The sequence below is a fragment of the Electrona antarctica genome (genome assembly GCF_951216825.1).
Source record: "Electrona antarctica genome assembly, chromosome: 19".
In the NCBI taxonomy this organism is placed as follows: domain Eukaryota; kingdom Metazoa; phylum Chordata; class Actinopteri; order Myctophiformes; family Myctophidae; genus Electrona; species Electrona antarctica.
The window spans coordinates 5557038-5701216 of record NC_136800.1 but is presented as its reverse complement, the minus strand read 5'-3'; the positions used below and the strand labels follow the sequence as shown (position 1 = coordinate 5701216).

Sequence of the window (144179 nt, the reverse complement as noted above, 5' to 3'; positions counted from 1 at the left end):
ACACAGAAAATATCTGTTCAAGTGCTCAGTGAACCTCCACTTCCGATACTTCCGAACAAAAATATATTTTTTTGTATTTGTTTTTAAATGCGACCCCAGTCGATATAGGGTAAAGAATCCAAATCACTATTAGATTTATTTATGCCTTTCACTAAGCACCTAATAGTGTAACAATCACACAAGATCGTACAATTCAAAATCAGTCACTCTAGTCTAGATACAGTCTGCTGGGGGAATGGAAACATGCATTGTGATATCAGTTCTCGACAATCTCAGAGTGGACTAACTGTCTGCGACAAACTTCAAAAAAGTCCCCATCATCAGAAAATCCTTGGCAAAGATATAATTATTTGATCTGTTCTTTTTTTTTTTGAAGAACAAAACAAACAGCCAGGGCTAAACGTGTATCACATTTAGGATCTTTATTTTTAATATCCACTTTGTTACCATAACAGTATTGTTACCATGGACCTAGTACTGTGTACTGTAACAGTAGCTATTTACAGTTGCAGTGGTGTAAAGTAACTAAGTACATGCACACGGTCAATTACTGTACTTAAGTACACGTTTGATACTTTATTGGAGTATTTCCAATGTTCAGTACTTTTACTTCTACTCCAGTACATCTCAGAAGAAAATATTGTACTTTTACTTCTCTACAATTATTTGAAAACTTTAGTTAGTTTAGTTTAGTTTTTGATTAATATTACAAAACATATATTACCCACTACAGAGTATTTCTACTTAAGTGGGTAATGTATGTTTTGTAATAATAATCCTAACTACTAACTACTAACTAAAGTTTTCAAATAAATGTAGTGGAGCAAAAGTACAATATGTGCCTCTGAAATGTAGTGGAGTAGAAGTAAAAGTAGTGGGATTTGGAAATACTGGGATTTGGAAATACTGTAAAAGTATTCCTCAACATTGTACTTAAGTAAACTTGAGTAATTGTTACTTGTTTTGAGTAGTTGTTACTTTCCATCACTGCTTCCCATCATAACTGATGTCATCATTCCAGGCCTCGTTCCAGTGTTCCAACGTGTATGTGCCTTGAAGGAAGATGTAAATATTTGTAAATTACCTCATGGCATCACAGTCCAATCATACCCGAATTAATTTTAGATGTTTATGGTAGAAAGATATGTGGGTTAATCATGCAACGTAACACCACACACCACAAGTAGATATATAAAATATATTAACTTGATTTAAAACAATTTTGTAATTTCTTTTTTTTTGTGTGTGTGTGAGTATACTTTACCCCTATACACCACCTGAACACCCTGTGAAATAGATTTTTGATTAACCCATTCTACAAATCATGACAGTTTTCTGAAAAACCTACATTTCTATACGTTTCTATTATTTTAGTGTCCAATGGTTTACATGACATGACATGACTGAAAGGTTATGATAGTACTAACCATCACCATTACTATCACACTACTCTCTCTCCTGAAGACATTACAGGAGAGTACGGGAAGCGACATGCCCATATCTGTTGGTTAGGATTGTATGACGGACACTGTAGCAGTTTGTCTGTGTCACAGCATACATATGCTTACTGTATGCTACTGGCAGGTTCAGCCAGGTAGGCCTCCTTTATCCTCACATGTGGCAGTATTGCCAGCTTCTATTGGATTTGTGCTACACACTGACTACATACCACAACTGCATGGGTTGGTTGTGTTAAATGCATAGTCTTTGTGGCATGATGAGCTGTCCAGGGGATACACACTTTTATGACGAGCTGAGAAGTCTCCCTTTAAAGTGAATTTTGTACTTTTTCTGTGTTGTAGGTGTGTGTCTATGGCATTAACATCACTCTAATAGACCCCCAGGTGTGTGTCTATGGCGTTAACATCACTCTAATAGACCCCCAGGTGTGTGTCTATGGCGTTAACATCACTCTAATAGACCCCCAGGTGTGTGTCTATGGCGTTAACATCACTCTAATAGACCCCCAGGTGTGTGTCTATGGCGTTAACATCACTCTAATAGACCCCCAGGTGTGTGTCTATGGCGTTAACATCACTCTAATAGACCACCAGGTGTTTTGTATACGTCTATGGAGTTAGCATTACTACCCCCAGTTAATGGTTCAATATTTGTTACCTTCTCTCTTGCTGATATAATAAATCTTCTTTTGTTATATCGGGACAGCCTGAGATCATTCAATCTAAGGCTTTCGACATGAACCCATCTATTGTTCTACCTTCTATGTTTGAAGGTATGTTTTCTTCGGGGTACAATAACTGATAGCATTCAGCATTATGACAGCACAAAATGGGATTTGAGAAAACTTTCATTACTTTTCTTTCTTTTACTTTGCCATGTTTGTAAAGCTCAAAGGCATATATTTTTCAGTCATATTTAAACTCTTCAAGAGCAAATTGTAAATGGTCAAAGCAATTCATCCAGTTCAAACTGTGAAATAGTTTCAGAAGGACTGATTGGCACTCAATAACCAAATATAAAATTTGACAGATTCCAAATTCAGATAATAATCTAAATACAGCCTTGTGTTTTCACCATTATATGGTTATAATTGTGATCCTGTTTCCTAAAATATCATCCAGGATTAGAATTTGGTCTCAACAACAAAATCTGTATTTTGAGCAGTAGTATTAAAGTTAGTTAATTGTTTTTTGTTTTATTTTGTTGTATCTTTCTTAACAGCACATAATCAGGAAATTCACATTTCACCATTACCATGATAATGTATATAGGTGTTGTCCAAGCCCATATATCTTTTTTTACTCTGTAGAGGTAGGTTTTTGTATGGCACTCACTAAATGATTAAAAGTTGTTCTTTCACCAAGCGATGAATATGATTGAGATGTAGTGACAGTATTATTCTGCCTATGTGAAAATGATAGGCCTCAATCTGTTTACGAGGCACATACGTGTTTAAAATATTTGTATTTTTAACCTCAAAGAACTGCTAGTTTTTTATTGTGTCTGATTCTGTTATTTCTAATTCTTTTTTTTCTTTTCTTTTTTTTTTTTACAAAAAGAAAATTCGGTAGACCTGAGAAAAAAAAACGTTTTTGTTTGTACTCATTGACTGGTGCTCAGCGAATAAATATCTTTTTTTTTTTAAAGTATCGTCTCCTCTGCATGTTTATTTTCATCATAGTTTGTAGACCTAAATGTCATGATCCTGACGTGACAGCTAATGAATCCTACACGGTGTGTGTGAGCATGTGAATTGATCATGCACAATCTCACACATACACATTCATATTGTCATTTTTAAAGGAGCATTCAGTGATTTGGGTGATTTGGGGGAAAAAACGGTCCACCCGGTAACAAGATGTGCACATGCACACGCTCTACAGTGGGGGAAGTACAACAGACCAACAGCACGTGCACCAATGCCCGCCCCACTCGATCATGAAGGCTTTGCCACCCAAAGCCCAAACCGAAACTAGGGTTTTTTGACCCCAGGGGCTCACTGGGGACAGGGAGGAACTCCTATGGTCAGCACACTTTATAGTAGGGAGGATTATCCAAAAAATAAGAAAAAATAAGTGATATTTGAATTAAGTTAAATCACTGAATATACCTTTAAATAATCCATATTGAACATGTCTTCCACATCAAGAAAGAAACCAATCCACATTTGCTGTCATAGAATGGATAGTCCACCAGAGGGAAGTGATGTACTATATGCCAGGTCTTCATACACTGGAGGCCAACAGGAACATTACATTTATACATGAAGGCATGGAGGACACAAATAATTTACATGTTCTGGGTACCTAAGATTTAGACTCTCGTAGATGTATTTTATAGATGTATTTTATCGATTAAATTCACGAGAGTCTAAATCCCCAAGACACTCCTTGAAGTTGCACCCACATGCCAGTGATGCCACCCTGCATTGCAGATACTGTAGTGAAGTCCTCAATTTGACGCTACGCTAAACTTTCCCCATAAGCACACGGTCAATTATCAGTGTTTACTGAAGAGATTATAGCAATAATCCGATGTGCCTTCATAAACATGCCATTGCACCCCTACTTTTCTCCTCTCTGCACTGCTTCGTGTGCACGACTGAGATATGCAAAAACTCCAATCCCCATTGGATTAAAAGACAAAAAGAACAACGATCTGTAATGAAGTGAAATGTGTTCTGTTCTGTTCCGTTCTCCCACAGCTTGGCATCGGTGCAACGTTACCTGGTCCATGATTGAGCCACCAACCAGTTTCTCCTTCCTGAACAAAACTGCTATTTTATACATGGCTTAAGTGTGACTGTTGAAAAAAAAAGTGAAAGAGAGAGAGGTAGAGAGCTGAAATCAAATCCCTTTAGCAAACAGCAAAAAGGTCAGTGCTGACGTAGGCCCGAGCAAAACCAGCTCTCCCTCAAGACTATATTCTTAAGTGGCTAGTTTCTATTTGTAGCATTTCTACCTGTTTACCAACTCCCCCGTTCCAAAACCATGCAGGTAGGTGGACAAACATACTGGGGGGGGTTTGGGCGACCTCTTGTGTCATCACATATTTCAAGGGCTTTTACTGTTCTGTCAGACAGCAAGATGCATTATGAGTGCATGGATATTAATGGTTTACCAGGTTGGGGTCAATTTACTTTAAAGTCTGTCAATACAGGAAGGCCTGCTTTAAAACCCAAATACATTAACACTTTAGGCAAAAAGAGTACAGCTATTGTGTACACAATACAATAGTAAAAGAGACATGCTCAATGAGGATTGAATGACTTATTACTATATAAAAATGCAGTGTGACAATTCATGTCAATCAATTATTTATCCATTGTTTTCAGTCAAATGTCATACAGACAATACTGACAAAGTTCGCACAAGGCATACATTATGGCACTGGCTCGAAGGAGTTCCATGGGGTCCCCTAGCTGCTAAATTAATGAATAATCGTTGAGCCTGGAAGAAACCACCTAACTCCATTTTTCAGGTTTTGGATTTGTATTTTATTTGTGTGTTGATTAAAATAATATTGAACCAATGCAAAGTATTAAAAACCGCTTCGACAAAAACCTCCTAACTCCACATCAGCTGGATGTTTTTATTTATTATTTATTTATTTTTTCTTCTGAAAAATGAACATTTTGGAGTTATGTGGTTTCTTCCTGTCCAGACAGCAGAGTTAGCACTACAGCACTACAGTTAGCATCAAAATCAGTTTAACCCTATTTAAAACATCAGATAGGCCTATGAGAAAATATAGCTCACTATGTGACGTGTTTTTAGATTGTGGATCTATTTTCAAAACATCTTGAAAGATCTTGGAAACCACTGCACTATGGTACACTACACATACAATATAGTGTGTACAACATATTGTAATAATCGCCTTTTGACTATATGTACGCTGGACTGCCTGGTACACCCTGCAGTCATTTAAATTATATGATATATGTTTTACTGTATCTTCTGTTTATTTCAGTTGACACCTCCCAGCAAGCCAAATGACGTCATGATGACGTTATGATGACGTCCTCTGGTGACTCCGGTGACGTTCAGGACTAGGCCAGATCACAGCCCATATGGGGATGATCTTTACGTAATTTCCAGGACGTCTTCACCAGTTAAAATAATATAGCATATTCTGGGCTATAGATCTGACTAGTTATGATATGACTTAAGTTGATCCGGCCTCGATCGGACTCTCTCTGATTCATCCAGGGATGTCTGTCTTAGTGGGCAGAATTTATGTTGGTTGAAATCAGGTGATATTCTGGACCAGATCTGACTAGTCTTGGTTTGACTTGATTTGGCCCCAATAGAGACGTCACTAATTCGTCCAGGTCCTGACCGTGCTTGCTGGGTTACTATATACATGTATTTAATTTCATCTCTCTCTCTCTCCTCTCCTTCTCTCTGTCTCTACTTCTTCTTCTTCTCTCTCTTATACACACACACACACACACACACACACACACACACACACACACACACACACACACACACACACACACACACACACACACACACACACACACACACACACACACACACCCCCCACCTAAGCAAACTGAACATTATACTGCATCTGCACAGCAAAGAAGAAAAAGGGACTAATGAATTTCATAAATATCAAGATGAAAATAGTCTTGTCATCAGTGTGTACTTGGCCAACCCGAAGCGTCAGGGGGGCACCAGAGGAAAATGCCAGGGCGTCAGACAAACTATTCTTGGGAGAGGCAGAAAATTTCCATGGGTTTTTTTGGGGAGGCACAAACGGTGAAAGAAGGGGGTGTTAAGAACCTACCTGTGAAGAAAAAAATCTTGATGTGTGAGAGAGAACGAGACAGAAAGAGAGAGAGAGAGAGGGACTGTGGGAAATCCTGACCCTTTGCCACACTTGGTTGGCACTGGAGGTCTGTGTGTGGGTTACCAACAAAACAGGAGGAGGGAGAGTGATGCCAAAACCACAATTTGGTGGTGTGTGTGTGTGTGTGTGTGTGTGTGTGTGTGTGTGTGTGTGTGTGTGTGTGTGTGTGTGTGTGTGTGTGTGTGTGTGCCCTCAAAGTGGCCCTATCAAGCTATGCTGCCTCCACTTGACTGGATATTGACACTGCAGGGCCTTGCGTGGGGGAAAACCTGATGCGATTCTATTGGCTGTTGGTGCGTCACCAGTTACCACTATAGACGTCTCGCCGGCGTGGACACACTGTCGGAGGCTTGTTTCCATTGTGGTTCATAAACATTCAAACATCTAGATAACCAACAGCACAACAACAGCTCAACTTCAAAACTCCAACTCAAATGCAAAGGAAGACTATGTTGTGGCAAGTAATTCACTGAGTTAGGATCCTGGCTCCATGATCTGGAGATCATGGGTTCAAAACCGACCCAACTCTTTACTTTCAAGACTGATTTCCAGAAGAACAACTACAAAACTCCAACTCAAAGGCAAAGGAAGACTGTGTTGTGGCAGGTAACAAGTAGCTCACTGACTTAGCATGCTGGCCACACAACTCTTTACTGTGAAGTTTTCCTGTCTGACTTCAAGTAGCCGGAAATTCCTGCTGAACTGTGTGCCCAACGGATAAATCAGATGATATCTGTAGAATTCCTAGAAGTGTGCTGGTTCAAACCCAACACACTCCTAGTAGGAGAGCTGGTTCAAATCATCAACCTAGAGTATGTAAAGGGGGGGTCGGGTATAGAGGGACCGTAGGGTGCCTGTGCCAGGAGGTGTTAGAGGGGAGAAAGGAGGTAGAGAGGGTGCAGGTAGGGAGAGAGCAGGTTCAGGGTGGTCAGGCAGGAGAGTAGGTATAGAGAGATTTGCCATTGATGCAAGGCAGACAGTTGCCTCCCTATGTCCAAACCTTGCCTCTCATTGAAAACAGACTGACAAAAAGAGAGAGAAAATTGTCCAAAATAGAGAACAATGGTGGGCCCAGTGGGCAGAATGTTGCTCGTCCATTGGCTCCTCGCTCCATTCAGGGGCGTGTCCATTCCGTGGCGTGACTCTCGCCATAGGAATGCAAATGTTTGCATTTGTCTTCAAGGGGTGCCAACTGTACCTTGCAGGTACAATATAAATGTTTTCATGTCAGGCAGCCAGCATGTGTCTTTTATAATTCAGTAAGCTGAATTATAAAAAGTGTAAATGGAGTTTCTAGGTGAAAGTGACTTTGACGTGCCAATATCTGCCATTGAGCCCCATTATAAATGTCTCAAATTTGAAAGCACTATATTTCTAAAACTATGAAACATATGTCCACCGTAAGATGAACCTAAATAGGTTTGAATGGGGTTTCTAGGTGTAAGTATGTAGGACTAGTAGCATGCCAAAGTTTGTGCTATTGCCATTGGGAATGCATTGGGCGTTTAACTTAAATAACTCAGAAACTACAAAACATTTCAAAGTAAAAAGTTCCAGCATGTGTCTCCACAGTAAGCTGAATTATAAAACGTGTGAATGGAGTTTCTAGGTGAAAGTGATTTTTTGACGTGCCACTATGCCATTATACATTTCTCAAATTTAAAGCACTATATTTCTAAAAGTATGAAACATTTCAAAGATTCCTTTTCAGGCAAACATGTCCACCGTAAGATGAACCTAAATAGGTTTGAATGGGGATTCTAGGTGTAAGTATGTAGGACTAGTAGCATGCCAAAGTTATAATTTTTTTCGGACGGCATACTATAGCATGTCGTTTTTCGTGATTTTGGACTATTTGAAAAAAAGATGAAAATCATGAAAAAACGATATACTATAGTTCATGGTTTCGGACGGCATAATATATTTTGTCATATTTTCATGATTTTGGGACACTATGTCAGAGCCAGGACTTGAACCTGCAGCCTCCTGATTCCCAGGCAGGCTCTGTACCCAGTGAGCCACTGTGCATGCTATTCTTAAAAGGCCGAATAGATAATGACAGAAGATCCAGAGACCTGTTTCCATTGTGGTTCATAAACATTCGAACGTCTAGAGATAAACAACAGCAAAAGAAACAATAGACAAATCTCCTGTTATTTTATTTTTTGTATTTTATTTTTGTATCAATGTTGTACTCAAAGGGAACAGCAGACTGTGTTGTGGCAGGTAGCAAGTAGATCAGTGAGTTAGCACACTGGCTGCATGATCTGGAGATTGTGGGTTCAAAGTCAAACCCCACTCAAATCATTACTTGCCAAAATCTGCCATTGACCCCCATTCTGAATTTCTCAAATTGAAAAGCACTATATTTCTAAAACTATGAAACATTTCAAAGATTCCTTTTCAGGCAAACATGTCCACCCTAAGATGAACCTAAATAGGTTTGAATGGGGTTTCTAGGTGTAAGTATGTAGGACTAGTAGCATGCCAAAGTTTGTGCTATTGCCATTGGGAATGCATTGGGCGTTTAAGTTAAATAACTCAGAAACTACAAAACATTTCAAAGTAAAAAGTTACAGCATGTGTCTCCACAGTAAGCTGAATTATAAAAAGTGTGAATGGAGTTTCTAGGTGAAAGTGCTTTTTTGACGTGCCAATATCTGCCATTGAGCCCCATTGTAAATGTCTCAAATTTGAAAGCACTATATTTCTAAAACGATGAAACATTTCAAAGATTCCTTTTCAGGCAAACATGTCCACCGTAAGATGAACCTAAATAGGTTTGAATGGGGTTTCTAGGTGTAAGTATGTAGGACTAGTAGCATGCCAAAGTTTGTGCTATTGCCATTGGGAATGCATTGGGCGTTTAAGTTAAATAACTCAGAAACTACAAAACATTTCAAAGTAAAAAGTTACAGCATGTGTCTCCACAGTAAGCTGAATTATAAAAAGTGTGAATGGAGTTTCTAGGTGAAAGTGCTTTTTTGACGTGCCAATATCTGCCATTGAGCCCCATTGTAAATGTCTCAAATTTGAAAGCACTATATTTCTAAAACGATGAAACATTTCAAAGATTCCTTTTCAGGCAAACATGTCCACCGTAAGATGAACCTAAATAGGTTTGAATGGGGTTTCTAGGTGTAAGTATGTAGGACTAGTAGCATGCCAAAGTTTGTGCTATTGCCATTGGGAATGCATTGGGCGTTTAACTTAAATAACTCAGAAACTACAAAACATTTCAAAGTAAAAAGTTCCAGCATGTGTCTCCACAGGAAGCTGAATTAGAAAACGTGTGAATGGAGTTTCTAGGTGAAAGTGATTTTTTGACGTGCCACTATGCCATTATACATTTCTCAAATTTAAAGCACTATATTTCTAAAACTATGAAACATTTCAAAGATTCCTTTTCAGGCAAACATGTCCACCGTAAGATGAACCTAAATAGGTTTGAATGGGGTTTCTAGGTGTAAGTATGTAGGACTAGTAGCATGCCAAAGTTTGTGCTATTGCCATTGGGAATGCATTGGGCGTTTAAGTTAAATAACTCAGAAACTACAAAACATTTCAAAGTAAAAAGTTACAGCATGTGTCTCCACAGTAAGCTGAATTATAAAAAGTGTGAATGGAGTTTCTAGGTGAAAGTGCTTTTTTGACGTGCCAATATCTGCCATTGAGCCCCATTGTAAATGTCTCAAATTTGAAAGCACTATATTTCTAAAACGATGAAACATTTCAAAGATTCCTTTTCAGGCAAACATGTCCACCGTAAGATGAACCTAAATAGGTTTGAATGGGGTTTCTAGGTGTAAGTATGTAGGACTAGTAGCATGCCAAAGTTTGTGCTATTGCCATTGGGAATGCATTGGGCGTTTAACTTAAATAACTCAGAACCTACAAAACATTTCAAAGTAAAAAGTTCCAGCATGTGTCTCCACAGGAAGCTGAATTAGAAAACGTGTGAATGGAGTTTCTAGGTGAAAGTGATTTTTTGACGTGCCACTATGCCATTATACATTTCTCAAATTTAAAGCACTATATTTCTAAAACTATGAAACATTTCAAAGATTCCTTTTCAGGCAAACATGTCCACCGTAAGATGAACCTAAATTGGTTTGAATGGGGATTCTAGGTGTAAGTATGTAGGGTCAGGGGACCTTAGTATAATTGCCTTATTTGAATCTGAATCCAACATATAAAAAACGTATTTGTGATTTTTGTTCGTTTAATTTGCTAGTTTTTCCTTTTTTTGTTCAGAATTGAAAAATGGGAAAACCCTAAACGAAAAATCACAAAAACTGGTCAAGGGACCTTAGTATAAGTATGTTTGTTCAATTTAATCCAGCAAAAAGAAAATTGCTATTTTTTTCCTTTTTTTGTTCAGAATTGAAAAATGGGAAAACACTAAACGAAAAATCACAAAAATGGTGGTGCCTTAGTATAATTCTGTTCAGATTTAAAAATGTGAAAACTCGAAGCCAAAACCCAGCTTTTAAAAGCTGCGTCAAAGTTGAGTTTTCAGGAGAAAAAAAGCACGCAAAAAAAAGCTGTTCATTCCAAGCTTCAAAACGAAAAAGCTGGTATACATAGAGATAACATGGGAGCACGAAGCAAGAAGCTGCTTCTTGATTATGCCTTTGGTTTTTTTGCATTACTGATTGTTACCCGTTTCCTTTCTTGTCAGTTAAAAATTATCATTCATCATCACTTCCATCTTGTCCATCACCTAACCCTAACCCTAACCCTAACCCTAGTTGTCTGGTACCAAATTGGTTACCATTATGGTACCAGAACAAAAACAAAAAAAAAGCAGTGTGAATTGTCTGGAACCAGTGGCGCAGTGTGTTAGAACGCTGCCACATGATCGGGAGATGGTGAGTTCAAACCCCACTCAAGTCTTTACTTTCAAGACCGATTTCAGAAGAAGAAAAGCAAAACAAAAGCAGTGTGAATTGTCTGGAACCAGTGGTGCAGTGTGTTAGAACGCTGCCACATGATCGGGAGATGGTTAGTTCAAACCCCACTCAAGTCTTTACTTTCAAGACCGATTTCAGAAGAAGAAAAGCAACACAAAAGCAGTGTGAATTATCTTGAACCAGTGTTGCATTATGTTAGAACGCTCCCACATGATCGGGAGATGGTGAGTTCAAACCCCACTCAAGTCTTTACTTTCAAGACCGATTTCAGAAGAAGAAAAGCAACACAAAAGCACTGTGAATTTTCTTGAACCAGTGGAGCATTGTGTTAGAACGCTCCCACATGATCGGGAGATGGTGAGTTCAAACCCCACTCAAGTCTTTACTTTCAAGACCGATTTCAGAAGAAGAAAAGCAACACAAAAGCAGTGTGAATTATCTTGAACCAGTGGAGCAGTGTGTTATAACGCTCCCACATGATCGGGAGAGGGTGAGTTCAAACCCCACTCAAGTCTTTACTTTCAAGACCGATTTCAGAAGAAGAAAACCAACAAAAAAGCAGTTGAATTGTCTGGAACCAGTGGCGCAGTGTGTTAGGACACTGCCACATGATCGGGAGATGGTGAGTTCAAACCCCACTCAAGTCTTTACTTCAAGACCGATTTCAGAAGAAGAAAACCAACGACCTATCAACCAACACATTCAAAGGCATATCAATCCCATTAATCCATTTTCTTATCAAGTTGAAGGCATCCCGGATTTTGTTGAGGGTGGGTTGGGTGTTTCACGGTTTCTCATCAACTCCATGTTAAATCACCCAATTACCCCCCAACGGACACTAGCCATAACCCTAACCCTAACCTTAACCCTAACCCTAACCCTAGTTGTCTGGTACCAGATTGGTTACCATATAGTACCAGAACAAAACAAACAAGAAAGCAGTGTGAATTGTCTGGAACCAGTGGCGCAGTGTGTTAGAACGCTCCCACATGATCGGGAGATGGTGAGTTCAAACCCCACTCAAGTCTTTACTTTCAAGACCGATTTCAGAAGAAGAAAAGCAACACAAAAGCAGTGTGAATTATCTAGAACCAGTAGAGCAGTGTGTTAGAACGCTCCCACATGATCGGGAGATGGTGAGTTCAAATCCCACTCAAGTCTTTACGTTCAAGACCGATTTCAGAAGAAGAAAACCAACAAAAAAGCAGTTGAATTGTCTGGAACCAGTGGCGCAGTGTGTTAGGACACTGCCACATGATCGGGAGAGGGTGAGTTCAAACCCCACTCAAGTCTTTACTTTCAAGACCGATTTCAGAAGAAGAAAACCAACGACCTATCAACCAACACATTCAAAGGCATATCAATCCCATTAATCCGTTTTCTTATCAAGTTGAAGGCATCCCGGATTTTGTTGAGGGTGGGTTGGGTGTTTCACGGTTTCTCATCAACTCCATGTTAAATCACCCAATTACCCCCCAACGGACACTAGCCATAACCCTAACCCTAACCCTAACCCTAACCCTAACCCTAGTTGTCTGGTACCAGATTGGTTACCATATAGTACCAGAACAAAACAAACAAGAAAGCAGTGTGAATTGTCTGGAACCAGTGGCGCAGTGTGTTAGAACGCTGCCACATGATCGGGAGAGGGTGAGTTCAAACACCACTCAAGTCTTTACTTTCAAGACCGATTTCAGAAGAAGAAAAGCAACACAAAAGCAGTGTGAATTATCTTGAACCAGTAGAGCAGTGTGTTAGAACGCTCCCACATGATCGGGAGATGGTGAGTTCAAATCCCACTCAAGTCTTTACGTTCAAGACCGATTTCAGAAGAAGAAAACCAACAAAAAAGCAGTTGAATTGTCTGGAACCAGTGGCGCAGTGTGTTAGGACACTGCCACATGATCAGGAGATGGTGAGTTCAAACCCCACTCAAGTCTTTACTTTCAAGACCAATTTCAGAAGAAGAAAACCAACGACCTATCAACCAACACATTCAAAGGCATATCAATCCCATTAATCCGTTTTCTTATCAAGTTGAAGGCATCCCGGATTTTGTTGAGGGTGGGTTGGGTGTTTCACGGTTTCTCATCAACTCCATGTTAAATCACCCAATTACCCCCCAACGGACACTAGCCATAACCCTAACCCTTACCCTAACCCTAACCCTAACCCTAACCCTAGTTGTGTTACCAGATTGGTTACCATATGGTACCAGAACAAAAGAAAAAACAAGAAAGCAGTGTGAATTATCTGGAACCAGTGGCGCAGTGTGTTAGAACGCTGCCACATGATCGGGAGATGGTGAGTTCAAACCCCACTCAAGTCTTTACTTTCAAGACCGATTTCAGAAGAAGAAAACCAACAAAAAAGCAGTGTGAATTGTCTGGAACCAGTGGCGCAGTGTGATAGAACCCTCCCACATGATCGGGAGATGGTGAGTTCAAACCCCACTCAAGTCTTTACTTTCAAGACCGATTTCAGAAGAAGAAAACCAACAAAAAAGCAGTTGAATTGTCTGGAACCAGTGGTGCAGTTTGTTAGGACGCTGCCACATTATCGGGAGATGGTGAGTTCAAACCCCACGCAAGTCTTTACTTTCAAGACCGATTTCAGAAGAAGAAAACCAACAAAAAAGCAGTTTAATTGTCTGGAACCAGTGGCGCAGTGTGTTAGGACGCTGCCACATGTTCGGGAGATGGTGAGTTCAAACCCCACTCAAGTCTTTACTTTCAAGACCGATTTCAGAAGAAGAAAAGCAACACAAAAGTAGTGTGAATTATCTTGAACCAGTAGAGCAGTGTGTTAGAACGCTCCCACATGATCGGGAGATGGTGAGTTCAAATCCCACTCAAGTCTTTACGTTCAAGACCGATTTCAGAAGAAGAAAACCAACAAAAAAGCAGTTGAATTGTCTGGAACCAGTGGCGCAGTGTGTTAGGACACTGCCACATGATCAGGAGATGGTGAGTTCAAACCCCACTCAAGTCTTTACTTTCAAGACCAATTTCAGAAGAAGAAAACCAACGACCTATCAACCAACACATTCAAAGGCATATCAATCCCATTAATCCGTTTTCTTATCAAGTTGAAGGCATCCCGGATTTTGTTGAGGGTGGGTTGGGTGTTTCACGGTTTCTCATCAACTCCATGTTAAATCACCCAATTACCCCCCAACGGACACTAGCCATAACCCTAACCCTAACCCTAACCCTAACCCTAACCCTAGTTGTCTGGTACCAGATTGGTTACCATATAGTACCAGAACAAAACAAACAAGAAAGCAGTGTGAATTGTCTGGAACCAGTGGCGCAGTGTGTTAGAACGCTGCCACATGATCGGGAGAGGGTGAGTTCAAACACCACTCAAGTCTTTACTTTCAAGACCGATTTCAGGAGAAGAAAACAAAAAAAAAGCAGTTGAATTGACTGGAACCAGTGGCGCAGTGTGTTATGACACCGCCACATGATCAGGAGATGGTGAGTTCAAACACCACTCAAGTCTTTACTTTCAAGACCGATTTCAGATGAAGAAAACCAACAAAAAGCAGTGTGAATTGTCTGGAACCAGTGGCGCTGTGTGATAGAACCCTCCCACATGATCGGGAGATGGTGAGTTCAAACCCCACTCAAGTCTTTACTTTCAAGACCGGTTTCAGAAGAAGAAAACCAACAAAAAAGCAGTTGAATTGTCTGGAACCAGTGGCGCTGTGTGATAGAACCCTCCCACATGATCGGGAGATGGTGAGTTCAAACCCCACTCAAGTCTTTACTATCAAGACCGGTTTCAGAAGAAGAAAACCAACAAAAAAGCAGTTGAATTGTCTGGAACCAGTGGCGCAGTGTGTTAGGACGCTGCCAAATGAACGGGAGATGGTGAGTTCAAACCCAACTCAAGTCTTTACTTTCAAGACCGATTTCAGAAGAAGAAAACCAACAAAAAAGCAGTTGAATTGTCTGGAACCAGTGGTGCAGTTTGTTAGGACGCTGCCACATTATCGGGAGATGGTGAGTTCAAACCCCACGCAAGTCTTTACTTTCAAGACCGATTTCAGAAGAAGAAAACCAACAAAAAAGCAGTTTAGTTGTCTGGAACCAGTGGCGCAGTGTGTTAGGACGCTGCCACATGATCGGGAGATGGTGAGTTCAAACCCCACTCAAGTCTTTACTTTCAAGACCGATTTCAGAAGAAGAAAACCAACAAAAAAGCAGTTGAATTGTCTGGAACCAGTGGCGCAGTGTGTTAGGACGCTGCCAAATGATCGGGAGATGGTGAGTTCAAACCCCACTCAAGTCTTTACTTTCAAGACCGATTTCAGAAGAAGAAAACCAACAAAAAAGCAGTGTGAATTGTCTGGAACCAGTGGCGCAGTGTGATAGCACCCTCCCACATGATCGGGAGATGGTGAGTTCAAACCCCACTCAAGTCTTTACTTTCAAGACCGATTTCAGAAGAAGAAAACCAACAAAAAAGCAGTTGAATTGTCTGGAACCAGTGGCGCAGTGTGTTAGGACGCTGCCAAATGATCGGGAGATCGTGAGTTCAAACCCCACTCAAGTCTTTACTTTCAAGACCGATTTCAGAAGAAGAAAACCAACAAAAAAGCAGTTGAATTGTCTGGAACCAGTGGTGCAGTTTGTTAGGACGCTGCCACATTATCGGGAGATGGTGAGTTCAAACCCCACGCAAGTCTTTACTTTCAAGACCGATTTCAGAAGAAGAAAACCAACAAAAAAGCAGTTGAATTGTCTGGAACCAGTGGCGCAGTGTGTTAGGACGCTGCCACATGATCGGGAGATGGTGAGTTCAAACCCCACTCAAGTCTTTACTTTCAAGACCGATTTCAGAAGAAGAAAACCAACAAAAAAGCAGTGTGAATTGTCTGGAACCAGTGGCGCAGTGTGATAGAACTCTCCCACATGATCGGGAGATGTTGAGTTCAAACCCCACTCAAGTCTTTACTTTCAAGACCGATTTCAGAAGAAGAAAACCAACAAAAAAGCAGTTGAATTGTCTGGAACCAGTGGCGCAGTGTGTTAGGACGCTGACAAATGATCGGGAGATGGTGAGTTCAAACCCCACTCAAGTCTTTACTTTCAAGACCGATTTCAGAAGAAGAAAAGCAACACAAAAGCAGTGTGAATTATCTTGAACCAGTGGAGCAGTGTGTTAGAACGCTCCCACATGATCGGGAGATGGTGAGTTCAAACCCCACTCAAGTCTTTACTTTCAAGACCGATTTCAGAAGAAGAAAACCAACAAAAAAGCAGTTGAATTGTCTGGAACCAGTGGCGCAGTGTGTTAGGACGCTGCCACATGATCGGGAGATGGTGAGTTCAAACCCCACTCAAGTCTTTACTTTCAAGACCGAATTCAGAAGAAGAAAACCAACAAAAAAGCAGTTGAGTTGTCTGGAACCAGTGGCGCAGTGTGTTAGGACGCTGCCACATGATCGGGAGATGGTGAGTTCAAACCCCACTCAAGTCTTTACTTTCAAGACCGATTTCAGAAGAAGAAAACCAACAAACAAGCAGTGTGAATTGTCTGGACCCAGTGGCTCAGTGTGTTAGGACGCTGCCACATGATCAGGAGATGGTGGGTTCAAACCCCACTCAAGTTCAAACAAAAAAATAAAGGTCCAGGGTGCAATCTCACCCCAGTCTTTACTGTGACACTTTGCTTTCCACACTGACATCAAGTAGCACAGAAAAGCTGTGTTGTAGTAACCATCAGTTAGCTCAGTGTGATGAGAGGCTGTCCTTGGGAGCCACAGGTCCAGGGTTCAAATCCCACATTAGGCATAACTGTGACACTTTGCTTTGCACACTGATTTCCTGAAGGACAACTTTAAAGCAGCCCAGAAATTCACCATGATTGTGTGCCGTTAAGTGGCCCAGCGGATAAGTCAGATGATATCCGTAGTATACCTAGTAGAAGTGTGCCGGTTCAAACCCGACATACTCCTAGTAGGCGGTGATGGTTCAAATCACTGACACCTAGAGTAGGAGTGGCCCTGTGGATAAATCAGATGATATCCGTAGAATACCTAGTAGAAGTATGCCGGCCGACATACTTCTACTAGGATGGTGCTAGTTCAAATCACCTACAGTAAGTAGGAGTGTGTGCAGTTAAGTGGCCTGGTGGATAAATCAGATAATATCCATAGAATACCTAGTAGAAGTCTGCCGGTTCAAACCCGACATAGGATGGTGCTGGTTCAAATCACCATCACCTAGAGTAGGTAGGACCATGTGCCATTAATTGGCCCGGTGGATAAATCAGATAATATCTGTAGAATACCTAGTGGGATGGTGCTGGTTCAAATCACCATCACCTAGAGTAGGTAGGACTGTGTGCCGTTAATTGGCCCAGTGATTAAATCAGATAATATCCGTAGAATACCTAGTGGGATGGTGCTGGTTCAAATCACCATCACCTAGAGTAGGTAGGGGGTCAGGTAAGAGTATGTAGGGGCAGAGTAGGTTGAGGTGTAGATAGGGGGAGAGTAGGCGAGGGTTGGTCAGTTAGGTGGAGGAGTAGGTGAGGGGGGTAAGGTAGGGGAAGATTAGGCGAGGGGGGGGCAGGCAGGGGGAGAGTAGGCGAGGGGGGCCAGGCAGGGGGAGAGTAGGAGAGGAGAGGAGGGAGGCCAGGCAGGGGGAGAGTAGGCGAGGGGGGAGGCCAGGCAGGGGTAGGGTAGGAGAGGGGGGAGGCCAGGCAGGGGGAGAGTAGGTGAGGGGGGAGGCCAGGCAGGGGGAGAGTAGGAGAGGAGGGAGGCCAGCCAGGGGGAGAGTAGGAGAGGAGAGGAGGGAGGCCAGGCAGGGGGAGAGTAGGCGAGGGGGGAGGCCAGGCAGGGGTAGGGTAGGAGAAGGGGGAGGCCAGGCAGGGGGAGAGTAGGCGAGGGGGGAGGCTAGGCAGGAGGAGAGGCCAGGCAGGGGGAGAGTAGGAGAGGAGGGAGGCCAGGCAGGGGGGCTCTTCCTATTTTTTTATTTTATTTTTTTTAGAAAAAATAAAAAATAAAAAAATTATAATAAATTATTTAAAATATATTTTTTAACTTATTTACTAATTGTAAAAAAAAAAAAAAAGTCAGGAAGACCCCTGCCTGTCCTCCCTCTCCTACTCTCCCCCTGCCTGGCCTCCCTCCTCTCCTACTCTCCCCCTGCCTGGCCTCCCCCCTCGCCTACTCTCCCCCTGCCTGGCCCCCCTCGCCTACTCTCCCCCCTCGCCTACTCTCCCCCTGCCTGGCCTCCCTCCTCTCCTCTCCTACTCTCCCCCTGCCTGGCCTCCCTCCTCTCCTACTCTCCCCCTGCCTGGCCCCCCTCGCCTACTCTCCCCTGCCTGCCCCCCCCTCGCCTAATCTTCCCCTACCTTACCCCCCTCACCTACTCCTCCACCTAACTGACCAACCCTCGCCTACTCTCCCCCTATCTACACCTCAACCTACTCTGCCCCTACATACTCTTACCTGACCCCCTACCTACTCTAGGTGACGGTGATTTGAACCAGCACCATCCCACTAGGTATTCTATGGATATTATCTGATTTAACCACCGGGCCAATTAACGGCACACAGTCCTACCTACTCTAGGTGATGGTGATTTGAACCAGCACCATCCCACTAGGTATTCTACGGATATTATCTGATTTAATCACCGGGCCAATTAACGGCACACAGTCCTACCTACTCTAGGTGATGGTGATTTGAACCAGCACCATCCCACTAGGTATTCTACAGATATTATCTGATTTATCCACCGGGCCAATTAACGGCACACGGTCCTACCTACTCTAGGTGATGGTGATTTGAACCAGCACCATCCTATGTCGGGTTTGAACCGGCAGACTTCTACTAGGTATTCTATGGATATTATCTGATTTATCCACCAGGCCACTTAACTGCACACACTCCTACTTACTGTAGGTGATTTGAACTAGCACCATCCTAGTAGGAGTATGTCGGCCGGCATACTTCTACTAGGTATTCTACGGATATCATCTGATTTATCCACAGGGCCACTCCTACTCTAGGTGTCAGTGATTTGAACCATCACCGCCTACTAGGAGTATGTCGGGTTTGAACCGGCACACTTCTACTAGGTATACTACGGATATCATCTGACTTATCCGCTGGGCCACTTAACGGCACACAATCATGGTGAATTTCTGGGCTGCTTTAAAGTTGTCCTTCAGGAAATCAGTGTGCAAAGCAAAGTGTCACAGTTATGCCTAATGTGGGATTTGAACCCTGGACCTGTGGCTCCCAAGGACAGCCTCTCATCACACTGAGCTAACTGATGGTTACTACAACACAGCTTTTCTGTGCTACTTGATGTCAGTGTGGAAAGCAAAGTGTCACAGTAAAGACTGGGGTGGGATTGCACCCTGGACCTTTATTTTTTTGTTTGAACTTGAGTGGGGTTTGAACCCACCATCTCCTGATCATGTGGCAGCGTCCTAACACACTGAGCCACTGGGTCCAGACAATTCACACTGCTTGTTTGTTGGTTTTCTTCTTCTGAAATCGGTCTTGAAAGTAAAGACTTGAGTGGGGTTTGAACTCACCATCTCCCGATCATGTGGCAGCGTCCTAACACACTGCGCCACTGGTTCCAGACAATTCAACTGCTTTTGTGTTGCTTTTCTTCTTCTGAAATCGGTCTTGAAAGTAAAGACTTGAGTGGGGTTTGAACTCACCATCTCCCGATCATTTGTCAGCGTCCTAACACACTGCGCCACTGGTTCCAGACAATTCAACTGCTTTTTTGTTGGTTTTCTTCTTCTGAAATCGGTCTTGAAAGTAAAGACTTGAGTGGGGTTTGAACTCACCATCTCCCGATCATGTGGGAGGGTTCTATCACACTGCGCCACTGGTTCCAGACAATTCACACTGCTTTTTTGTTGGTTTTCTTCTTCTGAAATCGGTCTTGAAAGTAAAGAGTGGGGTTTGAACTCACCATCTCCCGATCATGTGGCAGCGTCCTAACACACTGCGCCACTGGTTCCAGACAATTAAACTGCTTTTTTGTTGGTTTTCTTCTTCTGAAATCGGTCTTGAAAGTAAAGACTTGCGTGGGGTTTGAACTCACCATCTCCCGATAATGTGGCAGCGTCCTAACAAACTGCACCACTGGTTCCAGACAATTCAAGTGCTTTTTTGTTGGTTTTCTTCTTCTGAAATCGGTCTTGAAAGTAAAGACTTGAGTGGGGTTTGAACTCACCATCTCACGATCATTTGGCAGCGTCCTAACACACTGCGCCACTGGTTCCAGACAACTAAACTGCTTTTTTGTTGGTTTTCTTCTTCTGAAATCGGTCTTGAAAGTAAAGACTTGCGTGGGGTTTGAACTCACCATCTCCCGATAATGTGGCAGCGTCCTAACAAACTGCACCACTGGTTCCAGACAATTCAACTGCTTTTTTGTTGGTTTTCTTCTTCTGAAATCGGTCTTGAAAGTAAAGACTTGAGTTGGGTTTGAACTCACCATCTCCCGATCATTTGGCAGCGTCCTAACACACTGCGCCACTGGTTCCAGACAATTCAACTGCTTTTTTGTTGGTTTTCTTCTTCTGAAACCGGTCTTGAAAGTAAAGACTTGAGTGGGGTTTGAACTCACCATCTCCCGATCATGTGGGAGGGTTCTATCACACAGCGCCACTGGTTCCAGACAATTCAACTGCTTTTTTGTTGGTTTTCTTCTTCTGAAACCGGTCTTGAAAGTAAAGACTTGAGTGGGGTTTGAACTCACCATCTCCCGATCATGTGGGAGGGTTCTATCACACAGCGCCACTGGTTCCAGACAATTCACCCTGCTTTTTTGTTGGTTTTCTTCATCTGAAATCGGTCTTGAAAGTAAAGACTTGAGTGGTGGTTGAACTCACCATCTCCTGATCATGTGGCGGTGTCATAACACACTGCGCCACTGGTTCCAGTCAATTCAACTGCTTTTTTTTGGTTTTCTTCTTCTGAAATCGGTCTTGAAAGTAAAGACTTGAGTGGTGTTTGAACTCACCCTCTCCCGATCATGTGGCAGCGTTCTAACACACTGCGCCACTGGTTCCAGACAATTCACACTGCTTTCTTGTTTGTTTTGTTCTGGTACTATATGGTAACCAATCTGGTACCAGACAACTAGGGTTAGGGTTAGGGTTAGGGTTAGGGTTAGGGTTATGGCTAGTGTCCGTTGGGGGGTAATTGGTTGATTTAACATGGAGTTGATGAGAAACCGTGAAACACCCAACCCACCCTCAACAAAATCCGGGATGCCTTCAACTTGATAAGAAAACGGATTAATGGGATTGATATGCCTTTGAATGTGTTGGTTGATAGGTCGTTGGTTTTCTTCTTCTGAAATCGGTCTTGAAAGTAAAGACTTGAGTGGGGTTTGAACTCACCCTCTCCCGATCATGTGGCAGTGTCCTAACACACTGCGCCACTGGTTCCAGACAATTCAACTGCTTTTTTGTTGGTTTTCTTCTTCTGAAATCGGTCTTGAACGTAAAGACTTGAGTGGGATTTGAACTCACCATCTCCCGATCATGTGGGAGCGTTCTAACACACTGCTCTACTGGTTCAAGATAATTCACACTGCTTTTGTGTTGCTTTTCTTCTTCTGAAATCGGTCTTGAAAGTAAAGACTTGAGTGGGGTTTGAACTCACCATCTCCCGATCATGTGGGAGCGTTCTAACACACTGCGCCACTGGTTCCAGACAATTCACACTGCTTTCTTGTTTGTTTTGTTCTGGTACTATATGGTAACCAATCTGGTACCAGACAACTAGGGTTAGGGTTAGGGTTAGGGTTAGGGTTATGGCTAGTGTCCGTTGGGGGGTAATTGGGTGATTTAACATGGAGTTGATGAGAAACCGTGAAACACCCAACCCACCCTCAACAAAATCCGGGATGCCTTCAACTTGATAAGAAAATGGATTAATGGGATTGATATGCCTTTGAATGTGTTGGTTGATAGGTCGTTGGTTTTCTTCTTCTGAAATCGGTCTTGAAAGTAAAGACTTGAGTGTGTTTTGAACTCACCATCTCCCGATCATGTGGGAGCGTTCTAACACACTGCACCACTGGTTCCAGACAATTCACCCTGCTTTTTTGTTGGTTTTCTTCTTCTGAAATTGGTCTTGAAAGTAAAGACTTCAGTGGGGTTTGAACTCACCATCTCCCGATCATGTGGCAGCGTCCTAACACACTGCGGCACTGGTTCCAGACAATTCATCTGCTTTTTTGTTGGTTTTCTTCTTCTGAAATCGGTCTTGAAAGTAAAGACTTGAGTGGGGTTTGTACTCACCATCTCCAGGTCATGTGGGAGCGTTCTAACACACTGCGCCACTGGTTCCAGACAATTCACACTGCTTTTTTGTTGGTTTTCTTCTTCTGAAATCGGCCTCTAAAGTAAAGACTTGAGTGGGGTTTGAACTCACCATCTCCCGATCATGTGGCAGCGTTCTAACACACTGCGCCACTGGTTCCAGACAATTCACCCTGCTTTCTTGTTTGTTTTGTTCTGGTACCATATGGTAACCAATCTGGTAACTAGGGTTAGGGTTAGGGTTAGGGTTAGGGTTAGGGTTAGGGCTAGTGTCCGTTGGGGGGTAATTGTGTGATTTAACATGGAGTTGATGAGAAACCGTGAAACACCCAACCCACCCTCAACAAAATCCGGGATGCCTTCAACTTGATAAGAAAATAGATTTATGTGATTGATATGCCTTTGAATGTGTTGGTTGATAGGTCGTTGGTTTTCTTCTTCTGAAATCGGTCTTGAAAGTAAAGACTTGAGTGGGGTTTGAACTCACCACCTCCCGATCATGTGGCAGCGTCCTAACACACTGCGCCACTAGTTCCAGACAATTCACACTGCTTTTTTGTTGGTTTTCTTCTTCTGAAATCGGTCTTGAAAGTAAAGACTTGAGTGGGGTTTGAACTCACCATCTCCCGATCATGTGGCAGTGTCCTAAGACACTGCGCCACTGGTTCCAGACAATTCAACTGCTTTTTTGTTGGTTTTGTTCTGGTACCATATGGTAACCAATCTGGTACCAGACAACTAGGGTAGGGTTAGGGTTAGGGTTAGGTGATGGACAAGATGGAAGTGATGATGAATGATAATTTTAACTGACAAGAAAGGAAATGGGTAACAATCAGTAGTGCAAAAAAACCAAAGGCATAATCAAGCAGCTTCTTGCTTCGTGCTCCCATCTCTATGTATACCAGCTTTTTCGTTTTGAAGCTTGGAATGAACAGCTTTTTTTGCGTGCTTTTTTTCTCCTGAAAACTCAACTTTGAGGCAGCTTTTAAAAGCTGGGTTTTGGCTTCGAGTTTTCACATTTTTCAAATCTGAACAAAAAAAAGGAAAAAAATAGCAAATTTCTGTTTGCTGGACTCAAACAGAATTATAATAAGGCACCACCATTTTTGTGATTTTTCGGTTAGTGTTTTCCCATTTTTCAATTCTGAACAAAAAAAGGAAAAAAATAGCAATTTTCTTTTTGCCGGATTAAATTGAACAAACATACTTATACTAAGGTCCCTTGACCAGTTTTTGTGATTTTTCGTTTAGCGTTTTCCCATTTTTTCAATTCTGAACAAAAAAAGGAAAAACTAGCAAATTGCTGTTTGCTGGAATCAAATTAAAAGAAAAAAAATCACAAATATGTTTTTTATATGTTGGATTCAGATTCAAAAGAGGCAATTATACTAAGGTCCCCTGACCATGTAGGACTAGTAGCATGCCAAAGTTATAATTTTTTTCGGACGGCATACTATAGCATGTCGTTTTTCGTGATTTTGGACTATTTGAAAAAAAGATGAAAATCATGAAAAAACGACATACTATAGTTCATGGTTTCGGACGGCATACTATAGCATGTCGTTTTTCTGGATTTTGGAAAACGACGAAAAAAGCACTATATTTCTAAAACTATGAAACATTTCAAAGATTCCTTTTCAGGCAAACATGTCCACCCTAAGATGAACCTAAATAGGTTTGAATGGGGTTTCTAGGTGTAAGTATGTAGGACTAGTAGCATGCCAAAGTTTGTGCTATTGCCATTGGGAATGCATTGGGCGTTTAAGTTAAATAACTCAGAAACTACAAAACATTTCAAAGTAAAAAGTTCCAGCATGTGTCTCCACAGTAAGCTGAATTATAAAAAGTGTGAATGGAGTTTCTAGGTGAAAGTGCTTTTTTGACGTGCCAATATCTGCCATTGAGCCCCATTGTAAATGTCTCAAATTTGAAAGCACTATATTTCTAAAACGATGAAACATTTCAAAGATTCCTTTTCAGGCAAACATGTCCACCGTAAGATGAACCTAAATAGGTTTGAATGGGGTTTCTAGGTGTAAGTATGTAGGACTAGTAGCATGCCAAAGTTTGTGCTATTGCCATTGGGAATGCATTGGGCGTTTAAGTTAAATAACTCAGAAACTACAAAACATTTCAAAGTAAAAAGTTCCAGCATGTGTCTCCACAGTAAGCTGAATTATAAAACGTGTGAATGGAGTTTCTAGGTGAAAGTGATTTTTTGACGTGCCACTATGCCATTATAAATTTCTCAAATTTAAAGCACTATATTTCTAAAACTATGAAACATTTCAAAGATTCCTTTTCAGGCAAACATGTCCACCGTAAGATGAACCTGAATAGGTTTGAATGGGGATTCTAGGTGTAAGTATGTAAGACTAGTAGCATGCCAAAGTTATAATTTTTTTCGGACGGCATACTATAGCATGTCGTTTTTCGTGATTTTGGACTATTTGAAAAAAAGATGAAAATCATGAAAAAACGAAATACTATAGTTCATGGTTTCGGACGGCATACTATAGCATGTCGTTTTTCATGATTTTGGAGGATTTGAAAAAAATATGAAAATCATGAAAAAACGACATACTATAGTCCATGGTTTGGGACGGCATAATATATTTTGTCATATTTTCATGATTTTGGGACACTATGTCAGAGCCAGGACTTGAACCTGCAGCCTCCTGATTCCCAGGCAGGCTCTGTACCCAGTGAGCCACTGTGCATGGTGTTCTTAAAAGGCCGAATAGATAATGACAGAAGATCCAGAGACCTGTTTCCATTGTGGTTCATAAACATTCGAACGTCTAGAGATAAACAACAGCAAAAGAAAGAATAGACAAATCTCCTGTTATTTTATTTTTTGTATTTTATTTTTGTATCAATGTTGTACTCAAAGGGAACAGCAGACTGTGTTGTGGCAGGTAGCAAGTAGATCAGTGACTTAGCACACTGGCTGCATGATCTGGAGATTGTGGGTTCAAACCCCACTCAAATCATTACTTGCCAAAATCTGCCATTGACCCCCATTCTGAATTTCTCAAATTGAAAAGCACTATATTTCTAAAACTATGAAACATTTCAAAGATTCCTTTTCAGGCAAACATGTCCACCCTAAGATGAACCTAAATAGGTTTGAATGGGGTTTCTAGGTGTAAGTATGTAGGACTAGTAGCATGCCAAAGTTTGTGCTATTGCCATTGGGAATGCATTGGGCGTTTAAGTTAAATAACTCAGAAACTACAAAACATTTCAAAGTAAAAAGTTACAGCATGTGTCTCCACAGTAAGCTGAATTATAAAAAGTGTGAATGGAGTTTCTAGGTGAAAGTGCTTTTTTGACGTGCCAATATCTGCCATTGAGCCCCATTGTAAATGTCTCAAATTTGAAAGCACTATATTTCTAAAACGATGAAACATTTCAAAGATTCCTTTTCAGGCAAACATGTCCACCGTAAGATGAACCTAAATAGGTTTGAATGGGGTTTCTAGGTGTAAGTATGTAGGACTAGTAGCATGCCAAAGTTTGTGCTATTGCCATTGGGAATGCATTGGGCGTTTAAGTTAAATAACTCAGAAACTACAAAACATTTCAAAGTAAAAAGTTACAGCATGTGTCTCCACAGTAAGCTGAATTATAAAAAGTGTGAATGGAGTTTCTAGGTGAAAGTGCTTTTTTGACGTGCCAATATCTGCCATTGAGCCCCATTGTAAATGTCTCAAATTTGAAAGCACTATATTTCTAAAACGATGAAACATTTCAAAGATTCCTTTTCAGGCAAACATGTCCACCGTAAGATGAACCTAAATAGGTTTGAATGGGGTTTCTAGGTGTAAGTATGTAGGACTAGTAGCATGCCAAAGTTTGTGCTATTGCCATTGGGAATGCATTGGGCGTTTAACTTAAATAACTCAGAAACTACAAAACATTTCAAAGTAAAAAGTTCCAGCATGTGTCTCCACAGGAAGCTGAATTAGAAAACGTGTGAATGGAGTTTCTAGGTGAAAGTGATTTTTTGACGTGCCACTATGCCATTATACATTTCTCAAATTTAAAGCACTATATTTCTAAAACTATGAAACATTTCAAAGATTCCTTTTCAGGCAAACATGTCCACCGTAAGATGAACCTAAATAGGTTTGAATGGGGTTTCTAGGTGTAAGTATGTAGGACTAGTAGCATGCCAAAGTTTGTGCTATTGCCATTGGGAATGCATTGGGCGTTTAAGTTAAATAACTCAGAAACTACAAAACATTTCAAAGTAAAAAGTTACAGCATGTGTCTCCACAGTAAGCTGAATTATAAAAAGTGTGAATGGAGTTTCTAGGTGAAAGTGCTTTTTTGACGTGCCAATATCTGCCATTGAGCCCCATTGTAAATGTCTCAAATTTGAAAGCACTATATTTCTAAAACGATGAAACATTTCAAAGATTCCTTTTCAGGCAAACATGTCCACCGTAAGATGAACCTAAATAGGTTTGAATGGGGTTTCTAGGTGTAAGTATGTAGGACTAGTAGCATGCCAAAGTTTGTGCTATTGCCATTGGGAATGCATTGGGCGTTTAAGTTAAATAACTCAGAAACTACAAAACATTTCAAAGTAAAAAGTTACAGCATGTGTCTCCACAGTAAGCTGAATTATAAAAAGTGTGAATGGAGTTTCTAGGTGAAAGTGCTTTTTTGACGTGCCAATATCTGCCATTGAGCCCCATTGTAAATGTCTCAAATTTGAAAGCACTATATTTCTAAAACGATGAAACATTTCAAAGATTCCTTTTCAGGCAAACATGTCCACCGTAAGATGAACCTAAATAGGTTTGAATGGGGTTTCTAGGTGTAAGTATGTAGGACTAGTAGCATGCCAAAGTTTGTGCTATTGCCATTGGGAATGCATTGGGCGTTTAACTTAAATAACTCAGAAACTACAAAACATTTCAAAGTAAAAAGTTCCAGCATGTGTCTCCACAGGAAGCTGAATTAGAAAACGTGTGAATGGAGTTTCTAGGTGAAAGTGATTTTTTGACGTGCCACTATGCCATTATACATTTCTCAAATTTAAAGCACTATATTTCTAAAACTATGAAACATTTCAAAGATTCCTTTTCAGGCAAACATGTCCACCGTAAGATGAACCTAAATAGGTTTGAATGGGGTTTCTAGGTGTAAGTATGTAGGACTAGTAGCATGCCAAAGTTTGTGCTATTGCCATTGGGAATGCATTGGGCGTTTAAGTTAAATAACTCAGAAACTACAAAACATTTCAAAGTAAAAAGTTACAGCATGTGTCTCCACAGTAAGCTGAATTATAAAAAGTGTGAATGGAGTTTCTAGGTGAAAGTGCTTTTTTGACGTGCCAATATCTGCCATTGAGCCCCATTGTAAATGTCTCAAATTTGAAAGCACTATATTTCTAAAACGATGAAACATTTCAAAGATTCCTTTTCAGGCAAACATGTCCACCGTAAGATGAACCTAAATAGGTTTGAATGGGGTTTCTAGGTGTAAGTATGTAGGACTAGTAGCATGCCAAAGTTTGTGCTATTGCCATTGGGAATGCATTGGGCGTTTAACTTAAATAACTCAGAAACTACAAAACATTTAAAAGTAAAAAGTTCCAGCATGTGTCTCCACAGGAAGCTGAATTAGAAAACGTGTGAATGGAGTTTCTAGGTGAAAGTGATTTTTTGACGTGCCACTATGCCATTATACATTTCTCAAATTTAAAGCACTATATTTCTAAAACTATGAAACATTTCAAAGATTCCTTTTCAGGCAAACATGTCCACCGTAAGATGAACCTAAATAGGTTTGAATGGGGATTCTAGGTGTAAGTATGTAGGACTAGTAGCATGCCAAAGTTATAATTTTTTTCGGACGGCATACTATAGCATGTCGTTTTTCGTGATTTTGGACTATTTGAAAAAAAGATGAAAATCATGAAAAAACGACATACTATAGTTCATGGTTTCGGACGGCATACTATAGCATGTCGTTTTTCATGATTTTGGAAAACGACGAAAAAAGCACTATATTTCTAAAACTATGAAACATTTCAAAGATTCCTTTTCAGGCAAACATGTCCACCCTAAGATGAACCTAAATAGGTTTGAATGGGGTTTCTAGGTGTAAGTATGTAGGACTAGTAGCATGCCAAAGTTTGTGCTATTGCCATTGGGAATGCATTGGGCGTTTAAGTTAAATAACTCAGAAACTACAAAACATTTCAAAGTAAAAAGTTCCAGCATGTGTCTCCACAGTAAGCTGAATTATAAAAAGTGTGAATGGAGTTTCTAGGTGAAAGTGATTTTTTGACGTGCCACTATGCCATTATAAATTTCTCAAATTCAAAGCACTATATTTCTAAAACTATGAAACATTTCAAAGATTCCTTTTCAGGCAAACATGTCCACCGTAAGATGAACCTAAATAGGTTTGAATGGGGATTCTAGGTGTAAGTATGTAGGACTAGTAGCATGCCAAAGTTATAATTTTTTTCGGATGGCATACTATAGCATGACGTTTTTCGTGATTTTGGACTATTTGAAAAAAAGATGAAAATCATGAAAAAACAACATACTATAGTCCATGGTTTGGGACGGCATAATATATTTTGTCATATTTTCATGATTTTGGGACACTGTGTCAGAGCCAGGACTTGAACCTGCAGCCTCCTGATTCCCAGGCAGGCTCTGTACCCAGTGAGCCACTGTGCATGCTGTTCTTAAAAGGCCGAATAGATAATGACAGAAGATCCAGAGACTTGTTTCCATTGTGGTTCATAAACATTTGAACGTCTAGAGATAAACAACAGCAAAAGAAACAATAGACAAATCTCCTGTTATTTTATTTTTTGTATTTTATTTTTGTATCAATGTTGTACTCAAAGGGAACAGCAGACTGTGTTGTGGCAGGTAGCAAGTAGATCAGTGACTTATCACACTGGCTGCATGATCTGGAGATTATGGGTTCAAACCCCACTCAAATCTTTACTTGCCAAAATCTGCCATTGACCCCCATTCTGAATTTCTCAAATTTAAAAGCACTATATTTCTAAAACTATGGAACATTTCAAAGTTTCCTTTTCAGGCAAACATGTCCACCCTAAGATGAACCTAAATAGGTTTGAATGGGGTTTCTAGGTGTAAGTATGTAGGACTAGTAGCATGCGAAAGTTTGTGCTATTGCCATTGGGAATGCATTGTGCGTTTAAGTTAAATAACTCAGAAACTACAAAACATTTCAAAGTAAAAAGTTCCAGCATGTGTCTCCACAGTAAGCTGAATTATAAAAAGTGTGAATGGAGTTTCTAGGTGAAAGTGCTTTTTTGACGTGCCAATATCTGCCATTGAGCCCCATTGTAAATGTCTCAAGTTTGAAAGCACTATATTTCTAAAACGATGAAACATTTCAAAGATTCCTTTTCAGGCAAACATGTCCACCGTAAGATGAACCTAAATAGGTTTGAATGGGGTTTCTAGGTGTAAGTATGTAGGACTAGTAGCATGCCAAAGTTTGTGCTATTGCCATTGGGAATGCATTGGGCGTTTAACTTAAATAACTCAGAAACTACAAAACATTTCAAAGTAAAAAGTTCCAGCATGTGTCTCCACAGGAAGCTGAATTAGAAAACGTGTGAATGGAGTTTCTAGGTGAAAGTGATTTTTTGACGTGCCACTATGCCATTATACATTTCTCAAATTTAAAGCACTATATTTCTAAAACTATGAAACATTTCAAAGATTCCTTTTCAGGCAAACATGTCCACCGTAAGATGAACCTAAATAGGTTTGAATGGGGTTTCTAGGTGTAAGTATGTAGGACTAGTAGCATGCCAAAGTTTGTGCTATTGCCATTGGGAATGCATTGGGCGTTTAAGTTAAATAACTCAGAAACTACAAAACATTTCAAAGTAAAAAGTTACAGCATGTGTCTCCACAGTAAGCTGAATTATAAAAAGTGTGAATGGAGTTTCTAGGTGAAAGTGCTTTTTTGACGTGCCAATATCTGCCATTGAGCCCCATTGTAAATGTCTCAAATTTGAAAGCACTATATTTCTAAAACGATGAAACATTTCAAAGATTCCTTTTCAGGCAAACATGTCCACCGTAAGATGAACCTAAATAGGTTTGAATGGGGTTTCTAGGTGTAAGTATGTAGGACTAGTAGCATGCCAAAGTTTGTGCTATTGCCATTGGGAATGCATTGGGCGTTTAACTTAAATAACTCAGAAACTACAAAACATTTCAAAGTAAAAAGTTCCAGCATGTGTCTCCACAGGAAGCTGAATTAGAAAACGTGTGAATGGAGTTTCTAGGTGAAAGTGATTTTTTGACGTGCCACTATGCCATTATACATTTCTCAAATTTAAAGCACTATATTTCTAAAACTATGAAACATTTCAAAGATTCCTTTTCAGGCAAACATGTCCACCGTAAGATGAACCTAAATAGGTTTGAATGGGGATTCTAGGTGTAAGTATGTAGGACTAGTAGCATGCCAAAGTTATAATTTTTTTCGGACGGCATACTATAGCATGTCGTTTTTCGTGATTTTGGACTATTTGAAAAAAAGATGAAAATCATGAAAAAACGACATACTATAGTTCATGGTTTCGGACGGCATACTATAGCATGTCGTTTTTCATGATTTTGGAAAACGACGAAAAAAGCACTATATTTCTAAAACTATGAAACATTTCAAAGATTCCTTTTCAGGCAAACATGTCCACCCTAAGATGAACCTAAATAGGTTTGAATGGGGTTTCTAGGTGTAAGTATGTAGGACTAGTAGCATGCCAAAGTTTGTGCTATTGCCATTGGGAATGCATTGGGCGTTTAAGTTAAATAACTCAGAAACTACAAAACATTTCAAAGTAAAAAGTTCCAGCATGTGTCTCCACAGTAAGCTGAATTATAAAAAGTGTGAATGGAGTTTCTAGGTGAAAGTGATTTTTTGACGTGCCAATATCTGCCATTGAGCCCCATTGTAAATGTCTCAAATTTGAAAGCACTATATTTCTAAAACGATGAAACATTTCAAAGATTCCTTTTCAGGCAAACATGTCCACCGTAAGATGAACCTAAATAGGTTTGAATGGGGTTTCTAGGTGTAAGTATGTAGGACTAGTAGCATGCCAAAGATTGTGCTATTGCCATTGGGAATGCATTGGGCGTTTAAGTTAAATAACTCAGAAACTACAAAACATTTCAAAGTAAAAAGTTCCAGCATGTGTCTCCACAGTAAGCTGAATTATAAAACGTGTGAATGGAGTTTCTAGGTGAAAGTGATTTTTTGACGTGCCACTATGCCATTATAAATTTCTCAAATTTAAAGCACTATATTTCTAAAACTATGAAACATTTCAAAGATTCCTTTTCAGGCAAACATGTCCACCGTAAGATGAACCTGAATAGGTTTGAATGGGGATTCTAGGTGTAAGTATGTAAGACTAGTAGCATGCCAAAGTTATAATTTTTTTCGGACGGCATACTATAGCATGTCGTTTTTCGTGGTTTTGGACTATTTGAAAAAAAGATGAAAATCATGAAAAAACGAAATACTATAGTTCATGGTTTCGGACGGCATACTATAGCATGTCGTTTTTCATGATTTTGGAGGATTTGAAAAAAATATGAAAATCATGAAAAAACGACATACTATAGTCCATGGTTTGGGACGGCATAATATATTTTGTCATATTTTCATGATTTTGGGACACTATGTCAGAGCCAGGACTTGAACCTGCAGCCTCCTGATTCCCAGGCAGGCTCTGTACCCAGTGAGCCACTGTGCATGGTGTTCTTAAAAGGCCGAATAGATATGACAGAAGATCCAGAGACCTGTTTCCATTGTGGTTCATAAACATTCGAACGTCTAGAGATAAACAACAGCAAAAGAAACAATAGACAAATCTCCTGTTATTTTATTTTTTGTATTTTATTTTTGTATCAATGTTGTACTCAAAGGGAACAGCAGACTGTGTTGTGGCAGGTAGCAAGTAGATCAGTGACTTAGCACACTGGCTGCATGATCTGGAGATTGTGGGTTCAAACCCCACTCAAATCTTTACTTGCCAAAATCTGCCATTGACCCCCATTCTGAATTTCTCAAATTTAAAAGCACTATATTTCTAAAACTATGAAACATTTCAAAGATTCCTTTTCAGGCAAACATGTCCACCCTAAGATGAACCTAAATAGGTTTTAATGGGGTTTCTAGGTGTAAGTATGTAGGACTAGTAGCATGCCAAAGTTTGTGCTATTGCCATTGGGAATGCATTGGGCGTTTAAGTTAAATAACTCAGAAACTACAAAACATTTCAAAGTAAAAAGTTACAGCATGTGTCTCCACAGTAAGCTGAATTATAAAAAGTGTGAATGGAGTTTCTAGGTGAAAGTGCTTTTTTGACGTGCCAATATCTGCCATTGAGCCCCATTGTAAATGTCTCAAATTTGAAAGCACTATATTTCTAAAACGATGAAACATTTCAAAGATTCCTTTTCAGGCAAACATGTCCACCCTAAGATGAACCTAAATAGGTTTGAATGACGTTTCTAGGTGTAAGTATGTAGGACTAGTAGCATGCCAAAGTTTGTGCTATTGCCATTGGGAATGCATTGGGCGTTTAAGTTAAATAACTCAGAAACAAACATTTAAAAGTAAAAAGTTCCAGCATGTGTCTCCAAAGAAAGCTGAATTATAAAAAGTGTGAATGGAGTTTCTAGGTGAAAGTGCTTTTTTGACGTGCCACTATGCCATTATAAATTTCTCAAATTTAAAGCACTATATTTCTAAAACTATGAAACATTTCAAAGATTCCTTTTCAGGCAAACATGTCCACCGTAAGATGAACCTAAATAGGTTTGAATGGGGATTTTAGGTGTAAGTATGTAGGACTAGTAGCATGCCAAAGTTATAATTTTTTTCGGACGGCATACTATAGCATGTCGTTTTTCGTGATTTTGGACTATTTGAAAGAAAGATGAAAATCATGAAAAAACGACATACTATAGTTCATGGTTTCGGACGGCATACTATAGCATGTCGTTTTTCATGATTTTGGAGGATTTGAAAAAAAGATGAAAATCATGAAAAAACGACATACTATAGTCCATGGTTTGGGACAGCATAATATATTTTGTCATATTTTCATGATTTTGGGACACTATGTCAGAGCCAGGACTTGAACCTGCAGCCTCCTGATTCCCAGGCAGGCTCTGTACCCAGTGAGCCACTGTGCATGCTGTTCTTAAAAGGCTGAATAGATAATGACAGTAGAGCCAGAGACTTATTTCCATTGTGGTACATAAACATTCGAACGTCTAGAGATAAACAACAGCAAAAGAAACAATAGATAAATCTCCTGTTATTTTTTTGTATTTTATTTTTGTATCAATGTTGTACTCAAAGGGAACAGCAGACTGTGTTATGGCAGGTAGCAAGTAGATCAGTGACTTAGCACACTGGCTGCATGATCTGGAGATTGTGGGTTCAAACCCCACTCAAATCATTACTTGCCAAAATCTGCCATTGACCCCCATTCTGAATTTCTCAAATTTAAAAGCACTATATTTCTAAAACTATGAAACATTTCAAAGATTCCTTTTCAGGCAAACATGTCCACCCTAAGATGAACCTAAATAGGTTTGAATGAGATTTCTAGGTGTAAGTATGTAGGACTAGTAGCATGCCAAAGTTTGTGCTATTGCCATTGGGAATGCATTGGGCGTTTAAGTTAAATAACTCAGAAACTACAAAACATTTCAAAGTAAAAAGTTCCAGCATGTGTCTCCAAAGAAAGCTGAATTATAAAAAGTGTGAATGGAGTTTCTAGGTGAAAGTGCTTTTTTGACGTGCCAAAATCTGCCATTGACCCCTATTCTGAATTTCTCAAATTTAAAAGCACTATATTTCTAAAACGATGAAACATTTCAAAGATTTCTTTTCAGGCAAACATGTCCACCGTAAGATGAACCTAAATAGGTTTGACTGGGGCTTCTAGGTGTAAGTATGTAGGACTAGTAGCATGCCAAAGTTTGTGCTATTGCCATTGGGAATGCATTGGGCGTTTAACTTAAATAACTCAGAAACTACAAAACATTTCAAAGTAAAAAGTTCCAGCATGTGTCTCCACAGTAAGCTGAATTATAAAACGTGTGAATGGAGTTTCTAGGTGAAAGTGACTTTTTGACGTGCCACTATGCCATTATACATTTCTCAAATTTAAAGCACTATATTTCTAAAACTATGAAACATTTCAAAGATTCCTTTTCAGGCAAACATGTCCACCGTAAGATGAACCTAAATAGGTTTGAATGGGGATTCTAGGTGTAAGTATGTAGGACTAGTAGCATGCCAAAGTTTGTGCTATTGCCATTGGGAATGCATTGGGCGTTTAACTTAAATAACTCAAACTACAAAACATTTCAAAGTAAAAAGTTCCAGCATGTGTCTCCACAGTAAGCTGAATTATAAAACGTGTGAATGGAGTTTCTAGGTGAAAGTGATTTTTTGACGTGCCACTATGCCAGAGCCAGGACTTGAACCTGCAGCCTCCTGATTCCCAGGCAGGCTCTGTACCCAGTGAGCCACTGTGCATGCTGTTCTTAAAAGGCCGATTAGATAATGACAGAAGAGCCAGAGACTTGTTTCCATTGTGGTTCATAAACATTCCAACGTCTAGAGATAAACAACAGCAAAAGAAACAATAGACAAATCTCCTGTTTTGTCTATTTTATTTTTTGTATTTTATTTTTGTATCAATGTTGTACTCAAAGAGAAAAGCCGACTGTGTTGTGGCACGTAGCAAGTAGATCAGTGACTTAGCACACTGGCTGCATGATCTGGAGATTGTGGGTTCAAACCCCACTCAAATCTTTACTTGCCAAAATCTGCCATTGAGAAATTCTGAATTTGAGAAATTCAGAATGGGTGTCCATTCTGAATTTCTCAAATTTTAAACCACTATATTTCTAAAACTATGAAACATGTCAAAGATTCCTTTTCAGGCAAACATGCCCACCGTAAGATGAACCTAAATAGGTTTGAATGGGGTTTCTAGGTGTAAGTATGTAGGACTAGTAGCATGCCAAAGTATGTGCTATTGCCATTGAGAATGCATTGGGCATTTAAGTTAAATAACTCAGAAACTACAAAACATTTCAAAGTAAAAAGTTCCAGCATGTGTCTCCACAGTAAGCTGAATTGTAAAAAGTGTGAATGGAGTTTCTAGGTGAAAGTGCTTTTTTGACGTGCCAATATCTGCCATTGAGCCCCATTATACATTTCTCAAATTTGAAAGCACTATATTTCTGAATCAGTAAGTTGAATTATAAAAAATGTGAATGGAGCGACAAGTTGACAACAGGTATTATTAGGTTCCCAATTTGCATCATTCTCGACAGGCACGTACAGGTCTTAGTATCTAGTAGTAAGTAGTAAGATGCCTGGTGAGAAGCCCTAAAGGGCGAGGTAAACGGTGCATTTATATAGCATAGATTTACATAGATTGAGCATTACATTCACCCATTCACACACACATTCATACACGGATTGCGGCGGAAGCCATGCAAGGTACCAACCAGCACATCGGGAGCAATTTGGGGTTCAGCGTCTTGCCCAAGGACACTTCGACATGTAGACAGGAGGAGCCGGGATTCGAACCACCGACACATGGATCATTGGACACCCTGCTCTACCTCCTGAGCCACAGTCGCCCATTGTCACAGTGCGGGGCAGAGAGGTGTAGGACCCAAGCGCAGGACAAAAGCAGAGGATGAGGCAGACACAAGGCAGGTCGAGTGCACGGTGGTTTATTAACCAAAAACCAGAGGGACAGGAACAAACACAGGAACAAGAAATAAACTAGGGAACACTAGGAGCAAGAAAATGACACTAGGACTAGGAAAATACAAGGAAATCACGAGGAGCTAAATAACACTGACAACAATTTACGAACGAACAAGGAACTGAAAACACAAGGGCATACTTATAGACATGGGAAAACTAGACACAGGTGAACACCACTGACAATCAACACTGGGATAGGCTGGGGAACTAAGGGGACACAGGTGGAAACACTCAATCACAGGACTAGTGAGACAAGACAGGAACAGAACTACAGGGGCAGACAGGAAGGCACAAAACAAGACTACAAAATAAAGGTTCACAGTGTAAAGCAAAACTGCAACTAAGAAACAAGGAAAATACAATACTTCAAAATCACAGGAACACAACAGAAGGGTAAAACAATAACAAACCAAGAAGGGTACACAAGAAAACATAATACGTCACAGATCGTGACAGTGCCTCCCCCTCAAGGGATGGCTTCCAGACATCCCTAAACAATAAACAAAGTCCAGAACATCGAGCAGGGTGGGTGGTGGGAGTCTGGAAGGAGGGGCACTGGGACACGGGACCAGGGGCTAGAAAAAGTACTGGGCACAGGACTAAACTGACTGGCAGTGACTGGGCAGGGCAAAAACAGTCAAAACACAGAAACAACTACACAAGGAAACACACAGACAGGCAGGCGGGCAAACACACAGACAAACACACAGACAACAGGTGGGACAAACCAAGGGACAGACAGATCAACTGACAGACAATCAGGCAGGCAGACAGACATGATGTTTGACACAATAGGCGGGTAAAGGGGTCAGAAGGGCGACAGGAGGACTGGGGGGTCGAAAGACGGACAAACAGACTGGCATTCACACTAGCAGACAAGCAGAGGGGGAGACAGGCGGACAGACAGACAGACAGAAGGACTAACGGGTTGGTAGGTGGGGCAACCAACGGGCAGGACGTTCCAGAACGGAACAGAGGTGGCTGGGGATTGGACGTAGCCTGGGGAAACTGATGGCCTGAGACCTGGGGGACAAAGGGGCTGGCAGACGGAGAAAGGGGGCTACGCTGGGAAACTGGAGGAGTAGAAGGGCATGGAAACAGGGGAACCTGGGGACAAGGAGACACAGTCACTGGGAGCGAGGAACAGAATAACTGCCGTAGTGCAAGCCCGGGCTCTGGCAACTGGACGACAGGCCCGGGGTCCGGCAGCAGGAGTGCTTCCTCGGCTTCGGTGGGGACCAGGGGGAACAGTTCACAAAGTTCACCTTGGTTGTCAGCAGGGAAAACTGACATGGGGACTGCAGATAGACGTGACGGGGCTGCAGGCGGGACTGCAGATGGACGTGACGGGGCTGCAGGCGGGACTGCAGATGGACGTGACGGGGCTGCAGGCGGGACTGCAGATGGACGTGACGGGGCTGCAGGCGGGACTGCAGATGGACGAGACAGGGCTGCAGGTAGGACTGCAGGCGGACAAGTGCCGGGTTGCGGCGGAGGCTCCTGGATGCAGGGCGGTGGAGGCTCCTGAATGCCAGGCGGCGGAGGCTCCTGAATGCCAGGCGGCGGAGGCTCCTGAATGCCGGGCGGAGGCTCCTGAATGCCGGGCTGAGGCTCCTGAATGCCGGGCTGAGGCTCCTGAATGCCGGGCGGTGGCTCCTGAATGCCAGGTGGTGGCTCCTGAATGCCGGGCTGAGGCTCCTGAATGCCGGGCTGAGGCTCCTGAATGCCGGGCTGAGGCTCTTGAATGCCGGGCTGAGGCTCCTGAATGCCGGGCGGCGGAGGCTCCTGAATGCCGGGCGGCGGAGGCTCCTGGATGCCGGGCGGCGGAGCAGGTTCAGGTGACACAGGAACAAAACAGGCAGGAATTGTAGAGGGGGTTGGAGAAATCGAACCAGGAGGTACCCACTGGGGATGAGGGGCACCACGACTCTCCCACCTGAAAAACACCAAATACTGGGCGAATTCAATGTCCCTCCTCCAATATTGAGCAAGTTGCTCAAGAAACTCACCATCTTCAAAAACACCTCCCTGGTCACCCCAAAGTTCTTCCAGGTGAAGGGCAAGCTAGGCTGGTGAGCCGACAGGGAAGCAGATTGTGAAGCAGGCTGCGGGCTAGCAGGCTGGAGAGCAGGCGGTGAAGCAGGTCGAAGGCTAGCGGCCCGAATGCTAGCAGGAGCATTGCCTATGGCAGCCCACAACCCCTTTATAAATCCATCCAGCTTGCCTGCTAGGTCGGGGCTGGAGTAGGCCAAGCGGAGAACCTGTTTCACAGACAGGATCTTCTGCTCTGCACTGGTGGATGGACGAAGGCAGTCTTCCATTGTAGAACTCATGGAGAGGAGAAGTTCTGCAAACTCGTCCACCTCTGCATTGTCCGCTGGGTCCATTAGGGGTTCGTTCGTACTGTCACGGTGCGGGGCAGAGAGGTGTAGGACCCAAGCGCAGGACAAAAGCAGAGGATGAGGCAGACACAAGGCAGGTCGAGTGCACGGTGGTTTATTAACCAAAAACCAGAGGGACAGGAACAAACACAGGAACAAGAAATAAACTAGGGAACACTAGGAGCAAGAAAATTACACTAGGACTAGGAAAATACAAGGAAATCACGAGGAGCTAAATAACACTGACAACAATTTACGAACGAACAAGGAACTGAAAACACAAGGGCATACTTATAGACATGGGAAAACTAGACACAGGTGAACACCACTGACAATCAACACTGGGATAGGCTGGGGAACTAAGGGGACACATGTGGAAACACTCAATCACAGGACTAGTGAGACAAGACAGGAACAGAACTACAGGGGCAGACAGGAAGGCACAAAACAAGACTACAAAATAAAGGTTCACAGTGTAAAGCAAAACTGCAACTAAGAAACAAGGAAAATACAATACTTCAAAATCACAGGAACACAACAGAAGGGTAAAACAATAACAAACCAAGAACAGGGTACACAAGAAAACATAATACGTCACAGATCGTGACACCCATAACTTTGGGGCAGGCCCATCTAGAGTTTGAATGAACAGGTATCAGTCAAAAGGGATCTCCATATATGGGCATAACAGGGATTGTATTAGGGTATCAGCTGGGAATGCCCCATTACCTGAATACCCATATATGGGTAGATCCATATGGATCATCAGGTGGGAATAACGACACATCACTCTGATAGTATCTAATATGTTCTCTCGTCTTAGTTTTAGTTAAAACTCTGGCTTCCGCATTTTGGACAAGTTGTAATCTGTCAGTGGTTTTCTTTGGCAGTCCTGAAAAAATATAAGTGCATTGCAAAGAACAAAACAAAGCCAGCATAATGCTACCTAAGAGGCGCCTCTTGTCCACTATCAATGTAAGAAAAATCACACACGTGTGAAGTGAGTGGTGCAACTCTGTGTGGGGGTCCCCGGGGGGTCCCCGGATGTTCCAGACCCACAGGAACGTCCCAGGGTGTCGGCCCGGTTCTGGCGAGCCGCCCCCCACGTCCGAAACAGTCCAGAAATGACAGAGTTACCGTGTGGGGGTCCCCAGGTCATCCCCGGGGGGTCCCCGGAACATGAAGACCCCCAAGAACGTGCCCAGGGGGCCGGCCCTGTTCCGGCGAGCCGCCCCGTGTCTGAAATGGTTGAGAAATGACAGAGTTACCGTGTGGGGGTCCCCAGGGGGTCCCTCTACTGTACTGTACTGTACTGTCACTGTACTGTCACACCTGAAATCATCATATATACAGTTAATATGTGCTTGTGTGTTAGGCTGCACAACAGTGACACTTGGTGGTGTAAACCAACCAAACGCTATTTTCGTGCTCGGACATAGCCAGGGACGGACCCAGGGACCCACACACATAGCTGTCTAGGAGTGGTTGCACCACTAAAAAATCACACCCGTGAGAAGTGAGGGGTGCATCATGACTAACATGTCGATTTGCTCCAGACACATATGAAGTACATTCTCAATTCATTGTCAATGGGAATTTAATCTCTGTGTAGGGCAAAAACAGCCGATTTAATTGCTCGTCCACGTATGACGTAAATTCTCCATTCATTGTCAATGGGAACTGGAGAACCCTCTATTGCATAGTGTAGTAGTAAGAACCCTTGTGGCCAGTTAGTGGCTGCAGCATGGTCAATGAATAGAGTTAAAGTTAGCCACTTTTATGGGCACAGCAATAAATAGAAGAACGGCTATTAATACAAAAATAAGTAATGCAACTTGATTATTGCAAAAAGACCACGGATAAAATACAAATTGGGGACTTTGAGAGAACCCTTCAAGCTCTGTGCCATGAGAAAGTGGATTGAAACAGTTCATAGTTATAAATACTTCATGACCATCATAAAAAAAAAACCCAGCTATGGGCAGATGATTAGCATGTTTCGCCACCAAAACACAGCTGCTAACTATGTTAAAATAATAAGAATGTCTAAATCTATATGAGTGGTGCAGGGATGAGAGGAGGAAGGCCAACCGCACACTCACACACATACACATGCGCTCTACTTCTCTTCCTGTCCGCAGTGATTGTTGGCCCACATGCACGGTGTGTGTCCACCCAGGAGGAAACCACCTCAGGGACCGTCTAGAAGAAGGCACGGGAATGATTGTATGAGTCACTTTTAGAAACTGCCTCACCTACATACATGCTCCACACACGCACATAAGTGCACTTTAATGGACACGTACGTGTGCGCACACACACACATGCGCACATACGCACACACATACACGCGCGCGCACACATGCATACGCACGCGCACGCACATGCACGCGCGCACACGCACACACACACACACACACACACACACACACACACACACACACACAAACATGATGATTCTCTCATGGCCAGCTTAGAATTTATTTCAAACCAACTTCGAAAACCCTCATAATTGCTAACTCCGTTTTACATTTCTGTATTTAACAGACCAACACACACAATCAAAAATGGTTTTATCGCTAAAACTGGCAACACCGAAGTATGTTGTTACAGTAGCGTTACACGAATAACTTCTCTGGCTATTTATTCATTTCCAATGAAAGGACTTTCCCTGTGCAGCTAAGTAGTGTGGATTAAGTGTCCTAGGCCTGTAACTAAGATTATTTAAAGAATATAGACAACCAAAGATGGGTGACTCAGTGGCTCTGATACACGTATACTGTGTGTCAGTAGGCTAGTAAAGGTCTATACATACGCCAGTTTCCGGTGGTCCCCGTTTCGGTGGTCACCTCATCACCTAAAACTGGAGTATGTATAGGCCTTAAGGCTCCTCTACTATTCTGTTCAAGTAATGTCTTACTCTGCTCTATGAGCAGAAATGGGAGAAAATAAAACTAAATGACAAATACGATGGGTAATGTTTTTTATTACAATAAAGAAAGCAATAAGGTACACCCGCACATTGTGTATCTGCTCGAGTATTGTCTTATTTAATGAAGCAACGTTTCGGTCACTAGGGACCTTCCTCAGGCATGTATTACAATACAAATACAAAATTCTGGTCTGAGAAATGTATTTGATACAAATATATTTTTTTGAAAATACCTGTTTTTAACTGATGCAATAACGATTCAATTCATAGATTGATTCTTGCCAAATCTGCGAGAATCTCTAAGAATAAGTTGATCATATAAGCAGAGTGGTGTTTGGAGCAGGCAGCCAAAGGGTTTACCACAGTGTGTGAGAGTGCAGGCCAGCCAGAGTGACCGTATTATCATCGAAAGCTAGACAAGAACTATGGCATGAAATGCACAATCATCTATACAGTCTCTACACAGTCTCTGTCTGTACTTCACAGACACCAGGATACTGACACCAGGATACTGACCATGATACTGACACCAAGATACTGACACCAAGAAACTGACCAGGATATTGGTGCATCTTCCTCGATAATAGAGGGTATGCGCATGCTTAAAGTGAATGGCACATCGAGTGGCAAATCGAGTGGCAAAGCAACAGGCAAAGTGAGTTTAACATTGTTTAATGTTGTTTAATGCAATCAGATATGACTTTTCTTTTTGGATGTATGGGCTGTCAAGGCCAGAAAGTAGTTTTTTGCCACTGAGTAGGCATTCCTGCATAACTTCCGGGTTTGATGATGATGTCACGCGCATACTCTCTATAGCCTACAGTTTTATCTATTTGCAGCCTGGACAGGTGTAAGTAGCCTAATCCAAATGACTATATAGTTAAGTCTACAATTGAGCAGTTTAATAACCATCTATGTTTATACTAATTGCTGTGATTTGGGTGACCATCTGTAAGGTCTCTAGAAGTCTCCATCTAAACAAAGGGGTGGTGGATGAGGACCCATCGAGTCGCAGGCGCGGAGAACATATGCCAACACAACAAAGTATTACACATATCTTCTGGAGTTTATTACACGCACAGAGAAATATATACAGTAAGAATAACAGTGGATCTATGACGTCCCTAGCAGATTATGGAACCAAAGATAAGAACAGAATGAGCAGGAATAACAAGCATGCATCTCACATCATATTGCACATGCACATGCAGTCAGTCCCTCTGATAAAGTAGTGGACAGTCATCATGTCATGGATATCAATATACTTGTGAAAATAAATGTTTTGCCACTGAGTCAGGCAGCTGAGGTCAGATATTACCAATAAGACACCCTGAGGGCGAGAAGCCCTCAGGGTGTCCCCAGGGTGTCCCCAGGGTGTCCCAGATGATTCTGATTGTCATATATGGAGATGATGGCCATATATGGTGGCATGACGTGTCACGAGGCGAGATGTTACGCGGGGTGGCCATATATGGTGGCATGACGTGACAGAAACGAGGCGAGATGTTACGAGGGGTGGCCATTATATGGAGGCGTGACCATATACAGTATGGAGGCGTGACTAACGGACGGGAGATGCAGGTTTTCATAGTAAATGCGACCTACAGTCGCAATAACAGACAAACTCCTTAGTATTCCACATTTCATTATTCCACAGTTGTCCTGTATACCATCTTATTCTATAGAAAAATATTGGTTACACCAATGACACAACCCAGTCCCAGTTACACCACTTGACAAAGTTGATTCTACAGTCTACTCTCTACAGTGAGTACACCATCCCTGTTCTGGGTCCATTTTGACCTGAGATCAGATTCTAAAAATGTCTTCTACATCCTGACAGTTTTCTGAAAAAGCTATGTTTCTATGTCAGTCGTTCTGCGATTTTTCAAAAATAGCAGATCTACAAGCTCGTAGCGCGCCACTCGGTGGCGCGCTATGAGCTTGTAGATCTGCTATTTTTCAATAGCTAAAGCACAACGTAATGCCTGACATCAAAAGGGGTTCCCACCCCGGAATGGGTTAAAACAGGCAGGAAAAATAGCCGCTCACAAGTCTCTTCACTATTATTTTGGTGAAGAGATTTTATCTCTGTCGAGGGAAAAAAGGAGCGGGCCAAGTACAGACCCCTGGGGGACACCACCGGTCAACAAAGCCCGGTATATATGCGGTTTAAAAGTGATTAAAAGACACACATGTCTTCCTAGGTGACTGGCTGGCTCTGGCTGCTGACTTTCTGACTGCTTGACTTCAGCAGCACACTGGAGTCCTGTGCCAATGGATATGCCTCTGCAACACAAGCCTGTGAATTCTGACAGCGTTACGATGCATGCCTCTTCGCTCCAAGCAACCTCGGCCAGACCCATTTAGCACCTCAACCCTTGGTTCATAGTTCCTTTGTGTGATGTACAGTCCGGACTGCGGGTCAAAACCTTTTCAATCCTTTCAAGTCACTATTATCCCATTCTTTTGAAAGTTTGAAATGGTTTCTTTATCTGTGCGTGCACGCGTGTGTTTTAATTATTGCGGAAAACATAATCCACAATGGAAACAAGACCCCTTGTGTTATCCTTTTGATAATGTACTATACCTTTAAGTATTCGATCAATCAATCAAAAAACGGACATGTCTGTGACTGTGATACACTAAATGAAAACTATCGTGCCCTTGCAAGCAGCCCTTTGCATTTCTGACCGAAGATTGTGTTACATTCCTATTACATTCTGTAATGATGCAAAAATATAACCTTGAGTCAGCATTCTTGCAGCTATGAGAGGCAAGATGTAAGATACAAAAGAGCCAGTTGTTCATATTAAAATGCATTTGGTTGCTCAAAAACACTAGTCAGCATGCAGTCCCTCTACAGTGAGGTTTAAAAATGTCAAAATTAAGTCATCCGTCCGTGACGTTTTGTGTTTTTTTTCCTATCTGGCAACAATGAGTTTGGCTATTTTAGATCCGGTGGTCTACTGTAATAACAATTACTTCGATGAATTTGACATTATAGGTCAAATTGAAACAACACAGAGTCGACTACTTTAACAACCACATGATCCCTATAGCGTCGACTCACTATTCTGGGGCAAACATTCTGCGAAAATAGCAGTTGGCGATGTGTTGTGAACTTGTAGATCAGCTATTTTCAGAAGAGAGTTGGTGTCGAGGCAAAAAGGAGCAGAGCGAGTCGTGCCCTTGGGGACCCTGGTCAACTAAGTATATAGGGTTTAAGTGCTTTAACATCAGCCCTGTCCCTGGAGCTGAAAACAAGCAGCTTTCTCTTCCTCACAAGCCCCCCTCCTCTCCCAGTTCCTGGAAGCGCCGCTGCAGAGCCTTCTAGAAAGAAATTTAATTTGAAAGTTTGATTCATGGCCGAATTTCAGATGTTGTTGAAATGTGAAAGCCAAAATTCCTCTGAGGCCTTTCCGGAAGAGAGCAGATATTCAAATAGCTTCTGCCACACGCCTCTGAAAACTGAAAGCAACTGTAACATGAAACAATGTAAACAGTCCGAGCCAGCATTTTAGACAAATATGCTACATCATTCAAGGACAGTAATATATTTTTTTTTACGAGACTTTAATGATGGACAGAGCATAAACGTTATAGAATATTGTGTGAGGTAGTACTTTATGATCTACAGGGATGTTATGTTAAACGAAACACGACAAAGCTGCATTGTTTGATAAAGGCTGTTATAATGACTCCTGTAATATCACAACTGTTCGCATTGATCAATGTGGCAGTGTTTCTGAAAATAAATAAAGATTTTTTTTTTCCTTCTTTTTTTTTATGTAATTCTGCCATGCACAGACCTGGCCAGCCAGGCGTAATCTGTATAAATCCAATGATAAAAGCTGATCACATGTAGCATAAAATACAACATCATTATGTTACAAACACAGTGTTTACATAAATATGAATATATATTGAAACAAAACAGAATATGTAACTTTTTTTTAAAAAGAGCTTGAATGAAGAACATATCATGTGCATGCAAAAGCTGTGTTGCCATATCCTCCGATTGGGATTTTACTGTAATTGATATTGTACTAGAAATATTCATCCTTTAAATGAAAAGGGCAACGATAGCAATACAGTATTTGATCAAATGTTAAAATATTATTTACAACAACCGTATGTACACAAATATACATGGTGTCTTTGGACTGGGTGTGTTGTCCATAGATATATTACTGCTTGCACTGTTATGTTACACCAGCCATTTTTGGGGGGCAACTACGCTGAGCGTAGAACAGTGTGAATGGAATTACATTAGCATTACTACTGTAATCACAGTGCAACATCATGTCAACATCTGGATACATTTATAAAGCTGTGTGATGTCTCACTTTGCTGCCCATTGACATAACATCTCCCATAACATTGGCTGAGTTATTATGTCCATTTAGAATTGATGCACACATAGGCCTAATTCTCAACACGAGAAGCGCAGAAGAAGCCTATGTTTTCTGAAATTGTGTGAGGTGGAATAATTAAATGGGGCAAGATTTGATCAGAATTGTAGTTTATATCAAGAGTTAATGTCCAGGTATCCCAAATATAGGTGTATCCACCTGGATTCAAACCCAAACTAAGTTTTCTCCGACGGGTGGCTGGCATCTCCCTTAGAGATAGGGTGAGAAGTTCAGTCACGCGGGAGAGACTCGGAGTAGAGCCGCTGCTCCTTCGCCTGGAAAGGAGCCAGCTTAGGTGGTTCGGGCATCTGGTTAGGATGCCTCTCGAGCGTCTCCCTAGGGAGGTCCTCGATGCACGTCCCACTGGGAGGAGACCCCGGGGCAGACCAAGGTGCAGATGGAGGGATTACATCGACTCACTGGCCTTGGAACGCCTCGGGATCCCCCAGGAGGAAGTCACTAATGTTGCTCTGGAGAGGGAAGTCTGGAGCTCTCTGGTGGAGCTGTTGCCCCCGCGACCCGACTACGGATAAGCGGTTGAAGATGGATGGAGATCAAAGGAAATAAGTATTGGAAAAGAGGCTTGGCTATGAGGCTATCCTGGTCTTCAGGCAGGACTGCTCTGCTACTTCCCTAATGTAAGCACTCTTGAAATGTCTTCCAAGAGAGACAAGATAAAGGTGTTCAAAGGGGCAAAATAGTTCTGTGGATGGACAAGAAAAATACTGTACTTAATACTGTAGATCACTGGTTCCCAAACAGTGGGTCGGGACCTATTTGTGGGTCGCGGACACATTTTTATGGGTCCCTTTTTTTTTTGGTTTCCTACATTTAGATTTTTATTATTATTATTATTATTTCAAAACCCTTTCAAAAGAACATTTCCAAAAAAAAGCCACATTTTTCATGAATTAAAAACAAAATTCAATGATTTCTTTCCAGTGATTTCATGAAGAAGTCTACAAAGAAATGTACGAATATCCATAAATTACAAAACAAATGTTTAAGAAGTAGTGCAAATAGCCAATGCACAACGCGCCGCTTCGCGCCGTGTTTCACTAGTTTGGGTCCCAGGGATACATCACATTTCCTTTTTTTTGGGTCACAGCCGAAAGCCCTAACCACACCAAAGGCAACTCCTTGGGTCCAAACGGTTGCAAGGAGTTAACGCTAAAACCGTCTCGACCCTTTGGTGTGGTTTGTGCCATTGAATTCCACCCGTTGAATCACTAGGGCCGACGTGGGTCAACGTGCAACAAGACATATCACACCGCAGGGACAACGCTAAAACCTTCTTGACCCTTTGGTGTGGTTAGGGCTTAAAAAGTTTGGGAACCAGCGCTGTAGAATTATCTAAATGATCAAATACAAACGGTTTTATAATTGTATATCTCCTGCGTGGCTGTTACATATATGACTAATTTCTATTTTGGCCATATAGTGTCACAATTGGCCTTGAATAAAGGCCAGGCTACAGTTTTTAGTGTCAAGAGACTGAAACGTTCCTGTAATTGCAGATTGTGAGATGATGATGAACGGGTTTGCTGAATGTGACGTAGCCATGTTTGACGGGCTCTCTGCTGTCGGGAGTTGGACTTTTCAGATGACTGCAAACACTCTGAAGGCCTTTCCCCCAGTCGGGTTCACCAGGCTGGAGACGGGAGAGAGTGAGAGATAGGGTCATCTAGGAGGTTTTCGTCACTTCTTTGCCTTTTTTTTTTTTACTATTTTGAAAAACATATTAAAAATGTTTAAGCAGCCGATCTACGTCTACACTTTTAGAGCCTGTAGATCGTCTATTTGAACTATTCAAAAATGTTTTCAAAATATTAAAAAAAGGCTAAGAAGTTTAGGGATAAGAGGTTTAGCACTGACTAAATTGGGCCCTAACAGTTCAAACATAGGCCTATACTGTAGTACACCGTTTCCTCAAGTATAAAAATCCCATTTTATTTTCCTACAAAAAACAAACAAAAACATGTCAAAATTATTTCCCCTTAAAATGTTATACATTTGAAAATAAACAAACTTCCACAAGTGAAAATAGCCGATCTACAAGCTCACAACGCAGCACGAAGAGATGCGTTGTGCGCTTGTAGATCTGCTATTTTCACTAGTTTGGGTTCCGGGGAAACGTCTAATCTCTCTTTTGGGTCTCGACCTGAAAAGTTTGGGAACCACTGCTGTAGTAGGTCATGTGTGTGTGTGTGTGTGTGTGTGTGTGTGTGTGTGTGTGTGTGTGTGTGTGTGTGTGTGTGTGTGTGTGTGTGTGTGTGTGTGTGTGTGTGTGTGTGTGTGTGTGTGTGTGTGTGCTCCATAAACAAAGTATAGCCACATTAGTGTTAATGAGTTAAAGATCATTCGTGTTCATTGTAATTCATGGTGGCTGGTTGTTTATATAGAAAACCCAGACTTGGATTCGCTACAGCTCTAAGGGCAAAGAATATGCATTTTCCAGATACATGTTTTGAGTTAATTCTCATGATAGAAATACATGAAAAAAAATACATTGGAAATTTAGAGATGTCCCGATACTGTATCGGTATCGGGAAAAGTATCGGATCGACCCTTATTTGTCATATCGGGTCATATCGGTATCGGTGAATATGAATATGTCTAACCACCCATCCGACACAGGGTTAAGAGGTTGACACTATGGCAGGTAAATAAAATGTTGCCCAAACTGCAAGTGCACATTTGAGTGAGGAGTCTGCTATTAACACAACACGAGATATATAGCTAGATAGCTATATACACAACATGAGATCACGACACTGGTATCGGTATTCAGTATCGGTATCGGCTAACACAGAAATTGAGGTATCGGGATCGGATCGGAAGCGAAAAAAGTGTATCGGGACATCCCTACATTTGGAATACTTGTCTTAGACGAATATATTTTTTGAGGTACCTCTCTGAGGTGATACTATTCTGATAGCTGCCACTGTACTGGCTCCTCTTCTCTACTGGCATCACATCTAGATAGCCTCCTGATTCAGTCTGAATCACCCCAGCATGGATGGCTGCTCGACATATACTGGATTTCTGGAAAAGACAAAGAAATGATCATAATACGGTAAAAACTCCCCATTTGAAACAATTATGTTGTTGCATAATCAGGATAACCCACTAGTATGCTAGTTTAGCAACATAAATCAGCTGGTTCAAATAGAGCTGATTCTTGTTGCTAACTGCTAACAATTGCAATAGATGCTTTAATATATTGTGGTAATACCATGGCAATCCCAATATATCACATCCTCAACTTAAAAACTATGTTGTATCATTCATACCAAGGTTATGTCAAATGATTAAACATGGATAAAACACGATAGGTAAATAATTCAGTGATTATCAATCAAGTGTGATCATTGGATTCTCAATCAACAAGAAAGAACTTACATCCGAATAGAATTTTGTTCCAATGACCCTGGCTCGACTCTCATGCAAACAGTTCCTGGGACAGTACAACCTAAATAACAGACCAGGAGGTAATTTGAGTAAGATATTAACAATACAGTACGTACAGTGGGCTTATGCTCTCATTGGTAATATGGACTGATTGCACAGTTCGATATAAAAAAATGACATGTCAAACTACTCATATGGAACAATTGTGTGTCGTTTTAGATACATATATGATATTTGGATATTATTAAAGCTCTCCACTTTACATGAATGAAACGTCAGCATAGAAGAGGGTTTTAGACAGGGAAAAATGCAGTACAAACAAAACAAAACAAAGCAAAACAATCCCCCAACCTCCCACTTGGAACATTGACACCTTCACCTTCTGTACGGGAATTTGTAAAACAATATATATATTTAAAAAAAATAGCAATAGCCACTTTGGTAATAAAGATTTCATGAGCATAAGAAAGGAAAAGAAAGGTATGAAAAATAAAAAGAGAAAAGAGTAGGCAAGAGTGAATGATGACATAAGAACTAGTGTTGTAAGAAAGAATGGCAAAAAGAGATGAGAAATTAGTACAAACATTTGCTTTGGAAGAAGATAGAAAGATAGAAAGAAGAGGGGAGAAAAAGGAAAGGAATGAGGGACGGAAGCACTAGAGGGTTAAGGGTTAAGGAAGGGAATGGTTTTGGTGTGCGGAGTAGGAGGGGAATAGTACCAACATTGATAAACTAAAGCCCTATGAGGCATTCGAAAGACTTGACAGATTATCAAGGTTATTACGGGACCCCAGGAGGAAGTAAATCCTCCTGGAGAGCATGGCATGGCATATTTAATTTTCTCAAGGTTCAGGAACAACATCTTTCAACCAAAGGTATGATTTAAGGGTGGGGGGGGGGGGGATTTCCAGTCTAGGAGAGGATTCTCTGCGAATAATGATAGAAAGGCTATACCGTTCTGAGCTTTGTTGTTTTTAAGGAGTACACCAAAGATTGCCACTTCAGGACAGGGAAGTAAGGTTGTACCGATCATTTCTGATAGGGATCGAAAGATGGGAGTCCAGTATTGTGTTAATCGAGAGCATGACCGAAACACATGTGTTAAATTTGCTGGAGATATGTGGCATCTATCACACTTGTCATCAACACTGGTATACATTCTAGCTATAGTTTAGCTTTGCGGTAATGAGAACGGTGTAGAACTTTGAGTTCTACACCGTGTGCCGGATCTAGCCCGGCACATGCTCGGGTACTACCATTTACTTGAGACAGGGCTTGCACTCCACGTCTCATCCGATATGATTTCTCCTAGTTCCCCTTCCCAGCCTGATTTGGTTCTATCAAGAGAAGTGGAAATAGATAAAATAGGAAAAAGAGATCCAGACCTTGGACAGTGCCGCACAGGTTTCTTGAAAGGGCAGAAACTTGCCACAGTCGTCTCACATGTCACTGCCTTGACTGGGAAAGAAATACAAGAAGAAATGGTTTTATATACCGGTATACACTTTATATCATTAATATGGTACAGTGTATTTTGCAAATGATTGCATTTCTTACCAGGCACTGTGGCTACTTTGAAAGAATTTGCACTTCTGTTTTTCCTGTAAATGAAAAACAAAAAAGTTAAATGGTGCTAAAAAGAAGTGAGGGGCACTAATATATTAAAGTCTAACTCATGTTGATTAGGTGATGTAATGGTGATGTAAAACAAACGGTGCAAACACAAACATTAAACGCCATTAACAACAAAGAGACAATATGGCGTAAATGACACATTATGACGTACATTTTCCCTTCATTGTCAATGCGTTTACAAAACAAACATTGAACTAAAGACAAACATTAAACCTGTGTATAGGAGGAGCTGGCGCCCCTCAAAAAAAAATGAACCAAATAAATGTATCCTCCTCACCCAATAGACTGAATTCCATTCTTGTATGATTTGCTGAAAAGTGGTTTTCTGCCTAGTCGGGTCACATCCAACCAGCCACCATCGTTGTCAAAAATGCCCGCATGTAACCCAGCTCCACACACACTGGATTGCTAAAGACAGGGACAGAAATAATAAAGACAACGTGATGTACTAAATATACTATCAAAATGCAGTAACTTCCCCCTGGGGACGCTGTGGGCGCTGGGGGCGTGTTCTCTCCTCCGCGTCATCAGTGCCCATAACTGAGGCGGGGTTGGCGAAAGGGCCTTTCTGTGTGGAGTTTGCATGTTCTCCCCGTGTCCCCTAGGGTAGGTACCCTCACAAAAAGTAAACCAGTAAACCTGGTCTCTAAACTACCTCCCCCTGGCCAGCCGGGGCACCTGATGGAGGGGAAAGGAACTGGTCGTAATAACGTGTTCCTTCCGCACGCTATATCCGGCCGGGGAAACTCCCCCCTGTCAGGTGAAAAGAAGCAGCTTGGACTCCTCATGCATAGAAGGAAGCATGAGGTCAGTCCGTCAGGCAGTAACTTGACCAGAAGGTGGTTGGTTCGATTCCCCGTACTAGCTGAAGGTGCGGGCAGGGGGTTAGGGAATGAATGTCTTCTATCCCCCCTTCTGCCCATAAACAAGGCATGTAGGCAACAATCATCCCAGTTGTACGATGTGTATATACTTTGAATTACAGTTTATTTCATTATAGTATAGCTATTTCTAGTCTTTAATTACATCTATGCCTTTCAGCAGTGTTGTGGGTTAATGAAATCTGAGTTGTTCAGAGATATACAAATTAGACCGTTTGATACTAAAGACAACATACTGACAACCAATGGCTCCATTTCACAGTCGGAACGGTTTCCAAAAAGAAAAAAACATATTACTGTTTTCTTTAGTGCTTTCAATTCCAACCTGTCTAGCAATTTCAAGGCTGTCTACTCTACAGTGTCTAGTAATTTATTGTGGTCGTCTACCATGTCGAATACAGCACAGAGATCTGCCACAGATGACTTCCCATGCTACTAAGCAGGCTTGGGAGAGATCTCTAGGCATTTCAATTGATGATGTTCATTGGCAAGAAATGGGGGTTTATACTAAAGAAAGACATTTCTATTTGCAATCAAACCAAATCCACCCAGTGTAGGATATTACATCATATACATATAACACCTGCTCTAGAAATAGAAATGGATGCCAGCACGTCCCCACTTAGCTAAATGCAAACAGAGACTGGCGATTACATTCATTGCCTTTGGTCCTGTGTGAAGGCCCAGAGCTATTGGTCCGGTATTTGCAAATTAACTTTCTGTTATCTCTGGTGTTCTTATCGACTTAAATTGTGCTTTTGCTTGGTCTCCCGGACAGGCATATTGTACATATCAAACACAAGGTTGTTAATTTATTGACGTTTGCTGCTAGGAAGAATATTCTTTTGTTTTGGATCAAGGACATTTCTCCAACAAAAAGGTTGTGTCAACTCAAAACATTTGAATGAGTGTATCCCTAGTGAATACATTACTTGCTTGTTGCATTCCAAGTTGGGCACTTTCCAGTTCCACAAAATGTGGGATCCATATTTTTGAGGGGAGCTAGCCCCTCCTATTCCCAACTTGGCTGATGATTGGCTGATCATACCATAGTGATGATTTGATTGGCTGAGCAAAGTACAAGATAAAAGTGAGGGTAGAAAAGTGAAGACGTCAAAAGTGATTGGCCGGAATGACATTGGTGATGATTTGATTGGCTGAGCACAGAATGTGATGTATGATGATGTATGATGATAGGAGCGCCCCTCACTTCATACTATATTGGTCCTACACTGTCTTCCACTATAATAAGAGGATTTCCTCTTCTAGCCTGTACAGTTATAACAGCATTTTAATGTTCCGTTTACAAACATAACTGTAGATATTTTCTTTTTATATACAACACACGTTTTTTCTTTCTTCTAAAATCTACCGATGGACAGGAGGGCATTAGAGCAGATTGTACAAAAACATGAAAATATTATTTGTTCATGTTGTGTCTGAGGTGTCTTTTTGCATGTTTATTGTAAAAATTTATGATATTTCGCAAATTGCAAATCTCAAATGAAAACTTACCATGTCATAATATCCAGTCCCAGCAACCTTTCCTGGACTGTCCAGGCAGCCAGGTGGACATTCATACCTATTAAAATATTACAAGGAAGCAATAAATAGAATGGTCTTCGGGTTTGACAAGCAACTGCAATTTTCTGGGAGTTTGTTCCAAATATGTGGTGCTATATAAACTAAATGCTTCTCCTCCACAGTTTTGATACAGAAAGCAGACCTGTCCCAGATGACCCGACAGGTCTGGATGGTTCATAATGTAGCAGAAGGTCAGAAATGTATTTTGGCCCTAAACCCACCGAATGCTTTATAAATCAACAGTACGTCGGTTATATGACAGGCAGGAAGCCAGTGCAAAGTGGCGCGCTATGAGCTTGTAGATCTGCTATTTTTCAATAGCTAAAGTATAACATAATACTTAGTTAAAACACCAAAAGGGGTTCCCGTCCAGAATGGGTTAAACATAGGTCCTTTAATCCTTGGTATACAGTTAAGTTTGTTTTTTGTTCATTGAATTCTGTTGATTTGTTCAATGCACTTAAGTGCTTGTGGACCATATTAACCTGGTAATATCTACCCTGAGGGCGAGAAGCTGAAACAACAGGGCTGGGAATGCCGATATATGGGAATGCCCATATATGGACCTTTTTTTTATTTTTAATTGACGTTTTCCGTCCGGGTAGGGCGTACAATGTGTGGTAATTAGTAAGGCCAGCCCAGTTAGGGCCCAGTTAGGGCCCAGGTAGGGCCCAGGTAGGGCCCAGGTAGGGCCGGGCCTTAATTTTCGGGCCTGTTGAGAACTCTAGTTTTCGCCGGCTGCCGGGCACGGCTGCGCTAATAACTTTGGGACAGTAGTAGGACTTAGTAGGACAGAAATATTACCTGACACTATCTCAGATGTCCATATTAAAGTGAATGGTAATTGGATGCAGGTCACATATTGGTTAAAAGTGTTCGTTAGAGCGCACCTGTTACAGGTTGTCCCCTTGCATTGATCTCGCAGCTTTGTTTCACATTCCACCTGTTGGCCTGAAATAACACAATATTAAGCATATTTTTTATATTTTTCATTTACGTTCATGTCATTAGTAATATTGTATATTTATATATTATATATATATACACACACACACCGGTATATTATTTGTGTTATTTCTTTTCACTATAATTACTATTCTTTATTGCTTTTTTATTATTTATTTTTGTTACAACGTCAAGGAACCGAAACTCTTGTATTCCTGTAGGTAACAAATAAACAATCGCGCACGTGCGCGCACACGCACACGCACACAGGCGCACGCACATGCACACGCACACGCACACGCACACGCACACACACACACACACACACACACACACACACACACACACACACACACACACACACACACAAAGGGGTTCCCGCCCCAAAATGGGTTAAGAGTGTCTGCTAAATGCCTAAATTGTAAATTGATAAATGTTCCCTCTCTGAAGATAAAGTCTTGTGAGCCATGATTCTTACACATCTGCTCTGTGTTGACCACCTGGTTCCTCTCCAGGTGCTGGTTAGCTGAAGGCTCTGGAGACTGGCTCCTGGGCTGGGCCTGGTCCCTGTCCCTCACTGTGTCAGGCTCTGGTTCAATGAAATTGCTCTCCTCCAGCTCTGGAGCAGGGCGCCTCTCAACACCCCCATCTGATGACGAAAGGGGCAAGCAGAGAGGTCAATATCTAAAAATGTCTTTAATTGTTTTAATCCAGAATCCAGTGACAGTTTTCTGACTGACAGACAGACAGACAGACAGACAGACAGACAGACAGACAGACAGACAGACAGACAGACAGACAGACAGACAGACAGACAGACAGACACACAGACACACACACACACACACACACACACACACACACACACACACACACACACACACACACACACACACACACACACACACACACACACACACACACACACACGTGCAGCAAAAATGGTTTGAAAAGTGTCCCTGGCGGGCGTTGTTGTTGGCCAGCAGTTTAATGTTGTTTATAGTCATTTTGAAACCATAGAGCTGCAAGTGTGGAGACAAGTGTGGAGAGGAGTGTAAAGAGTGTAAAGACTAAAGGTGGCCTTACACTAGCCGATAATCGGGCTTTTTTGACGCTCGGGGGGTGCCCGACTCAATCGCGCACCCCCCGCGCGCGATCGGGATCGGCCCGATCAACATCAAGAATGTTTGATATTTGCTCGGCCCCGCTCCGATTATCCTGTAGTGTGTGGTGCTGTCAGATTTCAAATGCCCGATTATCGGCTAGTGTAAGGCCACCTTAAGTCATACCGGTACTTTGCCACATGACCGTGTCACTCAACGGAAATAATTGATGTTTCACTGGAACTTCGTTGAGTGATATACAGTTGTGCGAAAACATCATTGAGTGATACAGTTGTGCGAAAAAAAAGCACAATGTTTGGCTTGACGACCCAAAACCCACCTTTGTAGCAGAGGTTGTCCCTGCAGCCTCCCGCGTAACTGGATGGACAGGCAGAGCAGGGGGCTCCGTGCTTGTAGGGGGCGTGGCCCCACCAGTTCCCACTGGAAACACACAACCACAACAACAGGAATTATACCACAGGTCGTTTCGAGGAAGCAATCTGATTGGTTGAAACGTCATTCTAGCCTTGGGTTAAACCAGCACCATTCACCACCTAATCAAAACAAAGAATTCAGCTGCGCTAGCAAACTCGGTGGCTAGGCTAGCTAGTTTCTTGGGACATTTGTGGTCGTAGTGACTACATCTGTCATTAAAAAAATGTATTTTTTCAGCGATTGTCTTAGTTTTATGGGTAACTGTATAATTGCAATATTACACTCGAGGGTGTGGTTTAATGTGATTATTGCCACTTCAGTGATGCTTGCGGAACTCGACTTTGTCTCGTTCCTTACCGCATCACTGTCGTGGCAATAATCACGTTAACCCACACCCTCTCGTGTAATATTGCTTAATTCTAGTACTCTCAGCAGCACCTTGCTGGTGCAAGATGACCCAAAAAAAACGATTGACTTTTAAAGCTGCAATCCTACCCACCAGAGTTTGAACCCATGGTCTCCCGTGTGTGAGACTAAACTTCTACCGCTCTTAAAACAAAACAATGTGCCTGCTCGGCCAGGTAAGATATTTATACAGTATATTATTATCCCATTTTGACCTGAGATCAGATTCTAAAAATGTCTTCTACATCCTGATAGTTTTCTGAAAAAGCTATGTTTCTATGTCAGTCGTTCTTCGATTTTTCAAAAATGGCAGACCTACAAGCTCGTAGCGCGCCACCGGCGCGCTATGAGCTTGTAGATCTGCTATTTTTCAATAGCTAAAGCATAACATAATGCTAAAACCAAAAGGGGTTCCCGCCCAAAATGGGTTAAATCACTACTGGTCAACGAGTAGGCGTCTAACAATTCCTAATCATTGTGCATTTCTGAACTACAGTAAATTTTTGTGATTCGTTTGATCTACTATAGGAAAGCCAGGTCTTACGGTGGGGAATAGTTGCACACCAGGTACACAGCTTTGGTCCAGATCATCCCCCATACGTTCATGTTGTAACACACATTGATGGCACAGCCGATGCGATTGCTGGTTGCCCACACCATCTAAAATTCAAACGTGAAAAGTGAAATGAATGTCAGTCCTCTCACATTTCTCTGTGGATTTCTCACATTGTCACTGTGTGTCAGGCAGAAAACTGTTACAAGAACCTGTTTCAGTTCTCCAATGGTTGTACAATAATTTAGTCGCATGAAAGCTCTACTTTTCATTGACTGAATATAAAAACCCAGATATAGACATAACCTCTTTCAACCTGGCATCCCTAGTTTGGGATGCCAGGTTGAAAGAGGTTAAGTCTATCTCTGGGTTTTATCATGGGCATATCATTATAGGTGAAATCTTTAATTTTGTTACTTTTGCTCTAATCAATACGACAAAGTATAATTTTGACAATACATATACTGTAGATGAAATACGGAGATAAAAGGTTTCTGCACACCAATGATGACATGCCACCCAGTACCAGATGCAGATGAATAAAACTGGACCACCTGGACCTATTGACCGCAGCCATCTTACGTTAATGGCAGGGTGGCAACTAGCCGCGATTTTCCATTGACATCCAAACAGAAAAGTCCGATCTGATTGTATTAAACAACGTCAAACTCACCAACACGCAGTTGTATGAAGAGCTTGAATTATCCTCTTTCTATCTGCAAAGTGTTGGTTTCATGAAAATCCAACGTAGATACGTTATCTCCTTGCAGGGGATTATTTTTCTAAGTGTTGGAGTTCGGAAATGCTCGTTGGTAATCACTCAACGGCCCTGCGTATACCACCTGTTTTGAATTTGCACATAATGCAGGAGGCAGCACGACGTTGCTTTGCTGAAAGCGAGCGCTTCCAAACTCTGACACTTAGAAAAAGAATCACCTGCAAGGAATTTCTTGACATGGAAGTAGCTCATAACATGCCTACGGTGAATTTTTATGAAACAAACACTATGCAGAAAGAAAGAGGATATTCGTAGGTAAAGCTGCAATGTCGGTGAGTTTGACGTCGTTAAATACAATCAGATAGGACTTTTCTGTTTGGATTTATGGGCCGTCAATGGCAAATTGCGGCTAGTTGCCACCGTGCAATTAGCTTAATGGCAAGATGTCTTGCATAAGGTCAATGGGGGTCCCCAGACCCCAAGTTGAGAAGTGGCCTGAAGTGCAGTCGTTACCTGAGTGTAGTGAGTGCAAACCGGTCCGGAGCACCTGAAGGGACAGTGGGGGTTACACTCCTGGGGGTACGGGTAGCTGAAGTACCTCACCTCATCGTACCAGGCCTGTACGTGAAATGTAGGAGGGCGGTCCCTAGTGGAGAGGAATGGGAACACTTGATGAAATGTAGGAGGACGGCCCCTATAGAGCGTCGCAGTCCCGCCCCCTTTCATGACGACGTGAGACCCAGAAGTGAATTCCCCGTTCATTTTCTCCATAGGCTTTTCAAAAAGTATTTATTTAAAGACGTTTACGCCACGGACAAAGCCAACTGGAGTTGTGACAAATCATGACAACAAACACAACATTTTGGGCTGAACAAATAATTACAAAGAAGAAAAACAAAAAAAAGTGTTGTAAGGGACAGGTCGAAATTTAAATAGGGGTACCCCTGGAGGAAATGTATGTGTCCTGATATAAAATACCATCACCCTCCCTGTGAATGAAAATAAAAATCCAGTCCCCTCCCCAGGTGATTAAACAAAAAGGAATCACCCTCCCCTATTAATTAATATCACATTTACCAGGTTAGGGACCATTTCGACTGGTCCCTAACCTGCCGTTTGCGTCTTCTTTCTAATTATTGGTTCGGCTCGAAAGATTGTGTTTGTTGTCGTGATTTGCCACGACTCGAGTTGGCTTTGTACGAGGCTTAAAAGGTCTTTAAATAAATACTTTTTGAAATGTCTCTATAGTGGAGAGGAATGGGAACACTGATCTCACTGGAGCTACAGCACTACACAGTAAAAACCTGAGTGTTCATTCAACTATCAGGATGTTACTGGATAGGAAGGGCATGGAGCCACTAAGGAAAGGAAAGGAGAGGAAAGGAAAGGAAAGGACAGGAGAGGAGAGGAGAGGAGAGGAGAGGAGAGGAGAGGAGAGGAGAGGAGAGGGGAGGAGAGGAGAGGAGAGGAGAGGAGAGGAGAGGAGAGGAGAGGAGAGGAGAGGAGAGGAAAGGAAAGGAAAGGAAAGGAAAGGAAAGGAAAGGAAAGGAAAGGAAAGGAAAGGAAAGGAAAGGAAAGGAAAGGAAAGGAAAGGAAAGGAAAATGGCTAGGGGAGATAACTACAAAATACCAGTGGTGGAAAGTAACTAAGTACATTTACCAAAGTACTGCACTTAAGTACAGTAATGAACACATTCATTCATTACTAATCCAATAATACGATTGAGAAATAGGCCATTCTGCATAATAATGAGTACATGTTGTATACTGTAAGTATATGTTGATGCCAATACAACTCAACTGACTAAAAAAAGTAAAATTTTGAAGACAGGACATTTATTCGTAACAGAGTGTTTGCGTTTGTACATTGTGGAATTACTCATTTGACTTTGCGTCAGTGCATACAGACCTGCCCCAGTGTGCACCGAGGTTCTGTCCTATTTGTGTCAACATGTGATTTGGGCCATGCTCCCACCGGCAGGTGTGTGCCCAGTGCTCCGAACTCCTCTCCAGCTCATAGTCCCACATCTAGACAGCACACAACACACATACGCACGCCCGCACACCCGCACACAAACACACAAACACACAAACGCACAAACACACACAATATAAATCAGTAGTATTACTGTCATCATTACTGGGTGAGCTGTATCTGTCGGTGTGCAACACACAGCCAGAGCCTGCATTTGTGTCACAGTGCAGTTTTGATCTTGGGGAAAAGATAATGGGTAAAACATACACCCTCCAAACACTCTGGGTACCTGGAATCACTGTTGTACTGTTTCACCATAGTGGTATTCCTATTCTTCTTATTTTTCTTATTAATTTAGCTGATTATTGTGTAGATTATATTGACTTATTTGGTATGAATGTGTCTAAATGAGCTCTCCTCTTTATAGTAGCATGGTACCTGGGCTCAGGGTGGGTGACACATACACAATGCCAGCAGAGAGAGACAGAACTGGCTCAAAGATGAAAAGTTATAATGAACTTGAAACACAGCAAGCTGCAGACCCAAGGCTTGGCACACGTAGCCTATAATGTATAGACCTGGTGCACAGATATCTAGGGGGCGTATATGGTCAATTGTGTCAGCAACAACCTACACTACAGTAACACTCAACGTGCTACAGTGACATAAGGATCATTCGGGGGACAGGCTCTCATGCATTCTCGTGCATTATTTTCCTTGTGTACTTTTTGGCATCTGGTTAGGATGCCTCTCGAGCGTCTCCCAAAGGAGGTCCTCGATATATGCACGTCCCACTGGGAGGAGACCCCGGGGCAGACCAAGGATGAGATGGAGGGATTAGATCGACTCACTGGCCTTGGAATGGCCCGGGATCCCCCATGAGGAAGTTACTAATGTTGTGAGAGGGAAGACTCGAGCTGTTGCCCCCGCTACCTGACTACGGATAAGCGGTTGAAGATGGATGGATGGATGAAGCCGTTTGTTATCATTTTTGCAGTGGACTATGGGATCTTCAGTGCCAGTTGTCAAGGCTGCACATAGTTTGGGTGTACACATACCTGGGTGTGGACTAGTGTATATTGGAAACACAAGACATATATTAAAATTGCCAAGTAGTCAGAGGGTGGAACATAACATCCAGACTTGTGAGGCGCATTGTTGCTCTGATCCATACCACACTTGGCACAAACACTGTTCAGGTTTTTGCCATGAGAATAGTCACACCAAAAAAACTGAACTGCGCACACACATGCTACAGCAGTGTTACTTCAGTATGTAACACTTCAAATGGCCATAACTTGGTCTGCCTCTGATCAGCACACAAACACACACACACACACACACACACACACACACACACACACACACACACACACACACACACACACACACACACACACACACACACACACACACACACACACACACACACACACACACACACACACACACACACACACACACACACACACACACACACACACACACACACACACGTCTAACGTAACGTTTGTGTTTCTTATCCTGTTCAGTGAAGTATGGTCATGGTGGCTGTAATTTAACACATGCCTCACTTCAAGTTTAACACAGTATAGTTAAATCTAGGCTACGCCTATCAAACACACACACACACAGATTCACACACTTGTGCTCTGCAACCACAAAGAGGGAGAGAGAGAGAGAGAGAGAGAGAGAGAGAGAGATGGAGAGCTTGGTTTCAATGATTTATGCTCCATTGACAACACATTTTGACATTTTAAACTGCAAATATCTTTTTCCACTGCAAATATCTTTTCCATTCTCCAGAAAAAACCTTTCCCGTTTTCCAGTAAATACGTTTTTCTTTGTCATTGAAGCATACTGTCATTAACCATGCTGGTTTCATCATACCAGTTCGTTTTGGTCTCTTAAGAAAAGAAGAAAAAAGAAAAGTAAAGTAACAGAGACTCATTGTTATGAGTCCATCTTTACAGTAAAACCACTTGCTTTCTTTGCGTCAACTGTACACAAAATCAAACGCAATTGAAGTCAAAAGACCTGGAAACTATTTGCACACTTTTGGTTTCGAACAAAGGAGACCTGCATGCGTATGAGGCTTTAAGGAATTCTAATGCCGCTGCAAAGTGAAGTTACTGTTGAGATCGCTGATTCGCTGGGGGTACAAAGAATAGGCCCAGTGTGCTGTTGGCATGCTGTTCAGTTGCATTAGGCCTATCACACATCAGAACTAATAGAATAATGCTACAGAGAGTACTGAATGGCCACTATAATGTGTCCCATATGTTTGGTAAAAAGCAAAATACAGAACACACTGTTGCCCATTCACTGCTATGGCCTTGGTCCTGGTTCTCGGCTCATTCATAGTCACATACTTGTAAGAGTGATATTTGCAGCACCTGTAGTGCTTTGGACAAAATCCAACAGGGCAAGCCATCAACACACATTAAGTGTTTTTCTGTATGTAATACAGTCATTATGCACACTTGCTAACCACATGGACCTTAGTGTCCCTATTCTGAGCATGTCATAGTGGGTTAACATTCTGAAAAGATGGGCAAAAACATTCTGCGAAAATAGCCAATCTACAAGCTTTGCGACGAATTGTGAGCCTCCAATCTGCTATTTTCGTCAAAGCGATTCGGTGTAGGGGGAAATATTTGCAGGCCAAGGATAGACCTCTGGGGGACTCCAGACAACCAAGTATAAAGTATTAAGTAGATAAAGTAACGGTATAAACTACAGGCATCCATTTACAGAGATGCAGATGTCATGAACAATGGTGGCAAAAATAACTAAGTGACCAGCAATATTTGTCCACACTACTGTACCTACTTCCATACTTGTACTTCTGTTCATTGTAAATCTGTGGTATAGGTGGTCCCGTTGGAAATACATTTGTTCTTTGAAAAACTTTAGTATTTTTACTTTTGTATTTTACAGTTGACGTCTCAACAGAAGTAGTCTTTGCATCATTGCTATTACAGGCTGGCATAGTGTTCAAGATGGGGCTCCAACTTTGACTGCCAGCTAATTAGTGTGGATTGTAATACCCCTTGGCAGCCCATTATTTTCTCCATGCCATCCTTACTAGTCATGGTCAATTATCCAGCAAAGAGAAGGATGGGCTGCCCACCTGCCTAGAGGAAAAGATCACAGTAACAACAGCAAATCTCCCTCTGCATTCCACAGAGCATTAAGCCCCCCCCCCCCCCCCCCACATGTCTGTCATTAATCCAAAATGTTCAAACACCATTGAAAAACTTCACGATGCACATGAACATATTGTGAGCTTGTAGATCAGCTATTTTCACCATGCGATGCCGACAAAGTATAAAATAGGGCTTAAGTGGTTAAAGATAGTAAGCCAACCGTCTGAATGCCAAGTGTATGGCAAAAATGAAGGGGAGAAAAAAAGCATGTAGGCAAGGTGAGGTACAGAATCATGCATGCTTTCCACATCATGAACTCTGAAAACCAAATATTCTAGTGACTCCTTTGGCACAACCCTACCTAACCACCACATTATCATCAGTAATAGTATACCTTTGCTAAAGAAACACTGGATTAGTGTGTGCAGCATAACATACATTTACACTGCTGTACCCCACACTTCAAACAGTGACGCTCCACGCGGCCAAAATAGATTCACCACCTCGGCAGCCGAATGAAATCCATGTCGGATCAAATAAAAGATAACATTCTCCGCAGCCAAGGTTTGAGTGAGTTGGGGTAGATGGGGAGAGAGAGGATGGGAGTGCAAGGAGAGAGAGAGAGAGAGAGAGAGAGAGAGAGAGAGAGAGAGAGAGAGAGAGAGAGATGCAGAGAGAGACAGAGTGGCACTGGCGAGAGGTGAAAAGGGGGCTTGCAAACATGCGGGAGCCAGGGAGGCTGAAGATTAAGAAAGGGAAAGAACGAGGGAGCAAGAAATGATTGGAGCGAAAGACAGGGTGAGGATGGGATGATGGTCGAGGTGAAGGGCAGGACAACACTGCAGGGGTGAGCGTTGGCACTGGGCCAGGGTTTAGTAAGGGCAGGCAGACAGCCATGGAGAGGACTAGGAGTGGTGGATTTGCTTCGTATTAGACTCTCTCTCAGTCTTGCTCTCTCTCTCTCTCTCTCTCTCTCTCTCTCACTCAGCGGTGGAAGAGGCACCGTGGTTTTCTTGCTTGGCAGCGAGTCTTACGCCTTTGATCAATCTGAGCTCTAAGGGCAGAGTGTCAAGCCTCCCTCATCTGGCAGAAGTCATGCCTCTAGCAGCGCTATAGAGTTGGACTCTATTACTGAAAGGGAACGGGGAATAGTAGAATATAGAATAGTAGCTGTCCAAGCACCAAGGGGCGTGTCACTGGACCTGGGTATCCTTAAGTGAACCAATGAATTCTGTCTGTTTGGTTGAATAACACAGGCTTGGGAGTGATGATGACATTTGATCCTCTATTATAGCCTTAAAGCTATTATCCTGGGCTTATTTTTAATGAATAAATGTTATTTTAAATCAAGCTGATAGAATCTGTTAATACAAAGCACTTCTGTTTTTCTCTGCATCCCTCGAACCCTTCCTGTCGCCCATTTCTTGCTACCGGTAGTTCAACTATGCAGATGCAGTTTCTTGTTCAAAATCGAATATGTTCTGTGATTTAGATTAGATAGAATATTCATTGGACAGATGCTATAGGTTTGATGTTTACCTGGTATCTGAGTTACGCACTGTTTTTGAGGGGCGCTATAGCCCCTCCTATGCCAAGCTTTGTCTGTTTGTGTGAACACAAAACATTGGCTGATCACCCCATAGCGATGATTTGATTGGCTGAGCAAAGTACATAATTTATTGAAGATAAAAGTGAGGGCAGAAAAGTGAAGACGCAAACGTTATTGGCCGGAATGACATTTGTGATGATTTGATTGGCTGAGCACGGAATGAATGCTGATGAATGATGATAAGAGAGCTCCTCACTTCCCACAAGTGTGATTTTTTTTAACTCTACTTAACCGTCTGCCTGCCGCCATTCATTAATCCCTCGATTGCGTATTGCCAAGGTTTTATCGCGCGTAACACTTACTTTGAAGATCCAAATATCCGTAATCGCATTGTTCCTGTGAAAAGCTGCTGTGTGTGGTATCATGACCGGTTGTTGTTGTCTCGCTCGGCGGTGGAAAAAGCTGACCGCGAGTATCACAGCGCCTGCTACAGGCCGTTGAAAACGCTTGTCTGGGACAAAGCGTCCTCTGCAATGTCGCTTCTGTGAGATAAAGCCGTCTGAAACCAGAGCCGGCAATGTAAGTGGATGCGCGCGCATTTTCAAAATGGCCGCGCCCATTGTGTCAGAAGCATAACAAAGCTAACTGACGGTAGATTTCGATACGATCGTATTAAAACATGCATTAATTAATACATCGCTGTTAAAACGGCTTTTCCGTTTGTGGCAGGCCACAAGATTCTACGTTTTAAAATTCCTATGTTCCCGGCAGGCCTCGTGTTAAGTGACTTTCCCTTTTCGTGTGTTGCCTTGTGTCCAGTTATTCTGATATTGCAGTTGTAAGTCCTTCAAGAGTGTCTGATAAATGTCTAAATACATGGTATGACACTGATGCCAGACAATACAAGGATGTATCATGAACACTTAATGTAATAATAACCACAAAATGCTATAGGCCTAGTGTCTTGCACAATACCGTCCATCGAGCTACCTAATAACACAAATGACTCACCATGTACTCCATGTTGGAGGCCTGGGGGTAGACCTGGCCGCGGAGCTTGTTGTGCAGGTCCAGGATGAGATGCATGTCTCCCTCGGTGATGGCCCTCTTCCCCCTGGACCTGGCCCTCCACCACTCATCGTCCTTGTCCTTGTACTTGTCCAAGATGGACTCCAGTTGTGTGGTGTCGGGGAAGACAACCTGGGCCAGACACAGGAGCAACCCGCTCACCCTCCAGCAGCCCAGATAAAGAGGAGGAACACGCTTCATGCTTCACGTGCAATTAAGGTGGAATCGGATGGATCCTGGATTATTTTGTTACCTGAAAGGAATAAGAGGCAGAAGTGGGTGGAACATTATGCTGAGTACAACAATTTCAATTTGTGCATTCTCAACTGGAAAAACTGGGGAAGTGGACACATGCATCATGACTGTAACTTTGGAAGGCCACGAGAATGATGTGTGGAATATGTGTATAATTACACTGATTGGTCATCATCATAAATATTGTCCTTTTCAACAATAACTAGAAAAATTGCCCCTCGGGGGTCTCCACCAAGCCAGGTCCGATTGTGGCCTCCTGGTGGCACTATAATAGGCCAATGTGAAAAGGGTGCCATTTGTTCTTACGCCTTTGATGGCAATTGGATGATTTGAGGCATTTTGTTCCAAAAATGTATTTTGCAAAAATCCACCTGTTGGTGGCGCTATAACAGGCCAATGTGAAAAGGGTGGGATATATTCTTCAGCCTAGTAGGAAAGTGCACGAAAGATTTCACGTATAAATTGCACGCTGCGTTCATAATTTGAGGCTTTTTGTTCAAAACGGGCCAATCCTGCAAACTTTGAAAGCCAATGTTAGCCAATTAGGATGGAATATGAAATATCGGACAGATCCGTCTTGAGCACATAAGATACTGTCTAACGATTTGCAGGATTTTAGAACAAAATCTGGAGGAGTAATATCAATAAATGTGTTTTGCAAAAGTCGGCCTCCTGGTGGCGCTATAACAGGCCGTTCTGGAAAATTTGGGGCAGAGGTACATCGGTGGCAACCGGGGAGTGTGTGTGCACAGTTTGGTATGGACCGGGCCAACGGTGCCGGAGATTAGCTGTACGCAGACGGACGGACGGACAGACGCACACACACTGACAGACTGACAGACGGAGTGTAAAACATACTCTCTCCCCATGCCTTCGGCCTGGTGGAGACAATAAATTAACAATACATCTCGTGTTAGAGCATTGTCTCTTTTAGTAATGTGTTTTCAAATGATCTTTTCAAAATGTGTGCATTAGGCTATCTATTAGTGCCAGGCAATCAATAGATAGACAACTGAAATGGAGGACCCTGTCACCTGCTGATCCTCGTAGCAGTTTTTGTATTGACCTGTGTAGGCCTGGCTACTTTCGTTGAAATGTATAGCCTATATATTCTACATCATGGGTTCCCAAAGTGGGGTCCGGGGACCCCCAGGGGTCATTGAGGGAGTTCCAGGGGGTCGCCAGCTAAATGATAGTTTGGAACCAAATGGACCCTTATGGGTCTGTAACTCATGAGAGTGTACAAATACAATCTCAGAGTTAAATTAACAGTGATTATGCCATTAAATGGGGGTCCGTAGACTAATATGCATGTCAAACTGGGGGGGCCCTTGAAATTGAGTGGGTTGAGAATCTCTGCAAGAGCCGTAAAAATCTTCTCTTATGGGATTGGGGGTCCCTGCAGCCATATGTTTTTAAATGGGGATCCGCGGGCTGATAAGTGTCAATTTGGGGGTCCTTGACATGAAAAGGTTTGGGAACCACTGTTCTACATAGCATACTGTGAATACAAATTTCAATCAATCACAAGTTGGCAGGAGAGAGGTGAGAGATATTATGCGCTCTTACAGGTGAGGTGAGCCACCACCAGAGAGGCTCGCTTCTGTAAATTAATAACTTTATTTTAGGGCCATGGCCCAGGGACTTCAAAATGAAGAAAACATTTCACAATCTCGTAATCCCCATGGGAGCATATCTGGTCCACACATTTCTACACAGTGCGCCCTGTGTAAATACAGTTTTCACACATTATGTCATTGGAAAAATATTTTTTGTTGGGCACATGCAATATTTCATGCGCATGCGTGGGCTACCGCTACGGCTCAGTCCAATGCACGCAGGTAAGTTTTGCGTTTGTTTATTTTGCAAAAAAAATTACGTCGGAATTAAAAAAAAATAACATTGTTTTCTTTACCTGTGACAAGACAACGTGTCGTCCACACAGGAGTGAAATATATTTCCAAGATGCGCAATCCCCAGCAGCTCCAACCGCGTCTTGATTCAAGAAAATAAGCCTATCTGCTTTTCCACATCAACAAATCATCCCATCAGTTTGACAGAGCGCTGATCTATTGCACGGAATCAATTTTCTATAGTAGCCTAGTATACATCCAGCATGCAGTCATGGAGAGCTGTATGTACCTGTTGAATTCCTCAGGTCACTCAGTGCACTGTGGCTTCATGAGCGCTGCTCTTTTTCGTTTATATGCCAAATTTGGGTTCAACGATGCGTAGCGCGGGGGACCACGCCCCCTGCCCCCGGCCCCATCCCGGCAGCCCGATAGGACTTCTGAAGGTCTCTCGGGTTGAACTATATGTCTCTAGTATATAGGCCTATTTTTTTTGAGGCACTGAACTTGATCCTACTCGAAATGACGTGAAGGTAAACGTTGGGGGTTTATGAGAGCGCCCACTCATGTTATGTAAATGAACATCTAGCTCTGTCTGTTTGCTTCTTGCTTGTTTGTTTGCTTGTTGTCTTTTTTTAATTGACAGGAAACCATGGACAAACTAGTTAATTCCCCCCAAAAGGCTGCCTGGCAGTGTGTAAACAGGTCTAATTAAAACTGCTTTAGTTTTAAGCACCAAGTTAAATGGACTTTATATAAATGTATTTGTGAGACACATGCTTATTTAATAGATTGATATAGGAGTTGCCCATAGGCTATATATTTGAGCCATCACTGTTTGTAGACAGTCTATACCTTGATCTCGAAAGTTGAACTGGACTGAGATCATGTCAGGCTTTCTCGTGACTGTGTGTGAGAATGGTTTGCACCAATAAGCTTCAGTGGCCACAGCCACTAGGGTGGCCAGTGTTCCTCTGGGACGTGACCACAAAGCACTAATTCAGCTGCCATCGGGCACACTACACACTGCTGCTTTACATACACTAGAACATTTGTGAAGGTTTGTGGGTATGTGTGGGTAGGGTGTGTGTGTGTGTGTGTGTGTGTGTGTGTGTGTGTGTGTGTGTGTGTGTGTGTGTGTGTGTGTGTGTGTGTGTGTGTGTGTGTGTGTGTGTGTGCGTGTGTGCGTGCGTGCGTGCGTGCGTGCGTGCGTGCGTGCGTGCGTGCGTGTGCGCGCGCGCACGCGTGCATTTCTCTTTCTCAACTATCAGGTAGGCCATTGTAGATACTGACTTGGTCCAAAGCTGAGTTTGGTTTCTTTGTAGTTATTCCTGTTTTCTTTTCTTTTTTTTTGCCTTTGCATGCACACATAGGCTACTGTAAAAACTAATAAGGTAAGCACACACCGAGCAGAACAAGGTCTCTGTATTTGCAGGACTGTATTTGTCTGTCGAACATCAGGATTGGTCACTGGGAGGTAAGAAAGAGTGCCAAAATGATTTGTACAAAATAAAGATCCAAAGTTACTGACAGTGACAACCAAACTTCCAAAGTCCATACAATAGGCTATCTCTAAGAGCCTATTAGTTAGAAGCCTAAAACAGGATGAATTGTGTGTTTGCTTGCGCATATATAAGCCCCATACTTTTTGGAGCCAAGAACAAATATTTTGGAAATGTGGGTCCCCTGAGAAACAGTATGAAAACCCCTGTGTTAAATAGCAGGGAACTGGGTACATGGAAGGAGTATTTTGGTAAATGGCACACAGTATAACATCCTGATTTTTTATTTTTTTACACACTAGGGATTTTAGCACTGCAGTCGACGAATGTTGAAGGTAGAACTGTGATGCACGGACACACAGGAACGCACAGCAGGCCAGGAGCTCTGTTAATGTCAATGATGTAACCCAGTTACCCAGGGCTTTTAAAAAGATAGTCTTTAGCTGGAACAGAAATGATGTACATTTGTTTTTCTCCACCTAATAACATCCAATTCAAATCACATCGATCCAAATGCATAAAAGGCCGGAGAAAGTTTGAGAACATCACCCCATATGACCCACAAGTCCTGTGGGTCTGGCTATCCTTCCAGTCCACTTAGCTGGAAAGGTAGACAGTCAACAGACAGCCCAATGAAACGCAATTTCTCTCTCTCTCTCTCTCTCTCTCTCTCTCTCTCTCGCACGCACAAACACACACACGCACGCACGCACGCACGCGCGCACGCACGCACGCACACACGCACACACACACACAACAGCTGGGCCTCCCTCAACACATTGCTGTGCAGAAACAACTATTCGACTATTTTCTAGCTGACTGGACGTTAAGTTGTGACTTGTACAAACAAGCAGAATACAAGCAGTTTGGTACTGAAATAGACTTCTGGCACAAACGCCACCAGGGGAATGCTGGCCAACTGGCTAGGCATCCTGAAAATAATTATAATAATAATTTTCACTTGCCCCCCAGCGTCTTGTGCAGATAAAGTGAGTGAGTTTTCCCCCCTTTTTTTTGGGAAGAGGGGGTCACATTAGTAACCTTCAGATGCCTCTAATGATAGATACTAGCTCATTTTAGAATTCTATCCCATTATTTCAGCTAAATGAACAGACTGAACTGGGCAAATTCAATATTGCATGTGCTACACTGATTCAGATTGATTATTCTTAGTTGACACAGTGGTCTATACTAGGTCCACTGCTTTTATCCTCTATAACTAAAAAAGACATTGCATGGATGCACCTGATACGTATCTTCAGTGATGTTTCCTGAGGTCAACAGGGTTTCGGGTCTTCCAACATCATACCCCTCACTCAGGCGACCCAGCCGGGGTTGATCAAATCCCGACTTACGTCCCAGTAGCTACCCTTGATCAGCCCATCAGGGAATGAGCAAGGCCGTTGCTCCGGAACTACTCTGCCGGTACTGGGAGAACCAAAATCTGGCGTGTGGAAGGTATTATATATCAAATCTCTTGCCATTTTCGCTTAATGTTCACCCCAGAATAGGGACGCATGGGTTCATGTGGGTACTGCAAGAATTGAATTCACCAAGCCGTCCTTATAGTGGAAACTTGAAACTAAACAGCAACTTGTGCCTGTAACATACCATACCATCTTAACATTTACATGAATGGTATGTGTAGTCTCCGCTGGTTCTAACCACAATCTCAAGTGAGGAAAAAAACTAATCAATTATGAATTGTTATTGTAAATGCACTTGAACGTATCAGTTTTCCTAGGTGGTTTAGCTGCTTTCCATCCATGCATCACATGAAAAAACAAACCAAAAAACATTGACCTTCATTTTACAACAAAATCCTCATACAAAGCTGAACAAATAGCTTCATTTTTGTGGTTGTCTGTGGGAGATTGTCAGATACTGTGCCAGCAACAGCAGGGGTCTTTACAGCTAAAACGTGTGCAGTTGTATCTTTCACCACCAGATGTGCATGGCTTCCTTTCCATGGCCAAATGTGCTTCACTGTCCATATTTCATAGAGTACCCTATATGCCATCAACATACTAAATACCAGGACTGGAGCATATGATCTATTCTATACTATAGGGTAGGCTATATATAGGCTTAATCCGATTCAATTGACAGGAAACCATGGCAGATTCACTTTTTGCTTCAATTAGACAGGTAAGTGAAGACATACAGGAAAACAAGGGCAGAGAGGATGAATGACATGTGTGCAAGGGGGGGTCAGCATCCCCTTTTATTGATCACTTTCAAACTTTTCCTGCATGGACTATAGCTCCCAGTTACATCACAGACGTTCTGGAACCCCATAAGCCTGTGTGCAACCTCAGATCCTCAGATAGGACCCTCCTAGATCCTCCCTCAACTCTCTTGAGGGCATCCTTTTGGCAATTTGAGTTTTCAGTATACCACCAGAAATATGCATGTCTTGTCAATTGAATGTAGGCTATTATTATTTACAATGATTTGAAGTTTGAGAAATCTTTTGAAACAAGTATAAAATATTTGCTAATCAAAAACTCTGTACAGCCAGCCAGAATCAAACCAGAGTGACTGACAGAAACGCTACTGTTCATTTCCATAATATAAAACAGACTATCAGGGCTTTAACAATCAAAACCGTTCGCATAGCAATGATGCCCTCTGCAGGACACATAGCAAAATGATTGCTACAACCTACTACCTCTGAATTAATTTCATAAACCAATTATATTACATACATTTGATGACAAAGCACCGGGTTTTAAAAAAAAATGCACCACCTCAGAAGCACTAGCGTACTGTTTGCTACTTTGCTTTCCACTGGCATGATATGTCAGTACAATCATGTATGTTATTGTTTGATTGATTGATTGAAGAATTTATTAACAGTTTGCAGAATTACAGTACATTTCAAGCACAAACTCAATACAAAGGCTGTTAACTGTGAGTGGACGACCCAATTAAGCATTACACTATTATCAATGGGAGGTGAACCGATGAGGTGAACCGATGAGACACATCTCAATACACTGAATACAGTCCCATTACAAAAGTGAATCAATGTGCAAACACTGCCTTAGCAACATGACGGTAATGAACATTATATTGAAAAAACTGCTCTGCTGTAGGCATATGTATTGATAACTTTCAATATTGTTTTGCTGGCTTTATAAATGCCTTTTGCCTTTATACTATGAACCTCAATCTTTGGCATGACCTTGAAGTGTACGTGGAATACGTGCATTTTACTTGTCAATTCGTGTATGAGATTTAGCAGCCAATGATGAATGACTGTCAATGAGCAAAGTTTATGGTTGTTCATTCCTTATCATAATTTGTGACACTGTGTAGGCCTATGTTGTTTTTTAATTAAGTTGTGTTTTGTAATGTTTTACTGTAAAGCACTTTGGTACAACGTTGTTTTTAAATGTGCTATATAAATAAAGGTGTTATGGTATTTGTGGTAGCCTAGATTTAACACAAATACTTTTCCATGTGGGGCTGACGTCATATGCACCGTATTCGGAAACTATGTTATCATGGCGTCATCACGATGACATGAGCGGACACAAGCTATATGGTCTAAGCGGGTGCCTTCCGACAACTTACCAGTTTAGATCGACCCAAACGTCCCGACCGTTGGTATTTTTTAGCGATTAAAATACCTAGACAGTTGAGTTCTTGTTACATCCATCCAGGAGGTGCGGTGTCAAAACCTTCAAAATAATCACTACTCCCAATCGCTAGGTGGAGACGTTCCCTGGACAATGGACACTGAGGGGAAATAAATCCAACATGGCGTCCTGCAGGCTAGCATGTACGGGGCTAAATGCCCTTTATTCGTCATTTTGTGCACCAAAACAGGTAATTGTGTGCATATATATCGATTTAAAGTTAACATCTGAACACAGTAACTATCAATCAAGTAAGCCCACCGACAGGGTTGACTGTTAGATCAGTAAATGAAGAATATTGCAGAGAAACATCCGATTCCTAGCTCTAGATTAGGCTACTAGACACTGCATGTATTCGATAACACATGTTATTTAGTAAGATTCTTGTGTTCTATGTTCCATACGTGCCGATTGTCTTGTCCAGTCAGTGCTGCTAAATGTTAATGACCTAACACAGTGGCTCTCAACCAATGATCCGTGGACCACCAGTGGTCCTTGAGGGGGTCCAAGGTGGTGCCCAGCTAAATGGAGTTAGTTGGTAACCAAATGGACGCTTATAGGTCTTTAACTATTTAGAGTAAGGGTCCATTTGGTTTCATATTACAATCTCAAGAGTTAGATTGTTGTTAAACATCTGCATCATTTCATTTACAAGAAGTCTACACAATTAGAGAATGCCTGTTATCTCTCCAATATCAATACAGTACAGAAATGTGGACAATCTTATCCAACAATAACAAAATGTTCTTCAGTCTTGGGCCTGAGAGGATACATGGTGGATCGTGGCTCAAATGCAGAATAAATAATTGGCCTTTTTATAGGGAAAAAGGTTAAACCACTGACCTACCCATGCCCTTACCCTTAATGATTGTGACTGCAGGTGCTGCGGAGCTGCTGGGCTGCGACGGAGCAGGTGAGGGGTTACTATGTCGACTGGAGGATGGTACGGGATGTCAAGAGACGACAGATGGCATTTGAATATGCAGATGAAAGGCTTCGTATAAATGCATTGAGGAAGAACACCATCCTGCCCAAAGAGCTTCAGGTAGGATACAATTACCTATTAACACTGTTCACTACAAGAAACCTTTCTTTGTCAAGAGGATGTGACAGTCACTTAATAATTGATACAATCTGTAGGATAACATAAGTAACTTTACTCAGGTGCTGCTGTGTATTTTTGTCTTTGGTTTGTAGTCGATGGCAGACGAAGAAATCCATGCGTTACCCAGAGACAGCTGCCCTGTCCGGATACGCAACCGGTGTGTGATGACCTCTCGACCCCGGGGGGTCAAGATCAGGTGGCGACTCAGCAGAATTGTATTCCGTCACCTAGCCGACCACAATCAGATGTCTGGGATCTTTAGGGCCAGGTGGTGATATGGAACGATGGGAATGGATAGCCAGTTTGTGGACAGCCAGTTTGTGTCTGGTCATTTCAAATACAAGACATGATCAAATCTCTTTTTGGGGCAATTAAAATGTTCCATCAATGGTTGGATGGCTTTGCGTTTACCAGTATGACAAATGTATGCATTCACATCCATCTACAATACTGGCAGTACATTACACACTGTTGGCTGGCTAAAACTGTATTTGTTTCTGTATGAAAACTAGAGAGCTCAAACAAATATAAATTAATGATTGTATGTATGAATAAAACAAACATGTGAATTACTTCTGTCAGTAGTGTCTCTTGATGTACAGAATATCTGGCTCATGTAGTAGGTTGTATTATAATATCCATTGAAAGGTATACATGCGATAGGACATGTTTCAGTCCCTCCCTATTAGCCATCATTTGAAATGTTGTGATTGACATTCAAACTATTGTTTCAGATCAAAATAAGCACAACCATTAAGGCATTAAGACGAGTGAATCAGCCAAATTGTAAAACTGATCAAGGAACACTGATGCAGACACACTCAAATCGATTAGGCAATTGGTCATGCTTGAATGTTTGACTGCTGACAGAAACCTCCACTAGCCCACATTGCATTAAAATCAACCAATTTTGGCTGTACAGTTGTGGTGTGGAAAATAAGGGAAAACAAATGCAATAAGAATAGACAACACAGCCATTTGACCGTCCATTTGTATTCATTTTTTACCCCAAAATAAATGCATTACAAAACGTTAATCATCCCGTCTCATTTAGAGGATCATAGTCACTTCGCGACACGTTGTGAGCTTGTATATTGGCTATTTTCATTATTTCTTAAATATTTGTTCTAATTTATGGAATTTCTTAAGATTATACTTTTATTTCTTCATGGAATTACTGGGGGGGGGGGGGGGGGGGGGGGGTTAATCATTGAATTTTGTTTTTAATTCATGTTTTTTTTACTAATGTTTTGAAATAATAAAGTAAAGGGACCCATAAAAATGTGGCTGCGACCCACAAATGGGCAACAGTGATTTACAGGACAGTCAGACCAATGCATTCTTCTTTTGCCTTCCCCTACGTCCCCCTGTGCCCTTATACGTTTGGGCCCCAACCTTTTTCTTGGTTCTCCCACCCGGTGGATTCTTTGGTCTTCCTTTAGATCTCCAGGTGGTCTTTTTCATTTTCTTGATTGCCCTCGTCTCCTCTTCCTCATCTGCTGAGTCAGAGGCAGAATCACTGCTGCCCTCCATTTCAGCCCAGCTTACCACTGCATTATTCTTAGGCTTTCCTTTAGGTCTACCCGCAAACCTATTTTTCCATGCTTTTGTACCCCTCTTGTCGTCTTCATCATCAACATCCAAAAGGTTGCACCATGTGTCTTTACTTCCAGCAGCCTCTACCATATGAACAGCAATGTTGTCCATTTCATTCGTCTCATCTGTGTCCACCTCAGACTCATTCCTTCTTGGCTTCTCCAGCTGCACTTTCATCCCAGGGTCAGGGACTTGTCCATGGTAACGCTGGATGTGACTCTTCAGGCCAACATTGTGATTAAAGCCCTTATTACAGTGCGGACACTGATAGGGTTTCTCTCCCGTGTGGATGCGCATGTGGGATTTGCGATGGCTTGCCTGGCTGAATGATCGCTGACATAACTCACATACAAACCGCTTTGCCCCTGTGTGCATAACCACATGTCTCTCCAGTGCACTATTAGTGGGAAAGTCCATGTTGCACATGTGACAAATGTGCACTTTCATCCCTGGGTCAATGACTTGTCCATGATAACGTTGCATGTGACTCTTAAGGCTAACATTGTGATTAAAGCTCTTATCACAGTACTGACACCGGAAGGGTTTGACCCCTGTGTGGACACGCATGTGGGATTTGAGGTGGCCCGACTGCTTGAATGAACGGCCACACAAGTCACATACAAACTGCTTTGCTTCCGTGTGGGTTGCCATGTGCCTCTGCAGCGCACTGGTGTTGGAAAATTCCATATTGCATATGTAACAAATTTGCTTCTTTGGATTTGGACCACTGTGACTGTGACTCAACAGGTGGTCATTGCGCTCTTTGCTCCTGGAAAACACCTGTGGACAGTCAGGACACTGATAGGGCCTCTTCGCAGGGGGATGGCTCCGCTCGTGTGCGAGTTTGTCTTGCGTCCGTTTGAAGGTCGAGAGGCAGAACTTGCACACATGCTTGAAGCCTCCCTTGTGGATCTTACTGTGAGCTTTTAGATGAGGCTTCCTGGCAAATCTCCTGCCACACACGTTACAATAATAGGGCTTGATTTTGTGCTCGCACGTGTGCGGCTTGAGAATGTTGAAAGACGTTCCACAATCTGGGCAAATTTGGCATAATTCTATGCCGACTTGTGCGCCGTCTTCTGTATCCGAGTCATTGTCCGTACGCTCGCTGTCAGTGTTGTGTTGCTCCGGGGGACCCCACATGCTGTCCGAATGGTGCTCTCCACCAGCCAGTCTGTTTTCTCCTCGCTCATCCGGGGAGTCACTTTCATCACTAAATGTAATTTCAGTAATTACCTGTGGAACACCGCTGCAGCCTGGGGTGTCACCTGAGAACACGGCCTGTGAAGGATAGGAATTAAAAGCTTGCATTAAAGCTGTGGCCATTATTACAGGCACCTTTGCATTTCATATATGTATACTGTATATAATGATTTAAAGGTTGTGTTTAAAATAGTCCTCAGGTCTAAATGGGTTAATGAATGTATAGCAATTTACAAATGTATTGATATAGTGTTTACTCAGTCAGTGTAGATATCTAGGGCCATCCGAGTATTTTAAAATGTTAATTGTGACCGCAGGTCAGTTTACTATGAAATCGTGCATTTCCCGTCAGTCCGTTAGTCACGCCTCCATATATGGTCACAGATCGTGACATCACGTCTAGTCACCTACGTCTCCATATATGGTCACACATCGTGACATCACGTCTCCATATATGGTATACGCAAAGGTTGTCGACATTCAACAGGACAACTGCATAATATACAAGGCGTGTCCCAGTGCAGACTGCAACAACAAACTTGTAGTAGACAAAACCTTTCCAGACTTTAAATACAGACTTGTACTGAAGATCAAAATAGAAGACTCTAAGGACGAACTATGGGTGACATGCTTCCAGAAAACAGCTGAGGTCCTGCTGTCATGTCTTTATAAACAGTCAAGCTGGAGACATACAAAGGTAACGATCAAGTGGACACCACAGTAATCGATTTGAAATCCGACCAGTGGCTAACAGGGCCGGAAATAAAGGTCTGGCTCTACCTGGGCCCGAACTGGGGTGGCCCGAGGCCCCGCCTGGCCTTACTAATTAGCACTCATATTACACCGTACCCGGCCCGAAAACGTGAAAAAGAATCCATAACACTGACCTCATCAAACCCTGAGGATAGCCATGCATGGTTTGACATACTAGATCTGAATATATGAGCCAGCCTTAGAGTGTATATATTAATAGAGACGGCACCCGGAGGAAACCCTGAGGCGAAATGGACATAGTGGCCGAATTTGGTATTGCAGCTCGAGCCAGCGCTGGTTCGTTGACCATCATTGCGCACATTCACGTTATCAGTTCACGTGAACGCGTGCAATGATAGTCAACGGCCAGAGGCCCAGCGCGTTCACGATTTGGCTCAATCCATCCCAGAATGCACTCTGTTCCTTCCTGGAAGGAGGAGTGAAATCGTCTTATGCGCTTTTGAGCAACTTAATGCAAGTGGATGGGAGGAGAAATCCGGTGATGTCTCCATTAATATATACTCTAAGGAACCAGCCAGCAACTCTACATCTGACCTCACTGACACCAGGTTAATAGTTGAACTCCTGCTTCTCAACTGTGATGTATTAAGAAGCTCTGTTGTTTCAGCACTTTCGCTTCTTGCCCTCAGGCGTCTTACTGGTACAGTAAGTATTTTATTGAATCTATTTCTGTTCTTATTTATCTTGGTTCTTCACTTTTACCTGTACCTCTTGTGTTTCTGCTGCTGTGTTGCTGTATTTCCCTCCAATAACTAATCTGCACTGCAGTCTTTTAACTGTCTACTGGATGCTCTGTGACTGTCTATTCCACATTATTTACATGGTACAACTCTTACCTGTTGTCCAGTTAATTCGGGACACACCGCCTGTTCCTGGCCATCGGCTGTTGGGGAGTATGAGTGTGGCTGGTTTTTCCACTGGTTGCAGTATTCACACTGTGGGCACTGTTGGGTGATGATCAGAAGGGAGCCCTGTAGGATCTTCTCCAACCTACAGCTGCTGCCACACAATGGGCAGCTGTGCTCGAGGCAGTCTTCATCCACCACATACAAATACTTGCCTCTCATTGGCAGATGTTGCAATCTGAAAGTAATATGGAAAAGTACAAGTGATGGTTAAAAATGGTCCATAGATCGTAAATATGGCTTTTAAATGGCTCAACTCTTAGGTTTTCAGATTCAAATGTTACGTAACTTAATGACTCTTTGAATGTTTGTTAACCCATTTAGACCTGACCCGAGGCCGATTTTGAAAAGGCCTTCTAAAAGCCTTTGGCAGTTTTATGAAAAGACACCCTAAAAACCTGAGGTCTTTCTGAGAAATTTAATTGAATCTGGAAATCCAGAATCTGGAAAAAACGACAAGGAGACGTGCACGTATTCCCGGCTTCAGAGATACAGTAACGCTGCCGCGGCAGCCGGTCTTAAGGGGAAATAATGTGGCTGCGGCAGCCGGTCTAAATGGGTTAAACATTGTACAGTTAAAAGTAGGTTAAGTTATGCTTGGTCAAAACTGTTAAAAGCTATACATTCTGATAACATTGCTATAGAGTTTTGTTCCTGTGGGGGACTTACTTTTCCTTGTTTAAATCTTCTTGTTCCTGACCCCGTTCTAATGTGACAGCATATGAATGATCTGTTGAGACCATACATTGTTCTGGCATCACCTGGATGGCTGGATGAGAACAAACAAAATGGAAAATAATCAAAATTAGTCTAATGATTAATTACTCTGTTGATTATCATTTAACCCGATATATTTTAGGCCCACAAAAGAATCTCACATGTGTAAAAGGATCTTACCCTTTGAATTCAACATCAGCTCATTGGGATGAGAAGTTGAACAACTACACATGTCAAGGGAATCACATTGGCATCCAACATCTGTGGTCTCCTACAGAAAAGAGTTAAAATAATGGGAATAAAACAGCTATTACAAACTTTTTTTATATATTTTGGGGTTTTTCTACCTTAATTGAGACAGGAAACAGGAAGAGAGAGACTGGGAATGACACACAGCAAAGGTCGTCGGGACCGGGACTCAAACCTGCGACAAGCTGTCAGGCATGCGCCTATATGTGGTATGTGCCTGGACCACTAGGCCAGCGGGTGCCCCAAGATAACCATTTATTAACGATGTTATAGTTTTTGAGCACGTAAATCCGCTATTTAAAAAAAAAAAAAAAAAGCTGGCCAGCATGTCAGCACATAAACAGCCGCCCCAACCCTGCACAAACCAAGCCAGTTTTGTATTATCTTCAACAATTTATTCATTCCTATTCTTCCCAGACAATAATGCACCTTAAGCACCACAACACTGTCGCAGAACACAAGCCATTCAAGATACATGCTACCATTAGGCATGCTTTTTTTTTTTAAGCCCTGTTTCGCCTTGTCAGAGTGTGCATTAACATTATCCCTTGTTGTTACACAGGGGTTGACATTAATGGATACCTAACCCAATTGCCTGTGGCAAATAAATAAAACTTTCGGGCACCCCAAAAGCATACTTTTGGGTTGCCCGACCGGGCAAGTACGTGTTTGAGTGGGGACACAACAGACTTCAGTTTTCTATAAACACAACACGATATAAGTCTATAAACACCTGGACATGGCCAGAGCGCTGTCTCTCTGTCTCTCTCTCTCTAGTGTTTACTTTTGTGTCATGACTTGATTGTTCATTCCTGTGACTTTAACTAAAAATTCAATATTTTTGAACTGGAACAGGCTGAGTTAGAGTAAGGAAACTTTTCAAGCATGTAAGTTGAAAATTGAAATAAGTGGTAAAATGAACGCTGATTCAAATTTGAGCTATAATTTTATAATAACGGCAATTTACTTTCCGGGCAAGTGGGCATGATGACCTGTGGGCAAGTAGAACATGGCCTGTACTGACAGGCAAGTGCCTCTTAGACCTTCGGGTCAACCCCTGTACATCATTCTAAAAAAGGTTGTTCAATGAGCGACATAATTTGGATAATTTAATCAGTCACTAAACAGTCAAGTGGGATGAAAAGTAAGTAAGTAATCTCTCCTCGAAAAGACAGGGGTGGTCATTGAAACCACAGAATCACTCAGTCAGAATATATGGTACAGTAGGTACAATAAACTAACCATAATCCACAAATAGTATGAGAATATCCATCAGACATGTATGCTGTGGAATGATAATAATGTCAGTACATGATCATTATCAGACCTACATTTACCCTTCCATTTTTTGTGACTGCAGGTCCACAGGTTTTGTAGCAATTGTAATCGTAAGCATTTTGGTTTAGATTGATTAATTTAACATAGAAGAGTACATGTATTACAAATACTAAATAATATAATAAATAAAATGATTTAACCCTAGAAAGCACGGTTTCCATCGGGGACAAATAGACAGGTAGGTAGTAGTACATGGGTGTCTTTGTGTAGTTTGTAGTGTCTTGTAGACTGCTGTACCTTACTTGCTGTACCTTTTTACCTCCTTTATGATGAATTGCTGTTCTGTTCTTTGACTATTTGTATGTCTCTAAATGTTTTGATGAATTGAACAAGGTGGACCCTCTTGTAAACAAGTGTAATGCTTAATTGGGTCGTCCACTCACAGTTAACAGTCTTTGTATTGAGTTTGTGCTTGAAATGTACTGTAATTCTGCAAACTGTTAATAAATATTTCAATCAATCAATCAAACTAACGTATGTCCTCTACCCTGAGCCATCCACCCTAGCAAAAATTAATGATTGAGCTCAGGTAGGTTAGATGAGTTGTATGTGTACGCCCCTTCCAAGCAGCTGCCTGACTTTGTTTTGGAATGTCTGACTGGAGCCTTGTTTTTAAGGCCTTTGTGTTGCTAAGGTACAAAGATGTGCATGGCTGCATGCATAGTCATCATAGTGACATTTCCCCCCGTTTTTGGAACCTCGACAATGTTTTACTGGGCGCTAAAAATGCAATCATCTGTAGCTCTCATGAAATACCTTTAGGATACGATACTGCGAAAGGGGTTTTCTATGTTCTGCAGTGCGCTTAATAGTTGGACAGGCTCTACCCATTTCTAGTCTACGTAAGTATGCAGAGATATCCCGACACAGCGGCGGGACACGGAACATCTTCAAACGAAATCAAAATGTGCCATTGGATGAGTGCTCCAGCAAGAGTCCCCATTCTCCCCAATGTATTAATTTCCGACTGACCAGTGACTCTAGGAGATCCTGTACACTCGCAGAACGTGGTCCTCACACTAACAAAAAGTTTGAGAAACATCGATCTCAGCACTGCACGACCCGTCCTCTTACCTGCGGTGGTCCAGCGGACGATGAGCTCGCCGTGGCGGCATGGTCGTCCGTAGCCTCGGAGCCGGTGTGCTCTGTGGTGGACCACGGGAACACGCTGGGAACAGAGCCGGGTTTCAGATGCGGTTTGTAGGCTGCCGTTTCAGGGTAGTCGCTCCTCGCGAAGTGTTTGCTGCACACACGTAACCAGCGCAGCTGTGTGAAGTCGATCGCGGTGTTGGGGCTGTAGCCCGGGTAGCGAACGGCGAGCAGCCATCGCTTGCAAAGTTCTGGGTTTTTGGGGAAACAGTGGAAGGGCGTTTGGTGTATGTGAAATCTTTTTGGGAAGTTACCGCAGCCCGCGACCACGCAACGCATGATTTGTTTTCTATTTTTCTCCGATGAGAATTCTTCTTCCTCTTGGATTTCAGAAAATGGCGGAGACACACGACTTCCAGTGTTTTGCCAGGTTTTGCGAGAGAAACAAGCAACCTGGTCCGTGAAAACCAGAGCCAAAGAGTAGGCTCTGGTGAAAACAAGCCCCAAAGAAGCGACTATTTGAAAATACAAATATTTTTAAACATTTTAACCATAGATTTAGTCTATGATTTTAACATCACCAATATTTTCCTGGCATAAAATATTTTCAGATGTGGGTCTGCAGACAAATACATAATTATTTTGGGGGTCCTTGAAACATGAAAATCTTTGAGAACCACTGATTTAAACAACATTATGAAACAAACCCCAAATAAGCAAAGTCTACACTTTAGGAATAAGCCCAAACAAACACAACCCGCAACTACTAATATGTACAAGCAACTTTAAGCAACAAAGTTGCTTATAATAAGCGGACATGGCAACACTGACGACTTCTTCTTCTTCGTCTCGGTCGTGTTTGCTTTGCATTCTGCAACCATAAACACGTGCACATCACCCCCTATTGTCCCGGGGAGAAGACACAACAACATTCAAACATTCTACATCACAACGTGCTGCTATGTGGATATTACACATAGTTATGATATAGGCTATATTGGTTTAAAACACAGAGGTTCGCCAGGGTTTTGGTTGATCGCCCATCTTCTTCATTCACACCAATAATGACAGTGCAACATACTAGACTATGAAATGAAATGAAATCTATATTTACCCAGGGTATCTGGGCTAAGCTCAAGAACTTGTTTCCAGCCAGGCCCTGCTCATAGAACACATTTCATCGTAGTGGTTGATGCCTTGTTCAAGGGCATTTCAGCGGTGGTAATTTTAACGTGTCGGACGGCTGGTTCGAACTGGGAACCTTCCGGTATCTAGACCGCGCCGCTATCCGTTCGGCCACCGCTGCCACAGAGTAACTGACTATTCAGAATGTGCAGAATATAATATAATAATATTCTCTTGAGAACTCCCAAGACCAAGGGGGAAGTTGGGGAACATCTGATCAAATACTGATTGTCCTCTCTCTGGGAGGTTTAGTAATTTTTAATAAGTCTGTCTGTGTTCTGGTGAATTTGGGGAGTTTGATACTTGTATCAGGCTTACTACTTTTTGTCAAAATCTGGGTGTAGAATGCTTGTTTACAACTTTTCTGGTTTTAGGAAAGTGCCACCAGGTGGAGCTATTTAGCTGAGGATGGATGTAGCATCAAAATATGAGGCTCTTGTAAGGTGTTTGAAAGACCAACACATGTATGAGTAAAATATACAGCAGTTTCCACAGTACAGGACATCCTGGGAATTAGAATGATCTACTGTTGTTTCAGTTAGGTTATGTTGATCTACTGTACATGACCAGTGGATTATTTGTCCAATGTAACAATCTGAACTGTGTTGATAGTATAAAGATACTATCAACGCAGTGAGTGAGAAGAATTTCTTTGCATACATGTTTTACCAAACCTGTTGAAACAGGAAGTCCATTGAATCAACATGTAGGCATGTCATTTCTCACCACCCCCGTGCAGCAGTATAATGCAGTGTTGCAAAATATAATGTCTTGGTACTTGTTTTATTTGCACCTGTCATTTGGATATGTACACTAGTACACTATGGTTGCTTTAGACTATGCGCCTTAGGTTGCTCTTACTATTTTCAGTAGTGGCCTATGTCAAATAGTGGCCATTAAAAGATTACCAGGGCTACCACTGGTGGTGTTACAGCAAAGCATTTATTTTGCTGGTACTGTGATACCCCTTTGCTACTCAACATTATCAAAACATCAAGTATCTAAGAATTCATCAGCTGTTTAATGAGAATATAATTCGGGACTATGCTATGGCTGTTTTTGTCTTCTGCAATGTCTTTGAACAATATCTATATGATTATAGAAATATGATCTATCTATAGGCCTATAATTATAATCAGGTGTCCATTTGGAACCAAATGGAGCCGTAAGTGTCCATTTGGTTCCATTTGTACATCCCCCCTTTGAGAACTACTGTCATAGGGAAGAGGTTAAAGTGGTTCCTGGGATAGGAGAATTTACCACCACAACAATAATGAATACCGGTAGGCCTACATGTAGTTTGCACTTCTGCCATTTTGCCAGAAAAACTGTTAACATGCCCACCAAACCTTGGCCATGAGCTCCCCACTACTACAGTATGAGACATACACAAATCATGGTGCCTATATACAGACTTGTCAATTAAAGTCAAACAGTGTTTGTTTGGGAGTCGTGTGTTCATGCGTTAGGGTGACTAATACTATAGACCTAAACTGTCCCCTGCATCTCACATTTTGTTTTAAAATGCTAATTTTGGTCATGGTTGGTATGCCTGACTTGGTACTGTAGCCCAGGGGATATTTATCATGTTATTTAACATGCTTAAAAACACATCTAGCAGGAAAAGAGACAATGAGAGAGCATTACAACAGAAATCCAACTATTAGGGGACTATAGGGCATTTGAAGATTTTGAACACTGATGCCCGTCAGTCACAATGTGAGAGAGGGTCTCAATTTGTGGGACACCTGAAAACTCTTAGAAATTAGGGACTGTCCCACGCAAAGAGGGACATCTGGTCACCCAAACGTGCAAGGCTGCGTGCGTGTACATACATGTGCATGTATGATGCTAGTGTGTACTTGTGTGAAGGCCCAAGCAAGCACCAATATAGTCCACCAAAGAAAACAGGTTTCCTAATGTTTACATTCTGAGTGAGTGGTGGAAAATGTTTGCCAGTGGAGTTGGAGCTCATAATGTAGCTACATGTGGTTTTACTCACATTGTTCCTCGTCTATCTGTCAGGGGAGTTTTAAGTGTGTTCAACAACCATTGCAGTCATTACTGTCTTTAACTGCTCAATATGTCCATTCTCAATAGCTCCCATCGCTGTTACACTGTTGTTAACAGGGTGTAAATCTACATTTATTGCACAATGTGGACACCAATGCAGTAGCATCTGCCACAGGGGGGAAACATGCCCCAAATGACCAAAAATGGTCTGACACAGTGGCACTCCTCAGTCTGAATTACATTTCACTCAACCCAGAGTTGTGGGTGACCAATCAGAGCTCACTATTCAGAGTTTTTTTTGTTGCTGTGATGTTGGAATCTGTTTGTAACCGTCCCTTGGAAATAAATATTCCACTCTGAAGTTCCAGACTAATATCTATGCAGTGATATGATATGTCTGGCCAGGCCAAGTCAAGAACCCTATTTTACATAGGGGAATCTAGTCTGCCAAATATCTTTGGGCTAGCTACCGCCTACCACATCCCACTTTACTGCTACTTCATATATTTTAGAAATTAGATGAAAATCTGTAAGAGGAATGTTGTAAAGACGATTTTCCTCACTGAACTTGATTATAACGCCTTCTCAAAGCCTTGGTGTTCGCCTTTGAAACTCCAAGAGATGGGTCCATCTGGTTACATTTGCACTCTCAGATTTAAATTAACAAGTCAGGATGTTATTGTATTGTATAACAACAGAGTAGCAATTGTGCGTTTAAGTATGAATTTCTCTGTTTGTTTTGTTTTTGTTTTAGCTTGAGACCTCTAAACAAATGGGAATGTCATTCACACAACTGCAATCTGTTGCAGGCAGGCTGGTGTCTGGGTGGGGACAAGTTATGTTCTTGGGTCCCTTCACACACAGTGACACATGTATTACTAAGATTCAAAGAATGTTGGCTTCTTTCTTCCCCCCCCAAGAGTAACAAATGAGGGAACTTTTTCAAATGGCTTTCCCTCTGGGTGTTTTGAGAATGTCAGCTAGCTGGGACAATTTGTGAAAAGTTATTGCGTTTAATCCAGTGGTTTCATGTCAAGGACCTCCAAATTGACACTAATTAGCCTGCAGACCCCCATTTGAAAACATATGCCAGGGAACCCCATAAGAGAAGATTTTTACGGCTCTAGCAGTGATTCTCTACCAGTTTCTAGACCCCCATTTCTATCTATGGGACCCCAATTTATATTGTAAAATCAATGTTAATTTAACTCTGAGAGTATATGGAACCAAATAGACCTGTTAGGGTCCATTTCATTGGTTCCATTTGTACACTCTCAGAGTTACAGACCCATAAGGGTCCATTTGGTTCGAAACTTTCATTTAGCTGGGGACCCCCTGGAACTCCCTCAAGGACCCCTGTGGGTCCCCAGACCCCACATTGACAACCACTGATTTAATCAATGGATATATCTTCCCCAAGGCCTGCCAGTCAGTCAATCTCTTACCTAACACAGCAAAGCAAACATTTTGCTATTGGTTTGAATAATTCGTGTCTGAACTTGGCAAAGAAAGAAGAGGTTTAGGCAGGACCTTGGATCAAAAGGTTTGCGAGTCTTATTGAATGCCTGTGACCTAGTTCATAACAGAATGGTGTTGTGTACAGTCACCACTCTAATTAGCCCAGTGTGAGGATTGGATTCCTGTCTGTCTGTGTCCCAGAAGCCTCCTCCTCCCCCTTTGACTTTCATATCAGTGTTTACCATCAGCAAATTTGCTGAATGTGCTGAAACTTCAAAGAATGAAGCATATTAGGCATGCGCTGTTAACCCGTAAAATGCCAAAAGAAGGCAATAAAACTCCTGCAGTACAAAAAAAGGGATAAGAAAACTAAAAAACTAAGATGTGTAGCCCCTCAACAAAACCATTCCTTTCATGACAATCAAGGTCAGCGCAGAGCTCTCATGTGGTTGAGCAATAGCAAAAATGTAGCAAAATTAAAATCTCAGGACGTTTCCTGACATGCTAGAGCACATGCTAGAGAATGTGACCTCTGATCACGCTCTCATCTAGGCCTATAGGCCCTATACTGTAGCCTATGTCCCATCCTTTTTCATCATGACAACTCTGTGAAGAAAGCCGTAGTCGAAAATAGCCGTTCTACAAACTCACGGTGGCGTGCGAGCTTGTAGATCAGCTATGTTCGGTGCATGACACCGTTGTACGGAGTGTAGGCCTACATTTAGGCAAAAACTGAAGCCAGTGTAGGTCCAAACATGTCGACCGCCTTTTCACATTGGTTCAGGAATGTTGGCCGCTCTTCAAACTTGTGTCAGTCAGCGTGCTAGATAAACGCTCTCAGTTCATAAATAAGATTGATTGCGTTGCATGCCGCTAGTTCCTGTTCTGTGTTTTCCCATACAAGCTGTTCTGTCATAAGCATTCATGCTATCCTGCCATCTAATTTCCTCTTTATAAAAAGCCCAAGCCCAGGCATGCTGAGGTGTTTTAAAGTGCCCCCTATCTAATTATCAAACCGCACAAAGGCATACTTAACATCTGTGCCTGTTGGAGTGCGTGCGTGCATGCGCGTGTGCACATGCGCGCGTGCGTGCGTGCGTGCGTGCGTGCGTGCGTGCGAGAGAGAGAGAGAGAGAGAGAGATAGAGAGAGAGAGAGAGAGAGAGAGAGAGAGAGAGAGAGAGATTGGACTACACACACACACACACACACACACACACACACACACACACACACACACACACACACACACACTCTGACTGGGCACATGGAATGAGCATGGTTGGACACTGTATATTCAAAGGAAGTGACTACCACTACTTTGCGAGTGTACAAGTTAACCGACAACATTGAGAGATATTCTGTTTGCTTCATACATGTGAGTCAGATTACACCAGAAGGGAATCTGATTTTCAACGTACGCATTGGCTTCACGAGTTACAAATATTTATGAGATTGTTGTGATTCCATATCATGGATTGCACTTTACGAGTTACGCATGTGAGACTGTTCTGATTCCATAGAAATAAGAGATGAAATTATGAATAAGTCAACTCATGAAAGTGTTTGCGAAATCTAAAAAGCAAAGTTTATTGATATGCCACAGATGATGTTACAGAGCCTGTGTGTAAGCATTGCCCCTTGCGTTGTGAGCTTGTGGTTCTTCTATTTAAAAAAAAAAAAGCTTTAACAACACAAATCTTGTACGGGGCTCCTTGGCACAAAATATTTAAATGTGGGGGTTCCTTGCCATGAAAAAGTTAGAAAAGACACTGCTATAAGGAAATGATCGCTAGGGTGTGTTGGCTCCTACGTACATACAGTACATGCCCACAGGGCCATCCAAGCCACACACATACACGCAGAATGTTGGGATGTGTGTGAAAACTGTAGCTGTCAACCTCCTGCTCTGATGACCCCAGCACATTCTCTGTGCCATTGTCCTGCCTCACTGTGAAGTCTCATTGTCAGCTCAGTACCGGCACAAACTGGTACAAGTCAATATCTTCTGGTGTGTGTGTGTGCGTGTGTGTGCGTGTGTGTGTGTGTAGAAGAAGTATATATATATATATAGAGATGCATGACAGAAACAGAAACAGATATCACATAACAGAAGAGCTCATCATTCTATTCTCATCTGTATCTCACACTGTGGCATGCCTAAAAATAGCACACAAACACCTCTCTAAGTCCAGGTGTTGATAGTCGAATCGGGGGACAATAAAATAGACCAATTATGAAATGTAATGAATGTTGGCAGTGGCGTGTTGCCCGTTCATAGGTATGCTGAACGGGGATCAGCCACTAATCTGGGAGAAACCTGCCTTTGTCTAAGTATATCGTTACATTGTCCCTTTAAGAATGCTATGTATGTCAAACACTCTCTTCATTGCTCGAGCAGAGAACAAGAGAACAGGCCACCAGGGAAAGCTGAACCCAAAAGAATGCAGCTCTCTGGCATTCATTAACGAAAGAAGCTAGCCCGCTCTGCGGAGGGACGCGGAGGGAAGGGCCTTTCACTGCGCTGTGGAAGGACGCCGAGGTAAAGGCCTTTCATTGGGCCTGGGCCGTGGCTCAGCGGTCCAGGCACCTTGGCTGGTAATCCAGTCTGGCAGTGTGCCGCGGGTTCGACTCCCGATCCCGACGGCCTTTACTGCATGTCATCCCCCCATCTCTCTCCCCATTTCCTGTCAGCCTACTGTCTGTCCCTCCATAAAAAAAATATAAAATAAAGGCGAAAGCCACAAAAAAAAAAACATTTAAAAAAAAAAAGAAAAACAAACGCCGTTCATTGCTCTGTGGACGGTTGTGGAATGTGTGAAGAAGAGCAGAGCGATAAGGTGACGTGGAGTGATTGGATGTGCAGAGGAATAGGAAAGGAGAATGGTCAGTTATATTTTGCTTTCCGTGTAAATGTCAGGGTGCTTGAGCGAATTGTTGAAATTCCGCCTCATTCCGCCCAGTCATCACGAGTCGGGAGACCAGCTTTTGCATATATTAGAATATTTTATTGCTTTATGAAATGTTGCATGAATTTGATTTTAACAACCTTCATATTGTTAGGAGTTCACAGAAATGTCTTTGCTTGAGGTCAACACTTGGTTGGTTGGTATACACAGCTTGACATGACCGTGATTGTCTGCACATAACTTACATAATAAAACATAAGATAAACTCTTTGGCATCCTGCTCTCAGCACTATTATACTAAAATAATACATCTGTATAAAATATATATATATATATATAATTAACCTTTTTGTTAGTTCAAAGCTCACAGTAAACAAAAACCAAAAACGGTGTAGTTTGCAGCTTTTATCCTTGACGTTGACGTTCGGACCAGCAGATACGCCAAATCAGGAAATAACACACACACACACACACACACACACACACACACACACACACACACACACACACACACACACACCTTGAGAAGGAGAATATAATCACAAAATAAGATGAAATCAACGCCATGCCACATCACCCTACTAAATAAAATAAAATTAAAACTAAAACAAAAACAAAAAAACATCGTCTTTTCTACATTTCGTGTCACTACACGTACTTCTGAGCTTTAGTAGAACCCGCTACTGAAGCTTTGGAAATATGAACAGCGAGACTATAGAAATCAACAGTGTTTCATGTTTTATGAGTTTAAGAGCAAAGGCGAAGTTTTCCCAACCAGATAAATTCCATGAGAATAAATTAACTCAGATTAACTCAACATTTCTTCAGGGGGAGGGGAATGCAGGTTGGGAGTTCACAAAGATAACCTTGTCCTGAAGATCGATCTAGAGGGGCTCGAGGCTTTAGCTAATATTTGGGGAATGTGGAAACCGGATTAGATAAATAGAACCCTCTTGATTCTGTGAACAGGAACAAGAGGGACAGGGGGGGGGGGGGGGGTAGTATAAATGAGAAGCAATTATTATATAAATACTTTGGCATACACTCTCTGAGAACATGTTGCGCCGTTTACAATCCACAATACTGTCTTGAGTACCGCAAAAGATTCACATTTTGGTCCCCCAGACGGGGCAGCCTCCCAGCAGCTGCCCAGCTCCATGAGACAGACAGAGACAGAGCACAGCTCTGTCTCTTTAAATGTGAGATCAGTCTTTTTCTCTCTCTCTCTCTCTCTTTCTCTCTCTCTTCGTCTTCTGTTTTTTTAAACACACATTCTGCTGTCTTTCTACAACATTCCTGCCACGTGTAACCTCTGTGTTATGTCCAACCTCTACATCAATGACATCGACTTTCGCTCTCCACAGCCGTCAAGGAAGACTCTTCTTCGTCAACTCTTTGTCCTTTTCTTTTGTGTCCAGAATCAAACAGTCTCGTCTTTGTTTTTAAATGAAGATTTCGACCGCCTCGGATTCCAGGTCATCTAAGCCTCTGAAGGGGTTCAAAGGCAACTTCGGTGGTGCTGCCTTGTCTGAAAAAATAAAAAAAATAAAAAGAGAATGAATAATTGTATGAATGTTTAATGAGTAAACATTGAAATATTTCCCCCCGGATACAGCAATCCTGCCAATGGCTAAAGGTCAAAAGAGATTTTCCATACTGGAACAAACCACTCGAGTTAAGAGTCAATAGGTCATCATTTCCTAACCGTGCACATTCCACAAGGCCCCGCATTATGAACTATGACCTGGACAGCTGGCGTCTCATTGGCTGGTTTACGTCATGGTATGGCTAATCAATGAGTGCCAGGAACCATCCATACTTAATGTGACGGCGTCAGGGTTCAAATCACATTTTACATGCACGCAGATGTGTTTGTGTGCTCATGTGTGTATAGCTGTGTACAAACGTGTCCATGCATGTGTGACTTCGAGCATGTGCAGTATGCGTACAAATTTACGTAGAATTAATAATTAATATACAATCAAATTTTCCGCATTGCTGGGTGGCTGGCTGATCTCGGCGCACGCTCGCATGCACAATTATTACACACGCCTGCAAGACAAGACGACTCACCGCTGTTGAGCTTGGTTGTGGCCTTCACATCCTCCTCATGGTGGTCGAGGCTACCGGGTTCAGACTGGACAGAGAGACGATGCAGTGGCAACGGCGTCTGGTCGTCTGATAGGCTTTTACCTGCAGGAAGGAAAAGTCAGGAATGCTTTAAATTTGTTTCTTCAACTTTCTTACCAACAAAACCTCTTCATACCGCTCAGTGTTTAACCAATCAACCCCTGTATACTTCGTTGACCGATGTGCCCCAGGGTTTGATACTTGGTCCCTTCCTTTTTTTACACTCTGATGAGCGGCGCAGAGTGGGGGGGAAACCCACTCACTCCAGCCGGCTTTTGTACCGCTCGCTCGTGTCGATTCCCCCCTACCCCGCTCCCTGCCACCCCACCCCCCACAGCGATCACCTTCATTTGCGTCAGATACGTCGCTGAGCAGCAAAATTATAATAAAAACATGCAAACAACAAAACACGGAGCAAACACACACACACCCCGCTCCACTCCCCCCCTCCGCACCGCTCACATGCTCTGCTCTAAACCAATTCTCATTGCTGAAAATAGCATCATCGAATGCCCAGAACAGGGACACCAGGGTTCATGTGGTTGAAAAAAAAAAAACAGTCTTATAGTCAGTAAAACAACAGCAATGTTCTTTACCTCGACTTTTGGCGGTGCAGCTGGCAGTGCTGATGGAGGGAGTGGAGATGGCGGCTCGGAGCCCCGCGTCCCTCTTGGCGAGGGTAGTGACACGGTCCTTCCTCCCCTGGTCCTGGTGCAGCCGCTGGTGAAGGATCTTGATCACAGCATCCTTCTCCAGGATCTGGGCATAGAGAGCACGGATCCTAAGGACAAAAAAACAACAACCAGTGGAGCCATTAAAACACTATAGGACCCACGAATTCACTTCTTTTGTTAACAAAAACCTGAATGACGTTTGTGTGCAAGAGACTGCATGCATTGTTAAGTGACTTTAATCAGCTTATAGTAACATCAATTATTGAGCGAATGATAAATGATTAAGTAAATCTATCTGGTGTCTGTTGGTCTTAGTCAAACAGTGGCGTCCGTATCTGTTAACCCCGTACCTGTTTTCCATCTCCTGGTTCCTGTAGTCAGCGACTGGCAGGTCTTCGTTGAAGCTGTTGTTGGAGGAGTGACAGGGTGAGTGGTTGATGATGGTGGTGTCTCTGTGAAGGGAAGGAGATACTGTGGATCAGGTCGGCAAAATCCAAAAGAAAATGTTTAACACACCGCCAGATGCACGTGTGTGTAGAAGAAAATACCAGTGCATGTTTAACCCATTTTGGGCGGGAACCCCTTTTGGTGTTTTAAACATTATGTTATAATTTAGCTATTGAAAAATAGCAGATCTACAAGCTCATAGCGCGCCACCGAGTGGCGCGCTACGAAAACTGGACTATGAATCGGCCTTATAACGTTCTGATCTACGCCAGGCTCACCTCTGCGCCGCGGCGGTGGCAGCGACCTCCATGGCAAACTGCCTCATGGTGCTCTCCTCCAGGTACTTCTGCTCCCAGCGCACCATGTCGGCCTCCAGGGCCAGGATGCGCTCCTCGCGCTCGCGCAGTCGCTCGTGCAGAGAGCTCACCGTCACCCCTGGTGGCTGAGACTGTCTCTGCGGGGGGCAGGAGAGGGGAACAAGACGGGGGGTGTTAGGCGATGTTGTTGTTGTTGTTACGCTGAAGCAGGGGTCGTCAACATGTCCGTACATGGACAAACGTGTCCGTGGCAAAGACTTTGTCATGTCCATGATAATTTCTTTCTTTAACACACCATTAGCTTATAATGTTTTTGATCATGAGACCCAATTACTGAATGTCAGTCTCCGGGTTTTCTTCATAATATGAGACTTATTTACTATGGCATATTATTAGGAGTCCAACTAGTACTAGTGGTTCTCCAATGTTTTATTTGCAAGGAACCTCTTAACAAATGGGACCACGGGTCCATTTGGTTCCATTTGTACAATCTCAGAGTTACAGACCTCAGACCTGTAATGGGTCATTCAGGGCCAGCTCTTTGTGTGTTTCTCATTTTGTATGTCCGTGACAAAAATTTAATTTCGACAAAAGTAAGAGGAGAGGAGGGACTGCAGGCGGACCCGTGGAAGTATGATTGGGAAACCCTGTGCAGCTGGGCTTTAACGTTGAGCGCGTTTGCACTTCCGCATTTTGGGCACCAAATTTTGGTGCCCAAATCGGGGGGAAAAAGGCGGAAGTAGAAGGCTCTTCCGGGTGCTTCAAAACGCCACTGAGCAACTTCCACTGACATGAATAGCGGAGGGGGCGGAGCTTCGCGCCAGATCAGTCTCTATCCTTTTAATACTCTATGCCCTGACCTCTGCGCTGAACGTGCAGGATATGTCTTCGAATAGGCGGCGATTGGACAGGTAATTCCTGTGGTGTTTATATATATATATATATATATATATACCTGCTGGGCCCTCAGGCTCCGCAGCTCCTGCTCCAGGCGCGTCCGGAGGCGCATCTCCAGGCTCTCCCGCTTCTCGCAGGTCGACTGCAGCTGGGCCAGGGCGCTCTGCAGGCGCTCCACCTTCTCCACGTAGGCCCTCTTCCTCCGCAGCTCCTCCTCCAGCTGACGGCCGCGGCCCCGGGCCGTCTCCAGGGCCTCCTCCAGCTGCTCCGACCTCAGGCCCTGCTCGTCCGCCGTGGCCCGGAGGCGCTGCAGCTCCCGTTCCACGCGCTCCCGCTCAAAGTTCTGCTCCTCGTCTAAAAAAGGGGCAAAGCAAAAAAAAAAAAGGAGGCCATGTGGTTAGCGCATGTCCAACAGATGATGGTTAAATGATCATGATTTTTTTTGTAATGGTGGTCTCAATCTCACCATTTTGAGCGGGAACCCCTTTTGGTGGTTACATACATTATGTTATAATTTAGCTATTGAAAAATAGCAGATCTACAAGCTCATAGCGCGCCACCGAGTGGCGCGCTATGAACTTGTAGGTCTGCTATTTTTGAAAAATCGTTAAAATGTGCCTCAAATCTTTCCGAAAATTGTCATGATTTAGAAAGCTTTTTTTTTTTTTTTTTTTACGTCAGGCCTAAATGGTTTAAACTGTGCGCCGAGGAGAACTTGCATACCACTTAAGACAACAGTGCTGGTCAAAAGTCACTTGAATCCCCTTCCCACAAAAGTAAAAATATCAGTCTGCCATTTCTCCCTACGGAGTTCCAACCACCCGCTAATAAGTCCCAGGATTCCAACATCGTGGCTGATGTTCTTCATTTACCCAAGCACTCGTGGAATGCCGAGAGGAGGAGGTCGGAGGAAGTGGGGGTGGTGCGCCCTCTCCCTTTGACCCACATGGGCCAGAACATTCCTCACTCGGACCACAGAAACACCTCTCAGCTCTGCTCTTATCCATTCTTAAATAGACAATATAAATCAAGCTAAACAGGGGTTTGGGGGGCGGTGGGGGTCTTCTACTGTTGTCTGTGATTTATTTCTCCTCTAGTTTCCCCGTTTCCTTCCCTCCAAGCGAGCTGCGCTGAATTCTAAGCCCACTTACCAAATAAGCAGAGGTTATGCAAGTGAAATTCCTGCATGCAGGATGTGCTTAGCTACTAAAGGGCCCCATGGTAGGCTTTCAATCCAATCAAGAATGTTGATCGCAACTGGGGTGGGGTGGGGGGGGATGGGTGTCACAGAGCCTGGGAGAAAAATCTGGTCAGACAGGATGACATACTTACTCTGCTCAAGTAGTTTGGCCATGATGTGCTGGTTGTGGTCGGCAACCTCCACCTCTTTTGCGACGTGCGTCCTGGCGTTTTCAAGGTTTTCTGTGGTGGCCAAAGTGGGTTCAGGTTAGTATTCAGATTCACTGTACAGTAGGATTGATTGATTGATTGATTGATTGAAATATTTATTAACAGTTTGCAGAATTACAGTACTTCAAGCACAAACTCAATACAAAGGCTGTTAACTGCGAGTGGCCGACCCAATTAAGCATTACACTTGTACAAGAGGGTCCACCATGTTCAATTCATCAAAAGTTATACAGTCGCAGTACTACAGTGACCATGTGTCTGTGTCACCACACACTACAAAAACAGGACTTCCACTTGTCTGTGGGGGTTGTGGGAAATGTAGTCTGTACCTCTCAGGTCTCTGTTGAAGTCTTGCAATCTCCTGATCTCCGCCACCAGTCTTTTTCTTAGGGTTTGCTCCAGGTTTTCTCTCTTACTGCTGCCCTGCATCAGGGTCTCATAGGCCTCTGAAATACGCTGGATTTCCTGCTCCAACTGTAGGTGACAAGAGGGGTGCAAGAGAGCAGGAGGAAAGAGTGGAGAGATTCTTTGGTAAGCCACTTTGACATGCCAGAGGGCAGAGGGGATATTGGTACAGTACATAAAAATACATATGGGCATGAAGAATGCTATGTATACAGTATAAACAGGACACATGTGTGTGTGTGTGTGTGTGTGTGTGTGTGTGCGTGTGTGTGTGTGTGTGTGTGTGAGCGTGCGTGTGTACGTACAGGAATTCTAACCCGCACCACTCCCTGTGTGACTGATTTATATCTACATTCCTGAGGGCCAACAGCCCTAGTTCCAGGTGTGAGTGCACAAACGCGCAAGTACACGACACACATACACACACTATGATGAAACGCACAAAGGCACTCACACAGAGGTCTGGGCAAGCCGCCAGTTGCGGGAAAGGTGTGCATGCCTGTGCCTGGGCTGTGGACACACCATTACAGCAGTCACACAGGCATGTTTACTCAGGGCCGCGGCCCGACAGGGAAAACTTTCCAACCCTGGCAATTATCATTCTTTAAGGCTGAGACAAGGCAATGGCTTAATGACGTAACCTCAGCGGAAAGCAGTTGATTCTTTTTTTTTTTTAATACATATAATGGCTAGAGTGAGTCGCGTCGACGTCTCACGGCCTGGTTCCATCCTGTTAAAAGGTGGAGAGACATGCTTTGGCCTGTTGACTACGGAGCTGACTATGAAACTCGGCACATACACTACACTACGTTACGCAAATGTTATGCTTGGAAGAAAAAAACAATGACAGCTACTGTCAAGAAAATAAAGGAGGAAGAGTGAAGTACAAAAGGATCCTTTCAGTTTTTAATCAAAGCACGAAAGCAGTCGGCCGCCTGCCACGGAGAGAGAGCTCTCTCCCTCTACCCTCTTCTACGTGGGTCAGCTGTGCCGAGGGGGTCAACCACCCTGACATGTCCTGGATTAGACTGAGAATCTATAGCCTCAGTGGAACTAAAGGGCACACACAGCCAGCCCTCCTCTGGGTCAACTACAACAATGGGGGAAGTGTGGACACAGTAGCTGCCTGACGGCCTCCGTTTGTGATTCTGCGGTATGGATGATAGCAGCTGCCACTCTCATCTGTCCAGCGCAGATGAGGGGGGGAGGGCGTGTCGCGTGTGTGTGCTGGATGTGCGAGGGACAACTGCTCACTAGGATAGGGTTTCCTAGACAGGTGCTAATGTCTAGCAAGGCATACGCCGCTTCAGTTTTCATCCGACTTCGGGACATGTATGCCAATTTCACTACTCCCCTGGCGCGAGTTTGTGCTGCCTGTGGTCTTGTTCATCTAACTGACAGTTCCAGAATTTTAAAAAGAAATCACACTTGAGGGGCGCTCTTATCATCCTACATCATCACTTTCCGGCCAATCACTTTTGGCGTCCTCACTTTTCTGTCCTCTCAGCCAATCAAATCATCGCTGTGGGGTACACCGAGACAAGGCTGCTGGGCATAGGAGGGGCTAGCGCCCCTCAAATACAAGCAAGCACCCCCTCTTTGTTGACCCTGTTAGGAGTATTCAAGTAATATACATGTATTGCACCCTCAAGTGCACAATGTTTGCAAGAGCAACTGCATAAAAGACAGAAGATGGACGATTCTTTTTCTCCTAATACCTTTTGGATGCGGCCCGTCTTCTCCCGGTGCGCTTCTAGCTCTTGCCTCAGCTTTTCATTCTCCATCAGCAGCAGTTCCACCTGGTTTGGCTCCTCCAGGCCAGCAGGGGGCAGTCCGGTGAACATGTTGTAGCAGAATGTTTCGGCTGTCTGGCCAGGCTGCGCATACCTGGGGGTTAGAGATAATCGATTTAATTTTTTTGTTGTATTACTTGGCTATAATGTCTTAATTAAGTATGCACATTTCTCATTTCAACAAGACTTCAGCTGGTTGGTGGAACATAAAGATGTCTTGACATGTTGGCACCTTGCCTAAATTGGTTCTCAGCTGGCTACAGGGGTGTGAGAAAAACAACTATACTTAAGCGAGGCATCGAGATACGTATCGCTTTAAACACCTGTCCTTCCATTCTCTTCTACCAGCAAACAGACAAGCAGACTCCAGGCCTGCTAAGAATGTGACAACCTATATGGGGAACATAGCTTTGGTGAAAGCATCCAAAGTATCGCAAGCACCTGGAACTATCTTTGTAGTAGTATGCAAGGCATGGCGAACGCTATGTGCATGGACTCCACCAGGACATGTTCCCAGGACACTACGGTGATTCACTGTATTTTTGTTTACGCATGCAAGACGCAATGACAGCCCTGGGAGCCGATTACGAGAACGGCCATTTAAAAGATGAAATACAGGCCATGATGAGGTAATGTCTGTGATCATAATGATTATGGCTATGAAAATGGAAAACGGTGCCAGTGTAAACATGAATGCAAACAAACACACACAGTCACACACAGACACAGTCACACACAGTCACACACACACACACACACACACACACACACACACACACACAGGTTGAACACCGACCCCTGTGTACCTGTGCTGCTGGGACTGCAGAGGCTGTGGCTCCTGAGCCAGGTGGTGGGGGATAAATCCTTGGCCTTGGATGGGGACAGAATACTCTGGTGGTGGACTGCGCTTGTCCAGGCCGGGCCCTGTGCCCTGGGGGTCATGTGGGGTGTAGTAAGCCAGCTCAGGGTAGCTTTGAGAAGAGGCCTTCTCGCTCCTCTCCAGGGACATCTGCTGCAAGAGGCGTTCGCTGAGCGACCGGGCATGGCCGCGCTTCACCTCCATCAGGTCGGCCTCTTCGTGGAAGTCCCCCTCGTGCAGGAGGGCCTCCTCGTGGAGCTGCTTGAGAGGGCCGCCCGCCGCGGCGACCTGCACAGCAGGGCCGCCCCAGTGCGACGCCAGGTACTGGGAGTGAGCCTTGGCCTGTTCATAAGTGGGCAGCTCCTCTCCGTGCAGCTGGTAGAGCTGGTAGCCGTTCTCCGAGTGCTGGTAGTCTCCCTGGTGCTCCTGGCCCTGGGGCTCCTGCCTGGCGGACAGCTGGGGGAACTGGGGGTCCTCCTGCGTGAGGCTCTCGAGCGAGGAGCGGGGGCTTCTGGACGCGTCGCCGGCACTGCCGGGCCCACTGTTGCTGCCGCTGCCTCCGCGCAAGGCCTGCTGCTGGATTGCCAACAAGGTGCGGTTGTCTGTGGGGTTCCCATAGCGAAGCTGCTCTTGGATGAGTCGGTGCAGGACCGTGCCAGACGGTTCCTCGGTGGACGCCATGTAGGACTAGTATGGACGTTGTCGTCGTTATGCTCTCCGCTGATCTTATAGGTTATAGATCCGTTCTACGATATTCAAGAATCAGCCCCGAACCTGGAAGAGAGCAGAATAAATTAGCACATTGATAATAATAAATAACAAGAATGTCAGTGAAGGATTAGATGATCATGTCCGTACTAAACATTTATGACATGAAATATGATTTGCAAATATGTATTTTTGTTCATTTGAAACTCCCTTCTGTTACATTTTTATTTGTCTTTTTAGTCCATTATATATTTAATATTATTCTGAACAGCATACACATTATCTTCTGTAGGCCCACTGCCTTCCCAACAAGGACACTGACTGACACTGTATTATCTGTATACAAAACCAAAACAAAAAAAACACCTAACACAACAATACAAAAACATATGGGAGATTTAATTTCCGCCTCTATAGTGAAGAAATGTTTTGCTTTGTCTAGTCACTGACACTAACATAAAAGACTGTAAAGTTCAAGTCACTAAAAATCATTGGTGTTGCGGTGGTGTGTGCAATCCAACTAAATAGCGACACGTGTGGACATATTTCCCACTACATGCCAAAATGCGTGCCGCAAAAATTCCAATCTCACGGGGGAGCAAAACCGCACGAAAGCCAAATTTAGCCTCTAATAAAACTACATCTTTTCTCCTCGCGAAGTTATCCGGTACTTAACCTTCCGTAAATAAGTTTTGATACGACAACGCAAGTCCAAAATGTTTCGGAATAGAACAAAAATAGCAACAATGTATGTGTGTTTCTATTGTGGTTAAAAAAAAGTGGAAAAAAGCTCTCTCTTACCAGCTCAGGCTCTCTCTCCCCCGGCGAAAAAGTATTAAACTTGAAGTAATGTCGATGATGTATTCCACTATTTCCACAAAGGTTTCTTCGGTTTCAAAAGTTTCTCATCCCCCCTCGTTGCTGTATCCAACGAGCGGTCGTGGTCTCGTGTGCTTCTGCTGCCTGTTGTAGCTGAACTCTGAAATGGTTGTCGAGAGAGAGAGAGAGAGAGAGAGAGAGAGAGAGCGAGAGAGAGAGAGAGAGAGAGAGAGAGAGAGAGAGAGCGAGCGAGCGCAGGCGACGATAATAAGTAACCGAGGAGGGACTGAGGTCGGAATGACAGGAATGCAAAGCGCGAGGTCCCTCGGGGATCAAAAGCGTAAAACCACACGGTTCCAGCGGGAGGGAGAGAGAGAGGGAGGGAGCTGAACTGAAACTCTGCCAGTGCTCTTTATTGCCGTGGGGACTTTAGTTTAAGCGTGAAGTTTTAGGACAGTTAGTTACTCCCATAGGGTTGGAATATAAATGAAACGAGGTGGAAAATGTTACGGACGGAACAAATGGATTATGAAGACGGGTTGCTTGCTTATTGCTGCATGCATGAACGGCCATTGGCCAAAGAAGCAGCAGCACAGAGTGACAGAGCATAAGGCGCCAATATCTGATTCTTTTGCACATAATAAAACTTATATTAGAAGCCCATCGGGTGTAGTGGTTCTCCTGAAACATTTTCATGTCAAGGACACCCAGTCTCCCAAATTGATGCATATCATATATATGGCCACGGACAGAGAAGATTTGTCTTTAAAATGTTCCATAACTTCCATTCCATTTTATTTTTTTATTAAATAACAAATCTACAAGCAGCTCACAACTCTAATTGTACCATGAGTTGTGAGCTAGATTGACTGCTTTAGAAAATAGGGTTAAGTGGTTAAACTTGTTTTTGTTCTTTATTAACTCATTTGCTGGTGATACCATACCCCCCCCCCCCCCCCCCTCCTTCCCGCCCCACCAAGGACCCTGCAGTGCTCATCCATAGCCTGGCTAATAAGCCAGACTCAAATCACACTGTCGTCCGCCGGCAGGCAATTTTTTTTTGTGCAAACGGCTGATAGCCTGGCTTAGCCTATAGGCTTTAGCCTTAGCTCATCCAGACCCCATGAGAACTACTGGGGTAGGAGCGAACACATAACCAATATCTGATTCTTTTGCACATAATAAAACTTATATTAGAAGCCCATCGGGTGTAGTGGTTCTCCTGAAACATTTTCATGTCAAGGACACCCAGTCTCCCAAATTGATGCATATCATATATATGGCCACGGAAAATTGCCGGCAGGCAATTTTTTTGTGTGCAAACGGCTGATAGCCTGGCTTAGCCTATAGGCTTTAGCCTTAGCTCATCCAGACCCCATGAGAACTACTGGGGTAGGAGCGAACACATAACTGGCCAAAAATATTAAGCCGCCTACCATTCTTTCCAATGCCTATCACGGTATCACCAGCAGAGGAATGTGTGTTCCCTCCATCATGTTTGTTGGTTGTAATGGATGCTAAAAGGTGGTGATAAGTAGGCTACGTGTGGGAGAATGTGTCCTATATGTGTGTGTGGGAGATACAGAGAAAATGTGAAAGTGTTGTGCGTGCATACTTTTCCCTCCCTGATGTGTGAGTGTGCGGCAGCTGCGGCCATGGTATCTGAGGCCTGCATACTAGTATGAAGGTTAATAGTGGCTTCCCTGTGACCAGGGAGAATAGTGTCCCTTTGTAGCCATGCAACGTACTGCACGATGTAATGCACAAACACACTCACTGCAGAATGCCACGTTGAAGCACCTGCTGTTGTTCCAAGTGTTTCGAATCTCTAATATGCACACTCTGCCTGTCTTCCTTTGGAATGGGCGTAAAAACACGCACACACGCACACACGCACACACACGCACACACACACGCACGCACACGCGCGCGCACACACACACACACACACACACACACACACACACACACACACACACACACAAGAACGATGCTTTATATAAATAAATTATTTATATTATAATTGTTTATTATTATTCAACAGCTGATGCTTACATTTTCTTATGGGTTTCTTATGGGAATCGCCGCGGGCAAGAACATCTCTACATGACCAGCCTTTATTTTTGTCTTTGAAGACCACAAGACGAGTCTTAGCTATTTACTACCCATAATGTATAGACGACTCCAGACGAGGAGTCTGAGTTTTAGACAGGGCCCTTTAAATAGCAGAGATGTTAGTCATAATAGCCTAATGGTGTCTGTGGAATGGGGATGATGAGGGAGGGGTGCAAATAAAGCAGCCTCTGATAGTTCTCTTTACAGGAGTTCCATTTACTCCTATAAGACACAGAGTAAAACAACAAATTCACACACAAACTCTCAGTGCAGGCTTGATAAAACAACACACCCCCCACAGCATATCACTGCGATTGATTCGCGAGGGTCGCATTTGGTCACTAGACACGGGACAATGGACTCATAGCACATAAAAATCTATAGGCCCTACATTGAATTGCCATTGATTCAGCAATGGCACGCATCCCTGAACATCAGTCCATCTCTCTCTCTCTCTATTAGGACTACCCTCTAATCAAACACACACACTCTGTCTCACTCACTCTCACACACACGCACACACGCACGCACGCACATTCCAGTCATGTTTCAGATGGCAAATAGACTCATTTTGAAACCACCCTTGACACTGCGTCTCTGCAAGTGGCATTCTGAGCAGACGACTGGTCAACAAAGAGGGGCACGTTTGTATCTCACTCCTCCGGTGTATTCTGGGAGGCTCTACTCTCTCCACCTTGTTAAAAAGGCTTGCTCATGTCATTTAGCACTACATCACTACTTCCTCTGCTCCCTTCATGGTGTGTGTGTGTGTGTGTGTGTGTGTGTGTGTGTGTGTGTGTGTGTGTGTGTGTGTGTGTTTGTACTTGTGTTACTGTAGCTTTGAGTGCCACTTTTTAGAATTCACTCAAAATTGGGGTTTAAACGCCACAATTTTAAAGTTCAGAATGGATAAAAAAAACCATATAAATATAGATTTATTTATTTTCATGTCTGGGTGCATTGAGTCAAGTGTAGGTATGATTCAACTTTTCATTAATATTGTTTATAATGTTATAGAAAAAAAGCAAGTCAAGGAGGAATAAAATCGTAAAAAATCGTAATATTGAAACAATCGAATCACAATCTAATTAAGAATTGCAATATAAATCGAATCGGCACATCCAGATTGTATCGAATCGGGAGGTAAGTGAATTGTCCCACCCCTACAATATAGTAGCTACATATTTATAGTGTGGAGAATTTTCCTTGTCCTCCCAAGAGATTAAGAAAAGATTGAAGTTGGAAATTTAGGCATTTGTGTTTAGAGGCACTAATAGGCTATAAACAGTGTTGTGTCACCCACTGTGAGTTGTGAGCTTGTAGGCCGGAACTTATTCAGGTATAACATTAGGGCTTTAGGGTTCAAATAGCAATACATTATATAGGTAAAAATGGCATTTATAGAAAAAAAAGTAATGTCCTCACAAGTATAGTAATGTGTTGCGTGCACGTGCGCGCGTGCGTGTGTGTGTGTGTGCGTGCACCCTGCTGGCCCCTGCCCTCTATCTCTGCTGGTGGGACAACGCCTCTGGGCCATTTGCTCCCCATTGTGGAACACTTCCTGAGAACTTCCAAAGGAATGCAAGGCCGACCCTTTGAAAGTTACTGACACTCTAAACAAGCCATTACAGTAAATGGACATCCAAAATGGCTTGCCACAAACATTTCTCTGTGTCTGTAATGTGGACTTTGAGCACTCGAGCAGGACAAACGTTACATCTGAGTTATTCTTTATGTGCATGTGGGGGAAGAGAGTGGCATGTAGGATATTTGAGGGCCATACTCAAAAAGCACAATGCTTTGTTGTTACACACGGAAACACACTGCCTCTGCGGTTTTGGTGGAAAGAAGGACACAATATAGAACAACAATGAGCATATTCAAACTACCAGTTATAAGAACAATAACAATTCTACTCTAAATATGGTATGTGCCACCTTGGCATTCGTACATTTTGTATGGAAAACCATTTCTTAAATGTTTATGGAAAAGGAAGGAGTCTGGAGTTGTATGAGAAGTGAATTAATTTGTGTGTACTGTATTTGAGTGTAATGATTCATTATCTGTAGGCTACAGTTCCAACAGTTTGGGGCCAGGCTGCAAATTAAAATGATGAGAAATGGGGTTAAACACCCTTTTTGACAAAAGAATAAATAAACAAATGTAATGGATGGAGGGGTAAAAATAATGAGATGATGTTAGAGTAGAATATATAGTAATTATAATGGGCTTGAGCACAAATAGTCTCGAATCGGTTGTAGAATCTTGCTGGCCTTGCATGGGTACAGTAGAAGCCCTTGAAACACGGTGGCACAGTTGGTAGTGCTGTCGCCTCACAGCTAGAAGGTCCTCGGTTCGATTCCCGCTGGGGACGCTATGGGCGCTGGGGGGCGTGTTCTCTCCTCCACTTCATCAGTGCCCATACCCGAGGCGGGGTTGGCGAAAGGGCCTTTCTGTGTGGAGTTTGCAACATGTCCATTTGTATAAATCACCTATGCATTAAACATAAAGTTAAAGTATCATCAACATTATCTGTGAATGCTGGTGGTAAACTCCTTCAAACTACCCTGATGATAATAATATAGCCATATATATTAAGAAAAAATAATCCTTTAGGACATTTTTGTAAAATGTTCACATATGACATGCCCAAAATAGAGATTGGGGGTTGAAAGTGGTTATCTAAGAAAGACCACAGCGGAATTCAAGAACAAGATGGATGCTCCAGTGCTTAATTGTGTGGGAAAGAATGGGACAGAATAGAATACAGGGTCACCTGATATGGCAGGACTGGCGAGGAATGCAACTAGATAGGACGTGAAGCACTGGGATGGCTTCCTCTCCTTGGCTCTCACATCCACGGACGGCTTCCTCATTCACGGAGGCACAATAGGTGAGGATAAGGTGCAGCGCACCCAAAACGGTGTCCTGTTCTCCGCACACCTTTGATATCCAGCATTCCCATGTATTCATATTTCCTCAACAATTTGGGCAGTGACTTATCATGAATGATTCCAGGATAGTTTTCCAGATGATAGTTGGTAGGTTGAACGTGGAAGGCAAGCGTTGTTTATGTAAGCAGCACACAGTAGTATACTGTACACAGTGTACAGTGATAGCCTGCTATCACTAGATAGATGATAGCCTGCTGTCTGATGATTTTAACATTACAAATTACAATCATATGAATATTTAAGTATTTCTGTGCTTGACTGGTAAAGGTAATAGTAATGACCAAAGATGGATGGAAAAAAATACCTTTCAATCATTTATTCGGTGAGTCTATAAAGTCTACAGTGTAGACTAGTAGACAGTGTAGTGTAATTATTCATATAATTGTACTGTGTAGACTCTACACAGTAAAATTACGAGTGTTAGTTTGACTGTGTAAAAGTGGACCTTTACAGATCCATTTCTATACTGTACAGAGATTCCACAGCACTCAACCTTTTATTAACTATCAGGAAACATCCAAACTGATCTATTTTTATTGTGAAGTGGTTGGGCAACCCCTTCATGTTCCAGCCAGTCAAGCTGCACTCCAGGGAACTTCCAACGTTTCTCAGCAGACAGGCAGACATTTGAGTCATTATGACAGCAACATCTCATACGTGCATGTCTGCACAGTGCACTGCACCTGTGTTTGCTTACTTACGTCTTTATCGTCTTTGCGATAAATCCCATATAATACAATTGAACTCAATTAAGAAAATTTGAGACATGTAATTAATCCAATTTATTATGTTGGACTGGGGGCAATCTTGCACTCAGTTCATTTAATTCAGGAACTGTACTCAAAGAAGCTACTTTTGAAAGAATGCAACAGGGAGTTATGAATAATTATTTCTTTGCAGATAATTATTTTCTTTGCAGATGTTCTGTAATCATTTAATTTCCATATTTAATCATCAGTTGAATTTACATAACCTTTGTTAGCCGTTTTCCAATGTTGTGTTAGCTCTGTTTTCCAATGTAATGTGTACCTTACCTGCTTTGCCTAACTGGAAAATCCACATTTTTTCATGTAGTGTGATATTTGAGATGCGCTCCTTTGGATTGTAATATGCAGATGGGACGTCAGAGTAACGCTTAGGCCAAGCAAAGCAGCACTGAATAAAATATGGCTGTGCTGTGCTGTGCTGTCTGTATTTATTTATTTCTCCTCCACATAGACTAGGGTAGAGAAGTAGTTTAAAAATGAAAATAACTAGTCTTTTCAGCAGAGGGATTCTAGACTGAATTCCCCAGTACTGCAGAATACATTATTACCATGGTGATTTGACCGTTGTTTCCTTTTGTCTGAAAACACTCTGAATACTTGGCATGTGCTCTTACTTATTACTCACACACCGCTGAGGGCAAATAGTTGAGTATCACCGTAATGATGTTCCTCCTTCCCCTTTCTTCCCGCAGCCTCAATTTCTGCTATCTGTTTTCTTTTCTTCCTTTCCACCTAATCTCTAACGATGCATGCGAAAGGCCTGTTTTATTAGTGACACAAACACAAAGGATTCTTGGCAGGCCAAGTGTGACGAGGTATTTAATAGGTGTTGTAGGAGGTCAGCTCAGAGAGAGAGAAGAAACAAGCTTTAAATACATGCAAGAGAAACTATTAGCCATAGGCTACAAGTCCTCTATACTCTTTCTGTGGCATTCCACCATATCCATTTCTAGGTGGTCTTATACTATGCAGTGCACCCAAGATCCACCATGAGCTAATGTCCCACATTTATCCTGCCTCTCGGAGACCCTGGTTTAGAATCACAGAGCAGATCCTCTTGGTATCTCAGTCATCCTCACCCTGAAGGCAAAACTGAAACAAAATCGGAGCCCCCCCCCCCCCCCCCCCCCCCACCCCCCACCCCCCGCGCTCGGAGGCCCTTTTATAAATACCGGCCCAAGTTGCCAGTTTGAGGTGAGAAAACATTTGCAGCCAGCCGTCTGCCCCGGAGACGGCGTGCCTGCTGCCATATGCACAGACGAACGAATGACACAGCAAACAGTTCAATACACCCTGTCCTAAAAGAGCCCCCCGGACCCTTGCCCCACACGTCACTCCACCAGCCAGCCTGGGAGGTCACCAGAATGCCAGTCATTCAACTGGGCCCCGGCATGTGTGCCCTCCAGCGAATATCTCCACTCCTCTGTTGCTGAGCCTGCACATAGCATTTGATCTGATCACTGGCTTTGGCCGGCGGCATGATGGAAAAGAGAGTGGGGGCTCTGTGTGTCTCTCTGTGAGTTCAGCACCTCTGAAAACCTAGCAGGGGCTTTCCATGGGCCAGCAGCAATGAGGGGAATGTGGGGTGGGGGTCATGGGTTCAGAGTGATATGGGGTAAAATGGCAGTGCTTGGGCATTGAGGGGTTGAGCACAGTGACGTAGAGTCTGTGGGGGCCAGGAGGCCTTGGCCCCCATGAGGAATTGGACCCGGGATCTCGGCCCCCATGAGGAATTGGACCTGAATATATATTCGCCTCGGTTCGTCCCGTTTGTACCGCACCAGGTCGCGCCGCGCCCGTTCGCGCAATTCGGGGGGCGGGCCCCCATGACGATTATAAATACATTTCGTCTCTGGTTGAGCAGGTATGGCACGGCGGTTGTCGGGTCAAAAAGGGATGGCGCTTGTGGTGATGTTCTTACTCGATAGGAAATGATGTGAGTGTTTGTGTGTTTATAGTTTGCACTACTCGGTTTCTATAAGCTCCAAATCAGAAATGTTTAGGTAATTTTCAAGATCCTTGATCGTTACCCTGAACTTAATCACAACAACCAATGCCATACCTAACCGTTAGGTCTCAGATATAGGATTCAAAGTTGAATGTGTTCTGCCTAAGCACATGCCTAAAACGCAACAATTTGTATTGAGTCAATTTGAGTGTACAGGGTTTGATGAGGTCAGATCAACATATGGAATTATGAAAACCTCTTAACTCCCTCAAACTGTCTGCTAAAGCAGGGGTTCTCAACGTTTTTGTCTGGCGACCCACGGAAATGCTTTGGCTATGTCTCGTGACCCCCTCCCCACCCCTAATACAAAATAACCTTAATATTAGAGAAAATATATCATAAACGAATACTGAAACCAGATATAATCATTATGAAAAGTTTATGCATGTACTATGTGTACTATGTAAACCCTGTGCTAAAGCAGCTAAGTCCACCACATCTCCGCCTCTCGTGGAAGTAATTCACAATATATAAAGTCACAACACCAACATTGATGAATTTGAGTATTGCTTTGATTTCAAAATATAAGGTTTTCCTAATTTCCTAAAATATATATATATATATATATATATTTTAATTTCCTGAAAAACAAACATTTGGGAGTTAGGTGGTTTCTTCCCGACAGAGAATGCAGATATGGAGATCTAAGGGTGTCCATGATGTCACGAGATGTCACGAGGCATGACCATATATGGAGGCGTGATGTCACGAGGCATGACCATATATGGAGGCGTGATGTCAACGAGACGTGACCATATATGAAGACGTGATGTCAAGAGGCGTGACCATATGAAGGCGTAGGTGACTAACTAACTAACGGATGGATGGACGGATGGGAGATACAGGTTTTCATAGTAAATGTGACCGAAGAGCTTGGTTGAACTTCTATAGTTGAAATATTGATATCGCTGGGTCTGAGAGTGGGAAGAGAACATCTTTGAAAAGGAGGCCATATTTGCCTTGAATGACATGACATAAAAGACACCTGCAATGTCAGGAGGATGTACGCTGCCGTTAAAGCCTCTTCAGTTATAAGACAACTTCATCACTTTCTTCTGCTTGGCTTGTTGTACCGTGCAAATCAACCCTTTGGTGACAGTGTGGTGGGGGGGGGGGGGGGGGGGGGGGGGAATCCTTTATCTGTGGCTGATGAATTCCTACCTTGGTGTTACTACCAATGACTGATGATTCAGCCTGTGAGATATGTTAATGGTTGTAACCCAAGGCCTGGATCTGTCTGCTGACACACAAAGGATTTGTTGTGTTGACTCAAAGACGGCCATTGTTAATATTATACAGACTGTCTATTTTTAAGGCTGCGTGGGGGACAAGCCAGGGGAAAAACATCTATTCTGAGATGAATAGAATTCAAATGATGTGTGACGCTGGACGGGAGAAATTTGTTTGAACTGCTTTTAAGACAGAGACATGAACAGTCATATTGTTCATTAACCTAGATAAATGGAGGTCAAGTAGGCAGTGGCACAACTGTGTCTATCCAATGGAGTTTATGTTGTCAGAGAACAGGACAGAACACAAATAAAAAAGCAACAAGTAACATATATTGATAAGACGTATATTGATAAGACGTATAAGACGGTGAGACGTAGGAGGGGCCCGGTCAGGAGTCAACCCACAGAGCCTAGTCCTTCCACGCGCCAGATTTTGGTTCTCCCAGTACCGGCAGAGTAGTTCCGGAGCAACGGATTGTGTGGCCTTGCTCATTCCCTGATGGACTGATCAAGGGTAGCTACTGGGACGTAAATCGGGATTTGACCCCGGCTGGGTCGCCTGAGATGTTGGAAGACCCGAAACCCCGTTGACCTCAGGAAACATCACTGAAGATACGTCCCAGGTGCATCCATGCAATGTATTTTTTTAGTTATAAGTCAATCAATTGAATGAATTTCATACACATTCACACATCTTTTTTCAAAAATGTCTGTCTCGGATGAGTCGGATCTTCCCATATTTCACCTTTCTGTTGTCAAGAGATATTCAGAGGTGGGATATCAATATAGTGCCTCATCAGCCAATAGCCTATTAGCCAAACTAAAGATTTTAGTTAAAGAATAGCCTTACATTTAAAGCACTCATAGTATAGGAAGGGGTTTTATATTTGTCCCAAACCTTCCCTATTTGAATATTTTAAGAGTTGATGTCCCCTTCAATTGCTCTGATCTGATTTGTCCTGTTCAAAATGTATACGACAAATACAATCAACCCACTGTAGACGTGACTATAACTGTGCTAATCAAAACCAGGTCCATGAAACAGCAGTGGAATGTCATTACACGTAATTATGATGGTGTGCCTTTTAAAAGGAAATAAAATGACAGGTAAAAAAGAAAAAGAAAAACTCATTCCCAGATTATCGATTGGCTCAGGGCGGCATACCTGCAATACCACTGGCCAGTTCCAAAGAGGGGAGGTGGAATTCACATCATCTGCTAGCCTTTAATTTACCCCTCGTATAATAATTCTCATGGGACAAGGTAGTGATCACAGGCAGTTCCATTAGCACAGCAGTCCCAACGAGAGAATGCAAACAGCCGAGAAGCCCTTCCAAGAATCTTCAGTTGAGGACATTTCTGGAATGTCCAAACGAGCCTCCTCTGCTCTGTTTACAGTTCCACACCGATGGCAACCCTGCAATCTGCCCTGCCAGCGTATCATTATCGGGCCTCCTCGGGGGACAGAGAGAGAGAGAGAGAGAGAGAGGGAGAGAGAGAGAGAGAGCGACAGGGTCATTTAGTTCCTCCTGGTTAAAAGTTTGGACGTCTAGCTGACCATATATAATCCTCCAGAAAAACACTATACCACATGGGGAGTTTTGTGGAAGCCATCAAACGTAGCAGCCAGGCATCTGCAAAATATCAGGAAGATGTCTGCACGACGAATGCCTATATGCATGAGTGTCGTCTTGTCAAATGAGTGTTTTCGTGCTGTAGTTACTACATGCTGTCAAGAACAGTAGCCTACAGGAGTGGTTCTCAACCTGTGGGTCGGGACCCCCGGGAGGACACCCACGTGATTTTGTGGGGGTCCCGAGATGAAAGTTACAATTGAAGGATCTTTAAAATACCTCAAAAAAGAAAACAGACCATTACTGCATAAGACGTAACCAAACCAAAGCTAGCAGCGCGAGGACGTTTGAGCTATATTGATCTGTGCAATTGAGTCAAACTATATGCCTCAATTCCTACAGTCCAATTGCTTGTCAGGGTTGGAGGTCCCAGGGTGAAATATGGGGGGGGGGGGGGTCACGGCCTGAAAATGTTGTTGTACAGTATGCAAAGTCCCACAAAACGAGGAAAGGGAGGCGAACTCACTTGTTTGAAGGCAGAAATGTTATCTGGAGGAGGACAGAGGGGAAAGTGAAAGTTTTCTGGGAAAAGGAAAGGCACGTGACAGAGCAATGTTGTACTGTAGGCCTGTGTGTGTGTGTGTGCGTCTGTATCTGTCTGTGTGTGTGTGTGTGTGTGTGTGTGTGTGTGTGTGTGTGTGTGTGTGTGTGTGTGTGTGTGTGTGTGTGTGTGTGTGTTAGTATACTTGTGTGCGTGCGTGTGTCGTTTGTGCATGTTTGTGCATGTGTTCACCCTCAGCCCACAGCAGCGTGCATTGACCAACTTCAGTGAGATCAGAAATACAAATAAGAACTTCTCAGGCCTGATTGACTTTGGACCAGCTCTTACATAACAATGCCTTGTTGGAACTGAGCCGTATATTGCTGTATCCAACAGAGAAAACAATTATAGTGGGTTTCAAAGGGATTTCAATGTAGCTGCATCAGACGCCGGCTTTAGTTACATACGGTACATGCTTGCTTTATGGATGGATTTTATGGTAACAAGCACAGGCTGACAGCCAAGCCATCAAAGCAAAACATGCAATGGAATGCAGCGGTGTGTCTTTTCACACATAACATGGAAGGCAGCTTTTCTTTGGTTCACTGTTAGAAAATAACCAAGCAACAACTAAACAAACTCCTAACCAACAAAACAGGAGAAAAGGGGAAACCAAATATTACAAAATCACCCACCCATTGCCAAAACCCACCCTTTTTCAGTCATTCCAGATGACTTCAACATGTTTGCTGGCAGCCCATGGTGGAAGCAGAGAGAGAAACCCACAGGAGCTGAGAAGAACTGGCCTTATTGTATCCTCCTCCACACAGCCTGGAAACAATCACCTCCGACTGGTCACCTATACTCTGATCACCACCTACTCTCTGACTATCACTCACTCATTCACTCACTCACTGTCTCACTCACTCACACTCACTCACTATCACTCACTCACTCGCTCACTATCACTCACTCACCTGCCATGCAACAGGAGCACAGAGGGATACATGTATAAACATTATGGCGTCACGAAGACCCGAGGGTCTTAACGATATACACAGCCTTCCTCATTTTGCACAGGTTTGCGTTGGGTACCTGGATTTCAAAGTAGACGCACCAATGCAAAGGTAGATGGATATTTGTTGAGATATCAAACAAAGGGTGGAAAAATAATAATATTATAAATAATGTGATCATTCACATTCACGAATATGACAGTTATAAAGCATTTAGAAGAATTTGAGAATATATTCTGCTATTATGTAAAGTCTATATGATATGAGACGTACTAGCCTGGCTAATAAGCCAGACTAATATCACACAACACTGTCGCGGTATATTAGTCTGGGCTGGCTCCACTTGGATTTCATTTCCCGGGGGGCGGGTTCAAACATTTTCTCTTTGACGCAATTGGTCAGAGCTACTGTCAGTCAAAGGTCTCAAGCATTGAACGTCACTGTACCAAAGCCCGCCCATATTGCATACCGTGTCCCGATTGGCCCGACCTGTTCTCGGTTGTAGGAAAGAGGCGTGCTACTGAGCCTCGCCAGACCCTAATCCGCTGGCAGGCAATTTTTTGGTCGGCAGATTCGGTCTGGTTTATTAACCAGGCTAGAGACGTACAGCATATCGATGTTACAAAGAAGAACACAGATTAGTATAAGTTATTACTGCAGGCTAGAAACAATTCAATAAGTTGTTAGCATTCTTTTTATTTAAAACCCATTTTGGGCGGGAACCCCTTTTGGTGTTAGCATTATGTTATGCTTTAGCTATTGAAAAATAGCAGATCTACAAGCTCATGGCGCGCTACAAGCTTGTAGATCTGCTATTTTTGAAAAATCGAAGAACGACTGACATAGAAACATAACTTTTTAAGAAAACTGTCAGGATGTAGAAGACATTTTTACTTTTTAGAATCTGATCTCAGGTCAAAATGGGGTAAGGCCTATAAAATAATGAATTTAGAATATTTAGTCAGTGGAACAAGCAGCGAACTAAACACCAGAACTGAGAAAAAGCAGTGTTGCTGTACCATTTCCTGGCTACAACAATAGCACAAAGGGAGAAAGGTTCCTGACTGGAAGTGCGTCCTTCAGCCCCCAAATTCCCCCTTCCCCTTCTCCTTCTCCCCCCCCAGTGGTGGCCAAACAGGGACACATGTGAAGGCTGCCCACAAATATGATCATTTGGAATGCCAACAGCAATGAAGAGAGGATGGTCAAACCGTGGGAATTTCACTTATCATATTTGTCCAAAGAATTCCACACATCTGAGCAAGCCAATAACATTGTAACAGGATGTGTGTGTGTGTGTGTGTGTGTGTGTGTGTGTGTGAGCCCTGAGACCTTGTTTCAAAAGAGAAAAAAAGTGTGTGTGTGTACACACACACACACACACACACACACACACACACACACACACACACACACACACACACACACACACACACACACACACACACACACACACACACACACACACACACACACACCACACACACACACACACACACACATTTATGCATCACTGCTTTTTGTTATCTCTCTCACATAACTAAAACATGGAACTATCATCTAAGAAACATCCCAGGCTTCCAAAATAAACTGTGCGTGATATGCTGCTGTGAAGTCTACAGGAGTCACAGCAGAGATTGAAGAGGGACTGTATATCCTCGAGGCCTTGAACCCAAATCAAAACATGCACCACCACCACGACTTGATGTATGCCGTGAGTCCGTGACCCTCTGAACCATTGCACATAGATATGACCAAGGTTTTATAAATGTGTAAATCATCACGCTTTGCGTGTATAGGCTATAGGGCGATGTTTTTTGCGTTTGCATTCATTTCATTTCGAGGTACAATGTTGCAAAAATGGCTACATAATGACTCTTGCCAGCCATGCACCTGCCAGTTCACACATGAATAAGATCATTAGACTGACATATTGTACTACTGTATCTAGATAAAGAAAACAACTACGTGTTATCACATAGTCATGTGAATGACTATTTGCATATCAGTGGGACGGTGTGGGGCACAAAGGAAACGACGAGCAGGTGACACTATGTATGTAAAAAGGTGGTTTGTGACCCTGTTAGCCTGAAGAACACTCATGCATACAGTACATGAACATGTGGCCCATCATTCATGGGCGACATGTGGCCCCCACCTTCACTAAATTTGGCCCTCAGGGTAATATCAGAATACTGATATATTATTGATTTGCAAACATGACCTGCTTTAATTACTTGAATTGCTTAGTATTCAAATGTTTGGATCTTTTTTATGTCCAATTATTTGTATTTAGTTCATGAAGTTATTTAAACACTACTATAATTAAAGGCATTTGAAATTAAATAAAAATAGCAAAAACTAATTCAGGATTTCAATTCAAATAATAGCAAAAAATAGCTGATCTACAAGCTCAAAACGTGTAGCACTGCGACACGTTTTGAGCTTGCAGATCAGCTATTTTTGCATGCAATGTGGCCCTCTGGAGTCAGTGTGGAAATACAGTGGCCCATCCCTCCAATACATCACAGTATCCCGTTTTCACCATAGAGAAGCATTAAGGCAATGCAAGATGCCAGAGTGAGAGGCACCAGAGATGGAGGGCTTACATAAGGAGAGAGCAGTGCCAGTATAGGCCTGTGCCTTGTCGAAATGCCAAGGTAACATTAAATACATTCTGCTCATGCTGTTCATATTCAATGTTTGTTTTGGAAATGGTAAACTCCCCCCCCCCCCCCCCCTTTCCATCGTTTTTTTGTGTGTGTTTTCATCCTACAATCCCACTGAGAGCGCAAACAATTCAAAGCAGCTTGCCTGCATACACAAATATTCTTCTGTGAAAGGAAACCATGTTCCTGTTATCATATGGTACCATTTATTTGGAAATTCATCAGTGAAAGCAAACTGTGAATGACAGCGTTCCACAACACGATCACTGGGCTGTCTGATGAGCGCCACCTAGAGGTAACATTTTATTAAAAGACTATTAAAGTGAGTTCGTTTTCACCAGATTTATGGGTTTAAATTGTGACGCAGATTTGTAATCCTAAAATTATTCATGGCTTTTCTTTTCCCTCATCTAATTTCAGGGATTCCAACCAAACTAAACAGCTATTTCTGAGTGAAGCAAGCAAGACTGAGAGCAGTGTGAGAGTTGAAATGAAGTAGGCTGTTTTATCCACCACTACATTAACGTTTTTAAAACCAAGATTACTGATGTTTGGTTCCATTTGTACACCCTCAGAGTTAAATTAGCACTACGAATTTCATAGATTGGGCTCCCCCCCCCCCCCAAGCGGCTTCCATTTGTACCCTCTCAAGAGTTACAGATTCCTTAAGGGTCCATTTGGTGACTCCACCGGACCAGATGTTGAGAAAGGGTGAAACTTTAAAAAGCGTCACATTTCTCATCCCTTGTTTTAAGGGGGGGCTGGAGGAGCCGGTCGCCACGGCAACCAAATAACTGTTGTCAGGAAGAAGAATGTTTGTGCTAGCCTGGCGGAGCTCCATCACCCCTCTGGCAGCAGCAGCTCTAGCGCTGTGCTAAAACCCCCTGACAAAAACAACATTCCACATCTAAGTGATAGTCTTCAAGGAATTCCTGTTAAATGGAGGCATTTTTCTCAGCGTGCATAACTCGTCCAACTGAAACCATCTGGCGCATTGTGTGTGTGAATAATGTGCATTGTTCCACAAGTTTTTTCCCCCTCACACGTTTTGAATTTTGAAGGACCCCCCAATTTGGCATGGGTTTGGTCCACAGACGACCATAACGTTGAGATCGTTAGGGTCCATTTGGTTCCTAATTTAGCTGCATGGGGACCCAGTGGTCCAAGGATCCCCTAGGGGGTCCCTGAACCTCACTTTGAGAACCAAGAGACAGAGAGAGTGAGAGTCAGACAAACAGACACAGAGAGACACAAAGAGACAGACAGTGAGAGAAAGCATGTACTGTACGTACAGTATGTGTCATTTATAGCTTTTGTGCAGTATGTCTAGTCTACTGATGTCTTGTCTTTTCTTCTCTTCTGGGTGTTATGTCTGATGTCTATGAGTACACATGCTCAGTGCTCACACAAGCATTCCGATGTGAGCAGAAACGCTTGTTTTTATTTTTCCATCACTGGAAGTACCCCTGGGAGTCAGGGAGAGGCCTGGCTATGTTGTGGAAAGCCCACTTCAAGATCCCATCTATCGCCCATGCAGTGGTGGAAAAAGTACTCATTTATTTTACTTACGTACTCCATTACAAGTAAAAGTCCAGAATTCAAAATGTACTTAAGTAAAAGGTACAAAAGTATTGGCATCAAAATGTACTTTAAGTACCAAAAGTAGAAAGTATAGTCAGTGTGCAGAATGTTCCATTTCAAGTTTTCAAATGTATACAAATGTTTACAAAATAGCAGATCTACAAGCTCAGCTATTTTCAAATGGCCGTTTTGTAATCAAAGTAACTAGTAACTAAAGTTTTACTACTAAAGGTAGTAAAACGGGATACTGTGATGTACTGGAGGGATGGGCAACTTTGACGATGGAGAGGGCCACTGTATTTCAACACTTTTACTCCACTACCTTTAGTGGAGTATTTGAAATTGTAAATACTAAGTAGGCCTAAAGTACAAATACCTCCAAATTGAACTTACGTACAGTACTTAAGTAAATGTACTTAGTTACTTTACACCACTGGAAAATAAATACTTAAATTGGTGGTCTGCCTAACATGGCATGGTCCTGTATACGACACAGTATGACTGAAGGCTTAACTTTGTTATATCGGTAAGGTATATCAAGCACCTGCACTTCTATGCACAGTAAAGTCCTTGGTGTTCATTTAATTCTGAAGAGTGCACACATGGAACCTTACAGTTCCACTATTTCAAAGATTTAGTGAATGAAAATAGACTTTTTTTACAGTATAATTAACTCAACTGCGGGGGTCTCCCATAGGGTACTGTTGCTTGACAAGTGGTAATAACTGGGTTGCGAATGTATGGTACACCAGCCATGTTGACTCTGTTGAGGACCAACACAGGTGTTTAAATTTGTCTGAACAGTCTGACTGGTGTAGAACTAATTCATTTGTGTGCAACACCTGTTTGGTCCCCAACATGGCTGGTGTAGGACTACATTTGCAACCCATGAATAGAGCGTCGCAGTCCCGCCCCCTACCAGGGCCCAGGAAATGATTCCCCGTTCATTTTCCTCATAGACATTTCAAAAAGTATTTATTTAAAGATGTTTACGCCGCGGACAAAGCCAACTCTTGTTGTGACAAAGCATGACAACAAACACAATGTTTTGGGCCGAACAAATAATTAGAAAGAAGGAAAAACACTTTTGTTTTTGTTTTTCTTCTTTGTAATTATTTGTTTGGTCCAAAATATTGTGTTTGTTGTCATGATTTGTCACGACAAGAGTTGGCTTTGTACGACGCTTATATAAGGTCTTTAAATAAATACGTTTTGAAATGTCTATGGGGAAAATGCATTGGGAATTATTTCCTGGGCCTGGCGTCGTCATGAAAGGGGGCGGGACTGCGACGCTCTATTAGGTTAGTGCAAAAAAGAAAGTGGGAGATGTTCGAATCTCAGGCAGGACATGAGTGTAGCTTTGAATGACTCTGAAAGCTCGCTCCGATCGAGTCCTGTTGAGGTAAATACTGTAGGTATTGAGAATAATGTAAGTAACTGGGAAGACTACTGTAGGTATATGAGAGGAATACAGTAGAGTATAGGTACTGGGAGGAATACTTTAGTTACTCTGAGGAATACTAGTAGATATATAAATACTGTAGTAGGTACTGAGACGAATGTTATGCTATCCCCCGGCACTCAGAAGCATTGTCCTGCTTACAACATCTATCATTTCAAACTTGCTAAATTGGAAATGTAGTAATTTAGACAATTTTGGTGGCTAATCGCATTCACAAAATCCTATAGATACAGGCATGCTCACTAAAGAGTAAAGGGATGCAAGCCCAATCGAAATACCATTTTGTGTCTTTGTAGCATACCTGAATAGAATCTGCCTACAACAACAACAACAGCCTTTTCTTGTGCATATACAGTAGGCTACTGCCGATAGTATATCACCTAAAAAGAAAAAAAATCCTAAATGTACATTTAACTTTGTCTGAGTTAAATGAACACACTTCTATAGTGCGTGAGATGCCATTAATAATAATATCTGGGATTTATATAACGCTTTATATAAGTACTCAAAGGCGCGTGTGTGGGGGCCAGGGAAGATGCTCACCTCACCCAGCATAGAGTCTAGTTCATACTTGTGGAGGACAGGCTCTGGAAGCGAAACGCTCTGCTCTTGACTGTGCACAGGTTGGCGCGCACGCACGCACGCACGCACACACGCACACACGCACACACACACACACACACACACACAAGAAAAGAAATGCTGAGTCTGCAGACAGGAGCTCATAAATTCTGTCACACCTATTCATTGTACTGTGTTGATGCATTGATTTATGACTTACATGCGTTTATACACAACATAAACACATGCACTTACAGGCTATATAGGTTACACACACAAATGAGCAAAGAAACACACCTGCAGGCTTCAGGTTTCAGCCTCCGTCTCTGCACAGCTGCTCCAGGGTCCAGTGCAACAAACACACAGGGTCACTGAATTACAGTAGTGAACAGCACTATTTTATATCAAAACATTATAGAAAAGCCCTAAATGGAGGAACTTTTCTCCTGCCCTGGGCCTGGGACGGAGGCTCATTGAGTTCAGACAACGTGTAGAAGAGCACTGGAATAGCTCTTAAAGGACCACTTCACCACTTTTCAACGTATCTTCATATAATAGGTCCTCACTAATAATCATGATAAAATGGCACGATTTTTATCTACTCAGTCTGTGTCTCATAGGAGGGCTGTGGGCAGTTTAGAAACCGTCTTCCAGTGACATCATCATTAGGCAGATTATTTTTTAAACAAGATTTTTTTACAAAAATGTTTAGATTTTCATTACCGTGAGAACGATGGCTTCCATTTTCGCATTGCAACTTTTCAGGACTAGAAAGCCTGCAGTTTTTATTAGCTTGTATTCCCCATCGATGATGTCACTGGAAGACGGTTTCTGAACTGCCCACAGCCCTTATATGAGACACAGACCGAGTAGAAAAAAATTGCGCCATTTTTTCATGATTATTAGTGAGGACCTATTATATTAACCTGACTGGCGGAGTCAGGTTACTATTATATGAAGATAGGTTGAAAAGTGGTGAAGTGGTCCTTTAAGTATAGTTCTAAAAGCGCTGTCAGTGCTTTGATTGAACCCTGGCACCCATTGAATGCTAGAAGGCAATAACCACTGCATGAGTCGTTTCATTGTTTCTGGAAATAATCTGCTGAGTTTAGCTTTAGTGTAATGAACCACTTTCAATTGAATAAGGCACATACGAGCGCAGTAGTTGATCCTAGACACCACATCAGCCCAATATTCCTCACTCAGCTCATTCCCAAGTTCATCCTCCCATGTGCCCCTCAACCCGAGGAGAGACGTTGTTCTAAAGGAAACAAGAGCATTATAGATTGATGAAATGTTAAACATGAAGTCTGATGCAGACATTATGGTCCCCAATAGGGTTTTCTCAGGTAAACTGGGGGTTTGAAATGGGATGTTTATTGGAAGTGCAATTGATGGGTAATCATTTATGATTTATAATTATGTGAAATATATGTCGTAGAAAGGAGGGGCTTAGTTAGGCTTTTATTTGTGCTCAGCACAAATAAAAGCCCCCCCCCCCCCACACACACACAATATGAACTCTTACTGACTGTACATAAACTGTTTTTTTCTTACCACTTTCTTACTGTTTTTACCCTTACCACTACTAACAACTTTTGCATTACTATGATTGCCTTTTTGTATTGCATTTGGATTGATGCCAACAGTTTAATTTCGTTGTACACACCATCCATCCATCCACCCACAACAAAATAAATGTAATCTGCTGGATATGTTTGATTTACCTTAAAGAAGCATTCAGTGATTTGGGTGATTTGGAAAACCTCCCGGTCTGCCCCGGTAACAAGATGTGCACATGCACGCACTACAGTGAGGGGACACACACAGCACACACACCAAGGACCGCCCCCGCTCGATCACGATTGGCGGAAGGCCCCTCTCTATCCTGATTGGATGAAGGCTGGGCCACCTAAGCCAAAAACGAAACCTAAGGTTTTTTGACCCCCAGAGGTTAACTGGGGACAGGGAGGAACTCCTTATATGGTCAGCACACTCTATAGTAGGGAGGATTATCACAACAAAACAAAAAAATAAATTATATTTGAATTAAGTGAAATCACTGAATATACCTTTAAGTCAGTCAATCATAACCTGACTCCGCCAGATGGGCCAGTAGAGTACACATAGGTTCCCCCTGTGTACTCTCTACTGCCCCATCTGGCGGAGTCAGGTTAAGTCAAACATATTGAAAAAGACAATAATTCTCATCTCAAAATGTACCTGACTGTTATTTTGCCAATATCTTGAAATGTTACTGACTTGATGAATGTGCCTAATTGCCTATAGAGTCTATAGGCAATTAGGCACATTCATCAAGTTAATGAACAAATTATTGGTCTATAGTATAGACCAATAATTTGTTTACAAATAACATGCAACCGTGAGAGACGCATTAGAAATTAAGCCTGATTGGATCCTTACAAGTCCATCATGGTTTCCATTTGTACACTCTCAGGGGCTCCATCCATTTGAACCCCTGGTGGGCATGAAGAATGAAAAACAAAACCGTTAGTCTACTTTATTGTGAATTCTTTAAATGACAGTTTATGGCTATGCACATGTAATTTCAGAATCAGTCTCAATTAAAACCACAATGAGTCTGATTTCAGGTTTTGGGCAATGTTTTCACTTTTCTTTGTTACCATTTCCCCTGGAGATATTCTATGAAGAAGAAAAACAAAACATGTTTTCATCACAGGGAGATCAGATATCTCTTCATTTTATTGGTTATCATGATACAGATACCAACACTGCTCAGGTGATATTACAATTAAGTTTGTTATGTCAGCTATGGTATGCCAGTGGTATGCTTGATCCAGTCTAGGTAATAGCAGACATCTATCATTTTAAATGTCTGTTCGCATACGTGTGTACCACCAAAAGAAATAACACCGTATATCTTGTTGTTATGTACCACTCCTCCACCTGAGTCACCCTGTAGAGAGAGAGAGAGAGAGAGAGAGTCAAAGATGTCGGAGAAAATAATGTGCATACACAGCGCCCCCACCACACCAGGTAATTGTGGTACTGCAGTTAAAACTGCTTTAGAAGCCAGACAGAAATTACATGCACTGGTTATATCAGAGTGGTGATTTAGGCTCAAACCATTAGAAATATGTTTGAGGGACATAAACAATATGATATTTAAAGGTAGTATAGACAACATTTAAGCCTAAATTCAAAATATGTATATTTAAATATTTAGCATTTCTCCCCTCTATCAGCCACTATATAATTGCACTGGGGTGTTTTCCTGCAGAAAGGGGAGCTCAGCAGGAGCTCTTAATTGATCTCTTTGAACTTCAAAGGGGTTGTTCACTGAGTTGATTGATTGGGCCATACAAGTGTCAATGCTCGTTAGTGTTCTCGAATGCATCAAAGACAACTGGCGAAAGGGCCTTTCTGTGTGGAGTTAGCAAGTTCTTCCCGTGTCCCCTATAGCCGGGACGGGGAGCCACAGGCCCAAAAGTGCTGGCTCCAATGGGAACTAGGGTAGGTACCCTCACAAAAAACATGAAGTAATCCCAGTCTCTAAACTACCTCCCCCTGGTGTTCCTTCCACACGCTACGTCTGGTCGGGGAAACTGAAAGAAGCAGTGACTTGGACTCCTCATGCATAGAAGGGTGCATGAGGTCAGTCCGCCGCTGTCGGGGGGGGGTAGCGCACACACACACACACACACACACACACACACACACACACCACACACACCACACACACGTTGTCTACACTACCTTTAAGGTTTCTACCCGACAGGGACAATATTACAATCTATGTAATGACAGTTATTAAATAAATACAGTAGTTATATCATATAACTCAAATGGACTCTACAGCTGTTATATGATACTATATAACTAACGTGTACTCACATTACATACATCAGTACCAGTATTAACAGTTTCGCCACATAAGAGTTTGAATCCAGGAGGAATTGTATTGGGACTACAGTCGACAACTTTCACATTTTCACATTTCAGTTTACGTGAAGACGGATAGGGTGGAACAGCCTCTGTTGAGAATCAGAATCAGTTTAAATGTCCACAGATGACAACCAAAGCAAATTGACTCAAAATTAAGATCAATCATGTCAAATCTAAACTTTATTTATTTATAGATTTTCTCTCCAAAAAAGATCTTTAATGAGCAAACATGTGTAACTGCAGAACAATCAATGATGATAGAGAACTCACGCTTGTCTTCTCCAGGTTGTTCCGGTTGAGTTGGGCCATGGCCTGCTACTTGAACTTGAGTTTGGGCTTGTAGTGATGCAGGCCCGGGCGTTGGTTTAGTAGCATGACAGTCCACAGGGTCAGGGAGAGTTATGGTTAGAACCTGATCAGTTCCAGGGATTTCCAATAGCATGATGTCATGAGGGTCCCCATTTTCCTTTCCGTAGTGGTGAAAAGATTTGATTTTTACTTTTCTTTCCTTCGTACCTGTGCCCATACAGGCCAATAGCTTGTCTAAAGGTGATGGGAGTGGGTGCACATTTATTCTTCCATGATGTTCCCTGCCAAAATAGAAGATATGAAGGTTGTTGTTGCAAAACACTCACTATACATAATTGTGTCATCATTTCATTATAAACAAACTCTTTATTCTATTATATAATATTCACTAGAGAAATTTTAAACAGTGATTCTCCCACCATACAGCATCATGCTCCCAACAATGTCCTGCTGTTAGAATCCATTTATCACTGATCAGCGATCCTCCACAAGAGAATTTCCGTTTCCCATCAGTTCCCGTCAGCTTTACATGGTACTGCCGTTCATTATCAGCACAGTCATGACCACCGATGAGTCCCATTGTGACATCTGTGGGAGAATGACAACATTGGCCCGGTTTCCCAAACGCATATGGTGTAAGACTTGTAGTGCTGCGAATGCTCAGAGATGGGCAGTATTTGAAATACATGTATTTGAAATACGTATTTGAAATACTTTTTTGTATTTTGTAATTTGTATTTTGCTGGGATGGAAGAAATGAGTATTTTGTATTTTGTATCTAGATACTTTCAGATCTAGTATTTTCTGTATTTTCTGTTTCAAATACATAAAATACTTTTTAATGTCATTTTACACAGCCTCAGGTTTAAACTGTAGGGGCAAAACACATAACCTGACTCCGCCAGATGGGGCAGCAGAGAGTACACTGGGTTCCCCCCTCCTGCTCCCATCTGGGAACTCTCAGGCAGACTTGATGCCCGGCCACAAAACGGCCTGGCCAATCAGCAGCAGCTAGAGGCGGGATAGCCGCTGCTGATTGGCCAGGCCGTTTGAGGCCTGGCAAGGAACGGTGAGCACAGGGCGGGCGGAGCCGTGGGGGCTTTTTACGTTATTTGCGCAGTGAGTGTAACGCTGCTCAATGGTGAAATCTTCCGCCAACAGCGTACCTTAGTGATCAGAATCAAGGACAGGCCTATCGTAGTAGACATTTCCACCACGCGGAAACGCCCCCCTTTCAAAGTGGGGGGGCGGCGGGGGTGTGTATATATATATATATATATATATACATATATATATATATATATATATATATATATATATATATATATATATATATATATATATATATATATACACATATATATATATATATATATATACACAATTGAGTTTTTTTTTTATCCTTGTGTTTGTATCTATAATTTCCAGGGGCTATGCTTAAGTTTGTGACTAAAGCCACAACACAGCCTCCCCACTGGGAGCACTGTTTATACCAGTCAGTCTGTCATACCATCCCTCCCCACTGGGGGCGCTGTTTATACCAGTCTCTCTGTCATACCATCCCTCCCCACTGGGGGCGCTGTTTATACCAGTCAGTCTGTCATACCATCCCTCCCCACTTGGGGCGCTGTTTATACCATCCCTCTACACTGGGGGTGCTGTTTATACCATCCCTCCCCACTGGGGACGCTGTTTATACCAGTCTCTCTGTCATAGCATCCCTCTCCACTGGGGGCACTGTTTATACCAGTCAGTCTGTCATACCATCCCTCCCCACTGGGGGCGCTGTTTATACCAGTCAGTCTGTCATACCATCCCTCCCCACTGGGGGCGCTGTTTATACCATCCCTCTACACTGGGGGTGCTGTTTATACCATCCCTCCCCACTGGGGACGCTGTTTATACCAGTCTCTCTGTCATAGCATCCCTCTCCACTGGGGGCACTGTTTATACCAGTCAGTCTGTCATACCATCTCTCCCCACTGGGGGCGCTGTTTATACCATCCCTCTACACTGGGGGTGCTGTTTATACCATCCCTCCCCACTGGGGACGCTGTTTATACCAGTCTCTCTGTCATAGCATCCCTCTCCACTGGGGGCACTGTTTATACCAGTCAGTCTGTCATACCATCCCTCCCCACTGGGGGTACTGTTTATACCAGTCTGTCATACCATCCCTCCCCACTGGGGGCGCTGTTTATACCAGTCTGTCATACCATCCCTCCCCACTGGGGGCGCTGTTTATACCAGTCTGTCATACCATCCCTCTACACTGGGGGCGCTGTTTATACCAGTCTGTCATACCATCCCTCCCCACTGGGGGCGCTGTTTATACCAGTCTGTCATACCATCCCTTTACACCGGGGGCGCTGTTTATACCAGTCAGTCTGTCATACACAGACAGACAGACAGACAGACAGACAGACAGACAGACAGACAGACAGACAGACAGACAATGTTTATACCTTATTCTGCTCTGTTTGTCTACTTAAAACTGTTTTAAACTGTTTCAAAACCCCCCATTTTTTCATGGGGGGCCCCCTTGCTACAATCATGCTTAGGGCCCCTTGGAGGCCAGAATCGGCACTGCATGTGCACATCTTGTTACCGGGGAAGACCGGGGGGTTTTCCAAATCACTGAATTCTCCTTTAATTGATAATCTATTCATCTTAGTCATTAGTATCTTGTTTACTTAACTTGTTTTTTATTGTTGGTTTAAATGTAAATTGGTGGTAGGCCTAATCAATCAATCAATCAATCAATCAATCAATCAATCAATCTCTTTCTACATTTTTCTTGAGGTAGAAGTCAAAGAGGAGTGACAGTGATGAATCAGATGGCCAATCCATTCCTTTGTGGGTCCTGTTTGATACAGTTATAGCACATTGATTTGCTTAAAATATAAAGTGTATCATTCTTAATAACCTTCAATGTATTAGACATTCTGACAGGTCATTAATTTAATATTTGGCAATTAATTATGAATTTACTTATCATTATATACATTTTAATGAAAATGTATTTTCATGTATTTTCAAAATACAAAATACGTATTTGTATCTCAAATACATTTCTCAGACCAGTATTTGTATTTTGTATTTAAATACATTCTGTGACCCAGTATTTGTATTTTGTAACAAAATACATTTTCAATGTATTTTGCCCATCTCTGCGAATGCTCAGGGTTTCCAGTTTGATCCCGGACTCCACTGATTGCTCTATGTAATAATAAAGGCCTTGGATAAAAGTGCTATATAAATGCACCATTTACCATTTAACGTCTGCCCTAAACAAACATTAAAAGTCCAAAGACTTGGCTGCCATTCGATTTCCGTCACAAAAAAAACAAACATATGACGTCATTTTCAAAAGCCATGCATTAAATGCATATACGGTACATGAACATTTGTTCATCTGTTTATCTTACAGAAAAATCTAATCAATAATAAATTATATTAGTTCATACTTTTTCAAGATGATCTTAGATCTTTCATTTAATACAAAGAAGTTTCTTGAAGTGTCCTTGAGCAAGACTCTGAACTCCTAATTGCTCCACCTCTGCCATTGGTGTATGAATGCGTGAATGTAATGCACAGCAGCACACTATGTAAAGCAGATAAAAGCGCTGCACCATTTACCATCTGACAACATCTAAGGACATTTTCCTTACAAGAGGATCATTAATATTAAATACTTGGCTCAGCAGATTAAAAAATGTAAACAAATACAGGCTACATGAGACAGTGATTGAGAGAAACAGTGAGAGAGGGAGATCAGTTGAGTATGGTTATGAGAATTAACTGAACATAAGTTCAGTTAATAGTTCAGAAATGTATAAAGAATCATCCTAATTCTAAAGTTATGGTGACCATGGTTGAATACTCACCAGCCCACAACAGCAGAAGGAACATGAGTGGATTCATGTTTGTCACTGATCATCCAGGTGGGACAGTGGACTTAATGTAGTCACACTGCCTTATTAAGCCAAGTCTTCAGACTCCACCTCTCCCCTTAATGTCACTCCTCTCAGCTTATGTCACATCCCACATCCTTCTGGATAGATAGATGCTAGTTATACTATATAGTGGTTACTTTTTCACATCATAGGTTATTTAATAAATAGATATGTTTGCTTGACATAAAATGCCACAAATGCTATTAATGTTGTTTAGACCAGCGGTTCTCAGAGGGACCTGGGGTTCCCCAGGGGTCCTTTATTGGGGGGCTTCCAGGGGGTCTCCAGCTAAATTATATCACAATCATTCCAACCTTTATTTTTTATAACCTTTATTACTTTGCGCGAGCAGAGCGTGCAAGTACTGTTTTCGGCTGCGTATGTTGGTGACTACCTTGGCCAATCCGGGATTGTGTATCTTTGGTGGTCCCCTCAGCCAATCAGGAAAATAAACATACATAGTTACATCATCAGTCAATCCCTGATTGGCCGAGCGACAGCACCAACATACGGAGCCAATCCAATTGGCCGAGAGGGCCGAGGGGGCCACCGACATACAAAGCGCTCAGATTAGCCGAGCGACGCCACATAAAATACACAATCCCTGATTGGCCAAGGGGGTCCACCAAAAATACACAATCCCTGATTGGCCGAGGGGGGCCAACAGAAATACACAATCCATGATTGGCAGAGCGACAACACTGACATATGTGGATGACGTAACCAATTTCAAACTTTTATATATATATATAAGACTTAAAACATTTAGAACTCATTGTAGTGGATATCTTGAACCTGATTTATATTGTTATATAGACATATACGATGTTTCAATAACTTGATTGGAGTCTGTTTATGGCAAATTAAATTGATTTGACATAACTTAAAAAGTGGATGCTGATACTGTCTGCTTCTATTTGCCAAAGAAGCTTGCAATTTATAATGGGAAAGAGAATATACACAGGCAAGACATCCTCGCACGTTGGGTGGTCTAGAATAGACCAGGGGTGTGGCAGAAGGAGGGAGGGACGGAAATTTGACAAGAGTCAGAGGTAAGTTGCGTGCTCTGCTCGCGCACAAGTAGGCCAACTTGTGTGCAAAGCGCAAGTTGGCAGCTCGACAGAGTGCATTCTAGTTTAACCATATTTTGTACTTTCTACAAGCTCACTACTGTACATAGTAACAAGAACCCCAGTCCAGAATGGTAAAAAGTTAACACCAAAAGGGGTCGGGTTCCCATCCTGAATCACTACAGATAAAAGAGTCTGTTAAATGCATGAATTGTTTATCGAAATATTATTCAAATTCACATTTGACGTTCCTTTGTGTTGTGTTTTATCTGTGTGTAGCCTGATGGTTAAGTTTATATAAAAGGCGCTATATACACATTTATATAGCGCCTTTATCCAAGGTACTTTACATAGATTGTGCATCAATTCACCCATTCATACACCGATGGCGGTGGAAACCATGCAGGGCACCAACCAGCACATCAGGAGAAATTTGGGGTTCAGTGTCTTGCTCAAGGACACTTTGACACTAACTCTGGGGAGCCCGGGTTTGAACAGGCAACCTTGTGGTTACCATCCAGCGGCAGCCACCTAAGCTAGCAGCCTAGTCTGGGCACCTAGGCTGCTGATCCAGCCTGACGGCCTTTGCCGCGTGTCTTCCCCCCCCCCCCCCATCTCTCTCCTCATTTCCTGTCAGGCTACTTTCAACCTATCAATAAAAGCAGAAAAGGCCCAAAAATGTTAAATACCTTTAAATATTACTCAAGAAATGTAAAAATGCCCAAAGGAATCTTAGAACGTCAAAACCTTAGTAGTTGCCAAATATATAGTGCACCGTCACTTTAAGATAGCACAAAACTCTGAGAAAACCCTTTGAATGGCACAAAATAGTAAATAGATGACAAACTTTATTTAGGTCGGGCGTGAGAGGAAGGGTTTGGTTTTAGCAATATTGCGAAGGTGGTAAAATGAGGACTGGATGACCTTTTTTACATTGCTCTCCAGGGAGAGGTCGGAATCTAGGGTGACACCTAGGTTTCTGGCTGTGGGTGATGTTCTGGCATAGCAAAACAAGGTCATTTTCCATACGCGCTCTATCAGACGGTGGGCCAAATATAAGGACTTCGATTTTTGATTGAGTTGAAGAAAGTTATTACCCATCCAAACCTGAATGTCAGCTAGGCAGGAGTGCAGTTTGGATAAGCTGTTGGTGTCGTCCGGGTTGATGGGCAGATATAGCTGGGTGTCATCGGCGTAGCAGTGGATAAGACTTTATTCCAACAAAGTTCAGGACAGCTGCTTCTATGCAAATGTCTTATCGGAAATATGTACTCTATGCTCACTTTGCTTAACTGTCATTCCAGTCGGGTAACTACTATTCAAATACACTCGAGCAGTGATAATACTACACGTGTCTGACTCATTTGAAAAGTTTCCTTTAAAGTCCATTTTCTTGATATAGGGTAAGTGATATTTTTTTGGTAGAACAATTCTTCTTTTGTTAAAAGGTTAAAGCATTATTATTGTGTTGGTGATCATTGTTATAGCATTTGTTCGGCACCCGGAATTGCTAGCAAGGGTCTCTGTGTCTCTCCAGCTCTTAAATAAACAGAAATTATAGGGGGCACCACAAATACAAAAGGGTCAACATAATGTTGTACGAATGCGATTTGTTGCATTCTGCTGGCTGTAACCCACGTCTGACACAGCCCTGGGTAGACCAGCCTGGCGAAGACATGTTTTCAGATGATTGAGCACCCTTTTCTAGTTGATTTATACAATGGGAAGCTCCAAACAATGCTTACCTTCAAAGTTAATTATTATATGAATATTAAAAATGTATCTATATATACAAGTGACAAGTTGTACCCAACCCAGGAAAAGGGACCCAAAGTCACACACTGCATACATCACTGACACGTCACTGACACACTGCAACACACTACACTCACACGGCAGTGACGTCACACACTTACCCTCCGCATCGTTCGGCCGCTATCTCCTCATATCGCGCCGAACGCCGACCCTCAACACCACCCGCGGAACATTACTCATTGCACTGACACCAACGTTGCCTCCCTTCCACACCCACGCCGGCATTCGGCCGATATTGTTTGGGTCAACAAACAATATCTCCCCAAGCACCCACACGCACACACTCACATGTTGCCAGGTCTATGAAAACCAGCCCAGAAAAAATGCCATTCAACACGCTACTTACAACTCGCTTACAATTCGCGGACCTGGCAACACTGCATCCCGTGATTCCCCTCTTTTCATTGGCTGTGCCGCCAACATTGTTGCCACGTCTATGTAAACAAGGCCGCAAACCCTGACTTCCTACAGCCTATACTTACACACACTACCACTCGCTTACAATACGTGGACCTGGCAACACTACATCACCCCTTCCCAATGGCTCAAAACCCCACCACGTGACCCACGTGTTACGGTCCTTTCACACTTCCGGAAACACTACCGGAAGAGACACACACACACACACACACACACACACACACACACACACACACACACACACACACACACACACACACACACACACACACACACACACACACACACACACACACACACACACACACACACACACACACACACACACACACACACACAGTGTACAGCCTGCCGGAAACCAAAAGTAGAAGAAGAACAACAACACAGGTTCTACACTGATTCTAACTTGGATGGAGAGCGCCGCGATTACATACACAGTTACAATAATGCAAACACGACCGCGTCGACACCTGGCGTGGTACAATCGGGACGAACCGAGGCGCATATATGGATAAGAACAACAACACCAACACTACACGCACACGCGCACGCTGCAACAACGCGCTGCAACACAAAACAGCTGTGTACAACGCAGTGTCACTGCAGACACTTATTTGTGTGTGTGCGTGCGTGCGCGGGGGGGGGGGGGGGGGGGGGGAGGGGATTTTGGATGCAGCTGAAATGGCACGCACACACACACACACACGGCACAAAACGCTAATAATAATGATAATAATAAAAAATAAGAACACTACACTAATAATAATAATAACAACAGTACAGAGAACAGTACAGTACACATGAGTACAGTACAGTAAAAAAGCTCACATCAGAATATTAATCCATGTAATAATAATAATAACAAATAAGAACACAACACTAATAACAACTATAATATCAACAGTACAGAGAACAGTACATCAGAATATTAATCCATGTAGTAATAATAATAATAAATAAGAACACAACACTAATAACAGTACAGAGAACAGTACACATGAGTACAGTACAGTACAAAGACTTACAGTACAGTATACTGTTCCTGCGCCTTGCCATGCTCTCTTTCAATAATAAAATTAATAAAAAATAAGAACACTACACTAATAACAACAATAATATCAACAGTACAGTACACATGAGTACAGTACAGCACATAAAGAAAGCTCACATCAGAATATTAATCCATGTAATAATAATACTAATAAATAAGAACACAACACTAATAACAACAGTACAGAGAACAGTACAGTACAGTACACATGAGTACAGTACAGCACAGTAAAGTACAGTATACTGTTCCTGCGCCTTGCCATGCTTGCTTTCATACGCAAATACACAAAACCAAACAGGGCCACTCAGCCAGCTTGGCAACTTTGCGCTTTCCAAGCAAATGCATAAATGAAAACATCATGGGTTGCCATTGCCTTCTTCCCATTTGCGACGCATCGCATGGCGCTAGGATGAGCGGGCCGAAGGCCCGCGATATTCTAGTGAACTACAAGTAGTTCATGAACAGGTTGAATTATATGGATAATCCATCAGACAGTATTGATAAAGAACTGCTGTCAGAGCATGGCTTGGTGGACACCCTTTGCACGAGGATGGGAGTCTTGTAAGGACAAGAAAGTTGGTTCTGGACACCCTTCCCAGATCCCGTGCCAAACTAAACTATTCGCTACCAATCATTTCAGATAAAGTACCATATCATATGCCCTAGCTGATCTAAGAGTCAATTTAGGGAGAAATCATTTCAGCTTTTGTATACTTTATAAAGTTTATACATGAAATCAGGAAACAAGGATGACATTTTACAAAGCCTTTCCTTGACATTTAACAGTATTAAGACATACATACCACTCCTTAAACATTAGCAAGTACAATGCACTAAACTACAATAATGCATGAATACTACTCATAAAGTGAACTGAGAACCACACACACACACACACACACACACACACACACACACACACACACACACACACACACACACACACACACACACACACACACACACACACACACACACACACACACACACACACACACACACACACACACACACACACCTCTGTGCACCTAGGCAGAAACATTTATGCTAAAGCAGAATAAATGCAGTGTTTGCAAGACCCACATGTCATACACTGATGTGGCAGTCAGCTGACCAATATATTAAGCTCACATAGACTGAATGCTTCTTCCTGCCTTCCTTCTGCATATGGTTCCTGGTTGTTGTTATGCACCGTTTGCTCAATTCCTGTTCCCCATGGGGGGTTGTTATTGCGAACGCAGTGATTGCGAACGCAGTGAGCATTTACTATGAGACCCAGCAGATCATGTCTGTCTGTGTGTCTGTGTGTGTGTCACGCTGTAACACCACCCGCCCACCACCAGAGGGCGCAGCTGTATCACACACACACACACACACACATACACACACACACACAACTTTAAAAAAAAACTTAACTTAAAAAAAAAAAACTTAAGGAAAAACTTTAAAAGGAAAAACTTAAAAAAAAACTTAACTTCAAAAAAACGTAACTTCAAAAAAAAACTTAACTTCAAAAAAAAAATCTTAACAAAAAAAAGAGAACTTAAAAAAAAAAAACTTAAAAAATTACGTAATTTATTCTAATTGTTGTTTTTGCAATTTACGAGCTGCGTTCGCTTACCGCGTTCGCGCGTCTTACTTGTTGTATTTGTATCCATCTCCCTGTTCTTAATGATTGTTTAATTGTGCCGAGCAGGGAGAAAATGTAGCAGAGCCGAACACCAAGATAAAATATTATATGCACACTTGCATTCTCATTCTATAATAAATATTGGTTAAATCTATTAGTTAGTGAGTGAGTTATCTGACTGAATTGCTAAAATACAATCAATGAAACATGTACCTGGTATCTGGTGGTGTGGCGCCATTCTTCGTGGTGACAGTGGACACAGAAGAGGTTGACAGCAGAAGAACGATACATCTCTGGTGGCCTGTATACAGGATGTTAATGGTATGGTCGCATATTATGCTAAGTAGGCAGGGATAACTAAACACAGGTGATAATCATCATATTGGCTGGGAGACTAACAGAACGCAGGTGGAGGAAACTAGTACCACAGGTAGGGTGAGACAACAGGAAACACTTCAAAATAAGGTACACAATAACAAATCACAGTTCATGACAGTGCTATTGAACACGTCGACAAAAACATCCACATGAGCTGGATGTTTTATAATTTCCTGAAAATGTTAAATACATTTTGGATTTATGTGGTTTCTTCCAGACAGCATATGTGCATTATGGCATGTTGTGAGCTTGTAGATTGGCTATTTTCGTCAAATGTTCACCCGTTTTCGCCAAATGTTCACCTATATGTCATGCCCAGAATAGGAACACTAGAGTTCATGTGGTTAAAAACGTAATGATTTCATGCTTTTATTTTATCATGAAGAAGGCATGTCTGCCAGAACATTGAATATAATAAAGTATGTATTGCCCGAGTTATGATAGTGTTGAAAAAAACTAATTATTCTTGTTACCGCTATAGGCTACCTTCCCTGAAGTCTTGGCAGCTTGCATTAATGATTCCCTGAGCTTTGTCCAACAATATATGCAAAAATGTGACAGGCTTAGAATATGTTTGGGGTTTTATAATTATGGTGCATTTTACCACCAACCAACATGTAAAAGTCAATATATTACCACACTTTTATTTGTAACTTACAAAATTACTACATGTTAATTATGTGATTGCAATGACACTTCTGTTACTACAGATTACTGGATGCCACTTACAGCAGGGCTCTATCATTCTTCATTCTGTTGCCCTGGCATAACTGACAACGTCAAGTAGGCCTACCACTGTGGATTGGAGATAGTTCAAATGGCATGAAATGACACTATTGAATAGAGTATATACAATGACAGATTAATCTGAACAATGCTGGTCCTTAAAACACACATTATGGACATAAAAAACGTACTGTATCTCTTTAACTTTCCAATTCAAAGTCACATATCGTTAGCTGTCCGGAAGAAACCACCTAACTCCATTTTTGATTATATATATATATATATATATATATATTATTATTATTATTAATTATTATTTTTTCATAAAATGTTATCATTTTTTCATAAATCAATGATATTGATCACCCATTACATCTGTGTGTTGGTTAAACAAATATTGAACCAATGGAAAGCAGTATTAAAAAGTGCTTCGGTGAAAACCTCCTAACTCCATTGGATCTATTTCCCAAACCAGCTAACTCCACCCGTTTAGCCATCTTTTTCTTTCATAAATCAGTGCTATTGAACACTTTGACAAAAACCTCGTAACTCCACTTGAGCTTGATGTTTTTCCTGAAAAAATGAACATTTTGGAGTTTAAGTTTCTTCCAGATATGTGCATTAATGGACAAAAAGTTGAATATTGCTCTCTCAATAACTTAGATTTTACTTTTACTATAGACTATATATTGAGTCTTGTTGACCTCAAAGGTGAAACAATGAGAGGTCATCTGGGCACCTTGGTATGGATGTGAGGGAGGGTCAAATGGAAGGCTCTGGGAACATCATTAGGATGAACCTACACACGTGTATGACAGGGTAAGACAGGAGTGGGTAACATTGCATATTTCTGTCGTAGCAAAAATAGCCGATCTACAAGCTAGCTCAAAACGCGTCGCACTGCGCCGCGTTTTGAGCTAGCTTGTAGATCAGCTGTAGATCAGCTGTTTTTGCTATATTTGCATTTAGTTATAGTTTTGTTAACTTTATGAACTAAATACAATTACATTGGACATAAAAAAAGACAACAACATGTTAATACTACTCATTCAGTTACATATATAGACGGAAGTAATTAAAGCGGTTAGTGATTTCAGCTGTTCAACAATTCCAAACATGGCATTTTTGGAACTGGAACAGCTGAAATCACTAATAACTCAGTAACCTGCGGGCCGCATTAAGTGACAGTGGGGGCCGCATGTGGCCCCCGGGCCTCCCCCCGGGCCGCCAGTATGGGGTAAGGTATTGACACAGGTCCAGGCCTTATGTGGGGCGACTCAACTGGTACCATCATTGTGAAACGGTGGATACAATGACCTCCATCATAGTGTTTGTCTCCCCTTTGTGGTAAAATGTAGTCCTAGCAGCCTTGTGTATTCCATTCATCTCCTCTAATGAACTGGAGGTGTAATATGCTCCAGACTTTGGTACTTTTTTTGGCGTACCCTGTCGGAACTGACATCTTAAATGATATATATGCTATATAGGTATAGCATGATCCATATTGTTTTTACAGTCGTGTAAAGTAACTAAATACATTTACACAAGTACTGTACTTAAGTACAATTTTGAGGCATTTGTACTTTTACTTGAGTATTTCCAATTTCCAACACTGTTACTTCTACTCCACTACATCTCAGAGCCAAAATGTGTACTTTTACTCCACTACAATTGTTTGAAAACTTTAGTTACTATAGTTACTTTGGAGATTTAAATTTTGATTAGAAAACATACATTAACCACTTCAACCCTATATTTCGGCCTTTTGAAAATAGCAGACCTAGAAGCTCACACGCATTGCATCACGACTCAGGCAAAGCACTTCTAAGTATTCCAAAGTGCAGGTTAAAGACAAAAAGGAGATCAGGCTTTTGCTACACTTTGGAATGCCTACCCCTGGAGATCAGGCTCACTGAGTCAGTCCCTTGTTATACAGTGGCCGGGTCCAGACAGTGGCCTTGTGGTTAGAGTGTCCACCCTGAAACTGGGAGGTCGGGGGTTCGATCCCCGGCCGGGTCATACCAAAGACTGTACAAATGGGACCCAATGCTCCCTGCTTGACACTCAGCATCAATGGGTTGGATTGGGGGTCAAATCAGCTAATGATTATCGAGCGCGGCGCACGCTGAGGCTCACCACTCTAAGAGATGGGTCAAATGCAGAGAACAAATTTCACTGCGGTAACGTGTGTGACTAATCATACGACTTTGACACATCCCTGCTAATCAATCTGATCTGTCTTGTTGTTTCCACGTGTATTCTGCTTCATGTTCTTTTCATGTGCCTCAAGTACTTTTGAAAGGTGCTATACAAATAAAGTATTATTAGTATGAGTGTAATAAAATAGCATACTTGCACTGTGTGATGATGCTAGCCGATGGTCGGAGGCTCCAGGAAGTAGACAGGTCCACAAGTACATTTTAGGCATTTTATTTTCCTTCAAAAAAACAAACAGGATCTGTTACAGGCATGCCTCCTGCAATGACACCCTGGCTCACAGTTTTCCCCTGTTGCTCTCTCACTAGCCACCCTCAAGTCAGACTGAAGTTACTGAACTGCCTTCAACTGCAGCAATCCTGCTCTTATTAAACAGGTGTGGCAAACCATCCTCTAATTAGTAAGTGGCAATGCATTAACTCACCACATGGCTAAATAAGCCTACGAGCAATCTTCCACATTACTATAGCTTAAGGGAATATTAAATATACAAATTCACTCAACTATATTTCACAGGCCCAATTCATTTAGAGAACCTAACATGAATAAGACCAAACATAATAAACATGAACAAAACACCCCTCCTCCAGTACTTGGCACCCTCCAATCTAGAGGAGTGCCAGCACTACAGAGGAGAGACAGGTGAAGTGACCAACAGATAATTACTTCACACAGTGACATTAAATCAACATTTAAAAACCATTTTAGTCCTTGTGTGAAATGTCAGATGTCCACTGTAAAGAACATGCAACACAACACTATATAACCCACACTTTCCAGCCGACTTGATGGTGATTGCTATATTGGAAGCAGCAGTGTAGTGTGTGTGCATTCATAGTTCCTCAGTACTGTGTCTATAGGGCACGGGCTGGCCCATGACACACTGTTTGATAATATGAGGTGTCCATAATGTTATTAAGGTATTGTCATTGATTGATTGGTTGATTGAATACTTTATTGGCAGAAATGTAAACAGTACAGAGTACGGTCAAACACACTTCCAAAAGGATATCACAGAAAATGTCCTTGCGGTCTTGTTTCTATTTAGGTCCTGGGTATTCAATTCATAATCATATTCATGACATGAAAAATAACAAAATTCAAATCATCATAAAAAGTAATAATAAAAAAAGATATGTACAGGTTGGGGAAAATGAAGATTAGCCTACTTGAAAGACGTAGGCTGGTGAGCACAGTCTGCCGTTTGGGGTATAGCTGTCCCGGTTGTAATCCCCAGAAGTCCTGGATGGTGGGTCTGCTCTGCTCCAACAACACCCAGGACAGCAGGAATTCGTACAAGGCCTTATGGATTCCTTCATTGGCCTCCCGAGTCCCCAAAGTGTCTTAGATTCATCACACATGCATGGTGAAATGGAGAAGCAATATTGTCGTTAAGTTAGTGAATGCACAAAAAACTGTTAATAACAATTAAAGGAGGTAGTAAAAATCATAAGACGGGTGATTTACCACAATCATGAAATATAATACATTCATCAATATGACGATGTACGGCAACTATCATCATTTAAACACGTGTGGTTGATCGTTCGTGTTCTAAGTCTATACTTTGCCTTTAGTTGCTCAGTGATGACATTCCGATCGAGCAGCCCATAAAGAAGGGGGGAAGGGTCGTCTACAGCCATGGCAATGTCAGTACGCAACTCTCTGAGCTGAGAAGAAGCTGCTGTCGGGAAGAAACCACCTAACTCCAAAATGTTCATTTTTCAGGAAATTAAATTAATTTTATTTTCAGGAAATGAAGGAAACCTTATATTTTGAAAACAAAGCAATACTGCCTCTTCTAAGTCGGTGTTGTGACTTTATATATTCTCAATTACTTCCATGAGAGGGAGAGAGGTGGTGGAGCTAGCTTCTTTAGCAGACAGTTTGAGGGTCCAATGGAGTTAAGAGGTTTTGTCCAAAGCGCTTTTTACTACTTTTCGTAAAGGGTGTTCGATATAGCACTGATTTATGCAAAAAATAAATAAATAAAAAACCTCAGAAATGGAGTTAGCTGGTTTCCTCCCGACAGCAACGATATGTACTGAATTGAATGGCATTGCTGTAAGCATGTGTGTGTGCAGTCCATGAAAACATGCTCAAAGATTATCTCGCTTTTATGGGTTGAGTGATGTCATAAATGACCCCCTGACCTTGTGTGGTATAATTAAGTAGAGGATATGGCGTGCCAGTGATAAGATATTTACAGGTCTAGTGTTTCATTCAACGTCTTATGCGGGCTGAACTACAGAGGTTAAATGGTGGAGAGGCATGTGGAAAATGTAGTGAACAAATTTGTGTTACATTCACAATCGTGCTCAACCACACCATTTCTCAAATACCTTTGTGACCGGACTGCAGACCATTGATGAATGGCCGTGGGAACTTGGAAAGTCTGCTGTTGAGATAAGACTGCAAGTTTCACCCTCAGGGCTGCAAGAGTCCATCCTTCAACCCGCTCAGTCTCCTCAGTGGTCATCTGTCCAGTAAAGTCTGGTTTATACTCAATTACCTGATGGTGTCGCGCACCAAAAATACCTTGTCTCCAAGCTCACAACGTGCCGCATGATCCGCGATATGAGCTTGTAGAGCTGATATTTTCATTGTACAATGTATCATAAATTAGGCATAACTGTCTTAACCCATTTTGGCGGGAACCCCTTTTGGTGTTAGCATTATGTTGTGCTTTAGCTATTGAAAAATAGCAGATCTACAAGCTCATAGCGCGCCACCGAGTGGCGCGCTATGAACTTGTAGGTCTGCTATTTTTGAAAAATCGAAGAATGACTGACATAGAAACTTTGGGCAGTATTATGCGTGTCTTAAGTACCAGGTCTTATTACTTAACTCAAGACCTGGAGGCGTGATCAATGCCATTTGGCTATTCTGAGTGTGCAAACAGCATTGACCACGCCTCCAGGTCTTAAGTTAAGTAATAAGACCTAGTACTTAAGACACGCATAATACTGCCCATAGCTTTTTCAGAAAATTGTCAGGATGTAGAAGACATTTTTAGAATCTGATCTCAGGTCAAAATGGGTTAACTGCCCCAGTCTGTCTGACTATACCCTCAGGGCAATCAACCCTATGCTGTCTCGTCTGTCTATCTAGGATTCTAGCGGAATACCTCCTCCTTCCTGCCTGCATGGGGACTGCCACAGGTGCTGTATGTAAGTGAGCTGGCACGTCACGGTGACAGTTTTCATTTTAGAAGGTCCTTTCCACTTCAACGTCCCAACGCAAAACTATCCGGTTTGTCTGTGAGAAAGACATGCTGTGGTGGTTGGCAGGATTCCACAGTATACCGAAAAGAATATCATTCTAGTCGGCTACTGTCTTTTGTAAAAAAAAAAGCATTGTAAAAACTACATTTTTTGCTTGTTTGAGTGAATTCATGATATATCATATAGTCTCTCAGTTCCTTTCACTTTCGCTTATTTGCTTCACTGCTTTTATACAACATTCATAACATAAGAATGTTCGGTAAGACGTAGTTTATGTTAAGGTTGGGTCTATGATGCATTTTAAACACTTTTATATTGCAATATAATGCACTTATAAGGCATTATGACACTTGTTATAAATGTTTAGAATTATGCATAACAACTTATAACGAGATCTATGAAATATTATAATAATATCATTTATAAGTGCTGCTGGTCATAGTTAATGCATTATAAACTGAGAGGAACGGCACATTAGTTCTACATGTACCAGGTAACACTTTACTTAAAGGTCAGGTCTACAATCCTTATAACAACATTTACAATGCATTATAATGCATCATACTCCATACACTTACAATACATCATCACTCGTTGTTTATTTTATAATGATGCATAACGACTTATAACAAATACACTTTATAGCTATTGTTATAATGCCTTATAGTTATAAGCGCATTATAATGCGTTTGCCCTTAAGTAAAGTGTTAATGAATGTCGTTGCTGTCTAACTCCATTTTTGAGGTTTTTGATATTTTTTTGGCATAAATCAGTGCTATTGAACACCCTTTACGTCTGTGTGTTGTTTCGAAAATATTGAACCAATGGAAAGTAGTAAAAAGTGCTTTGGACAAAACCTCTTAACTCCATTGGACCCTCAACTAACTCGCAACTAACTCCACCACCTCTCCCCCTCTCATGGAAGTATAATATATAAAGTTACAACACCAACTTTGATGAGGCAGTATTGCTTTGTTTTAAAAAAATATAAGGTTTTCTTAATTTCCTGAAAAACGTATATTTTTCCTAACCCGAGTTATGAGGTTTCCTCCCGACAGCAGAGATATCATATATCTTCTGAGTTATGTCAAATATAAATGTCATCCCTTTCTCCTGTGTCTCTCTTACTCCACACCTCTTCTGCAGACTCAAAGAAAAAGCTACAGATTTACAAAACAACAATCACATTGGGGCAGTATAGCCAGCTGGGTTCCAGCCTGAATTCGCTGCATTCCGTGGATTTGTTTTGTCACTTGCTACTCAGTCTGGCCAGCAGGCAGCAGACTCGCATTTCATTACATAACGTCACCTGTTACGTAGCCACGTTGTTGCTGATACATCATCAGCCAGGAACACTCTGTCCATGCTTTTCTCACTCGAAACTCGAGAGTAAAACCCCAAGCCCCCAGTAAGGCTATCTAACGTTGAAGCTGCCACTACCTACTGGCGAAATGTGGAATTGCAGCACTTTCATGGAGGTGGACGGACGTTCATGACGTCACGTGCGTAAGGCTAAACTTCTGCTCGCTCGAGCCATTGAGTTATAATTGTGCTGAGCTTCGAAACGCAACTGAGCAACTTCCATTGAAATGAATAGCGGGGAAGGCGGGGCTAACGCTCCGGTTCGGTCTCTATCCTTTTATTACTCTATGGTAAAACCTAAATGTAAAAAGTAAACACTCATTTGATTCAGTAGTCCACTATGTCAGATTCAGTAGTACAAAACAACGGACAGCTGTATGGGGTGACTTTAGTGAATGATGTGTGCGTTGCAGGGCAACAGCATTGGTGCACAGTGCGCATTGATACGACGTCAAACTGGTGTTTTTCTTTTCCTCAAGCCGCACCACAGACCAATCAGAAGCCAAGGGTCGATTTCACCCGTTTACATGTCCCGCCTACCTTAGAGATAGGACCCTGTCCAGACTGAGTAGCGGAGTGACAAAATAAATTCACCCAGGCTAGGGGCAGTAGGCCTGGGTTCCAATCCGACTCGAGGCTCTTTGCTGTATGTCATCGCCACTCTCTCCTGTCTCTCTGTTCACCATCTCTAGCAAAATAAAAGTATACCTGTATGCCAAATAATACAAAATTACGATAATCCCAAAATGATAATACTAACAATCACTGTGTACAAGCGATAACGTTTGAGAGAACTTCAACAGTGTTAGGCCTCACTCAGACCTTTACTGCATTGCTGTATGCTTGTTGGATGAATGTTGTGTAGTGTCATGGCCGCCCCAATGCATTTCCAATGGAAGTCACATGGTTTCTAGTCCACATTTTGGACTACAAGCTGTTGTATGGCTTTCGGCTGTGTTTCGACTGCGCCCCTCCCCCTCATACAACACAAATGTTGTGTCAAACCATGTGACTCCCATTGGAAATGCATTGGGGCGGCCATGACACTACACAACATTCATCCAACAAGCATACAGCAATGCAGTAAAGGTCTGAGTGAGGCCTATGACACACTTGCGTCCTGTGTCTTCTGTGTGTTATGGCCGCCTCAATGCATTTCCAATGGGAGTCACATGGTTGGAAGACACAACCGTGTTGCATGGCTGTCTTCTGCCCTCCCTCCCCCCATGCAACAAGGTTGTTTCTTCAAACCATGTGACTCCCATTTGGAAATGCATTGAGGCGGCCATGACACATAGAACACACAGGACACAAGTGTGTCTTGCGTGTGTCTCACGGCCACGCTACACCAGGCTTTTCTCACGTGTTTACCCTAAACGTGTGGCCCGCGCGTGCGTTTTTTAAAATAGGACTGGACCTAAATGAAACGCACGCGCGGGAGAAAACGCGCAAGAAACGCGCGAGAAAAGCCTGGTGTAGCGTGGCCGTCAGGTGTGAGTGAGGCCTTATAAAGTGCAGAAGGGTTGAAACCCCGTGATACTCAACAGAGGAAACTATAGTCTCACTACCAGGTAAATGTTGATGGTTATAGGAGAGTGAAGCCCTTTAATCTGTAATTTATTCATCATTACACATTATTACATTATTCATACTGGTGAACAAGGACCACTTCTACAGAGGGACGTTCACAACATACATATTACATTATTATTTTTATATACAGTGCAGTGCATTACAGTGGATCTTTATAATGTGTATTACCTGGATGAAGGGAGGGAGGGAGGGAGAGACCTTGGGGGTGGTGGGGGGGGTGGGATGGGTTGCAGGGAATTCATCGAGTGGATATGTGGGGGTTGTGATATTCAGTTGTCTTTTTTCCATTTCATCTTTTTTTTGTTTTCTTTCTTTGTTTTTTGTTTGTTTTTACCACAGTACAGTTTGTTCTATAAAAGTTAAACCATAGAGAGATAGAGTGCCACGTTTTTAAACAGCTACTGTCAGGTGAACCTACTGTAAGTTGACTCTTGTGGGATTATCAAAGGAGATATGTTTCTAAGTTTGTTTTTCTTTAGTTCATGAGATGCTATAGAGAAAGAGAGAGATAGAGCGAGAGAGAGATAGAGATAGAAAGAGAGAGAGAGAGAGAGAGAGAGAGATGCTATAAAACATTCTAAGATAGTCGACCTCCCCCCAGGGTGTATGATGACCCTGCAGGGCAGGCCGAAAAGGTCAAAGGTCAGGTCAGATCAGCGTGCATGCGTGCTGCAGACATTCAGACGTGGTGTGGTCAGCCATCTTGGGGAAAAAATGACCAACCCCACTATTTCTCCTCCTTATGGTTAGGCATCATTTTTGGTGCTTTCCCTTTTTATATATAAAAAATACAAAACATAACAGCGAAAAGAATTCAATTTTTACTCCAGTTTACTCCCTTTTTCATTTTCTAAAACTCTTTTTGTTGTTGTTGTTCTTTTTTTTGGTTCTTTTTTGTTCATTTAGATTTAGTTGTGTCTTTTTTATTTCCCTTTTATCTTCCCGGCACTTACATATTGACAAAGTATACAATATTTTACAACTGAACAAGACTGAAAGGTATAACATTTGATTTATCCAATCAGATACAAGGCCCAGATCCCATATTCAATTAGAGAAGTCAACTGGAAGCTAACCAGTAGGAAGCAACACAACAAGCCTATGGTGTGAAAGGAGCTGTCCAATAGCAGCTCTGCATTAACATGAGCACCCGCCCTCAGGGACAGTAGGTTCCGCTGGTTTGTCCAGCTTGATGTCAATCACTGAAATGATAGATGTAAGGAAAACACAGATGAATGAGGAAGAGCATGACTACCCTAATGGCCTCACTACTGTTGTTCAAATCGCATCGAAAAACAAACTTGAATGGGTCTCTCTTGTCTCTCTCTGTTTTACTTAAGTACAAGTATCAATACTGCAATATAGAAATACCCTGTTACAAGTAAAAGTCCTGAATTCAAAGTGTACTTGAGTAAAAGTACAAATAAATAAATGGTGCATTTATATAGTGCCTTTATCCAAGGTGCTTTACATAGATTGTGCATTGTGCATTCACCCATTCATACACCGATGGCGGCGGAAACCATGCAAGGCACCAACCTGCACATCAGAAGCAATTCGGGGTTCAGTGTCTTGCTCAAGAACACTTCAACACTAACTCTGGGGGAGCCCGGGTTCGAACTGGCAACCTTGTGGTTACCACCCGGCCACTCTACCCCTGAGCCACCGCCGCACAAAGGTATTGGCATCAAAATGTACTTGCTACTTTTACTACTTACTTACTACTCAATATGCAGAATGTTCCATTTCAAGGCATTCGAACATGGGGCTAAATATGTATTTTTTTTTTACACAAATTTTTATAGCGATTTATTATTTTATTATTTATTATATGATACAAAAATCATATTTAGCCCCATGCCCCCCTGTCAAAAATAGCTAAAATCGCTAAAACGAAAGAAAGCAGCAAATGAAAAAATATTAACACTCATCATTTACTTTCTCTAATAACAATCTAAAACATGAGCCTTTGTTGAAAAAAACTAAAGTTGTCCTTTAAGTAAAATATACTTAGTTACTTTTCACCACCGAGGAAAACAGATGAATGAGGAACCGTGCCGAATCAACCCCTCCGAGGGCCCTGGCGCTATACCAAATCAAAAGGCCCCGTGCACGCACAATTCGCTCACATGCATGTGATTTGCGTGCACGTAACACAATCAAGAACAATACTTTTTGCGTCCAGTGAATGAACGTGCGTGCATTCAGCGCACCGCCAGCACTATCGCCCTTTGCTA

The 144179-nt window shown here is 42.4% G+C and overlaps 6 protein-coding genes and 2 long non-coding RNA genes across 11 annotated transcripts in view; 3 read left to right on the top strand and 5 right to left on the bottom strand.

Annotated features, from left to right (window-relative positions):
* Positions 1-728, top strand: part of col15a1b (collagen, type XV, alpha 1b) — a gene marked incomplete at its 5' end in the record, with an annotated part of 81564 nt that extends 80836 nt beyond the window's left edge. Inside the window, one exon of the mRNA XM_079530326.1 lies at positions 1-728. This exon is cut by the window's left edge and continues 466 nt beyond it.
* Positions 729-910: 182 nt separating this feature from the next.
* Positions 911-2088, top strand: LOC306912421. The gene is made up of 3 exons (XR_013788376.1): positions 911-1802; positions 1971-2012; positions 2055-2088. It is a non-coding gene; the product is annotated as an uncharacterized lncRNA (long non-coding RNA).
* A 43189-nt stretch (positions 2089-45277) lies between these two features.
* Positions 45278-67937, bottom strand: LOC306912415 (cysteine-rich secretory protein LCCL domain-containing 1-like). 2 transcript variants are annotated; one of them, XM_079488618.1, is made up of 15 exons: positions 67705-67937; positions 65478-65787; positions 59703-59821; positions 58307-58439; positions 57067-57182; positions 56023-56123; positions 55058-55228; positions 54525-54585; positions 53566-53632; positions 51447-51577; positions 51092-51135; positions 50920-50992; positions 49526-49595; positions 49035-49168; positions 45278-47774 (listed from the first exon to the last, which is right to left on the bottom strand). In XM_079488618.1, exons 2-15 carry the CDS (start codon positions 65733-65735, stop codon positions 47723-47725), a joined length of 1530 nt encoding a protein of 509 aa, XP_079344744.1. In that variant the 5' UTR covers positions 65736-65787; positions 67705-67937; the 3' UTR covers positions 45278-47722. The 2 variants fall into 2 exon arrangements, with proteins under 2 accessions (XP_079344744.1, XP_079344743.1); XM_079488617.1 differs by having other exon boundaries at positions 50920-51135.
* Positions 67938-72814: 4877 nt separating this feature from the next.
* On the top strand, positions 72815-74925 carry mrps14 (mitochondrial ribosomal protein S14). Its single transcript, XM_079530234.1, has 3 exons — positions 72815-72975; positions 73666-73830; positions 73983-74925. The coding sequence occupies exons 1-3, from the start codon at positions 72907-72909 to the stop codon at positions 74163-74165; spliced, it is 417 nt and encodes a 138-aa protein (XP_079386360.1). The 5' UTR covers positions 72815-72906; the 3' UTR covers positions 74166-74925.
* Positions 74926-75074: 149 nt separating this feature from the next.
* Positions 75075-82238, bottom strand: LOC306943706 (uncharacterized protein). The gene is made up of 5 exons (XM_079530233.1): positions 81747-82238; positions 79266-79356; positions 79038-79137; positions 78300-78546; positions 75075-76767 (listed from the first exon to the last, which is right to left on the bottom strand). Exons 1-5 carry the CDS (start codon positions 82098-82100, stop codon positions 75217-75219), a joined length of 2343 nt encoding a protein of 780 aa, XP_079386359.1. The 5' UTR covers positions 82101-82238; the 3' UTR covers positions 75075-75216.
* A 7047-nt stretch (positions 82239-89285) lies between these two features.
* On the bottom strand, positions 89286-99932 carry LOC306912519 (angiomotin-like 2a). The gene is made up of 11 exons (XM_079488809.1): positions 99767-99932; positions 98205-99031; positions 97324-97492; positions 95530-95674; positions 95123-95212; positions 93849-94144; positions 92855-93030; positions 92480-92581; positions 92052-92236; positions 91399-91518; positions 89286-90853 (listed from the first exon to the last, which is right to left on the bottom strand). The coding sequence occupies exons 2-11, from the start codon at positions 98936-98938 to the stop codon at positions 90768-90770; spliced, it is 2103 nt and encodes a 700-aa protein (XP_079344935.1). The 5' UTR covers positions 98939-99031; positions 99767-99932; the 3' UTR covers positions 89286-90767.
* A 21103-nt stretch (positions 99933-121035) lies between these two features.
* LOC306943407 lies at positions 121036-136037 on the bottom strand. 3 transcript variants are annotated; one of them, XR_013792399.1, is made up of 3 exons: positions 135899-136037; positions 132656-132743; positions 121036-121202 (listed from the first exon to the last, which is right to left on the bottom strand). It is a non-coding gene; the product is annotated as an uncharacterized lncRNA (long non-coding RNA). The 3 variants fall into 3 exon arrangements; XR_013792401.1 differs by lacking the exons at positions 132656-132743; positions 135899-136037 and adding exons at positions 122141-122280; positions 122462-122775; XR_013792400.1 differs by lacking the exon at positions 121036-121202 and adding an exon at positions 122944-123088.
* A 449-nt stretch (positions 136038-136486) lies between these two features.
* aire (autoimmune regulator) lies at positions 136487-137484 on the bottom strand (the record flags this gene model as incomplete). The annotated part of the gene is made up of 3 exons (XM_079530325.1): positions 136487-136497; positions 136933-137086; positions 137335-137484. 3 exons carry the CDS (start codon positions 137482-137484, stop codon positions 136487-136489), a joined length of 315 nt encoding a protein of 104 aa, XP_079386451.1.
* Between the last annotated feature and the right edge of the window lie 6695 nt (positions 137485-144179).

Coding starts and splice junctions, on each gene's coding strand:
- LOC306912519 (XM_079488809.1), bottom strand. CDS start 98,938: ATGGCGTCCACCGAGGAACCGTCTGGCACGGTCCTGCACCGACTCATC. Junction 94,145..95,122: donor GGCCAAACTACTTGAGCAGA/GTAAGTATGTCA, acceptor CCCCTTTTTTAG/ACGAGGAGCAGAACTTTGAG. Junction 91,519..92,051: donor CTGCACCGCCAAAAGTCGAG/GTAAAGAACATT, acceptor TCCTTCCTGCAG/GTAAAAGCCTATCAGACGAC.
- LOC306912415 (XM_079488617.1), bottom strand. CDS start 65,735: ATGAAGCGTGTTCCTCCTCTTTATCTGGGCTGCTGGAGGGTGAGCGGG. Junction 56,124..57,066: donor GTGTGCAACTATTCCCCACC/GTAAGACCTGGC, acceptor GTGTGTTTCCAG/TGGGAACTGGTGGGGCCACG. Junction 51,578..53,565: donor GGACTGGATATTATGACATG/GTAAGTTTTCAT, acceptor CCCTGTCTTTAG/CAATCCAGTGTGTGTGGAGC.
- mrps14 (XM_079530234.1), top strand. CDS start 72,907: ATGGCGTCCTGCAGGCTAGCATGTACGGGGCTAAATGCCCTTTATTCG. Junction 72,976..73,665: donor CATTTTGTGCACCAAAACAG/GTAATTGTGTGC, acceptor TTGTGACTGCAG/GTGCTGCGGAGCTGCTGGGC. Junction 73,831..73,982: donor TCCTGCCCAAAGAGCTTCAG/GTAGGATACAAT, acceptor TTTGGTTTGTAG/TCGATGGCAGACGAAGAAAT.
- LOC306943706 (XM_079530233.1), bottom strand. CDS start 82,100: ATGCGTTGCGTGGTCGCGGGCTGCGGTAACTTCCCAAAAAGATTTCAC. Junction 79,357..81,746: donor CGTCCGCTGGACCACCGCAG/GTAAGAGGACGG, acceptor TCTTTTCTGTAG/GAGACCACAGATGTTGGATG. Junction 78,547..79,037: donor GAAGATTTAAACAAGGAAAA/GTAAGTCCCCCA, acceptor TATTACTTTCAG/ATTGCAACATCTGCCAATGA.